The sequence below is a fragment of the Ictidomys tridecemlineatus genome, chromosome 2 (genome assembly GCF_052094955.1).
Source record: "Ictidomys tridecemlineatus isolate mIctTri1 chromosome 2, mIctTri1.hap1, whole genome shotgun sequence".
Lineage (NCBI taxonomy): Eukaryota > Metazoa > Chordata > Mammalia > Rodentia > Sciuridae > Ictidomys > Ictidomys tridecemlineatus.
In genome coordinates, this window is record NC_135478.1 from 103,198,527 (window position 1) to 103,342,705 (window position 144,179).

The following is a 144,179-nucleotide window of genomic DNA, read 5'->3' on the forward strand; positions in this document are numbered from 1 at the left end:
AGGCCTTAAACTAAAAACTATTCTGGCAGTCCCTTTTTATGGTTATCAGGCATTCCTGTCTGAGAATCTCTTTTGCAGCCTCCAGTTTACTTAGTTTTGGAAGTTACATTTAACTATTATTATCATTTAAAATGCCCAGGAATAGCAGTGTTTAGGCTTTGACTGTCTTTGCTAAGTGTTTAAGATGAAGCAAGTCAAACTGATTTTTGTTTCTACCTATTGTTAAGTCAGCTGAGTTACTCTGGAAATCCTCGGGAACTTCACAGCAGCTTCTCAGTTCTGCTAGTGCCATTTGTGCTAGGATGGGTCCAGGCCTTGCTTGACCATGTGGCTTCCCTCGGAAGCATCAGGGATGTCTCCCTTTTCTGGTAACCCTCCTCTTCACAGCAAATGCACTGATTGGCTTTCTGTCCTCCACTGGTCTCATTAATCTCCCTGATCAGGAGGTTATGTGGCCTAGGGTTGCAGAGCCCTTTGGAGAAGTCCCCTATTCCCTGACTCAGACTGACTCTGAGGGCAAGAGCCAAATATTGGTTTTCTTGGCCCTTTTAATTTAACTTTAATTTTAAAACTTAATCTTAAACATCCAGCAAATAAATTTTAACAGCCTTATATTAATAGTACTGGGCTTTAATGTCTATCTCTCTATCCTGTTGGTGATAACTCCTTATCTTAAATTAGCCCAGGTTGTGTGTTCTTAAATCAGTACCTCTGTAGAATAGCAACAAGCAATCCTTAGACCACCTATAAGCAAACTACAAACTAAAATTACCTAGGGTAAAAGCATATTTAGTTTATGTAATAGCTACGTTGAATTCTGGCAGAGTTATACATTATAATCCCCTGTTTGAGATCCTGGTAATCGTGACAAGAACCAACTTTTGGACACAACTTTTAAATGTACTGAAATCTGGTCTGCTTCTTTCATAGTCGCTCTCACATGTAGTGAGACAGGACATAGAGCCTTATCTCAGGCAAGGCAGGGCTCTTTAGAAATCTTAAGTACTATAGTTCTGAAGCTGATCTTTTTACAAAGCCTTCATAAATTGTTGCTCAAGTTTACATGAACATTAGCTAACACATCACATCTACAACATGAACTAAAGGCTGAAAACTTCTACCCCCCCCCCTTTTTTTTTTTTTTTTTTTTAAGTAGCAAAGTACTTTTGTGTTGTACAATAAAACCTTCACACAGATTAGGCTCCCATTAACTTGAAAATACATTTAAATTGTATCTCAGTGTAAAGTAACATGGAACTTTACATATTGATAACAAATCCAGTTAGAGAACACAAATGATATAAATAAATCTCCAACATGTTTTTTTTTTTTTTTAAGCCTAAAATTACCATATAACTTCAGAACACCAGCTTGATATAATGCTCTTTTGAAGCTTCTACCTTACAGACTTCTATACCTGGAAGATATGAATTAATAGCACCATAATTACATTGATGATTTTATATTGACCAAGTTTAGCTCTTAAAGAAATAATATTACAATATTGAAAAAATAACAGTTGTTATTTAACCATAGTTGTATAATTTTAAAAACTTATACATATAACCAATTTACACAGACCTTTTTCATCACTTGCTTAAACACTTTTGTTAACTTAATCATATAGACTTTTTTTTTTTATCCAGAAACACATTTTCCCTCTATTAAATCCATATCTAGAACCTTTTAGTTTTTCTTTTTCATCTGTTAACCTTCTTTTTTTTTTCACATTTTGAAATAATACTTGTAAATTTCTGAATTTAAGCAATTATTTTATAGACATCAACATTTTATTATTGAAAACCTAGAAAAACTTATAAGCTTAATTTTAAAGACATCTTTACTTCTATCTGTTTACCCAGTTTAAATTGAACCATTTGAATCACGTGAATCAAAGATATTTGGATCTTTTTTTTTTTTTTTTTCTGAGCGCTCTTTGTATATCTGCCAATTGTCATATAACTGCATGATATATGGACATACACACACACAGACATAGGACATACAACACATAACATGAGTGTAACACATACACAAGGCCTTGTAGTTCTTTTTTTTTCTTTTTTTTTTTTTAATTTCCATTGCAATGTTTAAAAACTCCACAGTTCATCAAAAATAGAACTGATCAGAAAGCATTAACTTGTCCATGAGCTCAAAAAATACAGAATCTAAGGAAAAAACAAGAGTCAAAATGACTGGCCAGTAATTAGTAAATATCATACAATTAACTTTTTGGTTTGGTCTTGTTTGAGTTCAGGTAAAAGGACACTTTTAAGAAAGGAGGATCTGTGGGGATGTAAACTTAAGAAATAAGCCTGTGAGAAGGGTATAGCATCCTTTTAAATGTTGGCAGCGCGGTCTTCCATCTCCAGACGATGATAGTGAACCTGTATGGGCTTAGAGGCCAAAATATTAATCTGTTCTTTAATAAATTGAACCAGCCTGTTTATAATGCAGGGTCTTATGGACATTATTAAAAGTAAACCCAACAAAGGGCCTAATAGTGGAAGAAGGTAGGGTAAAAATTAAGCCCAGTCCAGAGAGGATTTTCAAATAGTTCCCTTTGTCTCTTTTCTAGATCTTCTTGAAGCAGCTTAATTTTAGTCCGTACTATGCCTGATTTATTGGCATAAAAGCAGCATCGTTCCCCTAAGGCCAAGCAAATACCTCCCTGGTTAGCTGTCAGCAAATCTAAGCCTCGTCTGTTTTGAAGGACCACTTCTGCCAGGGAGTCTATTTGGTCCTGTATATCTTTAATGGTTCCTGATAGAGTTTGTACATCATCTATAAGTTGCTGAGATAGACGACGGTAAGAGTGTATAGCTGTGCCTAAGCCAGCTGTACCTGTGCCCACAGCAGCTGTAATTCCAAGGGTGGCAAGGAGTGGTAAGGCCTGTATTGCCCTCCTATGTCTTTTAACTAAGGTGTCTAGGCTAGGAATGGGTAGAGGTTCATCTCCTGGGACAATAGTTATATCAGGGAGTAATAAGGCAAGAACACAGCCACCGGTCCAATTCGCTGGAAGCCTGGGGAAGGCTGAGTTTCCTCCACACATAAAAACTGTGCCATTGGGGGGACAAAGAGATGGGGTGGGTGAGGAATAATTTTTTACTGTTGAACAATTTCCAAAGGAAGTAACTCCAACATCAATATCATAGGTATTATTCTGCATCGCGCCTAATTTACCTATGCAGGCCTCCTCCACCAGGTGCTTGCTGATAGTTTTAGTGCAGCAGTTCACTGCAGTGCTCCAGGACCAAAGGCTCACTCCGAAGCCTTGGAACGTCTCACGTTGCACACCCCCTAGAGTGGCTCTCCAGCCCGGAGCCCTGGATCGAAGGCCGAAGGCCGAAGGCCGACTACAGAATTTCCAGCAGTCTGGTCTTGTGATCTGATTGGGCAGGGTCATCTCGCTGGGGAACTCCAAAATGTTAGAGCAGGATGCAAGAAAAGTCCACTGACTCCAATTAAAATCAAATTAAAGCAAGCTTATTATTTCAACCGGCCGGGCTGCCTCTCCCTCCCAAAACAGCGGGAACAAGACAGCCCCCACATTTCCTACAGCCCAACTTTATAGCCCAGAAAGTTACACAAAAGGAAGGTTAAAGATAACAGAACTCTGACAAGCATCACACTAATGGTAGTTTACTTTTTTTTTTTTTTTTGCTGGCCCCAGCATCAGAATTTATGAGGACCATTAGAGCCTCAGAGAGGGTCGTTGTCTGGCCAGGGAAGGCCAATATTTATGAGGTGTCACTAAGTTTCAGAGAGGGCTGCTATCTGGTCAGAGAGCCAGGCATGGGTGAGTTCAAGGCACGGGCAGGCATTCCAAGCAGGTTCAGAATTTGTAGTAATTTATAGTAAATCTGTCTTGTTCCTGCTGGGATGGCTGCAACTCCATTAATAGCTGTGGCCAGTATTTTTATTTTTCCAGTGAAATCATTATCAATAATACCAGGGAAGACCTGAACACCTTGTAAGGTAGTAGAGGCTCCTCCAAGAATAAGGGCACAAGTATGAGATGAAGGGGGACCCATAATTCCAGTGGGTATTATCTGGGGCCCTTGCATGGAGTCTAATATTGTATTGGTGGTGGCACAGAGGTCCAATCCTGCGCTGCCTGGGGTGGCTCGTTGGAGGGAGGCAATTGTGGAGAAGGATTTTGAGGTAGGTTGGGAGTTTGGGAGGGACCAAATCTTATTGCTCCTGGGTTTGTCCTGGGGGAGGTCGGGGCCAGGGGCTGGCCCCGCAGGGAGTTTCCCGGGAAGCGGGAAGAAGTAGGCTGTCCAAGGGCATTTGCCTTAGATCTACACTCACTAGCCCAGTGACGACCTCTACCACATCTAGGGCAAGGGGTGGCTGGGGGCGGTTTAGCCCCGGTTTGAGGAGACACCATCCCTAGGCTTTGCTTGCCTGTCGGACACTCGCGTGCAAAATGGCCAGGCTGTTTACAAGTAAAGCAAGTAGGTGAGCCAGGATTGCGAAAGGCCTTGGTAAAGGCAGCACCTATGGCCAGACCCATGGCATGGGCTGCACCCACCCCGGCACAGAGTCTAATAAAGTCAGAAAGTTCCCCTTTGTCCTTATGTGGTCGAAGAACATCCTGACATGCGGGGTTGGCGTTTTCAAAGGCAAGATGTTTTACAAAGGGGCTTTCGCTTTCGCTTGGTCCAAGCAGGCGCTCCGTGGCTAGGTTAAGCCGGGCAACAAAGTCGCTATAAGGCTCGTCAGGCCCTTGTCGGATTTTTGCCAGGGAAGTGGTAGCCGAGCCCTTTTGAGGGAGGTGTCTCCAAGCCTGTAAGCCAGCCGTCTGAATCTGCGCCAAAAGTCCAGCAGGGAAACGCGCCTGTTTAGGGTTAGTGTCAAAGGGCGCATTGCCCACTAGCTTAACGTAAGTCCAGGATTTAGAGGAGGCCTTAGTTAAATTTTTTTGAGCAGTTTCCCGACAGTGCTCTTTGAAATCTGCATTCCATAACAGGAAGTCTCCAGCACTGAGGGTAGCTCGGGCTAAAAATTTCCAGTCATTAGGAGTAAGCCATTGTGCGCTGTGACTCTCTAGTAAAGCCAATGTGTAGGGCGCAGTGGGACCATAGTGAGCACAAGCCTTTTTAAGTTTTTCAAGAAAGCGCAGGCTTAATTTTTTGTAAGCACTCTGGGTTCCTTCCTGCCTAGGGGTGAACTCCTCATCCTCTGAGTCCTGATCTTCCTCTTGCCCTCCCCCGGCTTCATCCCCTTGATCCGTTTGTTTCCTCGGCTTCCTCCTCTAGATCTGTTTCCTCCGCTTTCACCTCTTTGTCCTCAGCCTGCGCGGGCTTATCTGTCTGACTGCGGGTGACTGGGAAGGCGAGTACAGGCCGATGGCGCGGCTTAGCCTTTGTATTAGACCACCTTGGGCCAGCTCGGGTTGACTCCGTGCCTAAGGCTAATGAGCAGAGCTCAGAGTCAAGGGATCTTATTTCTTTTAAAAGTTGGATCTGTTCCCGTCTGTGTTGGAGAGACTCTCGCAAGGGAGCCAGGTCAGGCAGGGGAAGTGGAGAAAAAATGTCTGAGGGGGCAGTTGGCCCCTGAAGGGCCGGAGCACAAAAGGCAGGAGGGACATAGGAGGGAGGTGGATGTGTGAGTCCTATAGATTGTGGCAGGGTCCTGAGAGGTGGCGGGTCTTCTGAATGGTGGGGAGCTGCTTCCTTCTCCAAGGTAGCCTCCTCCCCAGGGGTCAACGTGTCTCCAGTATTTAAAACTGGATAAAGGTGGTTGGTAACCCTTGGAGCCTTATTTATTAGGGCGGGGTTTTGAGCGGGACCAGGAAGGTTCCCAGAGTCCTGGGGAGACTGAGAAGGGTCTGTGTCTATACTAACTGAAGGGCATGCCGAGGGGGGACGAGAGATCTTTTGCATAGCCTCTTCCCCAATTCTGACAAGTTTTAAGGTGCAATTGTCAAAGGGTGAACTTTTAAGAAGTTCATTAATTAAGTTCCAGTAAGAAAAGGTGGGAACAGGCACCTTTTCTGGGCCAAAGGATTCATAATAATCTTTTAAACAGTCTCCTACTCTAAGCCGTCTTTTACCATCAATGGTCCCTTCAAGGGGAAACCATGGACACAATTCTCCTACGTATGAAAAGAATAATTTTAAGGCCTTTTTCTTAGCACGCGCCCCCCGTGTCTTGAGGGCCTCCTTGAGGCTTGACAAAAACAACTCATGTGACGAAACTGCTTGTCCCATGGTGGATCACTCACCTTGCGTCGTCCTCGCTCTCTTCCCGGATCTGTCTCTCGGTCGCGTCTGCCGAGGCGATCTCACGCTCCCGCTTGGCCAAGTCTTCCCGGAGGACGGCGTTCCCCCTCAGTCAAAGGCTGGAGCCCCACACTGGGCGCCAAATGTCCCGACCGGCAGGACACATCAACGTGGGCAGCGAACCTAGATGGGGAGGAATGAAGGGACAAGAGACACGAAGGGTGACAGCAAGACAAAAGTTCTGATCAAGCTGCAAACTTTTATTGTTCACACAGGGGTATTTATGGGCTGGGGATGGGGGGAGCTCTCTTATCGGCAGTTGCTAGAAGTCTTCACAAGGTGAGATAGCGCAGGATGTCTCAGGGAGATGGATGGCTGCAGGGTGTCTCCCAGGCGAGATGTCTCCTAGGGGGCTGTTTCTTGTAACTGTCAGGCTATTCTTTGAAGGAGAACTCCCTTTTGGTCCCTGGCAGACTGTGGCTACGGCCGCTCCTCCATCCCAGGCTGGACTGTCCTATATCCTCCTGCTCTCCCATGCCTGCACATCTGAATTTAAGACATCAACACTCAGAGCAAATCCCATCATCTGCTCTGTGCGTCTGCTGGTGAGGCGCCTAACCAGGGCAGACAGGTGATGTGATTCCCTGGTGCTCGCTGCCCTCTGAGCAAACTGGTGCTGGCCTCATGTTCATGTCATAAAGTGGCCCCAGCACCTCAACCCCACAGGAACTTGGCTTTCCACTTGAGTGAGGCCTTTCCACCTTGCGTGTGTGTAATGAACTGGAAGCACTGGGTGTGGTGAACCAGCCCAGGGCAGGGACCTGGCAAGCCTCTGCCCCACTCCACGGTGCTGAGGAGAAAAGCCTGATGGCTCTGGAAAACCCCAAAGCCTGATCCAAAGGGAGGCTGGGAGCAGAACAGGCAGCTGTCAGTCTTCTCAGTGGACCACCCTGTTACCTCTGGGTGAGTGGCAAGGTGCTTGGGTTGTCCTTGACATGAACTGAGAACCAAATAGGCTGGATCTGTCCAGGAAGCTAAGCCCATGCCTGGGGCACTTAGCGCTCAGATAAGGGGCCACCTTTAATTATGGGAAAACAGTAGACAATGGAGCCCATTTGCAAGGGCACCTATAAAGCATCTGTTACTCACTGATGGAATGAATGGAGCCAGAGTCATATCTCTATGGCTTATCAATAGTGCTACCTGGCAGCATTAATCAGACAGCTGATTAGCTGAATTCAGTGCTGATAAGTGATCATGAGATGCAGGCCAATTGAGAGCCGCCAGCGGGTGCTGCATGGTGTGAGCAGCTGCCTGGCGCTGGCTCTCCTGGTGGCCGGCTTAGCACGGCTCATGCTGTTGGCTCGCCGTGCTTTGACATGGTCATCAGGAGGCTGGCCAGAGGTTGAAGGCTCTGCTGGTTTAGGTCTCTTATGACACGCTCTAGGTGTGGAGGAACTGTACCAGTGGGTGTGACCCACAAATGCCCGCTAGGTGTAAAACGTTCCCCAGGAGGGTCTCAGCAAATGATGCTTCCTCCCCTCTTCCTGGGAGAGGAAAACGGCAGATAATAGGTACTGAATTTGGGGTAGAACAGGAGTCCAAGGCCTGCTCTGTTATCAAGAAGCTGTGCCATCGTGGGCCAGCGGCTATCCTCCTCTGGGAGCTGGTTATGTCATCTATGCAGTGAGACAAGAGATCACACCTGGATGGGCCACGGTGCTGGACTGAATGACCTGGTTTTCTTCAAGGACCAGGTACGCACCCCTCTTCTCTCCCCTCCATCCCGTCCAGGTTATTGCCTTGAAAGGAAGTTGCTGCAGGGCCGTGAATACCTGCAGCTCCTGCAAACGAAACCACAGGAAATTAAAGTCTCAGGCATCATGGCATTCCAGCATTCCTGGGGCCTTCCTCACTTGTAGACGCAATTAAACTGAAGCCAGACAGGTCAAGTGGCTGCTCCGGGTCATAGCAGGTCAGCAGCAGAGCAGGGCTCCAGAGCCGGAGGCTTCCAGGTGCTACATGTGGGTGTCGTAACAGAAAACAAGTTACGTGGCTTAAGTGGCACTGGGATTTACCATCTCATTCATGGAAAGGGCATCAGTGCCAGGGCTGAGCCCTTTATGTATGTGGCATCTACAGGGGTGGGAACCCGTCTAGGTGATATGAACCTAGCTAGCTATCTGCTACAGGGCACGAGCACCCAGAAAATCACTGGAGTGGCTGAAGGAGGGGGCTCTGAGCTATATTTCCAGGAATGGAGCCCAAGCCACTCAGAGCCCACCTGCGGGGCTGTCCCCCTTCACCCCACCACATCAGAGCTGCTGCCTCTCCTGCCAGGAAGTGGGAGATGGCAGGTGAGCTAGAATCTGAGAGATTCACGAGGAGGGGTGAGAGATGGAGGCCCTCAGTCCAGCTTCCTAGCCTCCAGCCACAGCCTCTCCCTGGCAGAAGCTGGGTCTCCTCCTTCTTATCCAGAACCCTGGTGGAGCCTCCCCTGGGACAAGGAGGGTGGAAGGTGGTGGAGGTTACTGAATGTCGTCAGCACACCCTTCCCAAGATGAAGCAAGCAAACTCTATGGGTTGAATATGGTTGTCTCCTCCAAAGCAGTATAACCCCCACTGCAGGTATGAGAAGTGTAGGGACTCAACCTGGCTGTAGTGCTGAGGGGCAGGGCCCTGGGAGGTGAGTGGGACTCCATAAGGCACCTTGGAGGCACCGCCCAGACTGGCTCCTGTGGCTTTATAAGAAGACACAGAGCCGAGGGGGGCATACATGCTCTTGCCAGCTGATACCCGGCACCCCTTTGGGGCTCTGCCAGGAAAATGTAGTCAGCAAAAGCAGCCTCTTAATTTTGAATCTCCTGAACTGTGAGCCCACAGAAACTTATTTGCAGAATCTCCCAGTCCTGTTGTGTTAATAGCAACAGAAAATGGACTAACACACATACATACAGAGAGAGAGAGAGAGCAAGTGTTGCAAAGAGTGATCTGAACTCACCCTGAGATGCACCATTTTAAAATTGCTCCAGATACTGGAAACACGCAATACCTTCTGACTGCTCAAGGCTAATTTCAGCTCCAGGGTCCAGAGTGGACCACAAGACCTAGACTGAGCCCGTCATGTCATTCCACTCCTTCTACATGGCCCAGCTTTCAGGGCAGTCAATTCATGGCTCAGACAAGTCCACATGGGACCTTTATTTAAGTCATCAAGACAGCCTAGATCAAGGGAGTTAGTGAGTCTAGATTTGATCCTGTACTTCCCCAGCCCCCGTGGGCAGAGTCAAGAATGAACCTGGATGAAACAGAATGGAGCCTGGGCTCTGGCCTCCTCTTCAAGGACACTGGATCACTACTCAGGATCTGTTAGGTGAAGACACTTTGGGCCAGGTTTTCTGTCACCAAAAACTTGGTGGATTCAATGCTCACATCAAATACACAAAGTTTGTGATGTTACTATAACTATGTAACCTATAACTGTGACCTGTAACCTCACTATAGCCTGTACACTTACTCTAACAGATTAGAAACCATTAGACTGGTTGAGTCTCTTGCTCTTCTGAAAATATGGATAGAGAAAGGAGCTTAGGTGGTGCTGAACTTGGGATCATCATTAGAAAGTGCCTTGAGGTGACACACCCCAGCTTGTGCTACTGTTCCTCGCCCTTCAGGGTCCGTGCTGAGCACACCACCCTGGTGGCTCCTTTGTGCTCTCCCTTCCCTCACTCACCTCCAGCTCTGTCTCCAGGGGAGCCACCTGGTAATGCTCCACTGCTGGGGCCTGTCCCGTGCCCTGCATGGCCAGGCATGAAGCTCTCCATGTTGTTGTTTCACAAGGGACCCGGCCACCCCTCCCTGATTCATTAATCAAAAACAAACTCCATTCTCATTCCAGGGTCTTCACATGTGGCACTTAACAGCAAAATCAAAACTTTCTTTGCTGAGATCCCCTTTGCTCCCTCCCAAGAAGGACAGAGAGCACCAGAAACAAGACGTTTGCAGGTGACCCTTGATGCCCAGCCGAGCTACTTCCTGGGACCAGGGGAGAAGTAAAGGCTGAGATCAAGGGTGATCTGCAGTGTGCAGCCCTCTTCACAGCAGCTGAGGCTCCCAGGTGCAGGACTCCCTCCGCAGTTACGCCTGATTTGAAATGCAGCTGATTAGTTGCTGCTGAAACTGGGGAAGCCTCCAACATCTCCATCTCAATTTTCGAAGGCAAAATTCAGCAGAAAAATGAATGGAGGCCAAATTCAAATTTTACAACCACAACAAACTTTTACTTAGTTCTTTAAAAACAAGGTAGAACTCTCCACCAATTCCTTTAAAATAGCTCCTCTGTGACCAGAGTCACCACATCTTAAAGCAGACCCATGGGGCTGGGGCTGGACATGGTTAAGCAGAACCCAGGTTCCTACCTGTCTCCCCCACGTGTTTCCAAGGTGAAGCTGGCTGAGCACGAATTCACGGATTTGGATTCACACTGACAGATCTGGAGTGCCGAGTGAGGCAGCAGAGCTCCTACCTCTGAAGGTTGCCATCACTTCAGAGAGACAGGGACGTGAAGGACGGGGCTGGGTCTCTCTCCTTGTGTGCACACCTAGCTCTCCTCCTGCTGACCATGGGATCTGATGACCAGTAGTGACCCCAGAGGAGTCAGAACAGGAACAGCTTTATGTTATTTATTTATATATTTTTTGGTATCAGAGATTTAACCCAGGGGTGACTAACCATGGGGCCACATCCCAAGCCCTTTATATCTTTTAATAATATAAATATATTATTTTGAGACAGGGACTCACTAAATTGCTGAGTCTGGTTTTGAACTCATGATTCTCCTGCCTCGGCCTCCCAAGTCACTGAGATTTTGTTGATTTTTTAAAAAATGAACATTTTGGAACATAAACGATATGGAAATAATTTACCTAGGCTTGTGGGAGTCATGTTAAAATCATGTTAAAGGTTTTTGCATCTGTGTTCATGAAGGGTATGGTATTGTTTCTAAATTAACTTTGTCAGGCTTGCTGGTTTTAAAAAAAATGAGTTGGAGAGTACCCATCCTCCTCCGTTTTCTGGAAGGTTTGTACAAGCTTAGTGTTGTTTCTTCCCTTAGGATTATTAGATAAAAGTCACCAATGGAATTATCTGGCCTCTTAAGAAGGATTTCCTAGGAGGCAGAATAATGCCCCCTAAGATATCCATTCCCTAATCCCTGGAGACTCTGGTTATATTACTTCCCATGGCAAAAAGATCTCTGAAGATTTGATTAAGGGTACAGACCTTGAGAGGAGGGTTTTTTTTGGATTATCCAGGCCCAATCTTGTAAAATGAGTCTTTAAATTCAGAGAGCCCTTCTGAGCTGGGTGAGGGAGATGCAGGTGTGCGAAGGAATCTCCCTGCTGCTGACCCTGAGATGTTGGTGCAATGACCCCGACCACCTAGGCCTCGGGTGCCAAGAGCAGGGCCCAGCCCCCAGCCAGCAAGGAGAAGAGACCACAGTGACACCAAAATTGCGTGGACTGAGTTCGGTGAGCACTCAGATGAGGAGCACAAGACGGGAAAGGAATCCCCTGGGAATTGTCTTCCCTTCATGAACGGTTGGGAAATTGCTTAATTTCCAAATACTTGGGTCTTTTCTAGATATCCTGTTGCTATTGATTTGTATTTTTTTTTTCCACTTTTGATCAGATAACATTATCTAGCTGACTTCAATCTTCTAAGATTGAGACATCACATGTTCTTGAAAATCGAGCCTCTGAAGCACCAGGTGTGGTGTTTTACCATCCTCAGTCAGTTCCTGGCAGTTGAGGAGGATTTGCAGCTCATCTGTGGCCATGCTGACTCAGTGGACAGACAAGAGAGATGACAGGTACAGAGAGACCCAGGTGGGGCTCACACTGAGAAATGGCTATGTCATATACCTGTATGTTTGTGGGTGTATGATGAGACCATTTAAATGTCCCCTCTCCGCAGGTCTCAGGTGTGCAGTACCTTCTTACCCAGTCTGTGTCACCGACTTCTGAACACACTCCTTCCCCCACGGCAACCACGCCCCCTCACACCCCACCCCCACTTCACCTCCACTTCCTGCTCCTAACTGCCATTCTCCCCTCTGCTTCTGTGACTTGGGCTTTTGTAGATGTCACATGAGAGGAGAGCACCCTCAATTTCATTTTCCTTGCCCTGCTTATAGATGAAGGTCCTCCAGGGTTCGTTTGTGTTGCTGCAAATGACAAAATGTCCTTCTTTTTCAAAGCTGGGCAGAACTCCACATGTCCACCTGCTGCATCTTTATCTGCCCATCCATGGGGGGCCCTGGGATAACTCCATGTCTTCATGACTCTCAGCAATGCTGCAGCAGACCCAGCCAGCAGCTGTCTCTCCTGCTGATCCCATGTCCTCTGCACACAGGCCCAGCTGCAGGATTGCTGGACCCCAGGGTAGTTCCCACTGCAGTGAGCAGGTTGTCCTTCCTCCACATCCTCTCTGTGCTATCTTCTGCTTTCTTGGACTGCTGGGACCCATGGACTGGCCTGAGGGGATAGTTCATTGTCATTCTAATTTGCATCTCCCCAATGACTCCTGATATTCAGCATTTGTTTTGGTTTTTCTTGAATGCCTGGTGGCCATTTGTGGGTCTCCTTTTAAGAACTGTTTATCCAGGTCCTTTGCGCATTTTTGTGGCTTTTGAAGTTCAGATTATATCCTGCACATTGCAAGGGATATAGTTCCGAACCTTTCTAATTTTCTGAATTGTAGGGAGATGCTATATTTTGCTATTTTCATCCGAAAAGCACAAATATACTTCCACAGCTCTGAGCTCTGCCCTCTTGCTCTGCGAGCCAGGAGGAGTGGGCTTCTGCAGGACAGCTAGTGAGCCCACGCTGCCATGACGGTGGCTGACTCTCAGGAGAAGAGCCACAGGGACTGGAGACATTCTCTGCGCCTCTTCCCTCTTCCCCAGGCCGGCTGCCTTCAGCATCTCTCCCACGAGCCTTCTCTTATTTCTTTTGTCACCTGTGTGAAGACCAATCCCAGAGGCCTTTTCTTGGCCCCTCCAGAGTCTGAACTCCTTCTGATGTCCCCCGCCAGCTCCTCTCTACTTGCCCTCCTCCTGCGGCTGGGTGGCTTGTCCCCAGAATCTCCAACAGGCTCTCCACCCTGGTTCCCTGAGATCTGCCAGGCTCTGCAGTCCCTAGTCAGTCACCTGTGAGTGCTTCTCAGAAGCTGCCAGGGGATTTTCTTATCCTCCACCACCCCCTCTTGGTCTTATTTCTCCTGTGTCTCCCTGGATTACATAAGGTGTCTTGTTTCTAAACCAAATCCCCTGTTCCTGATGGTTTCCCTTCCCCAGGGAGCCCTGACTGAATGGAATAAGTACCCCTGAGTTCCTGACAATCTGAGCAGTGACCTGAACAGTGCATGCTTCATGCCTTCTGTCAGGGCCAGCGCAGAATCCCCCTTCATAGTGCTTCCCCTTGTTCCTAGTGCCAGTAGGTCTGCTTTGCTCTCTGGAGCACCCCAAAAGATCAGATGTGGGTCTCCCAGGAGACCCATCCTCTGAAACCACATCAAGGAGGTGCTGCCCTGACTACCCACCCCTGACTTGTCAGAGGTAGAAGGTCCAGCCGCAGCCAGTGCTGCCCCTGGAGGGCATGTGAGTGTCTGCCCAGCTCAGTGACCCTCTTTGATCTGCCTGCCACCACTTACCCCCCCAAATCCGTGGATTTTCTCTACCAGCAGCAAATGCCAGGCGGGACCACCAGGGGGCGCTGCAGAACCATCGGCACCTGACAGCTGGGGCTTTCTCAAGAAAATTGCAGACCTTGGCTCCAGGCATCAGAAGAACAAGGTGTGTGGGAGTTTCCATTTGAAGCTCAATATGTTTTAACAGATTATGGGAGAGTTTTGAGGAGAGTTAAAAGCAATGTGGGCCTGACTGTGAAGCTCTTGTAGTCCCCTGGCTTCTCTGCACCTGAGAAAGGTGGATGACCACAGCTAGTCCTGGGTAAGCTGCAAGTGTCCCCTCCTCCTGGGAACCTGCAGGATTTATGATTAATCCTAAGTGACTCCAGTGGATTTGAATGCTGGTCAAGGTTGGCCAGAGCAACATGGACAAATTACATTGTAACAGTGCTATGTTGCATCTTAGTGGTGGGTGAGTTTGAATTGAATTATTTCCTATTAAATATTCAACATTTAGGTCTTATGAGCAATGACTCTAAAATTAAGAAAAAATGAAATCAAAGGTTTGGGGTGGAGAGGGCCAGCTTTGTAGGATGGCTGAACCTCCTGCAGCTCAAGACGAAGATGTTGGAATTGGTCTCAGAGGACCATTTCTTTGGCTGGTGGTCATGAGGACCAACTGGGAGTAACTGTTCCTACTCCCATTTAGACATTGCCTTGTGGCTATCTATCTTTTCTGCCACAGAGACCCATCTCTCTTAGCTCTCCCATGTTTTCACCGTGGATCTCACTCCCCAGAAGCCTGTGGTCAGACACCACTTCTTCAAAGGGAACACAGAGAATTTATCCAGTCTTGCTTTTCTGGATGCAGGGTATTTTGTAGGGAGCAATAAATGTGGATGCTTGGGCATTTCTGTGAGGATGGGTTACACCGTGGTACAGTAACAAGCAAGTCTGAAATCACATTGGCTTAAAACATGTGCTCATTGACTGAGAACCCCAGGTGAAAAAGTAGCCACCACCTTGACTAAGGCCAGCCACTGCCCACCCTCTCCAAATATGGGGTTCACTGAGAGGCACATCTTAAATAGCCAGTGTTAACTATCTGCATGAGACACTCTGGTCTCGTGTTCTGGAAGGATGGAGCTGAGTGCTCACAACTGCTGCCTCCTGAGAAGCAGGGAAGGCCTTGGGTAAGATGTTCAGATAATGGTAGTTTGGAGAATATGATGATGTATAAGTAGCAGAACAGGGCAATGGGTTAGGGGGCCATTACTCCAGGAATGATCACTGACCACAGCAGCAAAGTGCTCAAGAGCCCCACCCCATCTATGAGTCAGAATCAGTGTTTTAGCAAGCTCCCTAGGGAGTGGGTGCACACCGTAAGATCTGAGGATTGTGAAGCCAAAGTACATGAGCATGAACCCCAGCTCTGTGACCTTGGGCCACTGAGCTAAATTCTGAATCAATTATATGATCTTAAATGGGCTTAATGACAGCAGTAGTGCCACAGGATTGTGGTGAGAGTGAAATGAGTCATCACCTGGCCATGTCTTCTAAACGGTGTCTGTCACAGGGTAGGGTTCTGCAAGTGTGAGATGGTGGTGGTGAGGAGTGGGGTGGTGGTGGTGGTAGTGATGGCGCTACTGTTGCTGCTGCTGATGACAATGATGGTGATGATGAGGGTGATGGGCAGAGCACTCCTCTGTTCCCTACCCAGGCCCATCATGGTGATGGTGTTGATGAGGGTGAAGCTGGGGGAGATGATGATGGTGAGATTATGACAATGGTGGCAGTGGTGTTGGTGGAGAGGATGGTGGTGTGACTATGATCATGGCCATATGACAATGGTGGTGGCTATGGTTATGGTGATGATGATGGTGTTGGTGGTGTTGGTGGTGATGGTGCAATTATGATGATGGCAGTGATAGGACAATGGTGGTGGCGATGATGGTGCTGATGCAGCAAATACAGTTAAGGCACTGTGAGTCACAAGGCATAGGAAGGTGCCCTTTGCCAACCTTGAACCCTAATGGAAGAATGAAATCTATTTTGTGGGTCTTAACCATAACGATGAGAGAAGTTGGGCATCCACCAGTATTGCACGGGAAGTGGGATAAGGGCCAACTGTGGGCATTTGAGCAATTGTCTAAACTTGTTCTCACAGGCCAGTCTCTGACATTCTGTATCTGTCCTTGGGCAGCTGTGCCCATGTCCCTTCAGGGAAGATTAAATTCTACACAGGCTGAGTTTAGGGAGGGGTACCAGAGCAGCATGAGGGGCTGGGGACCTTTCTGAAACATTAAGCAGCTATTACAAAAATGAGGTCTAAATAAGTTACCGAGACATCTAGTGTAGAAGCCAGATACACTGAGCACATACAGGAACACAGTGAGGCTAGTGAGTGATCATCAATATGGACTTTGAGGCCAATAGCCAATCCCAGCTCTATCACTTCCTCTCTGGGTGATCTTGACATCAGTTTTCTTGTCTGAAAACTGGATAGAAGAAGAGCACGTGTTCAGAGACGGTTAACAGAATTACTTCTTAATTAGCAAGTACCTAATAAATGCTAATTGTTACTGGCATCCTCACCATCACTATTAGACAAAATGAACAAAAGATGGAATATATAAATCTCAGATTCCCCATTAGCAAATGGGTTAATAATGTAGGATTGGTGGTATTTATTCAATTTATTCATTGTTTTCCACCCAGCCCACATGAAATAGGAGAATGTGCAAGTAAAGGAATAAGAGTGGACAGTGACAGTCCCTACAAACAGTCCCTCACTGGTTTCTATTCTTGGATAGTGTGAACATTAGAATACCTACTGTGTGCAGTGCACAGGGAAGAGAGGTATGTCCTGTATTCCACTCCCCTCCCCAGCCATACCAAGGTCCTAGGGTCTGCTCAAAGAGAGAAAAGACATCGCTACAGTTCACACCAATGCAAAACCCAATTGGGTGCTGGGTTGGGTTGGTGGCCATGACCTGGTTGTGCTGTTTCTGAGGGCTGAATTTAGATGCTGTTGATGCTGTGTTCCACCAATAAAACTCCTTGGTTTCCTGAACTTTACTCATGCTCCCCAAGGCTGCTTACCACCCCAGCCTTCCCCCGCCCATGAAGGGCACCCTCAGAGACACAGTGGCTCAGTCCTCTACTTCTTGTCCCAGGAGCCTGCTGACAATCAGCAAGCCCTGCAGTCCCTGTGACCTTCACCACTCTGCCCTCTACCCAGATCCAAGTCCCAGGACTCCTGGATGCCCTCAGGAGCGCTTTCTTGGCCTCTGGGCTTCCTCTGCCTCCTGGTACAGGCGATGTGCTTCAAGCAACCTTAGCAGACCTTCTGGGAGGAGAGCAAGGCCCTCCAGCCCCTGGCCCCCAGCCTTTGCCCTGCTGGTTCTCAGTGTGAGAAGCTCACCCTCCCTTCACCTGCAATCCCTAAAGGTGCACCACAAATACACTCTCCCCTTAGCCTGATCCACATTATTCAGAACACACATCATTGTCTTTGGGGATGAATTGACTTATACATTTCTTGAGAGTCTATCTCCTCAATCAGAATGCAGGATCTATAAATGCAGGGCCTGTGTTTTTGTTCAAGCTGGAATCTGGGCTGACAAATGGGTAAGAAAATGACAAATGCTTGTTGAATGAATGAATGAACTGTCAAAGGGCAAAACTAATGTTCCCCACTAGAGCTGCTACCAGGAGAAATGAGACAGTGTCCAGAGCAACGCCAGCCCAGACTTAGAACTTCCTTTTGTGTTCCATTCTTTGCTTTTACCTTTAGTAGGAAGTAGCAGAGTCAGACCTTGCTGTTGAATTTGTAGGATGACCGTCGCTGTTTTATGAGGCCAACATATAGCCCTCATTTCCATGTGTTCAGTAATTTATTATGTATAGGTCTTATTATGTGTAAGGAATTCCTGAGCCAAATTAGCAAGTTCTGTCTTTCATTTTATGCAATATTAGCAATTTGGAATTTAAGCACAAACTAAAAAAAAAAAAAAATGATCTGAAATTGCCTCTTTGACTTAGGAAGGAACCCAACACATGTGGAAGCAACAGATTTCCTTTTCCCAATAACTCTCCTCTCCTATAAATCATGCTAATTGTCTCCATGTGCCCACAGCCCTCGGGGAGGTTTGCAATAGCCTTTGAGGAGATTAGTGGTCTCTGAGGTTCTTTATGAAATTCAGAAAAGCATCTGGAAATAATTTAAGAAATTAATGATTTTGAGGCTAAATAATACATGACTTAAAAAAAATAAACACAGGAAACTCTATTAGCCCATGAACCTCTAGGTTCGCACCTCCATTCCTGTGGATTTACCTAACCAAGATAAATGACCATGTCATCCCTCAGATTTGCTGGATCTGTATTTTGTTTGATTGATTTTTAGAAGGTAAATTAAATGAGGTCCCACAGTTAGACTTGCAGAGGGGGAGCTCCCTGTTTCCTAGGTCTACTTCTGCATGGATGAGAAAGACAGTCTCTAGGATGCTGGGAGGCCTTGGCCCAGTGTGCAGGGCTTTGTTACAAAGCAGAATGGCCACACAGTCAGGTGGGCTTACCAGATTGAAGGTCATCTTCCCTTTTTTTTTTTTTTTAAATTTCCCCTTCATTTTGAGTGGCTACTTAGTGTGTTGTGGTGGGTTCAATTTCCTCTTGTTTTGTTTATTTGCAGGGTGGAGTCCTTAATCCAGGGACCACATCTGGCTTTGCATAAGAAGAGCAATGTTCTGTGCTAAAAGGAAAGTGCCAGTACAGGGGAGGGGCAGCTGTTGGTCTGCAAGGGAGAGCAGGGGAGCTGAGGCCCCAATCCAGGGCTTTTATTTTTTTTTGTTCCTATTATAGGATAGAAGGGAGAGAGGATGAAGCAGATTCCAATCCCATGGTCAGAAATAATGGGAGATGCTGTATTTCTCCCTTATGGTGGGAGGCTAGGAACATTTAAATGAAAAATATTTATTCTCCAATGACTTCCAGGCTTAAAAAGAAGAAGAGGAAGAAGAAAAGGTGCCTTCCATTTTAGGAGCCCGTCTACTTTATGACTTCTCCCCACTAGCTGGGCACATATTTGAGCAATTACCAGTATAATCCACTTAAAAAGTTAAGTCCCTACTCCCCAGGCCTATGAGAACTGACCTTTTGGGCATGGCAGGATCCCCAAGCTAAAAGAGAAACAATGAAGCATCATATGCTGCAGCCTGGGGCATAGAATATCCAGCGGCCCCCCCCCCCGCCCCCCCCCCCCCACAGCAGGGAGAGGCTCCAGATCTAGGGGTGCTCCAAAGACCTGGCTCCATCACAGATTTCTCCTTGTGTGAGACTCATATTCCCTTGAAGCTGAGTTGAGGGACCTTTCTCCTTTATCAGTCAAGGACTTTTTTCTTTCATTTCAAAATTCTTTCCTCGAGGGCGGGCGAAACATAACCCAGTCGTCCTTCCTTCTGAGGTTGGTCTGAACTCACCTAGGGTGAGAGTCAGGAGCCCAGGGCAGGTGGGGACCACTGGACTGGGGTGCTGTAGCTGGTGCAGGACTGGGCCAGGTTTCCAGTCTCAGAACCCATCGCCTTTCGCCCGAAGCCGCAGAGTCCAGAACGCGGCAGAGACTGCTCCAGGGTCCCGCCACATGCGTGAGGGGAGCGCTGGGAAAACCTGAGAGGATGGAGAACAGGTCAGGAAGCGGTGGCGAGAAAAACCCTTCCAGATCCGTATCCGAAGAGAAACTGCTCTTGCAGGACAAGCCTGGGGCACGCGTGTGTGGCGGCGGCGAGCTGGGTTTTGTTTTGTTCCCCCCTCCACCAACAGTTAATAAAAAACACTTGCGCGAACCCAATGGCATGAAAGGATATGCAGTGAAAAATGAGTCTTTCTTTCGACCCTTCCTCCAGTCCCCTTTCTGAGACTGCTGGTGCCTTGTGTTCTCCACGCACCATGCTACACCTACGCGCATCTGTGTCCATGGGAGTTCCTGCCCTTCACGTTGCTTTCCCTACTAAATAATGCGTCTGGGGGATCCTCCTCGGCAGCAGCACGTGACTTTTAAATCCAGATGGCTCCAGATCTCAGAGCTAAAGCCAGGAAAGATTTGAAGTTGACATTGGGGTGTGACGACCACTGGGCCGGCAGTGAGCACAGGAGGCGGCCACCGGAGGGTTCAGCTCCATCCTGCGTGCAGGATGCCTGGGCACGACACTGCACGAAGGCACGAACACGGTGTTTCGCGGTGCTTGCGTCGCCAGGTGCCCTCTTCTCCTCTCGCTTTCCCCGCCTCCAGGGTCCTCCCCAACCGCTGGCGCGCTCCAGGTCCCCGGCCCCTCCATTCATCAAGGGTCGTGGGCGGAATGGGGGCGGGGTGGCGGGCGGGACCGGGGGGCGGGCCCGCCGGGCAACAGCGTCGGCGGCTATGGCGGCTCTTGTAGAAAAGTTGTCCCGACCGGAGCTCCAGCAGCGGCGGAAGCCGAAGCGCCCCCGCGTGAACTCCGAGAAGCAGCCGAACGGACGCCGCGGCTGCCGGGGTGGCCCGGGGCATGGAGCAGCTGGCGGGGCCTCGGGCGGGCGCTGCGCCCGGGGCTGGCAGCGGGCGGCGAGAGCGGCCGGGAGCAGGATGCGCTCCGAGGGCGAGGCCCCTGGGCCGGCGGCGCCGCTGTGCGGGGCGCTGAGCCTGGTGTTGAGCGCGCTGCTGGGCAAAGGTAAGGCCAGGCGGGAGTCGACCGCACCGGCTATCGCGAAGTTTCAGGGGGCCCCATTGAAGGCTGGACGAGGGGAGCCTAAACATGGGGGTGCAGTGGGGACATTGACAAGGGCGCCGGTCCCATCAGGAGCCCTCCGCAGAGCGCCGAGCAGCCCCTTCCCTAGAAGGGTGGATCCAATTGTGCTCCAGGGCTGGGACTAGATAGGTACAGAAGCTCGAAACCCAGTACTCTAGACCACCCCAGACCCAGTGCTGCCTCCGGGGTGAGGAGGGGCACTTTCAGCGCGTCCCAGATTCCTGAGTTCCGCGGGAACCAGCCTCCAGCTACAGCAGTCACATTGTTGAGCTGGGTTGCTTGAGAGGGGAGCCCAGTCCTTTGAGCTCCTTCCTCCTAGCCGTGTGAGCCCCATCCCCAGGTCAGACAGAGGTACTGGGGATCCAATCCCTCTCTGCAACCCCTCTCCGCAAACGCTGGGTCCCTAGAACCCACGGTGGCTCACCCAAGGACTGGTACTAGTCGCGCAGCTCACCCAGACACCAGCTTGGCAGAAACCTGGGACTCTCTCCAGGCACCCCAAATTAGGCCTGGTATGGCTTGGGAGCATGTGTGGGGATGAGTGCGCTTCTAGCTTGAGTTGACTCCCAGTAGCTCTCTCCCTGGAGGACTTTCACCTCTGCCCCTTCCTCCTTGGGGCTATAGGGATGAGGACTGCCACAGGTCTTTGAGATTTGTGCAAGTGAGCCAAGGTAGGGCTGCTGAAGGGCTCACAAAAGGTAGCTGTTGCTGGAATCACGACCATATTATTATACGCATATTGGGGACCATGGCCTTGCAGGGCGGTGAGAGATGGTCCTAAGCCCAGCTGCAAGAGGAGCTGGCCCTGCGGGGACAGTGACTGCGCCCACAGCAGCTGAGGGGTCCTGGGGTGCGGTCTGGGAGTGGGGACAGGATTCCATGGACTTCCTGCTGCCCGTGCTCTGGTGAGGGTCTCGGGTCCATTTGGTTAGCTGTGGTGTGCATGCACAATTGTGTCCTGTGCCTTCGCTTCTTACACCATAGGTGTGGCTACAAGAATTGTCAATTAGAGATTATTTGTGCGTAATTATAAAAAATGAAATTCACACTTACTTGGCTGGCACTTGTTTCTGAGTGAGTACTTCTGATATCCTTGGAATCATTTTCCCTGCAAAATTTTATTCTCTCTCCGACCTGTGTAGTGAGTTCTCTCCTTTATGTACCCTAGGGATTGAGAAGTTGCTGCTTTCAAGGAGAGAAGACAGGTGATGTCCACCCCAGCTGTCAGGGGAGTTAGCAAAGTCAGTGACAGTGAGTCCCAGCTACTCTCTGATGGGGCGATTTCTCCTCTTCTGCAGTATGCACGCGTTCTTTGATTAATGATCTTCGTATAGGTGTGTTCAGACCTTCACACTTGCAGGTGGCTGGCTTCCTAGAGCTGTCCCAAGGCTCTATGTAGAAGATCCTCTCTTCTCTCTGTAAAACACTTCTTTCTTTCTCAGCAAAGTTTGTGCGCTCAGCAGTGGGGTGAGAGTTTGCTCCTGAACAAATGGGGTGGAGGAGACCACAGTCTGTGTCAGAGAAGCAGAAACTTCATTTTGAGCCTCTGTTCTGCCAGTTCCTGGGTAAGTTGGTCAGAAGTCTTTGGTTGTTAGCAGCAGAAACACCAGAGGGCCACCTAGAAAGGAAGTCCTCAGGGATGGGGAGCTCACTATCACACTGCAGGCTGGAGGGCTAGGTTTCCTGAGAGGAGAGCCTGCCTGCTCGGGGTCACTCATGCCTGCCTTCTGCAGGGCACCCTGACTGGATATGGGGCTTCAGTCATTTTATTCACTTTTATGCTCAGTTTGTAGATTCCAGAGAGAAGGAAGCTCACAACCTTGCTGAACCTTGGAAGCATCTGGAGAATTAAAACAAAACAAAACACCAGTCCTCAGACCTGCCCCAACGTGGTTGAGGGGGGATCTTGGTAGCAGAGCACGGAGTAGGTGAAGGGAGGATGGATCACTTTTGATCCTTTTAAAGATCTGCGAGTGCTTCTAAGGTACAGTCAGGGGTGTGACCAGGTTGCATAGGTCCTCCTCTATCTAGAAGGGGCAGCTTGATGGACAGTCCCCCCCCCCCTTATTTTCTATCAGAGGAAAGAAGAGAAGTGCTCTTACCCAAGAGGCTGGGTGGTTGCTGGAGGCAAAGCCCAGGACACCTTCCCGCTGCCCCAGGCCTGCTGGACAGTGGGGACTGTGGTGGGGGGCAGCTCTGCTGAGCCCCAGGTGCCCTTCGGTCAGGTGAGGCAGCTCACAGTGAGCGGGTGGGCTCATGCTCCTGGTGCAGTGTGTGGGTCTTCCAGGGCTGTGGCGCCTGGCAGGGACCACAACAGGGCAGCTTCATGCAACAGCGAGGCCCAGGCTCCAGACTCGGCAAGCCATGTGTCTCCCAGGGGGATCCGCACTGCCTCCTCCAGCTCCGGGGCTCCAGGGGCCTTTGGCATCTGGCTGCATCTCCCCAGCCAGTCTTCTCCACATGTCCCTCCTCTCTTTCTTATAAGGACACCTGTCATTGGATGTGAGACCTGCTCTCCTCCAGCTGATCCTTTTGAGATCCCAAACTTAATGACACCTGCCAGGACCTGCTGTCTCAGTAAGATGCATCCACAGGTTCAGAGAAGACATATCAGGGCCCTTTCCAACCAGTGCACACAGTAGGACTCGGCAGGGGAAGAAGAGCACACCATCAACACAGTGAAGCCGCAGATGTTTACAGCTAACCAACGTCACCAACTAACTGAACAGCGCTCTGGGCGAGGCCAGAACAGCGGACGCTGGGTTGTTACAAGGCGGTCAGTGCAGGCCCACGCAGAGCCCGGGAGTCTCTTCTGCTGCAACAGCAGGCACTGCTGGGCCTGGCCTCGAGGTGGTGCTCTGGACACTGTCCCCAACACCCCTCCCCTGGGCTCCCAGAGCCATCCCAAACACCAGGGCAGCTCTGAGTCTCTTGGGGTAGCTCTCTTTGTCCAGTTCTGCATCTTTCTTGCATCTTTCTTGCTCAGCTGGTGGCTGTGGCCCTTCACTGTGGTTTGTTTCCGCTGCTCCCTCACTGTCCCAGACGCTGTAGAAATGTGGATGTTACCCCACCCACTTGGGCACATGGAGAATCACTAGCAAATGTTTGAGGCACCAGGGATTCTTGCATTCTCAAAATAAAGGACGCTTTACCCTCTTCAAGACATGTGCACGCACACACACACACACACACACACACACACATACACAAAGCTAACAGCTTCTGGTTTTATCAGCGAAAACCAGAAGCTGTTAGCTTTGTGTATGTGTGTGTGTGTGTGTGTGTGTGTGCGTGCACATGTCTTGAAGATGATTTCAAGAACAAACAAACAAAATAGCAAAAACAAAAAACCTCACGGTGTAACAAAGAAACAAAACCCGGAAGTCTCACCCCTGTAAACTGGATCAGCACTGCCAATGGGAATTTGTTTCCACTGGAAACAGTGAGGTTGTGTTTGAGGCACCGGGGACAGCTTTCCCCGTCCTTGCCTGATAGAAATGTTCTTGGAAGGTGCACCAAATTTAGTCTTTTCGTCTTGAGTCCTTTAGTTGAAAATGCTAAAAGAACCTACCTTAAGCAAACCATATCAAAGCCAAGATGAAAAACAAAATGTTTTAGCATGGTGTAACTGAGACATCCATGTGGGCTTCAGGCATAGTTGGATCCAGGAATCATGCAATGTCACTGGATGATGTTCCTCTCCTCTCCCAGCTTCTCTGTCCTCTGTACTGGCTTCATTTTGAGGTCTTCATCAGTATTACCAGTAGCTGGCCCCACTCTTACATTCTTTCCGTGCTCCCCTCCTAGCGTCCCCACCCTGGGTGAGGGCAGGGCCCATAGAGTGATGGGAACCTGCCTAGGTCAGTCAGGACACGCTCGAGGGAAGCTCCGTGGTTTGCAGTGCAGACTCTCTGATGCCTCCTGCAGTGAACAGGGCTTGAAGAGGGCAGCGAGTCAGGAGGGCCAGCTTGCCCACATCCCACCAGGAACACACCAGGGTGGCCCTCCTTGGGCGTGGCCTGCTCAGCAGGGATTCTCTTCCTTGGCCTGGCTGTCCTTTGGGAAGCACCTGTCCTGAGACATGGACAGGAGGTGTCTTGGTGCCTGTGACATCCTGAGGAGCACCTGGAGCCAGATGCATGGTGGTGACCAGATCGCAGAATGTGCTGGAAGTCTAGATGGTGCGTCAGCTTTTGTCTTTGCTACTGTGAAGTGAAGCCCTCTCCAGGGAAGCCGACCGTGATGACACCAGAAATCCACTATGTTAAAACGACTCTCAGAAGATGGCTCAGGTTGTTTTCTGACCACTGAGAGACCACGGCCTGCAGTTTCAAACCCTGCTCCTGAGGAGGCGCCTTCCAAGCCAAGCACTGAGCAACGTGGAGGGGGTTCCTGGGGCGTGACAGGTGAGAGCTGAGAGGCCGGGAGGGCCTGGGCGCTCAGGAGTGGACAGGAGCATGGAGGATTCGGGGGGCAGCAAGGATGGGTTCCAAAGTGCCTGCAGTCTTGTAGGGCTAGAGGAGTTGGGTCTCCTTCTGTGAACGGTGGGGGTTCACTGGAGGGCTTTGGCACTGCAGTGGCAGGCCCTGGTTTACGCTGAGCAGTGGGCATGAGATGGCCAGCCACTGTGTGGCAGAGAGTTGGTAGGTTGGAGGCCATTGCGAAGGTCCAGGCAGGATATAATGGCTCCCACCTGGAAGGGGGGTCACTGCTGAGATGGAGAGGTCCAGGGGTCACTTTCAGCCCGAAGCCCTGGGCTGGCCTCTCAGGTCACCCTGTGAGGAAATCACCTGAGGGTTCTGGGCTGCACCGTGGATTAGAAGTCTGGATACTCAGCTGCGTTTACTGCCATCAGAGGCCCCTGGAAAGTGGCCTTCAGGACTAGGGAATGCTCGGCCCCAGGAAGGTTTCTGAGCGTCAATCACTTGACCTCAGCTACAGTTTTGGGACATGTCATTTTGCAGAGCTGACTCTGTGGCTGTTGTGATGTATTGTCTATCACCGTGGAGATGGATCATGCTTATGTGCTAACAGGCAGAGTGTGGGGACAGCTGCGGGTGGCCGTCAGCCCAGCTCTGCTGTTGAGGAAGCGCAGGGTTCTCAGGGAGCAGCTGCCTGCTCTCCATGGTCCCAGGATCCAGCCCCCTCAGGTCCTGCCTGTGATCCCGCGGCTCCCTGAGAAGCTGTTACTCCAGGGCCTCGTGACTAGGAGGCAGTTGTGCCTGCAGGACGAGAGCAGGGGAGAGCAGGGCCACCTCCCCAGGAGAGCCTCGGCTGCCTGTGCTCTACAGGAACAGGCACAGCCTCCCTCGGCCCTCCAGGAATCTCCACCCCTGTTGCCTTGGTCTGAAGGACCCACAAGAAATGCGGGTCTGATGGAGGCCACTTGGCTGGGGTGGGGGGATCTTATGTTTTGATTAGTCGTTAGCTGACCCTGTGGGGTTAAGCACATTTCATTTTGTCCTATGTCACATTTTCATTTTGTCTATGAAAATTCACATTCTGCTAAAAGTAAACCTTGTGATCATTGAGCAAACCCTTTTAAATACGCTAGTTGCTCATCACTCATGGAGTCAGGACACCAGCAAGAGAGAAAACAAGCACCATGAAGGGCACCGTGAAGCCTCCTGGGCTGTGACAAGCAGGTCTGGGCATAGCTTCCTGGACTCCAGGTGCCCCGGGCAGGCCCTCTGCAGGGGTGGTGGGTGGTCTGGGATCCTCCAGCAGAGGCCACTGGGACACAGGGCATGGCCTGGAGGGCAGGGGCTTCCCCCCATTTCCTGCACTCTCTCCACATGGCTCCCAGCAGCACACAAAGTCTCCCAGGTGCCACTGTCCAGGAACCAGCTCTGGCCACCTTGTGCAGCATCCCGAGGGCCCAGCCATACTTCCTGTGAAGGCCGGGCCTCAGCCTGGGCAGGGAGGGTGCCCTTGCCCCTGGAGACTCTTCTCTGCCCCAGGGGTGGACCTGCTCCTTCCATTTGTGACTCTTGTATTACTTAAAGTCTTAAAAAAAATCCCAGTTGTCACCCACCTCTGATTGGCTAGCGATTCTTATCCTAGGCTCTTCCTGTTCTTTTCTTGCCCACACCCCACATCCAACACAGTTCAGCCTGGGGCTTTGCTCTGCATTGTCCTTACTCTGGGATCCAGGGTGACAGGATGGTCATCACCAGCACGGCAGAGAACAGAGGGCACAATGACTTGCATTCTTGGATCCTCTGGTTCAAAGTGAGTGCATCTGCCCACTCATCTTCTGTGGCCAGGTCCCCTCACCTGGCCACACCTACAAAGTGGGCAAAGAAGGCCAACCACTCTCTGCAGCTGGTGGGCAAGTCAGTTATCTAGTGCTTTCCTTATAAACCCTTGGGGAAAAAAAATCTGTTTTACAGAGGAGGAAGCTGAAGCACTTGGGCTAGTCTTAACTAACACACGGAGGCAGTTTATCATGTTCTCTGCTGTGTACTATTTCACACTGTGTGTATGTACCGTGCCCACTGAGCTGTGCCCTGCATGTGGACATTCAGAAGGTTTCCACCTTCTCTATGGGACACAGTGCTCCAATGAGTACCCATGAGCAGTGGCCTGGGTAGAATTGTTGAGCAGCACCAGGCCTCAGTCAGAGACTCCTTATTGCCTTTTTTCTTCTTAATAAAGTAAATATAGAACCAACCTCATTACTTTATTACAGGAATTGTATCGGGTACCACAAGAAGCCCTTCTCCCAATGCCGGGAACATAGCTGAGCTTTCCAATGTAGCGGCTACTGTTAGTATTATTATTGTCATTAGTGGAGCTGGGATGCAGTGGAGCTGGGGATGCAGTGGAGCTGTTACTGGTCCGTGGCACCAGGGCTGGAGTGTGGGCTCTGGCTCTCTCTGTCCCTTTGTGCACTCTGTGGGTCCTTCTCCTGATCCAATGGGGCTTTGGGTTCCCAGCATGGGAGCCGTGGCTGCCACCTTCCCTTCTGAAAGGAGGTGCCTGGGGCCAGTGCGTCTTCCTCCCCTCCCTACCTCTGAGTCCTCTCCAGGGTTCACTGGGCCCTTGAGACTGGAGCTAACAGAGCTGCCGTTGAGAGACCCTGGCCATCTGAGTGACAAGAAGGGGGAAGAAGGACCATCTGGAGCACTCAGGGCCACTGGGGCCTAGGCCTGAGGATTCCTCTGTGGTAACGACATGTGGGACCATCTCATCCTGAGAGAGCCCGCACTGCTCTCAAGGTGCTGAGGCCTCCTGGGCTTGCTCTACTGACCGTGTTCCTATCCTGCCAGGTCCTTTCCCACTGGCACGACTGTCACAGTGGCCACGTCTACTTGGTACATAGCCTTGCGCTCCTCCCAACCCAGGGCGAGGCACGAGCCTGTTCCCAGAACAGTATTGCCTCAGTGTTCAGAACATGCAGTGGGTTCCAGTGTGTGTACAAGGTTCTGCAACCATCAGTGCTAATTCTAGAACGTTCACATCTGTCCCTCCACACAGACCGTACCACCCAGCGACCTCCATGCCCTTCATCCTCCATTCCCTTCACGTCCCACCTGTTCCGGACATTTCACACACATGGAATCGGCAGACGTGTGTCCGAGCTTCTTTCTCTAAACATAATGTTTTAAGGTCCGTCCCTATTGTGGTCTGTCAGTTCATCCTTCTCATGACTCAGTGGCGTTCCATTGGACAGGCCAGCTTTTGGGCAGCCCGTGATGGGATCTCCTTAGGCACCTGGCACTTGCCTTTACTCTGGGCACATGCACAGCTCTTGGATGAGCATGGCCATACTTATGCATTCCCAGGAACATGTCGCAGTCTTCCAAAGCCCTGTGGTCATCTCCTTGCCCATCTCTCCCCTTTAAGCTATTTAATGAGGTGCTCTCAAGGCCTCAGAGAGCTGTGCAGGTGAACGGTCGCCTGTAATTGCTTTTGACATACGTCTCCAGGGAGAAGATGAGCCCAGAGCCAGGCCACATACAGCCTTGCCAGTGGGGTGCTCCAGGGAACCCACAGACAAGGTGTGTACTGTGGGTGCTTTGGGAATATGGGTGGGAAAGGTCTCTGGTGGGGTTCTCCTCCCTGTGGTGCCCACACTGCTGGTTTTTACTGGGTAGGTGGCATCATGCTTCAAAGCCATCGCAGAGCTGGAGAGTGGGGGAGTAGCCTCAAGTTAAAATGCCACCAAGGTCTCTGTGTTTGACCAGGACCTGGCCCTCTATTTCTTGTATAAATGCTCTCCCAGTCGTAAAAGTGTTTGGAGCATCTCCAGAGTCCAGAAAACGTTATTTTGACAGTGTTTGCCAGTTTCCTTGTGACTTTTATGGAGAAGAGAGTTTTCTGATGGCCTCACTGTGACTTTGCCCTTGGTGTTGCCTTCATGGGATGGAAGGGCCTTCCACAGAGGAGTGTAGAGATGCTCTCTAGGCATCAGACCTGGGGCTTCCACAGATGGAGCAGAAAAGACTTGTTCTGTTTTTGATGCTGGATATTTAGCAGTTTCCGTGACCAGATCATTGTTTTGATGTAATATTGGATGTGGTAATTGCTCTCTCGGTGTGCCGACTGTACATAGGTACCTGCTTTAGGATTTTAGAGAGGCTTAACTTATTTACATTATTTTGAAATTATCTTTTCAAGACCCCATCCCAAGCTGGGTGTGGTGGCGCACACCTGCAATCCCTGTGGCTCAGGAGGCTGAGGCAGGAGGATCACAAGTTCAAAGCCAGCCTCAGCAATTTAATGAGATTGGAGGCAACCTTGTGAAACTCTCTGTCTCAAAATAAAAAAATAAAAAGAAAGAGTTGGGGATGTGACTCAGTGGTTAAGCACCTCTGGTTGGAATTCCTTGCACCAAAAAAAGAAAAAAAAAATTCCACACCGAGGAAAGAACACATGTCAAAACATACCACCCTGTTGGATTGGGCCACCACCTTTACCACATATTCCTTATAAATTTGATATTTTCTCTTGAAAATTAGCTATTATTTGCAGGTTTGATATCACTGCAAAGCAAATCATGTATAAAATGGTACTAAAACTCGAACTATCTTGGGAAGGTTGTTGGGGAAGCACAGAGGATGATTATTTGCATGCCAGTCATTTAGAACAACACCTGTCTCCTAGTAGCTCAGTCTCAGTGGCCGCTGTGGCTGTCATTCAAGACCCGCCCCCTCTCTTGCCCCTCTCCTGGTTTGGAATGGAGAGTGGGGGGCCAACTGAGGACATGGAGTATGGGACCTGCCTAGTTCATGGGCTGAGGCAGGGATTGGGGAGAGGAGTGATGGCGACGGCCTGCTGGACCCTCCTGGGGGAGCTGAGCCGATGCTGTGGACTTCCACTGCTGAGCTGAGTTGTGCAGCCATAGCCGGCTGTCTGCATGGCCTTCTTCTCCATCCTGGTGTGGAAGTGGCTTCTCCACCGTGGTCCCTGCGTGAGCCTTGAGGTGGCTCTTTAGCTCATTCATTGAGTGAACATTCTGAGCTCCACTGTAGCAGCTGCATGGAGGGCTGTGCTCATGGCACCTTCCGCCCCGAGGTGGGCACAGATGGCCTGTTCAATGTGCATAAGCTCCCTGTGGAGTAGGGGCTTGTTTGTCCCTGTTTGCAGACCAGGGAACCTCTGCATGGGAGGTTACGTGGGGCAGAAGCTGCCCAGACTGTGAGAAGGCTGGACTGTGCAGGGAACAGAGAGAAGGGGACAGGAGAAGGACGGGGAGGTGGGCAAGGCCCAGGTGGCCCTCCTCAGTGAGTGGGACCCTACCTTAAGAACAGTAGGGCAATTTCCAGGAGTTTTGATCTGGCAGAGAGATATTCTGGGTTGAAGATCTTGAGCCCTGTGAAGAGAGACCCAGGGAGAACCCCGGGGCCAGCGTAGCTGACCAGGCCAGAGGCGCTGGGAGGGCAGGGGAGCTGGGAGAGGTGACAGCAGGAAGTTGACAGATGGAGATGAATTAGGAAGATAGAACCCACGAGCCCCCAGGGGTCATCAGGGTTTGCAGGGGAATCTCTGGGGTCCCGAAAGGTGAGGGAGGGGCCACGGTGCCCAGCCCAGGTGTGCAGAGGTTTATGATGTGACGAGTTCTCCTTTGCTCTTTGTGCTGTTGTCTTTCTTCGTTTGAAACAAAAATGAAGCATGTGCTCCCTGTGTACTAAGTGTGTACTAAGCCCAGAACAGGCAGTCACTGCCCAAAGGACTATCAGACAGAGCCCTGGAGAATGCTGGGGAGAAATCCTGTGCTGGTGTGAGCCTGACAGATACAGGAGGTGCAGGGTATGGGAGAAGGTGGAGGAGGGAGCTCAGGGCTCCCGGAGAGGCTGGGTGCCAGGAAAGGGTCTGGCTGCCAGATGTGGCCATCAGTCTGGCTGGACCCTACCCTCACATGGCTGCATCCCTGCAGGCTCTTAGGGCAGAGGCGGTGCTGGCCGGCTTCACCCTGCTCCCTGTTATCCAAGCTCGCTCACCGGCACCTCTTCTCTCCTTCAGGACACAGAGGATTTGAACACTGCCATTCTCACAGGAAAGCCCAACTCGGTCCCTGTCAAAGTCGTGGGGGTTCAAGAGGACAGTTCCGTGGTGGACATGTCGGAGGTTGTGGACTGCAGGTCAGCTGATGAGGACATTGTGAAGGTACATGAAGGCTTCACCTGTCCCCCAAGTGCACCTGGCTATCATGGCTCACTGTGCCCAGCCTCCAGATCTGGTGAGCACCCTGTGCTTCGAGGGTTGTGGGCCAGAGTGACCTCACTAAGCAGCTAAAGGCTGAATCAGAGACACCTGGGTCAGACAGCATCTGTGGGTGGCCGAGCTGCTCCCCTCTGCCAAGCCTGAATCTCAAGGGCAAATCTGTGCCCACGCTCAGTTCCATCTCCTTCCCCCTCCTCCCTCTCTTTCTTCGTAGGGTGCTGTTCTCTTAGCATTAACAGTCCCCATACCATCTCAATTGGTACCAACTCTCTTTGCCCAATCATTTTATTTACTAAATATATTTTCTTTAACTGCCTCGCTGTTTTGGAGTGGCTGGTTGGCCCCACTGGTTGGCGTATGGTGTTAATAAATGCCTCCCTGTTTCAAACATAAAAGCAGATTTGGTCTCATTACAGGATAATAAAACTCATGAGCCTGATGTACTAAATTTTTGTTAGTAACATTAAAATAAGTGACTATTAAATTTTTTAACAGCTCATCCTTTGCTACCTGCCTTAATTTGAATATAACCTGAGGCACATAGCTCAGTTGGGGAGTCTGTCCAAGGGACACTTTTACTGTGTGCTTCATTCTAATTAGCTACACTTCTGACTCCAAATTCTTCCAGGAAGCAGCCCATGTTTTCAGTTTTTCACAATCTTCACAGGGTTCTCTTTGAACTGCTAAATTGGATGTTTCTGCCCATTTTTTCTGAGTACGTTGGTTGCTGCTTCTTTTTGCAGCAGAGACCTGGGGAGAAGGGACTTCAGTCTTGAGGACGAACCTTCCTCCTCCGAGTGCCGAGAGAGGCCTGGCGTCCACTCTGTTCCCATGTTTTAAGAGAAGACGTCAATGCCCAGCCCTGCCCTTCTTCGCCTTCTTCCAGCTCTGGTTCAGACGTTCAGCAAAACTGTTCATGGCCAACAGGAAGGCCTTCCGGGGTTCCCTAGGGAGAAAGGGTCATGGAGGGGTTTATTTCTCCTCAGTGCGACCTGCGGGAGGCTGTGTCTTGATCTAGAGACAGTTTAGTAAAGAAGAAATGGTGTATTTGTGAGATCTAGTGAAAATCAAGGAGTCTGTAGGAAACTCAAGCTTGGTGCCGGTGGTTTCCTGGGCTTGGAATGTTAATTCTCCATGAGAAGAAGGCTGGACCAGCTTAAGACCTGGACACATGGCCCTGCTCAGGCACCTAGATATAGAACAAGCCCAGGCCTTACCTTCTCAGCTCAGGGGACCAAGTGCTCGCAGGAGATCATGTGCATGGATTAAAACATGGACAATGTGCCTTTGGCCACACACACTCCTCACCCTCCCCCGCCTTCCAGAAAGCAGGAGCAGACACTGATAAATGGAGATGGCTCCCTGTGCTTATGCCATCATGGACCTGGACAAGTGACTTTCCTCAGTGGGTTCCTTAAGTCCTCAGTCCCCTCCTGAGAGCCTCCTGTGGAGTTCCACACAGGATCCTTGTTCTCCTGCCTGGGGAGCTCCACTTGAGGGAGGACACTTCAAGTTCAAGTTCATGGATCCCACCAAAAATATCCTCTGTCCCTCCTGATAGATACAGTTTTGGAAGAGGACAGGTTTTGCCTATTGCAGCCTCATGAAAAAGCAAGTTCTTTAGCAAATGATTATTTACTCTTCTAGGTGTGAAATGGAGCCCACAGATCACCAAACTCAGCCCTGCAGTAGGACAGGTCCTCTGGCCGTCCCTGCTGCCCGTGTCAGTGGGCCAGACTTAATTAGACAGCTGTGATGCACAGGCTGTGGCTTCACTCTTAATGTTCATAGTCAATTTTGCCGTGACTGTAAGATGGATGGAAGTGTCCACAGAGCCCTGTGCTGGCCTCAGCCTCAAACCAGGGACAACCTTGGACGTTGGCACAGTTGTTAGTACCCTCAGGAGAGCCCCTCCATCTGTGGGGCTGCTGCTCAGCTGCTCCTTCACAGCACAGGGAACACAATGGGGCCCTAAGGATGAGTTTGCTGGGTCCCCAAAAATCTTCATGCACTGGGGGTTCAGTGGCCTGGGTCTGGGATTGAGATGGCAAGGAAGTGGGAATCCAGGAAGATGCAAATTATGGCAGTGCATAAATTAGCTTTTTCAACCTGGGATGGAAAGACTTTCGAAGGACAGAATCTGAAAGCATAAATATTTTAAAAACCTGGGACCTGACCCTAATTGGGCAAAATTGGAGGGGAAAGATGTCAAGTTTTAAGTCAACAATTACTCTGAAGTTAAAAATAAAAAAAAGTAGGGGATGCGTTTTGAGAGTGTGTGTGTGTGCATGTGCGTGCACACCTGTGTGTACGTGCATTGTGTACGTACATGTGGCTGGCTGGCTTTTATTCTTTAATCATTATGGTCATATAAAAGTGGACAAATTGGCACAGAAATTTGGATTTCTAGTTTCTAATGAAACTAGAGATTATGTGGTACTGGGCCTTGGGTCCACAGGTCCACATAGGTCGCACCTACAGTTGAGTAGAGGAGACCCTTTGTGTAAGGCCTGCATCCCCCCCAGCTCACCACAGTCCCCACTACTCCCTCTTGTCTCCCCCAAGGAAGTGGAGGGACATTTGCCACCTCAAGTCATACTTAGGGGGCTGGCTTTCTGAACTTAGATTTTAGATGAAAGTGAGTTTTTTCTTATACTGTGGTCTCAAAAAAAAGAGAAAGGAGCAACAAATGATCTACTTCATTCTGTCATCCTTCAGGCCCTAAGAGGGCACCGGAAAATTGGATTGTGTTCTGCCAAAGAATGTCTGGGTGTCCAAGGGTTCTTGAAATCAAATCACAGGAGGAAAGACTACAGCAAGGGTGAGTGTTTAGCCTGGTGATGAGAAGAAGAGGCCCCAGGGTGAGGTGGTGAGGGCACTTTTATGTCTTTCAAGGGCCATCATGTGGAAGAGGGAGAGCTGTGCTTTTTGTATTCCTAAAGTGGAAGTTAAAAAAGACCATTTTCAGTTCAATGTAAAGGAAGGACTACAGAGGTGGTGAGTTCTTTGGTTAAGAGTTCAGATAGACAATAGGGTTCAGATCTTAATTCCACCTTCCTTACCACTGGACCTTGGGCAAATCTCTTAACTCCTGTGAACTCAGATCCTTATCTACAAATGGGGATGATAACTATATGGTGGAAAGTTACCTTCTATAGAGATTTGTTCTAATGTCATTGTGTAAGTAGAATGAACCACAATCAAAATACTCCTGGAAAGCCCGTTAGAGGAGACCTGGGCTTTTGGAAGTTCAAAAGACAGTTGATTAAAAAAAAATGTTTTCCTTGCTTTAAGCCACAGGCATAGGGCAAGGGTTAGTTTAAAAGAAATGCTGGGGTGGGTGGTGCCCAGGTAAGCTGGCCTTGGGCAGCTGCCTTTTACTCTCTGTGTCTTCCAGTGGAGGTTTCATCCGGTGGCAGTCTAGCTGTTCTGAGCATGTCTAATTGGATTGCTGTTTGTTAGAACTGTGTGATGAAGTCCCAGTGTGAATTTGGGAAATAATTGAATGAGAATGTATGTCTACAGGAAGTCACAAAGTATTTGAGCCATCATATGTCAATGTTGCACTGATAGATGTGCAAATTTAGATCCACGCCCATACGCATGTCCATGATCCTGTCTACAAATCTTAACCTCTACTTGGTTTAGGGCCGCAGTATCTATGGCTGTGTCTATGCTGTTCCCAGCCCTGAGCACAGTGTCTGAAACAAGTAAATGTTGGTTGAATATTCAAACAAATGAATGCTAGGGATTCCTGGAGGTGAGAGGAGATTCCATGCATGATTGGCTTTCTTGTCTTTTGGGGCATCTCCATTGAATTTCCTGTTAAGTGCGTATAGAGCCCCAGGAGCTACCAAGGTGAAGTGCATGTAACATGTTCCCTTAGCAGTTTTCAACAGATCATGAGTATTAAGAGGCACCATTGGTTGAGAATTTATTAAGTGCCAGGTACTACCACAATAAGGACATTAGTGCTGTTGACCCACTTCATTTTCACACGAACCTTTAAGCTAGGAACTATCAGGGCCTGGAGTTTGAACACGAGGAAACAGCAAGTAAAAGGGTAATTCCACTCTTTGCGCTCTAGTGGATATGGGGGTAGATCCCTTCCAGGACCCTCAGACCCACGCATCCTGAGTGTCACTCTAATGTCATGTACCACACTGTGTGTGTGAGGTGGCAGTGACAGTCAGGGAGTCACTTGATGATGGCTTACTCTGGATCTACGAAGGACTTGTTTCCACCCACAGCACCTATAAGATGTGTGTGTTAGTCTCTTTGGTTGCTGTAGCAAGTCACCATGAACTTGTTGGCTACCCATGGTTCTGGAGGTTGGAAGCCTGGGAGAGGCTGGTAGAGCCACCTCCTCCTCCAGCTTCAGAGGCAGGCTGCCTTCCCAGCTCATGTCCATCCTCCATCTCAAAGTCAGCAGTGTGACACCTTCACCTCTCCCCATGGCCCCTGATCCCATCTCCACGTCCTCTTCTCTGACTACAGCCCTCCTCTGCCCCTCACGAAGACTTGCCCAACAACTTCCCCAGTCTAGGTCCTTAAAGGCATCTGTGACATTCCTTTGCTACACATGTTGCCTTCCTAGGGCTAGTGTCACAGGTTATATAAATGCGGTGACTTAACACATGGAAATTGTTCTCTTGGAGGCTGGAAGTCTGAAATGAGGGCATTGGCAGCCCCACTCCCCCCAGGGACTCTAGAGAGGGTCCATCCTTGCCTTGCACAGCTTCTGGGGGCTCTGGGCATTCCGGGTATTATGGCCTCCTCACTTTAATCTCTGCTTCCCTTGTCACCTCTTATCTGTGTCTCTGAATGACCTTCCTTTCTCATACTGGTGCTTGTCATTGAATTTGGGGTTACCTTAATTCAGGATGATTTCTTCTTGAGATTCTTAAAGTTTACATCTGCAAACCCCTTTTTCAAAACAAGGTTGTGTTTCTCTGCACTTGTGGTTGTCTTGTGTCAGTGGATTGTGGCTTCCAGAGTCACGGAGGCCATCGAGTTTCTCAGCAGGAGATGAACTTGTACATGCTCCCAGAGAAATAAATATAAGTTCATGCAGATCTCGAAATGGTGCCTCTAGCCTGTGGCTACTATGAGTAAGTGTCTGGCCTTCTGGTATCAGCTGGACTCATAATACGGAGATGTTAAAGGGCCAATAACAGAGCACTAATACGTGAGAGCCTTATCTGCCCAGGAATAGTCTCATCTCCACAGGTGACCTGGGAGGGGTCAGGTCAGGCAGCGGGTGTCAGAAGAAACAAAGTCTGCTGCTGAGCAGCCTGTGGGCTGCTGGTCACCAGACAGCCTGGAGGACTTGGTCAGCACCTTGGAGAGCAGCCTCACTCTGGGGATCACTGTATCCCTATGAGGGCTACGAGGAGTTTCTCCAAGAGGCTGGACTTTCAGACAGGATGGGCTGGACGATGGTGTGTTCTCAGGGGGGCCCTTACAGAGATGACATCACTGACAGGCACCTCACTCTTCAGGTGTGAGGGGTGCTGGTCAGGGCAGCAGGTCTTGGGCTCAGGCAGAGCTAAACTGTAGGCTTGGGTTGGTGTGGATTGTTTCTGTTGTTGCAGATAAAAGAAAGTCCCATCCAATGGCCCCCGGCTAATGCTAATTCTACTTGGAAGAACACATAGAAAAATTCCAAAAGAGGTTGCAGGCCATCCTTCCTCCTTTAGCAATGCTTCACAAAAATTCCTCCCAGATCCGCGGTTACTCTATTTCTGGCATGAATTTCCCTCCTTCACGCGCTGCCAGGAACCATGCAGCTCAGAAGAAGTTGTCAGGCAGTTTGGATGTTATTGCCTAATTTTGTCCTTTATGCTGCTAATTTGGACTTTCATTGTTCCATTCTAATTGGAAATGTGTCATATGTTTCCTGTTGGCCAGGGATGGGCACTGCTGCCTTCTTGACCTTTTGTTCCTGTCAGCTTCATTATGATTTCAATATTAATTAGATCATTTGTTCTTCTCTGTCTTTGGCATCTCTAATTAAGAACTAACATCCTGTAATTGTTTCTGCATAATTCAGGGAGATCTTGGACAATCCTGCATGAACCTGCACACCTCTGCCTTCACTTGCCAAGGACACATGCCCGCACCCCCCATCCCCCCGCCCCTGCCGCCGGAGACCCTCATCTGCTCTTCCCTGGTCAGGCCCTGCTTGCTACAGGGTTGGGGGCTTGCTGGAGATGTGGGGCTGTGTCAGTGCTGGAGACTTCAGGCCTGGTCAGGTATAATTCCTAGTGTCCAGTGTCTCCTGAGGACATATTTATTCTGTGTTCAGTAGGAGGGAAGAGAGCCCTCCATTGTGCTCAATTTGTTCTTGATTCACAATTTATACCCCCATCATGCAGCTTTGGTGGTAGGGAGGGTGTGTCGGCTTCACTGAGCTTCCAGAAGAAACTCAGAGGAGCTAAACAAACTTCATAAGTTAACTGGATCACAGAGCTGTGAGACCCAGACACAGATAGGCATGGGTCCAGGCACAGAGGCCATGTGTTGAGGCTGCGGCCTCCCTCTGCCATTTTCCTGTCTAACAGCTTCATGACCACACAGCTGACACTCAATGAGCTGCCCATATTTAAATGGAGGGTTTGGTACATTTTGATGGTTTTGTGGGTGCAAAATCTTTAAACTTTGATCTTTTTTTTTGCTTCTTTATGATCCCTTCTCTCTTGCTCTTCTCCATTTGTCCCATGTAACCACTCCCTGATGGTTAATTTTTGTTTTCTGAAGTTTCATATAAATGAAACAGTAAAGTATGTTTGTTATCTCCATCTTCATTGCCCCTCTTATCTCTCTCTTTTTCCCTCAGTGTAATTAACTTGAGATGTATCCTTGCTGGTATGTGTCTCCATAATTCTTCTTTAACTGCTGAGCTGTATTCCACTGTGTGAATATATCACAGTTTGTCCTCCTGTGCACGGACATTTGGGTTGCTCCTGGTCGGGCTAATGCTGCTGGGAGCATTCATGCAAGGTTTTGTTTCTCATTTCTGTCACTTCAAGCTGTCATTTCTCTAGGAATAGAAGAGTCGCACAATGCACAGTAGCACACGTTGAACTCCTTAGTAAGCTGCCAGATTGTTTCCTGAAGTGGGTGTGGCATTTGCTTTCCTGCCATGGGTGTCTGAGAGTCCTGTTACCTCCACAGTTATGCCAGCACTTGGTGTCATCGTCCTGTTAATTTTTGCTATTCTGATGGGTTCAGAGAGGTGGGCCATATTGGTTTTAGTTTGCATTTCCAGAATGATTAGTGCTATGGAATGTCTTCCCACATGCTATTTGACACCTACAGATATTTGGTAGAGTGCTGCTCAAATTTTTTGCCCATTACAAATTTTGAAAAATGCTTGTGATTGACGTTATCAGGTATGATTTAAGAGACTTCATCCCAGACTTTGACCTGTCTTTCGTGATCTTTCATCTTTTGAAGAGCATAAAATTTTCACTTGGTGAGATCCAATGTATAATTTTTTTTCTTTTATGAATTAAGCTTTTGCTGTATAACCTAAGAAATAATTGTCTCATCCACATTCACAAGATTTTTCTCACATTTTTTCCTAAATTTTCTAAATAGTTCAGCTGGTACATTTAGGTCTGTGATCCATTTTTTGAGTTAATTTTCGTGAATGTGAAGTAAGGGTCTAAATTCTTCTGTTTAGCATGGATTTTCTGGTTGTCTCAGCATGATTTGTTCTCTGTCATTGAAGACATTCTCTCCGTGTTGAATTATCCTGGAGTCCTTGTTCTCTGTAAAGAGAGCTTTATTTCTGCCTTTCTTGTCTGGGTGGCTTATTGTCTTGCTTAATCACCCTGCTAGGCTTGCCTATAAAGAATCCCTCCCAAAGCTTTGACCAAGTGGCATGAGTGAGTGTCCTCCCTCAGCCCTCATCCTGGGGAGAGGACGCTCTCCTGGCTCCAGTAAGTTTAACTCTAGCTGTTTCTGTTGCTCTGCACATGACTTTCATCGAGTGGAGGAATTTTCCTTCCAATCCTGTTTGTTTGTTTGTTTCTGTGTCTGTTGAGATGACTGCATGGGTTTTGTCCTTTGTTCTATGTGGGGTTATAAGGCTGTTTCTTAGAGAAAAAGAGCTTTGAAGTATTTTAAAATTCTTTTTTCTTGATAAAGTGGGAGATGATAGCACCATGGGCCAGCTCTTTTTTGGTTGTTTTAATTTTTATATCTAATTCTTGCTTGTTTGTTCTCTAATTCCATAGGAGGGTGGGGGTGTTGCACCAATACTGTCTTTGGTTATTTAACAATGCTGAGAAGGAAATGTTCTGGGAGCCGGTTCTTTGGTGAACTGATGATCTCCGAATTCCCAGGACAGCAGACTTGTCCAGCTGTCACCCCCAGCTCCAGCTCCTCCCCTGTCACCTAAGGAGTAAGTGCGGCTGGAGGAGTGTTCAGATGGCACCATGGATGTGCCAGAGGGAAGGTGCAGCAGGAGCTTGGTGTGGCCCTCTGCTGAGATGCAGGGTTCCCTGCTCAGCTCTCTCCGGTGGTCGGCATTCAGTGGCCCTGCTGCTGGTGGACTGGCTGTGCCCTCCTCCCCTCAGCCCTCCAATGGGGCAAGACACTATCCATCTGGCTCCTCAGTGCATCCTGATCACCAGCCACTGAGCCTGGCACCAAGCAGCTGCTCCACAAACAGATGCTGAGTACAGCCTCTGGCCACTCCCTGGGGCCTGAAGAGGACAGCACTGCTGTGGAAGAGTGGGGCTGTGCAGTCAGGGATATGGGTCTATTCCTAGTCAGCGTTCACTCTCGGAGGATTGTTGGAAGGCTGCTCTTTTAAAAAATTGTTCTTTTTAGTTAAACACAACAGCAGAATCCATTCTGCATAATTATACAAGCATGGAATGTATTTTATTCTAGTTAGGACCCCCTTCTTGTGGATGTGCATGACAGTGGGGTCCACGGTGTTGATTTCATACATGAACACAGGAGAATTATGTCACATCCATCCCACTGCCTTTCATTTTCCCATGCCCCTTCCCTTACCATTCTCCTTTGTCTAATCTACAGACTTCTAGTTTCCCTGCCCTTTATTGTGGTTTACCTTCCACATACCAGAAAAAAAAACTTTCAACCTGTTTTTTTGGGATTGGCTTATTTCACTTAGCATGATATTCTCCAGCTCCATCCATTTACCGGCAAATGCCATCATTTCATTCTTCTTTGTGGCTAAGTAATACTCCATTGTGTATATGTACTACACTTTGTTTATCCATTCATCCATTGATGGACACCTAGGTTGGTTTCATAGCTTAGCTATTGTGAATTGAGCTGCTCTAATCATTGATGTGACTGCATCACTATAGTATGCTGATTTTAGGTCCTTTGAGTATAGACCGAGGAGTGGGTCAAATTGTGGTTCCATTCCAAGTTTTATAACGAACCTACATACTGCTTTCCAAAGTGGTTGCACCACTTTGCAGTCCCACCAGCAGTGTATGAGTGTGCCTTTTCCCCACATCCTTACCAAAATTTATTGCTTATGTTCTTGATAATCTCCATTCTGATTGGAGTGAGATGAGATCTCAGTGTGGTTTTAATTTGTGTTTCTGTACTTGCTAGAGATGATGAACATTTTAAGTGAGCCTCAGAGCCTGACTCCATAAATCCTTGTAGGTACTGGGTACCCACACATTTCTTGTGCATGAATTCATGCAATATCATGCTCATAGTACCTGAACCCCACAGTCATTCACCTCTAGTCTGAGAAAGGCTCTCAGGCTGCTTTCTTTGGTGCTCCTTGACTTCACCCTGAGCATGCCCTGGCCAGGTATTGCTGCTGATCTCTGGGGTGGGCTCTTCTCTCCCCACTCTTAGACTGCACATTGGCCATTTTAAACATACCAATGAGACTGTATGATTATTACCTTCTGCAGATAAAGATGTGTCCTCTTTTTGTCTTAAATATCTCAAAGGTCTATAGAGAAATTCACTCATGTGAGGAACTAATGAACACAAAAAGAACGAAAGACTGGAACACCTTTTGCAGCCAAGGTCCTGGCACCACGGAGACATGATGAACATAGAGGAGAGATTCTGAGACTCTTGCATGCTTTCCCCAAATACTCAGGGAGTTTAGCTTGAGCAATTAATTAGTGCTTTATTGATGTTTATCACTAGACTGTTACAGACTCTTGGAAGTGATTGCTGCCCATTCAGCTGGTGAAATATGACTTCTGTCTCAGTGGGAATCAAGGGTATGTGCTTCCTCCAGGAGCAGGTGGAGTGGATTATGTGATCTCCTGTTCACAGACCCAGGCTTCTTGCTTACATCCCATTGTTGAGAGGAATGGGCTCTCAGTAGTAAGAGATCACTTCTCACATACACAATCTTCTCATCCTTCTCTGATTATATTGTCTCTCCCCTGCTCTTTGTTTGTCTTCTAGTTACAATAATGAAAGACCTGAGGCCAGGTAGCTTTATAAAGAGAAGAGGTTTAATTTTGCCTCATGGTTCTGGAGGTCCAAGGTCAAGGGGCTGTATCTGGTGAGGACCTTCTTTTCAGCAGAGTTCTGAGGTGATGTGGCCAGAGACAAAAAACAACATAGAAAACTTGCTATTTCAAGTAGAGGTCACAGTAACCCCTTTGGATAACAGGAATTGTGCCTCTATGAGAAACATGCTCTCCTGTCCAAACCCAAAGAATGGACCAAGAGACACAAAGTATCACAAACAGTGAGGCTTTACTGTCAGTCCTGCAAGACTGGGTGTCTGGGGGCGCAGGCACACCCCCGACTGTTCCAATCAGCATTTTGTCTCCTCGAGGTGCAAGGTCCCTCCCCGGCTCCTCAGTGTCTGAGAACTATGGGGTGCACAGTCTTCCTGAATGTCACCTAGGTTTTACTGTCCCCTATTGGTTATTTTAAGGGATGTACCTGGAGTTTCCACATCTCCCTTTGCTTTCCTGGGCAGGAAGGCCTTTCCAGGATTGATCTGTCCTGTGTGGGGTTTATCCCTGTTGGTCAGCCGGGCCTCCCCCCACCTCCTGAGAGTCGATGTGTCTTGTCTCCTCACTCAGGCATCAACCGCCGGTTTAATCATTTGCTTTGTTTCCTCTTTGGCTAGTTTTCTCATATCCTCAGTAATTTTGCATTGAAGGCTAAATCCTGTGTTCTGATAATGGACCGTGGGACTCTCTGTTCCTACCTCTGCTGCAGAGATGAGGAGACCAGTGCTCACAGAGGTCAAGTGTCCAGGCCCTGAAGGTTGAAGGAAGGCACGGGAAGCTGGAGCCCAGGTTCGCATCACTCCAGAATCCGCACTTCACCTGTGTACTGCCCACACAGACGTGATCTGTTGAAATTAGGGAATATTTAGTGAATCCGGAGGATGCTGAATTGGGACGGGGGTGTCTGGGGTACAGGGTGTGGGAGGGCACAGATGAGGCTGGAGGATGTTGTGGTGAAGGGTAGTAAAGGGTACTGAGTGAGTCAGAGCCCTAGAGAGAGATGTCAGCAGCACGGAGTGAGCAGACTGCAGTCCTGCATGGAGCCCAGACCACTGGTCTGTTGATCGTGGAGAGAGCGTGTGGCTGCACAGCTGGGTGGTATCAGGAGGGCCACTGGTATTGAGGTGGAATTCCCTGAGGCTGGACTCGGAGGTGACACCTGGTCATTGAAATCCAGAACATGGATCATTAATAAATCGATGACCGTCCCCAACCCATGACAGTTCAGGGCCCAGGCCCATCGACAGCAGAGCACGGCTGTGGTGTCCTGGCAGGAGGAAGCCCTTCTGAGGCTGCCAACAGGCGCCACCCACAGCCTGCCTGAGCGGGATTCTGTACAGAATCTTCTCAGTGAGTCAGGGCAGATGGGCATGGAGCTCATCAAGAGTCACATCTATAAGAATAGAAACAAAACAGTGCAGTTGAAGCGCCCATGAAAAGCTTCCTTTGAGATGCGCACTCTGCCTTGGTAGGCATGCCATGGGGCGGCCTGGTCCACTGTCCCCTGAGAAGTAGCTGAGCTCTGCATCTCAGGAGGCAGAGGCAAAGGTGTGTTAATCAGGACTGTGGCTCCGAGTGGCTCCGAGTGGCTAGGTCCAATTTAGTTCCCCCAGTAGAGGGGTGTGTTGGTGTCCCAGTAGACAGTAGGAGGCCTGGGTCTTGGTGATGGCAGCAGCCAGAGAACAGAGCTGCTCACTACGCTTTCTGTCCTTGTTACCATGCATGGACTTTCTCCTCCCAGAGCAGCTTGTTCACAGCCCTTGTAGCCTCAGGTCACATCTTGTAAGGAGGGAGGAGAAGAATCTTTCACCCTCCCCATTCAAAAACTTTTGAGGCAGTGTCCTGGCCAGTTGAGAATGATCCAACTCCTCAGCTTTGTGCTTGGGCCAGTGGTTGGAACCGGGCTGGGGTGGGATTGGGGGCCAAGTGGTGTGGGCATCCTCAGGGAGCCGGATGGGCATGCCTGGGTCACATGCTCATCTTGCAGGCAGAATCTTAGGACAAAGAAAGGGGCTAGGGTTGCTGGGTACATCAACAAGACAAGAGCCCCTCTGCAAACATTTTTGTTTTAGAAATTAGAAATTCAAATATGTTTCCAGACCTAACTGATGAGTATGGGAAATCTGGAAATACAGGCAATATCCTAAGTTACCAATGGCTGCCCTTAGTACTCACGTGTGGGGGACAAGCAAGCTCAGACAGGGGCTTGAGCCTCCTTGTGAGCAGGGGGAAGCTTACCTTTGTTCTTGATGGTGACGGAGGGCTTTACCAGGTAGACTGAGAACAGCCAGGTCCTCTTGGCAGGACAAGGCAGCAAAGGCAGAGATGCAGGGGAGTTGGAGACCATATGGCCTTGAGCCTGGGAGGCAGGTGGGGGCTAGGTCGGGGTGGCCACTTCAGCCATGGCAAGGAGCTGGGGGCTCTATCCTGTCATCACTGGAGGATGTTATTTTATTAAGTGAGAATTTTAGAAATTAACTGAAAATGAGGTGATTTTGGCAACAGAGAGAGGGATGAGTGAAAGGGAGGAAGGGTCCTTGAAGAATCCCCTTCATTTCTCCAATAAGAACCCTGGAATGGTCCAGACCAGCGAGAGACGGGGCAACGAGGCTGAGCGGATTCAGGGTGAAGAGGACCTTGCCATCCTCGTGGTCCACACTTTCCTTAACCCCTGCCCAGTCCTGCCCAGTCCCTCTCTGCCATCTCCTTATTGTCACCCATACCTTTAGCTCTGGTTGACATTGTGATGTTTATGTGCTGACTTATTTATTGTTGGTGTTTGGGTATTTGCTGTCCCATGTCCCACATTATTCTGTGAAAGGACAAAGTATCAAACATCTGATCAGGTGCTTATGGGGCTGGGTTTTCATCTTGCCAGGAACTGGTGATGTGAGGGGACATCTCCCAGGAGCCCCATCCTGTTAGAGTCTGTAAACAAGTCTGGATGGCACCTGGCATAATGCCAGAGGGAGTGGTTTATGAAGTAATGCCAGTGAACCATTAAGTGTGGCGATTTCTTATTGGTTGACTGTTGTATCTAGTTTATGTTAATTAAGATAAGCTATATGAAATATATAAATACCTCTGTTGTCCTACAATAAACTGCTCCCACTCCTGCTATATCAACGTACACAAGTTGTTCATCACCCCCCGGTTATTTTGCTGCAGCCGGACTGCGGCACCCTCCCCCAGAGGAGGCAAGGTCCCCTCTCTGAAGTGGGTGCTGTGAACAGGGAAGAGCACTGTGGAATGTCATGCCTTGCCCTTGGGGGGCAAGCTTTGCTTCCTAATCATGACTGTGGTCTCATGAGCTCATAACCAGGTCACAGGAGAGAGGCTCTGTGACAGATGCTCCTGAGCCTGTCATGCCTTCTGACCCCCTTGGACCATAAGGACAAAGGCACGAGTGCAGATCTGTTTGAGGGGCGGGGAGAGGTGGTCAGCCATGCGAGGGAGAGCGCAGTTTGGCCCCAGATGACACAGTGGGAAATGCTGCTTGGGTGGTCCTTGGCTCTGGTGAACATTGGGTTGATCACCCGTGATGAGGAAGTGGCCAGTGTGCCAACCTCGTTCACTTAATTAGACCATCACAGGAGACACCTGTGGGCATCTGCACAGGGTGATATTATCTTTCCCCCTTTCTTTCTGGTAATTGCTTCCCTCACTTCTCCTTGCACTTGTGGGCTGGCTGTTCACCATGCCTACCCTGCATGGCCCTTCCCTGAGGAGCCAGCCTAAGGGCTGCTCACCCCCTGAGCAGGACCCAGCGCACTCTTCCTCCTAGGACTTGAAGTAGTCAGCCTGGGCTTCGCTCTAACAGGTGAGATCCCCATAAAGTGTCTGCCAGTGCCTGGAAGGACAGGGCCAGTCCTGCCACAGAGTGAGAAGGGGCAGCTAAGAAGCTGAGAGTCAGAGAGAGGGGCCAGGATGGTTCCTGGTTGCAGCTGAGGCTCTGCCACTTTCCTGTCTTAGTATGACCCACCCCCGCCCTTCTCTTCTCAGTGGAGTCTGTGCCTTGTAACTTGTGTGTCCTCACTCACGTAGTCAGAATGCCTAGTTGTCACTGAGCCCTCCACTGCCCAAGCACTTTCCAGGCAAGACAAGCTTTAAGGTGAGTGCTGATTCCCTTCAGATGTGCAAACTGGGGACAAAGGCAGAGGAATTGCTGGCCTCACACCCCTCCACCTCTGCCCTCAGTAAAAGGCTTCTCTGTGGCTCTTTCCCCTGCCCAGGAGGTTTCTCACCACTTTGTCAAAAGCCCGCTGCAGCTGGTCCTGCCCCAGGTCCCAGGACCACAGACAGAGCAGCAGGAACTCTTGGAGGTCACAGGAGGGCAGGGGGAGCTCATTACCCAGAAACCCTCAGCAAACGCCTTCGCATGCCATTGGCTAGCACTGAACCAATCAGGAGGCAGGAGGGTGCCCCCAGGAAACCAGCATCCTGTGTTGTGTGTTACTGTGACCAAGGTCACCACAAAGTTTAATGTTAGCTGTGGGTTTTGGCAGGTGCTCCTCATCTGGGCCAGGAAGCCCCTTCTGTCCCTAGCTTGTCATCCGTGACACAGTTGCTTTTAGGTTTTTTTTGACTGAGATGCTGGTGCGCTTCTGTTCCTTATTGGTATGGGGCACTCCCTCAGTCAGTTTTCTGATGTCACTCCAGTCCTGCGTTTCTCACAAATCTGACCTGGCCATGGTGCACAGTCTTCATATAGGTTGCTATATATTCCTGGATCTGGCTGACTATTTTCTTGAATACTTTTACTTTTCTTTGGTTTTGGTATCCAGCTAAAAGTGGCCCCATGAAATGAATCGGGAAAGATTTTCTCTTGTATTATTTGAAAGAGTTTGTCAAAGGTTGGTGTTGGTTCTGTAAACATTTGGTGACTTCTCTGTGATGCCACCTGGGCGTGGGCTTTTCTTCCTGTGATCACCAGTACCACCTGTGCTTGTCGCAGGACTGTTCAGGTTTTAGTTTCCTCCCCGAGTCAGCTGGAGGAACTTGTCCATTTTCTCTAGGTTTTCTGATTTGTTAACACAACAACCATTCATAGTGTTCATCTGTAGCCCTTTTTCTTTCTTTAAATGTCATAATAATCTCTCTTTCACTCCTGGTTTTAGATATTTAGGTCTTCTTTCCCTTTTCCTTTGTCAGTCTAACTAAATGTCTATTTTTTATTTTTAGTTGTCAATGGACCTTTATTTTTATTTATTTATATGTGGTGCTGAGAATTGAACCCAGGGCCTCACGCATGCTAGGCAAGCGTTCTACCACTGAGCCACCACCCCAGCCCACCTAATGTCTATTTTGTTATTTTTAATGTACCAATTCTTTTCTGTGTGTATTTTCTCTATGTTTTTCCATGATCAGTTTCACTAATTCAGATCTAATGTTTATAATTGCTATTTCTTCCTAATATCTTGACAGTTTTACTAATAACAATGTCCTTTCTTATCAGAATCAACTTGTCTCCCATTGATAGCTGCTGTAGGCTTCGTAGAGGGGTGTGTACAGAGCTTCTTCCTTTGCCCTTTTCCCCTCCACCTGGTTTATCTCTGGACATAGGTGCCTCTGCTGCAGGCATCACATAGTGGGACCTCCTGTTTTCGTCATGTCTGATGATCTCTCTCTGTTGGGTTTTCAAACCAACTCACAGGAACATTCTATTGATATATTTGATCACCTCTTCTGTACACTTTTTGCATATTATTTTCCTATTGTTTTTCTCTCTTCCACTTTTACCGATTTCTTTTGCACTAGCTGAACACTTTCTAGAGTGATATTTTAATTCTTTTAATGATTTTTTAAACTACTTTAGGGTTAATTTCTTAGTAGTTGCTACAGGATTTCCATACACATCTTAGCAGATCAACTTGAGAATTTTGAAGTAATAATTCCTTTGAGATACAGAAGGATTACTTCCATATAACTCTTATCCCTCTTTGTAATATTATTATTGTGCATATTAAATATGTCATAAGCACACCAGTGCATTGTTACTACCATGTAATTTATGACTCATATAGAAGCTTAGAGCAGGAGAGCAGGTCCATAATTAGATAATTTTAAAATTAACCTCCTTGTTTACCATCTTGGCTTGCTCCTTTGGTTTGTTTCTGTGACTCCAGCCTTTGGTGTCAGATTCCCACTCCAAGAAGCTTTGTTCCTGCCTACCTCCTTTTCCCTGTTATTGTTCACCATATTACATTTCTACATTGTTTGGGCCCAACAGTACAATTATATACATACTGCTTGAGATAACTGCTTTTAAAATCAGTTTCAAGTAGGAAAACAAATACGCATTTATACTGTCTTTTATAATTAGGCAATTACTTTTAATATTATTTTTAATGTGGATTCAAAGTACCATATAGCTAACTTGCTCTCAGCTTGAAGAACTTTCAGGAATGTGTGTATTTTGATTCATTTTGAAATAATCTTGCTGCCTATAGGATTTTTGATTGACAGTCCCTTTTGAACCTTTTGGATGGTGTTCCTTAGCCTCCGGTTCCATGGTCCCATTATGTCTGATAAGTCAGATGTTAATTTGAGTTTCCTTTGTGCATAATGAATAACTTTTCTTTTGATGTTTATATTATTTTCTCTTTGTCTTTCAAAATTTTTACTGAGATGTGTCAGAATGTGACTGTCTCAGTGTTTTCCCTGCTTGTTGGAGTTCTTGGATGTGTGGTGTTGTTATCAGCTTTGGATGGTTTTAATCATTATTTCCTCAATACTTCCTGCTCCTCCCCTTCCCCTCATCTAGCATCCGGGTCCAAGTCTGTGGGTGAGCTCAGTGTTTCTATTAGGCTGTGTTCACTTTCCTCATTGTCTTTCCCTTTGTTCTTTGGGGTATAATCTCTATCAATTTCTCAGCTTGGCCGCTTCTTTCTGTCCACCTCATCCTAATTTTGATCTTCTCTAAAAGATTTTTTGTTTCAATTTTTGTGCTTTTTTTAATCTCTGGAAATTTTTTTTCCAAAAAATAATTTTGCTTTCTGATATTTTTACTTGTTATGACATTGTCATATTACTATCCTTTTATTATTTAAAAAAATATATGATATTTTACATGTATTATTTATAATATACAATATATATATGTTTATATATTGTATATGTTTTCCGTATTTTTAAATCTTAGCTAAGATCGATATCTGAGCTCTCATTGGAAGTTTCTGGCACCTGCCTTTCTCCCTGTGGGTGGGTAACAGTTTTCTATTTACTGTAGACTGTATGTTTGAGTCCTTCCATCAAATCCACCTGCTGACTCCCTAACCTCCATTGTGATGATATTTGGAGGTGTGCTCTGGGGCATAATTAGGTTTTGATGAAGTCATACAGGTGGGACCTTCATGATGGGGCTCATTCCCTCCAGCAGAGGAAGAGGACAGACAATTCTCTCCTCTCTGCATGCCCCAAGGCCCAGCCTTGGGAGGAAGGTGTGCACACAGTGGGAGGCAGGGCTGGGCAGGCTGGGAATACTCTTTCCACCCCTGCAGTCCCCATGTGTGCCAGCACTGTGGTCTGGAACTTCTCACCCTCCAGAATGGTTAGAAAACAATGAGGCTGAAGTTTCCCAGTGGGTCTTATTTCCTTGTGTCAGTCTCAGCTAAAACATGCTTCTTTTCATGTCTTGTGGTTTTTCTTGTTGTTACTGAAAACCTGCTGTTTGGGGTGATACACTTGACAGAGCCCTAATTCAGGCTTTGTTGTTGTTTGCTTGTTTGTTTATTTAGGACCTGTAATTAGAGCCTCTCTTCCCTCCTGTGTGGGGCTCTTGCTGCTCCTCAGAGGGCACAGCCCTGGTCATGCTCAGAGCCTTCTGGTAGGACAGTGGGGTCAGTGTGCTCTTTGCTGTCTAGTACTTGAAGTCTCTGCTAAGCTGTCTGAAATTCAAATTGTGTCCTTGCAAATCCATCTATAGATGTTGCTTCAATGTTTCTTCAAGCTTGGCACATGTGCCACTTCTGGTACAGAACATGAGACTTGGTAGGACGTAAAACAAATAGCTATCGGATTGTTTCTGAAGTACCTCAGGGAATGATGCATGTAGTGCAAGGAGCCCATCCCCCACAGACACCTGCCTGCTGGGGGCCAAACTGGGTGGGCAGAACTGAACTATTACTGGTCCTTCTCAAACTGAGTGAGCTTGGGAGACAGGAGCAAGCTGTGTCTGTGAAAGTTATGAACCTATAGCAAGTGACTTCCTTCTGGGATTTTTGGAAGGATGGGGAGGTTGAGGGTATGGGTCACCAGCAGACTTCCTCCTGCTCTCACTTCAAAGCCTCGCTGGCTGTCTTTCCCAGTGAGAAATCAAGTTGTTTATGATGTGGAGACAAGACGTGGCAGAGTGGGTGACCCCACCACACAGACAACCGAACTTTGGGAGACTTGGCCTGAGAAGCCATTGGCTCAAATCTCACAAGAACTTAAGTCTCCCTTAATCTTGTTACTTTACAAACACACACTCTGCTGCCAGGTGCTACAACTGCATAGATGTTTTGGGCCTGACCCTTAGCCTCAATGGTCACGATTTAGAAATGTTCCTTTAAATGTGTGTGCAAAGTGAAATGGGGACAGGAGAGTGAGGGCTGACAGGCCATAGTGACTTCCTGGAGCAGGTGGTGTTGGAGCTGTGTCTCGAGGGATGTGTAGGAGGCTTGCAAGTCATTTACAGTAAGAATCCCTATAGTTTCACCCAAGGGGCTTCTTCTCAGACCAGCCAGAACCAGGATTATAGCCAGGATTCAACCAGCACTTCCCATGCCAGAAAGGGCTCAGAGTCAATTAAGGGGTGGATTCTGATGACTGACTGGGCCATCCGGCCTGTCTGAGCACCAGGCTTTCCTCTCTGACCCTGGTTGGGATCTGTTTTCCTGGACCTTCCCAGAAATCTACACTGTGAGTGTGAACATGGGGTGGGTGTCCAGACTTCTCTTGGCCCTTCCAGGTGTCTAGTGTGGGCCTTCCTATGTCCTGGAGTAGGGGGTATGAGGCTACATTTCCCCCTTTTCTAAAATCTCAGAGATAAAAATTTTTAGCTTCACAGTTCACACTATTCTTTTTGCAAAAGTTTCTTTTCTTAAAACAACAACAACAACAACAACAAAAACACCTTTCAGTTAGTTGTCCTGGCACACACCTGTAATCCCAGTGGCTTGGGAGGCAGAAGCAGGAGGACGACAAGATCAAGGGTAGCCTTGGCAACTTGGCAAGACCCATCTCAAAAAATAAAAAAAAAGAGCTAGGGAGGTGGCTCAGTGGTTGAGCACTCCTGGGTTAAATCTTCAATCCCTCCCCCACAAAAGTAGTTTCATAACAATTTTGAAAAACACAAATAATTCTATCCTTCAATATTCCTCTCTTTCTGAGACTATGATTCAGAATCCTGCAAAATATTAGTCTTTTATGTGGCTGATCTATATACCCACCCTGAAGACTTAAGCTCGTGGCCCCTGCACCTGTGCATGTGGCATATGGCATTTATGCTGCAGAGATGCTCCCCAGAAGCCCAGGGCCCTGGTCACAACTGTGCAGGATGCTAGCAGCACCATGTGCTTCTGGGCTTAACAGGTGGACACTGTCTTTCCAGGCACGGTGGGATGCATGTGAAATACGGGGTTCTCATATAAACCTATATTGGCAGTGCATTTTAAATATTCCATGTGAAGGGATAATGTACTTAAATGAAGACATCCCATAGACAAGTATATGCTAAGCTTTGCACCAAATCCTAACCTTGGGCCTTGGTTGTTGGCATAGTCTTCATAAGGGGCACCATTTTGGTAGTGCTTGTTTAAGCTTTGCTGAATGCAATTTGGGTAGCTTTTTTGTTTCTTCTTTTTTTTTTCCTCTTTTTTTTTTCCTCTATAGAGGTGGTCCAATGGTGAGGATGAGGGACAGAGAGTCTCTTTGGGCAGGAGATGTCATGGGCACCTCAAATTAATGTGAGCAGCAGTCCCTTCTTGTTGTTTGGATGGACCGAATGCAGCCAGCAAGACCTGGGCATCTTGTAAGCTCACAGTGCACATGTGATTCTACAGTGCAGAAAGCTCATCAGCAGTTACAGAGCCAGGAACTCAGGGAGTGATGGATGGAAAAGAGGCATTCAGGGTGACAGGAATATCTGAGTGGAGGGTGGGTTCATAGGTATATACAGCATCAAATTCATAGGACTGTACCCTTTAAACATATGCACCATATTAATTATAAATTATATCTCAGCAAGGTTGATTAAAGGTACCCCATGTGTGCATTTAGGTCTTGCCTTTTGCCATCAGCCTATGGTCCTCTGGAGGCAAGGCCACGTTTTCCTTGTGTGGGGTGCAGCAAGGCAGCAACACACTGTACCTAGGAGGCCTCTGATACAGACCCCAGTGTGAAACCACACTCTGCATCTGCCCGTTGTGATCACTGGAGAAGCAGCCTAACCTGGGCCTCAGTTTCCCCATCTGTAACATAGGGACAAAACACCTCATATACAGAATATTTGGAGAGTCTAATTGGTATGATTCTAAGTAAATCTTTGAAAATAATTGTTATGTAATAAAAATTCATGATAGCTACTATTATTCCTTTTTTTTTTTTGGCAAAAATTCAAGGTAAATTAAATAGTTTGGGATCTATTGTACCTTAGAGTATACTTTGCTAAACAGTAGTATATACAAAGTGTTTGGTTCAGATTTCAATTGACTAGGTTTTTCTTTTCGTCTGTTTTGGTATAAAATTTCAATATATTCTGTGAATTTTGTGAGCAACATACTACCTGATTCTGTAGTATTCTTTCCTTCTAACTTAGTGGCACAGTTCTTGGGTTGGAGGAGGTGTCGTAAGGAAGAGGTTTAATGCACAGTCTCCCATCTCTAACCAATGGGTCGACAATTTGGCAAACATATAGGACTGGTAATGCAGATGAAATTCTTGTTGCTTTCCTAAACAGAAAATGAAGCAAATTATGTCTTACTGAAAGGGTAAAGTTTCTAAGCTGCAAAGCCTGAGTTAAAATGTAAAGGACTAGGTATTGTAAAGTTTCTGAACTGCACACAGAACCTGAAATTCCTGAGGCAGTTAAGACAATGCCCGCTACTGACCATTTAGTTTTTAAATAACCTGGACTCTGTGCAGTTTGGCACGTAGGCATTCAGGGCCCAAACCAATCAGTTTGAATGTATCCCCTCCTTAGGAATAACCTATCACTCCCACCCGACCTGTTCCCGCCAATGAATGTGCTAATCATGTTTGAGAGTTGTTGTTTGATTTTCCCATGGTGTATGATGATTTGTTAAAGGGGACCATGACATATGTAAAGCTCCTGCCCTCCCTAAAAAAGTGTACTTAAGCACTGCTCAATCCCTGCTCGGGGCTCTGGGCCGCTCTCCCTTGTTGAGTGAGCACGGAGCCCCAGTGCGCTAGATTGGATCCTCAATAAACTCCCTTTTGCTGTATCATGAGCCTGTCTCTTGGTGGTCTCTTCCTCCGACGTTCCTGGACCCTTTTCATTACAAGATCCCCAAGGAGATATCTTTACATCTGGTGAGTCCCCTTTGGTCTCTTTTATTCATGACTAATGTAGTTGCAAAAGTGTAATTTGACAGTAAAAATATTAACCTCTAAAGGCAAGTTTCCTAAGATGACATTTACAAGCCATTTTACACATGCTTATAGATTAATGTGACACAAGTTGTCTGTTTCCAATCCTGTCCTCAGTTCTTCTTATATTAGGATTGATAGCATTTGGTTTTCAATGTTCCTCTTGGGGCTCAGACAGCCTTGAATGTATCATTTAGAAAAATGATGGAAATCTGACTCTGATTTTTATCTCATCATTTATCTCCTAAAATTCGTCTGCCCCAATACACATGTACTCTGTGTAATTTCATATATATGGATCTCAGTTCCTAGTAAAAAGGCCAAATTGACCCCTGGGACTCCAAGGTCATACGAGTAACAGCTTTGTGTTTTCTTACCTACTTTGTGTCTTCTCACTGTGTTTTCTCTAATGACCTTTGAAATTACTTTCATTTTTCTTTATGCCATCAGCATGAGACCTCGTTTAAGTGCCCCTGTTTCCCTTTCACCAAGACACACACTGCTTTTGGTGATGTCTGGGAGGAACAGGTCCCAGAAGAACTGGTTGTGACCTGGTCACAAATTCAGCATCTACTTATTGAATGCTTCCCAAGCGCCCTGCACTGTGCCAGAGGAGTGAAGAGGAGACAGGTCCACATCCACAGGCAGATTACTTTCAGGTGGAGTCCAGGGATAGGAATCAACCAGGAGCATTCCAAGAATAGATACTGAGAAGGAAATGATGTAGCATAACAGAGCAATCTGGTGCAATCTACACAATGTAAATCATGCAACAATACCAAGCATAAGGAAATCATGTAGTGTGTACTCAGGGGCACGCACAGCATATTAGAGGAATGTGGAGTAACATAGATGGAGAGGGACACCAGAAGGGTACAGGAAGTTTGGAGTGGACAAGCCTAAAGGGAGGCTCTCTGAGCAGTGGCCCTTGAGCTGGGGTCTTTGGCATGATCTTAGTGGTGACCATGAACATGTTCTTCACAACGGTGAAGGTTTCCAAGTCTGCCCTTTCGGCAGAGCCGGTCCAGGCTCTGGCCAGCTCCCTGGAGGTTCTTGGAGCCTGGGGCAATCCTCCTGCATTTCCATGAGACAACATCGGGTGGAAGGATGTGTCACTTCTGGAGTGTCTCTGTGAAGGAGCCCTTTCCCAGAATCCCTAGCGGGCTTCTCACTCGGCATTGGCCAGGGTCGTACCACGTGCCTCTTCCTAGCCAATCAGTGGAGGGGCAGCAAGGCCGAGGTGGGCGGAGCGCCGTGGTCTCCTGAAGAGAAAGGACGCCATAGTGGTGTTAGAACCCAGGAGGTGTGGGCCGAGGGCTGCTGTGTGGTGAGTGGCCGGTGGGGTCCTGCCTGTGTGACCCCCAGGTCTGCAGTCACGGTCCACATGGGGAAAAGCGGTGGCAGGACGCGGGCGAGATCGCTGCCTGTGAGTGGGGAAGCAGTCCTACGCCTCAGGGGATCAGTTGCCTCTGTGCAGCCTCAGCCCCTGGGTAGCGCCGGGCGTGGTCCTCTCTGACCCCCTCACGAAACTGAGCATATGGCAGCCTTTTTGTGCCTGGATTCTGGACAGGTGAAGTGAGCATCCGGACCCCTCAGGGAGTAACAGTGGGGCTTGTTGTGTGGAGCGGCAGGAAGGGCCGGCACTGAGGCCCTGGGCAAAGGCGAGCTGCCCCGCAGGCGGTGGTCCTGTTGGAAGTTGTGGTAAAGTGACAGGGAGCACTCAGTTGGGGGTGTGTGCGTGGGACAGGTGACTCAAGAGTTTTCGGTGCAGTCTATGTTTCCACCAGTCACCCCAAAAGTCCTCTGAATGTTGCTTTTGGGGTTACAAATAATTTTTAGAAAGCGTGAATTTACAGATACAGAACCCATAAGTAACAGGGCCAACTGTAAATTGGTGAATCCGTGGAGTGGGGAACTCTGTTTTTTGTATATCTGATATGGCCCCTGTATGTTTTCATGTATTCAGATGTTAGCACTCAATATGATAAGCCATATTAAATGAGCTATTTTAGTTGAATCACACAAGGATGGAGAACATACATTTTTAAAGGGTATTTATATCCTTGAAGAGAAAAATGATAGTAACATAAAGAACTGCTAAATTCTTTCACTCTTTTACATTTTTAAATAATTAATTATTTTGTCCATTTCAGTTGTACATCGATTCCTGAAATACAAGGCAGGGTTAAATCTGCACATGCTCTGAAAGGGTACAGAATCACTGCATTATGATTTCAATTGTAATGACAGAAAAAAAAACTCTCATGGTTTCCAAAGATGAAGTGTTCCTGGCAGTGAGATGTGGTTCAGAGTGATCCAAAATGGAATTAGTTGTGGGTGGGAAGCAGTTGACAAAGAAGAACCAGAATTTTTCATAAATGTAGGAGAGTTTTGGTCTGTACTCTAAAAGGTAGGATTGGGAAAGTCCCAGCAATCGGTGACAACTACTTGCATTAGGGAGAAGGTGAGGGCAGAAAGGAACCTCCTAATATGTGCACTGCAGCCTTCTGATTGATAGAGAACCAAAGGATTGGTCTGCAAGGCATGGGCAGATTACATTCTTTTGCTCCAGAGGAACTGTTCTTGAACCTCCACTTGCCCCAGTGTAGTGCTCCCATGGGAAGAGGGTTTGCTTTGTATTAGGAATTCTGTAACCATTCCTAAGTATCTAAATGGATGGCAGCCAGGTTTAACTTTGAGTCAGCATCAAGGAATTTTGAAGTAAGAGCATGAACCCTCCATTCCATTTTTCTGCTCTAAATAGAAATCATATTCTGATTGTTCCCTTTCCTGGGCACAATAATGCAGATTTAAGTTCTTCATTCATGCTCCCCAAAATAGCTGATTTTTTTTTTGCTCTTCATTTTCTCCCCTTTAAAAAAGTAAAGCAGAGAAAATGGGAAATTATTCTTTTTTCCTATAATTTGAAGAATCAAAGAAATGCCCTTTTCACCTCAAACTATAATGATGGGGCCGAGAGACTTGTTAGCTCCACTGTCTACTATCATCTTTTAAAGAAATTTTTAAAATTTGTTCTAATTAGTTATACATGATAGTAGAACACATCATACATAAATGGTTTATATCTTCTCATTCTTCTGGTTGAACATGAGGTAGAGTTATATAGTCATGTAATATATGCACATGGGGTTATAATGTTTGATTCATTCTACTATCCTTCTTGCCCCTACACCCTCTCCCCTCTTCACTCCCCTCTGTACTAATCCAAGTACCTCCATTCTTCCCTAACCCCCACCCCCACCCCCTTATTGTGAACTAGCATCCGAATATCAGAGAAAACATTCAACCTTTGGTTTTTTGGGATTGGCTTATTTTTCTTAGCATGATATTCTCCAGTTCCATCCATTTATCAGCAAAGGCCATACTTTTATTATTCTTTAAGCTGAGTGATATTCTGTTATGTTTCCATGCCCTACTCTTTATCTGTTAATCTGTTGAAGGGTACCTACCTAGGTTGGTTCCATAGTTTAGCTATTATGAATTGTGCTATTATAAACATTGATGTGACTGCATCACTGTAGTATGCTGATTTTAAGTCCTTTGGGTATAAACCAAAGAGTGGGATAGCTGGGTCAAATGGTGGTTCCATTCTAAGTTTTCTGAGGAATCTCCATACTGCTTTCTGTAGTGGTTGCACCAATTTGCAGCCCCATCAGGAATGTATGAGTGTGCCTTTTCCCCCACATTCTTGCCAACATTTATTGTTCCTTGTATTTTTGGTTATCGGCTGAACCATCTTTAAAAAACAGTATTATTTTAATTCTATAAATTCATGGGTACTGTGTGATAATTTATGCTTACAAAGAGAACATAATGTTCAAATCAGGGTAGTTAACATTTCATCTCAAACATTTCAAACTTTAAATGAACACAATAATTGTACATGTTTATGGGCCACAGTGTGATATTTCAATACATGTATACAGTGGTTACTGATCAAATCAGGACAATTAATATTTCCATTTTCTTCTAACTGCCTTATAATTGGGGCCTTTGACCTTTTCTCTCTGGTTAGACATAAAACATAATAGGTCATTGCAAAGACTTGTCCCCTAACTCTTTTGTAGAGCGCCAGAACTTATTACTGCTATCTAACTCTTTTGGTTCACATTATCCAGTCTCCTACTACCCACCCCTCAACACTTCTCAGCCTCTAATAATCACTGTTAAACATTTAGATTAACTTTTAAAAACATACATGTATAAAAACATGGAGTTGACTTATTTCTCTTAATGTAATACACTCTAATTCCACCCTCTTTGCTGTAAATGATGAAATATCATTCTTTTGTGGCTGAATAATATTCCATTATATACAACTGTGTGTATATAGCACAGCTTCTTTATCCTTTCATCCACTGATGGCATCTGGGTTGATTCCATATCAGCTACTGTGAACAGTGCATCCATGAATGTGGGTGGCAGGTATCTCTTTAATATGCTGATATCATTTACTTTGGAGATATACCCAGAAGTGGATTATATAGTAGATCTATTTTTAGTGCCTCCATCTGATCTCCATATGACTGTATTAGTTTACGTGCCCACCCACTCACATTCTTGCCCTCATTTGTTTTTTGTTTTCATTTTGGTTATGACCACTCTAACTTTGGTGAGATAGTATTTTTTGAGTCTTATGGCCCTGATGGCTAATTAAATTGAGGGATTTTTTTCCCATGAATTTGTAGGCCATTTGAATTTATCCCTTTAAAAATAGACATGCAGACCAGTGGAACAGAATAGATTCAGAAATAACCCTATGTACTTACAGGCAAATGATTCTCAACAAAGGTGCCAAAAACATATGTTGGAGAAAGGAGAATGTCTTCAATAAATAGTGCTGGAAAAACTGGATATTCACTAGGAGGAGATTTAAATTTGACCTCTATTTCTTGGTATGAAAATAAACTTGAGGACTGGGGTTGTAGCTCAGTGGTAAAGCACTTGCCTGGCATGTGGGAGGCCCTGGTTTCATCCCCCATAACACAAACAACAACAAAAAATGACAATGAGAACAGAATGGGTAAGAAACTCAAATGTAAAATCTGAAACTGTGAAACCACAAGAAGGAACCAATGTCTTGTGACATTGGTATAGGCAATGACATTTTTCATAAGACCCCCAAAATACAGGGAATAAAAGTAAAAATAGACAAATAGGATTAGTCAAACTGAGAAGCTTCTATGCAGCAAACTTGCCATAGAGGGAAGAGACAGCCTGCAGAACGGGGGAAAATTTTTGCAAATAATTAATGTGACAGAAAGTTACTATGTGAAATATACAGGAACTGAAAATACTCAATAAGAATAGCCACATGAGCAACAACAACATCAACACAAAGTACTTCACAAATAACCCACTGTGATGCCAGGGCAGATTTGTTGCTCAGAAGAGCAGATTCTGGAGAGAAGGGGACTTTGGACTACTCCATTCTGACAGGGCAGAAGGGGACTCCAAAATGACACAGTTGCTCTCTGGCTGCCTCTGCATTGCTTTGTGGACCAGGGTTACTCAGTCAGGGTCACTGTGATTTCAGCTGATTTTCTAGTTAGGGGCCTAAATGAAATACACTTATATATTCCCTAAGATGATGCTGATGTTGTGAAGTGGAAATGACAAGGTTCTTTCTCTGTGACTGGGATGAAGGGTGAGGATTTGGTTTGAATTTACGGTGAACTATTACATCCAGAAACCTAATTGGTGGGTGGTTGGAGGCCTCCTCTTCCTCCTCAGGGAGCACATTTATATTAGTACCATTTTGCAGGGGAGGGTGGTAATTTGTCTCACATAACTTGGAGGTTTTCCCTAGGTGTGGAATTTGGTATTTCTGATGTCACTCTTGAGCCAATCACCTGATGATGCTTAGCAGGCAATTGGGCTCCTGGATCTGAGGCCTGGAGCAGAGGTCTGAGCTGCAGCTCCAGATCGAGGTGAAGAGAGGAGGAAGGGAAGTGTCAAGTTCTAGTTGGTGGCTTGTCAGACTGGCTGTGTGATGCCATCACTGGTTGAGTTGTGAGGCTTGCCAGCAGCAGTCTGATACAACAGCTCTGCTAATTTTTTTTTTTTTAGGTGGACACAATATCTTTATTTATTTATTTATTTTTTATGTGGTACTGAGAATCAAAACCAGTGGCTCATGCATGCTAGGCAAGTGCGCTACCACTTGAGCCACATTCCTAGACCCAGCTCTGCTAATTTTAACCAAGATTGATTTTTGGACTTTTGACTTCTGGAACTTCAAGATAATAAGCTTATTTTGTTAAGTTAAAAAAAGTTGTCAGTCCTCTGGCCAGTTATGTTGTAGCCTCAGTTTCTTCATGTGTAAAATGAGATTGTGGCCCCTTTGCAGTTTTGTGATTCTGTTGTGAATTGATGGTTTATTTTCTGTCTCCTCTTCATGACGTGATGCCTACTCTTTCCCCTTCCCTCATCTATACATTTTCCTGATGGGCCAGGAGAACAAGGCAGCAACATTTTATTTGCTTATCCTGAAGATGTGAATTGAAATGGAGCCTTAAATTGTCTAATTCTGAATCTGTGAGTGGATCAATTAAAGGGGGAGCCTCCAAACGCTGAGTCAAAAGATCATGCTAAAATGCTACATCCTTACCACTATTCTGCAAAATTATAGTTAAATGGGGCAAAAATAATTGCATCTATGTTTCTAGCACAGTTCATGAGTGCTTTGCCTCATGGATTTACCAGGATTTTAATCTAGTACAAAGCTTTCTTGGTTTTTCAGAAGATCCTCTTTATGACTTAAGTATGTTTTTATATAACAAAAACCTTTTGTGCATCTTCTAATATGATGCCAGAGTGAAACAAATTGCACCTGGGGTTTTATTGGTGGTGGTTTGAGTTCATGAAAAAAGGTAAGATAAAAAAAAAACTACATCGCAAAAGCAACAGAGGTTGTGTAACTCCATTAAATTACGTTTATGGGTTTACTTGTCAGAGTTTTGTAACAAAATGGTTTTTCTGGAGTCTGTTTATCAGTATTTGTCACTAATTAGTGCCTACAAATTACCCTTTAACGGGAGTCATGTTCTTGCGGTCATCCTGGTGTCTTAATATATCAGAGCTGTCACTGCTCAAGTGCTTTGCTGTTGTTAGGTTTTGCTTGTGGTTTTCTTTCTGGTGCATCTCATGGTTCTCTCTCTTCCCCAAAGGTTTCCAACAACTGTGACTCCATTTTCATGAATGGGAAGGAAATGAAGAGTAAAGTGGACACAATAGTGAACTTCACCCACCAGCACTTTACCTCCCAGGTGGAAGTCACTGTCTGGGCGCCCCAACTCCCCTTGCAGATTGAGATCTCAGACACAGAGCTGAGCAGATCAAGGGTTGGAGGATCCTGGTGGCCTCCAACAGAAGGTGAGGACCATACCACAGTGGGTTACAGTGGTCTGTGCTTGGGGTTCAGATGAGTCTGACTTGGGACTCACTCACATTTTAGTATTAACACCTTTTAGAGTAGTTGTGAGGATTCAGTGAGATGATAGGTGTGCCTAGCATGGGGCCTGGCATTGATTCAGCTGTTTTCCATCCCCATCTCACTCCCGTTCATTCTTGTGTTCCTCTTCCTTAGTCTCCCTGCTCGTGGATGTTGGTCATTTCTCATGGACACAATGCAGGGATTAAGACTGTGAGCTCTGGAGTGAGGCTGTCTGAGTTTTAAACCCTGGTTTTCCCACTTAAAGCTCTGTGAACTTGTGGATTCACCTGTTCATTCCTCAGTTTCTTTATTTGAATTGAGAATAATATTACTGAAAAGTTGTCCCAAGAATTCAGTGATGTGATGCGTACTGTAGTAGACAGAATTCTAAAGATGAACTGCTTGCTCTCCAAGATTCCCATCACCAAACACTGATATGATAGGGTGGCGAGGGGACTTCACAGAAATAGCTACAAACAACTGATCAATGGAGAGTACCCTGGTGGGCCAGACCCATCAGATAAGCCATTTGAGAGCAGAACATTCTCCATAGCCAATACATAGTGGAAGTAGGAGGGATTTGAAGGTGTGAACATTTGGACAGGGTGTTGCTGGCTTTGAAGATAGACTGAGCCACATTTCAAGGAGAGAGGGTGACAGTATTTAGGAGCTGGGAGTAGCCTCAGGATGTGCACCAGTCAGAAAATGGGGGCCCCAGTCCTTCAATAAAAGGATCCAAATAACCTACAACAACCAGACAGATCCTAGAGATAGGCTGTTCCCTCACATCTGCTCATCAGAGTAAAGGCCAGAAACTGGAGAGGAAAGGCCAAGGTTGGCCTGAGTGGCAACAGGGAAGGTGGTGATGGCGCTCAGAATGTGAGAGGAGCGTCCTGGGGAAATCACTCACTGCACAGACAACTGCAGGGCTGGTAGAAATCTAGACTTCAGAATGCTGCCACTGAGGGCCTGGAGGGAATTGAGGAAGGCTGATTCTTGCTAGGAGGCTGCAGAGTGCTCAGTAGAGCTGGGTACTGCCAGTATGTGGAAAGCAGGTGAAGCTGGCTGTGGCTGAGGAGGTGATGGGTGTGCACCTTGGAGTCTTCTTGCTATGTATGGTAAAATGCAAGAGGAGAGGTAAATGGAGGCAGGACTGATAAAAAGGAACAGGCCTGAAAAGTGGGCCTTTCAGCAGAGGCTGAGGATGGGATTCAAGACTCTTCCCTGAAACCCGAAGGACAGGCTCAGAGCTGACTGCCTGTGTGGCTTCTTGATTTTGGCCCACCCTCCACCTCTTCTAGGGCTGTGCATTCTGCCTTTTGGGCAAAACTAGCAGGGAAGGAGTGGGCACCCCATGGTGTCCGAAACAGATCACCTGGGCTCCAAGCCCAAGTTGTCATTAGAGCCAAAGCTCAGAAAAGCCCATCAGCACTGTGCACTAAAACGGAACAAAGTTACTAAAACAGATGTTAGTGGGATCTAGGGTTTTCTGTCATAATATTCAGAACGTGCAGAAGCAATTGAAAATCACTTGTTATACCAAGCAGGGAGAAAAAAAAAAACAAAGCTCTCAGTGAGGAAATACAAATAGCCCCAAAACAAAACAAAACAAAAAAATTAGAAAATCTCAGCAAGCACATGTACTCATCATAAAGAAGAAGATGTAAATCATAGAACTAAAAAAGAGAGTAACTGTCAGTGGGGCTGTTAGAGGATCAAGACAGTGGAAGACAGACAAAAAAATTTACTCAATATGAGTAAGAGAGAAGTATGTTGGGAACAAGCAAACAGAGCTTCAGGGACTTGTGAACAATGACAAAAGATCTAAAGTTCTGTAATTAGAATCTGAGGAGACAGGAAAGGGTATAGGGCTGAAATAGTATTTGAAGAAATAGTGGCTGAAAACTTCCCAAATTTGACAAAAAGTACACAGTTTATGGATTTGAAAAGTTGGGAAATCACAAAAGTGACAAATTCAAAGAAATCTATGCCAAGGCAAATCATAATTAAGCTTGTGAAACTTAGAAGACAAAGGAAGAATCTTAAAAACATCCAGATATTACACTAATTTGAATGAGGATGAATTTCTCACCTGAGACCAAGGAGGCCAGAAAGACGTGGCACATTTTTCCAATGGTGAAACAAAAGAACTGTCAGTCCTGAATCTATATCTGAAAAAAGTATTCTTCAAGAATGAAGGGGAAATAAAGACATTCTTACATGAAGAGAGACAGAATTTATTTCCAGGAGACCTACCCTCAAAGAATGGCTGGCAGAGCTTCTCCAAAGAAAAAGAAAATGATAACTGAAAAAGATTTGGAACTTTGAAAAGGAAAAAAGAATGACAGAATCAGTGAAAATTTAATAGGATAGAAGTCTTCCTGAATTCATGAATTTCCTAAATTATATTTGACAATCATATTTGGTTGAAACAAAAACTTAGGACCTCATCAGTCTGGTGCTTAAAGCACATAGAGGAAGTCTTTAAAACAGTTGTTTGTGAAAGCAGGGAGGCCAAGGAACCTAAATGGAATTAAGGTACCTGCCTTCCAAGTGGTCAAACTTTGTTACCAGGCCCAAATAAGTTATGCATGGAGGTTAAATTGCACACCCATGCATTCATACAGGCACAAGTGACTCTAAAGTTGGTGATATCTGAATGAGCTCTGTGTGTGCCAAGGCCAATTGCTTGGTTTTGATATTGTCCTCTCATTACAAAGATGTCTCTTTGCAGTACTGGGTAATGAGTGTATGGGATTTCTCCATACTTTTTTTTCTTTCAGTGAATTTGTGATTATTTCAAAATTAAAAGTTAATAGAATTAATAGAATACAGTTTATCTTAACCTAACAGAACTGTTTTGTTTCAATAATTCAGAACTTCTAAAAGTTCACATATTTACTGACAACTTTTATCATACTGCCACCTTTTAATGAAGTGTAAAATATACTTTATGATGCACTTTTTTCAGTTTTATCCACTTAATTAAGGGGAACTTCTCATCACTAGCACAAAAAATACAGATGGTATCATTTATTATAAAATAAATTGTATAAAAAATTAATACACAAAAAACAATGTTTTAAATTTCTGAGTAGATGCTGTCTCTCTGTGTGTCTTTGTTAAGTATCAGGACAGCATTTGAAGACTTTGTAGCACTGAACAGAAACAGTGCTGGTGATATATTCTGAGGGACTCAAAAATAGAATGGGAATGACTTATCAGTATGTCACAATGTTTTTAATGCTGTGTCCCTTTCCTTCTGAAGGCATCTCTCTTACCCATAAAGATCTTTACCTCTCGCTTCAGGAAACTGGAATTGCTGGTCACAGTGCTGGTTCAAGGAGGCAGATTGACCTATTGTGAATAACACATATTTCAGAAATCAAATGGAACTGGATGTAAGCCTGCTAGTTAGCAGTTGTCACATGTTTTAGTCAGTTTGCGTCACTGAGATCAGAAGACTTGACAAGAACAACATAGAGAACGACAAGTGTATTTCAGCTCATGGTATCAGAGGTTCAGTCCATGGTCAGCTGACTCCATAGCTCTGGGCCAGAGGTGAGGCAGACCATCATGTCAGAAGGGCAGGGAGGAAGAAAGCAGCTCAGGACATGGTAACCAGGAAGCAGAGAGAGCACCACACTCAGCAGGGACAAAATATAAAGCCCTAAAGCCTACTCCCAGTGACCTGCCTCCTACAACTACACCCCACTGCCTACAGTTACCACCAGTTAATACATATCAGTGGATTAATAGGTCACAGGACTCATAATCTGATTTTTTCACCTCTGAACATTCTTTCATCGTTCCGTACATTAGCTTTTGGGAATGCCTCAGATCTAAACTGTAAAACATGTGTTAACCACTGTGAGCCTTTTGTCACAGCCACAGTAAAGATGAAGTTAGTTGTAGAGCCAGTGAGGACGCACACAGGGACAACCAGATTGGGCTTGGCCCTGCCTCTGCACATGATCAGTTACATGGCCTCTTTCTTATCCACATGATCAGGATAGCAGTCCAACTTCAGTCTTCAGGTTTTGTGAGGAATGAATGAGTTAAACATGTGGCTGTTGTAAAGTCAGCTGTCACTGTGGGGAGACTAGGCCCATAGTAGTTGTAACAGCAGTACATAGGAATTGCTGTCATTTCATCCCTTCATGTATTTCTCCTCACTGGTGGTTGCAGACTAGGCAACAGCCATGAATCAAAGTCCTCTGCTATGAGGCCACAGGAGAGGTTCTTCTTTAGAGGAAGGTTCTGGAATTGCAGAACCAGAGGATTTCTCAGGGTGGGCTGTGGACAGATGGAGAACATGTGCCAGGATTGGAGGAAGGGCCAGAGCTTTGGGGGAGGAAAGCAAAAACCAGGATGGGTGAAAGGAGAGATCCACTCACAAGTTTTACCAGTAACAAACGAGCAGCTTTGCTCCCAGAGCAGTACTTGTGGGTGATGGCAGGATGTGCCAGGGGAGAGCGCTCTGGCACCCCAAGGGCCTAAGCAGGAGGAAGCTGCTTCTGTGGAGTCCACTGGCCCAGGCCAGTGAGGAGTGGGATATGAGAGCAGGCCCAGTCCACTGGCTCCTGGTTTATCTTTGCAGTTCCTAAGGGGCTTTCCCAGTATCTTCACACCTTGATGTTCTTGGTCCTTGATCTTTATACTCCCAAAGGGGAGGAACAGGCATCCATTCTTATTTTCATTTTCAGCATGAGGTACCTGAGTCCATGGGAGAGCAGAGCACCTGGCTCAAGGCCCAACATTGAGTGCAAGCAGGAATCCAGACAGCTCCTCTGTCTCAGGACCTTGCATTTCTGCTTCAGAAGCCACCGTCTTGCTTCATTCCCACATGGAGAATTGTATTTTGATGTCCAGTTTCCAGAAGGCAAAGAGCAGAGGCTCCATTTCTGTCTGTCTGGTCTGGAGTCTCCTGTGGCAGTAGACCAGGGAAGCCAGGGTGCATTTGCCGTCCACCTTCTAAGTGTGAAGCAGCCTGTGTGGCTCAAGATGACTGCTGAAAAGGTATTGAATGAATTAACTGCTGAAAGTTGAGTGAATCAATGGATGAACAGATTTGGCCTGAGAAAAGCCACTTTATTTCACTCTGCACCGTCAACTGGACTCTAAACCAAGGGCACATGATACTCCTTCACAACAAGGACGCTTACTCTGTTGTAGTCTGTTTGTGTTCAGGCCCACCCGGGAAAGTGAAGACGAGGAGGAAGAGGAGAAGAAGAGGCGAGGCTGCTCCCTGCAGTACCAGCATGCCTTGGTGCACGTCTTCACCCAGTTTGTGACTGAGTCATCTGACTTGGGTCAGCTGACCTATATGTTGGGCCCAGACTGGCAGTTTGACATCACTGACCTTGTGACAGAGTTCATGAAGGTGGAGGAGCCCAGAGTCGCCCAGTTACAGGATGGCAGGACCCTGGTTGGTCGGGAGCCGGGAATCACCACTGTTCAGGTATAGGGGGTTCATGTTTTGCCACCTCTCCAACACCAGTACCTGCCGATGATGCAGGCAAATGCTGCCATGGAGGGGTGTGCACATGTGTGAGGGTGATTGTGCAAATGTGCAAATACCGAGTCTTCTTGTAACAGAATCATGAGAAGCAATAGAGTATTCACCAATTTTAATAATCTAAACACATTTTGTATTTTAGAGAGGGTTGAGAAAAATGCCTGATCTGTTTTTACCAGAGAAAGCTAAATGAAACACACAATGTAAGTCACCCTTTTCCCGATATGACACTATTTTTTTTTTAATCTGTTCTAGGAAGTGGTAGAACCTCTGAAAGCAAATTTCTCCTCAACCTTGACATTTAACCATTTAGCTATATTATACCTTTAACAGTAGGCAAAGATTTTTTAAAGCATGTATTTGGCTATAAATCACAAAGAATCCATAGTTAAAAGCTCTCTATTTTCATCATAGTAATAGTAAAATAATTTCTAACTGATTTTGGCAAGATAAAAATAAAAAAGTCACAGCTTGTTTTATTTTTGCAAATTTAAAATGTTACTGCTCATAGTTAATTATGTCTTATTTTAGGTGTTGCCAAAGTTAGTTTTCGACAAAGTTGAATTAAATATGTAACATTCTATATTCGTGTCTATTACTGTGTAATATATTAGCACCAATTTAACATTTCAAGACAACAGTAGTTTATTAAATTATATTCTGTGGGTACACAGTCCTGGTGGGTGGGCTGGTTCTATGCTCAGGGTTCCTAAGGCTGAGATCCAGGTGCTGGCTGGGCTTGGCCCTTAATCTTGGAGTTTTGGGAACTCATTGGCTTTTAATCTCATTCAGTTTCTTGGAAGAACTTAGCTCTCTTATAGTTATAGCACTGAGATCACAGTTTCCTTACTGTCAGCCAGGTGTTGCCCTGTCCTCTAAGAGGACACCTCCATTCCTTCTCACATGGTCCCTCTCTCATCAGTAATGGCTGGATTCAGTTCTTCTCACACTTAGAGTCTGAATTCTTCTGCTACTAGCTGGGGAACGCACTCTGCTGTTAAGGGTTCCTGTATAATTTGGAAGACCCTTGTTTAAGAGCCAGCTATGCCATATAACAGTGTGATTGTAGAGTGCTTTCTCATTGTGTTTGAAGGTTAAGGTCAACATTTAGGGAAATTGTTCTAGAAATTGTGCCTTTGACATACTCCTGTCCTGGTTTCAGTCTCCCATGGTTGCACATTAGATGGCAAAGTGGTAGGAACGGCTCCTTAGGACATGACTATTCCCTGCCCCACTTTAACTGTTCATCCAGTTATCCCACAGTGGTCCATACAGTGATCATATTGTCCCAAGATAGGCATCTAACCTGCCCATTGGAAGGGATGTGAGCAGAAGAGGGCTGAGCACCATTTGCTTCAAAAGAGTTGACCACAGGCCACTGCTTTCAAAGCCTGAATGTCGGTTGTTGGGAAAGCGCTACTCTTTGAGTGCTGAGTACCAAGGCAGGCAATTTGAGTTATTGCCTCTAACTTAAAACAAGCTTATCTCAGAAAATACACTGTTGTTATCATGGCATGAATCCCAAGAAAGGAAGTAGATTAAGGTGACCTTTATAAAACTCCTTCAAGTGCTAAGTTTAATTGGACAATGGCAGGATACCTACGTAAGCAGTCTTCCTGTGTGCGCTCTGTAGAGCACTGCAGAGTCTCCTGAGGCCCCACCAGCTCCAGGACTTGAAATTGTCACGTGGGCAGAGACCGCGCTTTCTCACTTACTCCCCAGGTCCTCTCACCTCTCTCTGACTCCATCCTGGCTGAGAAGACAGTGATTGTCCTGGATGACCGCGTCACCATTGTGGAGCCCCTTGCTTTTCTTGGAGCTGCTCCCTGCATCTCCCCCAGCACATTGGGTCTAGAAAAGCGTGTAGAGATGGAGGCTCATTTCCTCTGCCATTTGTTCTCCAGCAGGATAACCTGTGATAGGCACAGTCTGCTGTTGGACTGTGAGCTGAGGGCCATGTTTTTTTTACCTTGGCCAAACAAAATGGGTAATTTTTGATACTGCATCTTGCTAAGTTGCTGAGACTGGCCCTGAACTCATGATCCTTCTGCCTCAACCTCCTGGTTGGCTAGGATTACAGGTGTGCATCACTGTGCCTGGCTGTTGCAAATCATTTATAAAGATAACCGAGGCACTGGGCCATTCAAGTAGTCCAACTTCATAATCTATCGTTTACCAAGAAATTTACCAGAGTGCGTTTTGCTTTATCAGCATTGGCTTCCTAATAAAGAAGGTTCAAAGTGATATTATCTTTAGCAGTAGCCTGATTAGTTGCACCTAAAATTGATTCAGATAAATTGCCTGATCTTTCAAAGTGTTTTTAGAAAGGTCAAAGTCAAATTCTTTGATATGGCATGCAGTAAATTAATTTACACTTTAGTGCATTTATGAAAGCTTATTATTTATTTCTCATACCAGTGGAGCTCCTGCAGATTATTGATGCCAGTTCAAGACATGACAAGAACTGGTAAAGATTATAAAACAGAAGATTTTTTTCTACATATACTTAAAAGCATTTATATAGGAAATCTTGCTTATGTTGTAAATTTGAAGGGAGCTGATCATGCTTTGATTTCGTTTCCCTCAGGAAGCCATAGTCAGTTTTTGGATTTTGTTCAGTGATGGCTCTGTGACACCTTTAGACATTTATGATCCCAAGGATTTTTCCATAACTGTCTCATCATTGGATGAAATGGTGGTGTCTGTCCAGCCAAATTTGCAGTCCCAGTGGCCGGTGGTGTTTGCAGAGGGTGAAGGACAAGGGCCCCTGATAAAGTTGGAGATGATGATAAGTGAGCCTTGCCAGAAGACCAAGAGGAAGAGTGTTCTTGCTGTGAGTAAAGGAAGTGTCAAGGTCAGGTTTGCACTAGGCATCGAGGAGGAGCACTGAGGAGGCAGCAATGACATTGAGGGCGTGAACCCGGAATACAAAGATCACCTGAGCAACTCCATAGAGCGGGAAGGGAGCCAGGATAGAGCAGTCCAGGAGTGGCTCCAGCGTGGGGGCCCTGCTGGCCCAGAGGACAGGACCAACAGGAACATAACCCTGCCACTGCCTGGGGAGGGGAAGGACAAGGAGCTGCTCAAGAGTGGTGGTGCAGACGCCTTCACCAGCTTCCCCACCCAGGGGAAGTTTCCAGAATCCAGTAACCCTAGTGACCTTACAGTGGCCTCCAGGGGCTTGATGGACTTGGAGATCGGCATGTACACTCTGCTCTTCATCTTCTGCCTGGCCATCCTGGTATTCCTGATCAACTGTGTGGCATTTGCTTGGAATTACAGACACAAAAGGCTTGCGGTGAGCGAGCAGGGCAACATCCCCCACTCCCATGACTGGGTCTGGCTTGGGAACGAGGTGGAGCGTTTGAAGAATCCAGTGGACATCATGCTCCCCTCGGAGGAGTGCACAACCATGATAGACAGGGGGCTGCAGTTCGAGGAGAGGAACTTCCTGCTGAATGGAGGTTCCCAGAAGCCCTTCCACAGTCAGCTGCTCAGACCTTTGTCTATGAGAAAGATATGAAAAATGAACCTGTAAACTCTTCTGGCCCAAAGAGAAAGAGGGTCAAGTTTACTTCCTACACCACCATCCTCCCCGAGGTTGGGGGCCCATACACCAACTCCATCCTGTTTGACAGTGATGAGAACATCAAGTGGATCTGCCAGGACATGGGGCTGGGGGACTCACAGGACTTCAGAGACTATATGGAAAGACTGCAGGACCAGATGTAAACTCCTTTCTTATGTTGTATTTACCTTTATGCCTTCTGTTTTCTGATCAGTGGAGCAGTGAGTCTGATCGCAATAGGGTGACTTCACAAAGCTGAGTTTGTGGAGGTCTGGAGGGAGCCCTTTCTAAGCATGTTTCAAAGGCCTGGAGAGTTACATCAGCTGGGTTTTAAACTGGGAAATGCCTCTAAAACAGCTACATGTAGGGACTAGAGGAATTCTAAGACAACAGTTTTGCCTACAGCCTGGTACCAGCTCAGTGCAGGTAGAGTAAATCTGACTCCACAGACATTATTAGTCATCTCAGGGCGAATAGCTGTGTGTAGTGAGGAGAGATTTGGATGGTGATTTTCCTGTTCCTAGACCTTTTAAAGCACAGTGGTCAGGTACAGCCTGTGGCCTGGGTTTGGACACACATGAGAGGTGACTGAATGTAGCTTTCTTTATTTGTTAGGAGTGCTGCTCAGTGTTTTTATATACATTTCCACCTGCACCTGTTCCTTTGACCTCTGGAATTTTTTTTTTGAAACATGAAGAGAAGAAATTTCAGTCTTTGAGATCTGTGTGATTTACAAATAAGTTTTATTCCCTGGGATTTGCCACATCACGTCATTTCCTGGGTCTCCATACAGGATGTCAGGTTTTTCAAGTTTTGAGCACTTCTTTCTTTAGTGACAGCATCTAAGAAGCTTATTCTCACTTTCTTTTTCTACCTTTTGCTTTTGAACTTTCTTGTGTATGACTGAGACAGGGGTTTTGCTTAAAATGTTGATATCCAGTGAGGGAGGGTCATCTGTTTACATTTTTCTATGTGAAGTTTAAAACAACTTGGAGGAAAGTTGTGAACACACACATTTATTTTTGTCTTCCATTTGCTAAGAATCCTGGGGAGCTCCTGGAGTACACTGCTGAGGGCAGAAAGCTCCTAGGGTGCAGTGATTATGCAGGTTCTTTGTAGTCAACACAATGTACCACCCAAACTGAATCTAAAGGTAGAATCCATCTACATCTGCTCTGAAGGGAAATTGCACAGGAAATAGCTTCCAATTAAACTTTCCATTTTGCCAGAAAAAAAGAAAATTAAATGATATTTCAAGTTAGCAATACGTATAAATCATCCATACAATAACTATCTTAACAGATGTGCATTTGTGGGAAAAGCAATGGGTTCCCCCCAGAATTCACAAAAATAAATGGCTGTTTCAAAGCCCAAGAAGCAGCTATTATGAACCAACTATAGCTATTGAAAAATCAAAGTGCTAAGAGGAAAAAAGTGATTCTTGTATAATTTTTAAATAAAAATATTTAGAATCATCATGAGTCATCATCTCAAAGCAAGAATTTCAGATTAGCAAAATGTGACATTTTTATTTATTAAGATGCTATAGATGGAAAAGCAGACACTGGACTAATCTGTCTCATTATGAGTTAACTGAGCCATTTGCATCCCTAAGAAATGGAATTTGAAAGGCCCAAAGTAGGAGGCACATGCAGCAAGTCACCCTTACTCCCAGTGGCTGAGCTATTCAAAAGAGGATTGTTTTCATTCAGTTGCTTTCTTATTTTAGATTCTCATGGATGGGAACTTGACAACTCAGCCTCTTCTAGCAATGAATCAGCAGCCAGAAATTTCTCCTAATTCTCTTGCATGCCACAGACAGGGCTGAAATTGCAGGTGGTATAGTGGTGACCTCAGAAGCTGGTATTGGATTGGTTTTATAAGTATTTAAAATGGCGCTTAGGAGCTGAAGCCAGGGACTGCAGAGAGCTTCAACTTAACTGGAGAATGAAGCAGAATACCTAGGCCTTAACCGCAAAAGGAGTTTGCAGGACAGCTGGCGCCTTTTAGGAAGAGCTCCCTGGTTAGCCAGTAGCCTTTCTGAGGGCTTAATGGGAAGGTAGCAGAGAACAACTGTGAGGACAGAAGAGAGTTCATGCCTGATGGATGCACAGCCAAGCTATCCAGGAAGTCTGGCTCCTTCTAGGAGACGTTTTCAGTTCTATCTTCTTTTGGAGCTTCAATATCAAAGAAATAATGGAGGTCCTTTCTGAAAGTGAGGAGTGTGAATTGAAGGTGAGGAGTTTACTCAGCAGGCCGCCTCCCAACCACTGGCACATCAAGACTTTGGTGGGGGCATAGTTTGGGAGGAATTGCCATTGTCGTGGGGAGCATCACTAAGGAACATACAATTTGGAGCCTTTCCTGAGGTGGGAACATGGGGCAGGGGCAGAGAGCAAACAGGGAGTATTGGGTTGTGCCAGATCAGCCTAAATGGAGCTGGAAGCTGACCATGATCCTGAAGAACCTTCTGGTGGACAACACAGACTCACCCAGCATGAATCAACGCCCATAGAGTCATCTGTGCTCCTTCACATTAGAGTTCAGTTAGTTCAACATGGAGGAAGTCAAATGGAAGGTCATGGGAAAGGGTGCCTTTTATCATATAATATCCACTCACAAAAACATATGTACACGTGTGTGTGCTTCAAGCTGAAGAGTCAAACGTAGACCATTTAGTGGGACTCAAGAGTGACAGTTGTTTTCAGATGTGGCATGAACATCTTTCATTGAAGTATTTTATGCTCCTATTTACTTCAGAGTATAAACTATGGGTTAGATCACCTTGTTTTCCAGCTAGTCAGCCACAGCTATTAAGCACTACACCTCAAGATACCCAAAATCAAACGGGAACAACATAAACTATTAAGCCTTGAACTCCAGTTTCCAGTCACTATGCTTTCACCTGTCTTCATTCTCTGGGTTTTCATGGTTGAGATATTTATATCCTGGGGCTCAATGAATAACCTAGCCCCAGGTTGTTAAGGGCTGCCAAGTCCCCTTTTTCCCCATAGAGTGGCTTGCTCAGACTCCTTCTGAGGGAGGAACCAGCAGGTGTTTGGAGAGGGCTATAGGCTGTGGACATTGGTCACAGGCAGGGAGCTTGAGATGTGAGCTGAGGACTGCGTGGCTTGGAGCAGTTGAAGATGTGCAGCCATTTTCTCCAGGTCCCGGTGTTCCTCTTTCAAGTCCAAAGTACAGGGACCAAGAAGCAGCTGCCAGACCAAAAAGCCTGCTTTTAAACATAGGTGTGCTGCATTTGAGAGAGCAAGAAGAGGAAGAAAAAGATCCAGCAAACCCCAGAATACTCTGTGTACCAAGAGAAGGAATATCACCTTCCTAGTTGTTGCACACACTGGTCAGAGTTAATTCCCACCCTACAATAATCCTCCATATCTACACAGAAAGTTTTGGTTTATGCACATGAATGCAGTGAAAACATGGATTGGTGTTTCTGTCCCATTGCCATATCTGGAGATATGTAATTGCTGATTTTTAAGTTTTAAGAAGTTCACCTTTGTGTAAATTGATCAGCTTTTTAGAAAGGGATCTTTCTAATATTGGCAAATTGAGACCATAGTAAAACTTTTATCAGCAAAGATCCATTCAGTCCACTGAGAGTGGCTTCATCTGAATCCTCATGCCACTGGCACCATTGGGCTTTCTACTCTAATCATCTTAAAAACTATCTTAATTCTCCATTCTGTTCTCTGTAAATGACACCTTAGATGGTTTATAAACTTAGTAACCTTCCTCTCAATTAAAATTACATAAATGTTCTGTGACATACATCACCTGTATGTAAAGGGACAGGTTGGATGGTGGAAAAGCTATGCTGAAATGTGGATATCAGATATTTTTGTATGTAATATAGACATTACAATGAAACTCTGAGAGGTGTATCAGAATAAACACTTTTAAAAATAAAAGCATGCAAAACTGTAGCATTTAAATGTACAGACCTCCAACTCAAAAATATCTCAACTGATGATGGGAAAAACATTAGAACCTGACATCGTGAAATGCATTGAGTTAGGAATTCTGGCCTGGAAAGGATGTGGCGCGTATTGGCAATGTTGATGAAACTTGCTGGAATATTTTGATTTTACTCTTCATTACTTTTGGATCTTTCCTTTTTTCCTGGAAGTATTTCAGAAATAAAGTGACTTCACTTTTCCAGTATAATGGTATATTCTAACCACAGGGTAATTCATCGTTTTTAACATAAAAATAAACATTTAAACATTCTTCAATTGTTTCATTATTTTACCTACATGTTCCTTTTCTAATTTCAACTTCTATATGATTGGCTATATTTATAGATACATATATTTTTCTTTTCAGTCAGAGATTGTAACATCCTTGATGACGTAAAAATGGACACCAAAACGAAATATTCCCTAAAAGTCAAAGATGACTTTGAGATTTAAAATTTTTCCTATTTGTTTTCTTAACAGGCTGGGGAAACTTTCCAGATGTCTTACAAAGAGGACTCATTTCTCATGTCTCTGTTGAGGGTCAGACCACCTTGAAATCAGGCCTAAAGTGCAAGGTGCAGTGGGTGTTTTGTAGTGTGATAACTGGCCACCCTCTGGCTTTCCCTTGTCAGTGACTTGGTTTTGTGGATGTATTTGGGCAGTAGCTTTGCATGGGCTTCAGCCTGGGTGCTGAGGATCCAGACAGAAGCTCTAGAGATGCAAATGAGACATAGGACAGTGGGGGCCTCTGCTTCAAAGATGAGGTAGCTGGTTCATTTGAGGGACTGGTGGGTGTGTTGGCCAAGTACCTAAGGCTGCAAGTGCATTTCTTGAAACTGCCAGTGTTATCTTTGGCACTTTGGCAAATACTACCCATTGTTCTCAGGGTGCATATGAGTGTCTCAGGCAGTAACTTGTCATGTCATAAATGTTTCATGCCACACCTGGTCTCTCATCAGACCCTTCAAACCCCTGTAAATGCAGGCTTGGGAAATGTAGGCTATGAGGTAGCTGGCTTGTGAAATCTAGGCTGTGAGGTAGCAGGCTTTCTTGCTTATTTATAAAATGTTTGGCTCATTTGGCAGCAAATGAGCCAAAAAACTTTGCTAGGTGTACAAACCTACTCCCATCAGGATTACTTTTCAGCACTTGGGTAATTGTTACCCACTAACAGCTTTAAAAGCCTCTTTCTCCTTGAAACATGGGAAGACTGAGCCGCAGAACCCAGATATCTTGTCCTAGATCTCAGTGTGTCTGTTCACAGTTTATATCTCAAAAAGAGAAGGAACAAAAAAGAAAGTTTGAAATGAGATATGTAATACAGGGATCACTTTGTATTTAATTTTTTTGTGCATATGAGCACAAAATGCAAAAACTGTATTTCAGTTTTTTTTTAAATATTAAAGTCCTTAATACTTGTTAGTTTCATTATGACTTCATACAATTTGGATAGATAATGGAGTGTTTTGTTGTTTGCTTTTAGAAATTTCTAAAAGTATAAAAGTAGAGACATCTAATCTGGGTTACAGTGTTTAAAGACTGTTCCATGGTTCAAACAAGTAGGACACCAACACTTTCCAGGTGGAAATTCAAGTTCATTCAGGGACATTATCTTCCCAGTTTAAGGAAGCAATAATGTTGTCAACTCAATGCTGAACAACCTTCCTGTTCTATGAAACATCTTCAAAATTTCTTTGGCTTTAATTGCTCCTCTTGGTCAGTTGTTCAGATGAAACATTGTCATTGTATGTTAAAGATTGAATCTTGTTAAGATGCTGCAGAAACTGAGAAGACAATGGCTTTTTCATACATCTCCACCACCCTCTGCAGTGATACACTTTAGAGTTGAATGCTGCTTTGGAATTTGGGGTCTGTGTGATGCTGAATTTTTTACCTGTTTTAAAATATTATGGTCCCTTCTTCATATCTGTAGTACTTGATTCCAGGTCCCCCCGAAGTTACAAAAATCTGAGGATGCTCAAGTTCTTTATGTAAAAAAGGTATAGTAGGATATGCCTAGAACCTATACAACCATCCTGTGGAGTTGAAATGATTTCTAGATTATGATTCCTAACACAATGTCAATGCTATGTAAATAGTTGTTATACTGTACTGTTTAGGGAATAATTACCACGAATAAGTATTCATGTTTAGTACAGATATATTTTTTTTCTGAATGGGTTGATCTGAGTTGAACCAGTGGATGTAGAAGCTGTGGATATGGAGGGCCATTGCATTTCTTCAGGATGGCAGAACTCACTTTTTACTTGGCATTTCTTTTTCACTTCCTTCTACCAAAAGAGCACATGGGGTTTTCTACTTTCCATTCTAAAGTTGGAGCTGAAAGACCTACTACTTTACTGTTACCTCTCCTGTAGGAATCTGACTCACTGAATGAAATAGCTTATGTTGTATTCACTTCACTCCAAGATGCTTTCGTAGAGAATGTGTCTTTTCTCCTGATCACAATCACTTAGGGTCTCCATTTTTTCCCATGTATATTCCTAAATGGTACAAGCATTTCCATTCCATGAACATCGTTGGCTGATAGCAAGCACACCACTCCTGCACTCAGCATCCATATTGCCAATCTCCATGGGACACAACTGGAAATGTGCAGTAGACCTTCCACCATCCCATTTCTCCTGTGCAGTGAAGTTTTCCACAGCCACCAGTTCAGACACCAGAAGATGCCAGGACTGGCAGATGTCCCTCCTCTTAACACAGATCCAGTGGCTTCCTTCCTTAGTTGTCCTTCTCTAGAGCCTTGCTTTGGACTTACAGCAAGGGCGACAATTTAGAATTCAGAGTGGATTCTGAGAACAAACCCATTGTGCAGGGATCCATTACGAGATATTCTAGGCCTTCTCTACACATCATTGTTGGTTTAAGCAAACGTCAAAACTGAAAGGCAGGTTCTGAGAGTGGAGAACTAAGGAAAGAAATGTTTGAGCTCAGAGGAAAAGACGTGAGACCCAGTGAGAAGCAGCACACCCACACTCTGAGCACCACCCTGCAGGGCCACGCTCGCAGGGGGCAGCCGCATGTCTTCTGTGGCCAATCATTTTTACAGTGCTGCTTTTCTGTGATAGATGTCTAGAGAGCATGATGTTACCTAGTGATTTAAACCTGTGTCCCCCTTGTCAGGCCCAGCCTCAGATGCCTCTTGTACAGGTGGACCCTTGGCTGTAGACCGTAGTCAGTGGCCAGACACACTGGGCCCAGTCAACTGTACATTCTGCGTGGTTTCCAGGCAGCAAATAGAAGAAATATTTTTTATCTGGCATTTAGAAGAAAAGGGTGTTATCCCTTACTTTTCACTTTTCTGAAATTGGATTCTTATTGCCAGATATTATGAACACAGCATGCTGTTATCACCCTGTGCTTCTCTGACTTTTGGTTGTGTAATGTATTTATCCATTTCTATGCCCATGGCTTTCAGTACAACCTGTTGTGTATGTTCCACAGTGTACCTCACCATACCTATAAAGGCACTTGCAAACATTTTAAAAAGAAGAAATAAAACATGTTGGATGATTTCTTGTTATAGTAAGACAATTAATTGGTAGGTTCCAGGAAAGGATCTCTTCAAAAAGACATTCCAAGGAAGATACTGAGAAATCCTCAAGTTGTACACAGAGGTGTCCATAACTACATTGTCATAGCTGTCATTGTCATGGACATCTATTGTCTGAGACCCTAAGAGTTATAGAAAATAATGACTTATTTAAGTCTGAGAGAAAGATTCCAGGAGAAACAGGCTGCCCTTGAGCTTCAGGGAAAGTCTCAGGAACTTGTTGAGTCCAAGTCTTGCTCATCACTGACATTCCCAAGTGGCCCTGAGTGTCTATAGCTAAGAGAGGCAAATTCAGTTCTTGGAGAAGGCCAAGAAAAGTCCCTATTTCTATAAAGCTTACAAAGTTGAATTTTAATGAGAGAAAAAACTTTATTCAAATGTATCCCTGCCAGACAGGGGCTGTTAGTTCTATGTACAAAACTGGAGATGCAGGAAAACTCACGCAGGTGCCAATTGCATTTAACTTGGGAACAACTAAAATACTTCTGTACATCGTGCCTCCAGGGCTCCACACATGTAGCCAGGGAAGGCACCCTGCTGTCCCACACTCCTGCCCTGTATTGACAGTTGGTTCCAATGTCTGTTGCCTGAGCTGGAGTCTGTAGAGAGGACCAACAGTGTGAGAATTCATTCAGCTTTAGAAATACCCTCCACGGCAGGGTAAGGTTGATGTCAGGCAGCCGTGGCATGAGCATGAGCTCTACCCATGTTCCCCGGCTCACTGTGATGCTCGCAGGTTCTACAGCACTTGTCAAGAGCAGCGTGATGAGCAGTACTCTACTGTTAGAGAGGAATTTACTTAACACCTGTGTCATCATGCCAAGGACAGTAACTTCCAGCACCGAGAAGGGCTGGCCAGCATACGCATGCTCTGGGCCCAGCTCTCCTTTGTAGAGGTGAAAAAACTTAAGAAGGCAACGTCTTCAAGAAGTTTGGTGCCACTTTGGAGGAAGGGTAATGTGCAGGTGAGTGTCCCTGGGGTCCTGAACTGCCCGTGAGCACTCTGCTTGGCATCGGAGGTCACACGGGTCCCTGCTGCTGACAATGTGGCATCTTTGTCAGGTCTTCTGCATTTAAATATGTAACTGGCCCAGGTGCAGAACACTCATGTGGCTTTATACAATTGATTTTTAAAGCAGTTAAAAATGGAGAAGAGATATGCATTTATACTATGGTTATAAGCACCTGATCACCTTTTCCAATGCCACCTGTCACCATCTGCTTTCATCCTGAAGGACTTTCTTTTGTATTTCTAATAAGGAAAATCTCCAGCAACAAATGCTCTCAGGGTTAGTTTCCTGGCTGGCTTTATTTAGTTTTTCTTCTTGATATTTTTTCTAGGTGTGGCATTTTGGGGTAATAGTTTTTCTCATTAGTTTACACGCCATTCCACTTCCTCTTGGCCTCCACAGTTTCCGATGCAATAGAGCCTGACCTTGTTGTTGTTCCCTGGTATTTGAGGAGTCATTCTTCTCTTGATACCTTTAACATTTTTATTATTATGTCAGAGTGTGGATCTCTTTGCATTTACTTTATCTGAAGTGTTTTGAGCTTATCAGGGGTATAGATGAATATTTTCTGTTAAATTTGGGAAGTTTTCAACTGTTGTTCTCTTAAAACTTTTCCCTTTCCTGCCTATACTCTCTTTGTATATTGGTGTATTTAATGGTTTCGTACAAGCCTCAGAGGCTTTCTTTTTCTCTATTCTTTTTTCCTCTGTGTTCCTTGTGTTTTTTGGATTATGTAATCTCAATCAATATATCTTTTTCACTGAGTCTGTCTGCTGCCAATTTTAACCTGCGGTTGGGCCTGTTTCATATATATATCTCCATGTAGAATAAGTGATATGAATAGAAGCACAAGGAGGGTTAAATGAAGGGACACTGCTAACAGTTCTGCATTATACATGAAGTGTTCTATATCTGTGCTATAAGGTGACAAATAGTGATCTAGGATACATCTGAAAATGCAGCAAGGTGTATTGAATAAGGTCATAGAAGAGAAAAATTGGAACGCCAAATAATACTTGATTAATATGAAGAGTTGTTTGACAGAAGGGGAAAAAAAGAAGAGGTGACAACTAGAAATCAAATGACTGAGGCCCACTCCATCAGCAAGTCAGGATTAATAGGAAGAGAGCCATCTGAAGTTCATAAGAGACATACTTTATTTTTAACATTTGTTCTTTTTAGATATACATGACAATCAAGTGTATTTTGACATATTATACATTTATGAATATAACTTATCCTAATTAGGATCTCATTCTTGTGTGTTGTACATGATGTGGAGTTTCACTGGTCGTGTACTCATATATGAACATAAGAAAATCATGTCTGATACATTCTACTATCTTTCCTAATCCCATTTCCCCTCCCTTCCCTTCATTCCCCTTTGTCTAATCCAATGAACTTCTACTTCCCCTGTCCTTATTGTGTTTACATAGCAGAGAGAACATTTGGCCTTTGGCTTTTTTGGATTGGCTTATTTCACTTAGCATGATAATCTCTAGTTCCACTTATTTACCAGCAAATGTCATAATTTCTTCTTAATGGCTAAGTAATATTCCATTGTGTGTATATACCAATTTTATTTATTCATTCATCTGTTGAAGGGTACCTAGGATGGTTTCATAGCTCAGCTATTGTGAATTGAACTGCTAAAGCATTGATGTGGCTGCATCACTGTAGTGTGCTGATTTTAAATCCTTTGGGTATATACTGAGGAGTGAGATGACTGGGCACAATGATGGTTCCATTCCAAGTTTTCTGAGAAATCTTCATACTGCTTTCCAAACCGGTTGCACCAATTTGCAGCCCCACCAGCTATGGATGAGAGTACCTTTTCCCCCACTTCCTCACCAACATATATTGTTGCCTGTATTCTTGATAATTGCCATTCTGCCTACATTCTCAGTGTAGTTTTAATTTGAATTTCTCTACTTGCTAGTGATGTTGAACATTTTTTCACATATTTGTTGACCTTTCATATTTCTTCTGTAAAATGCCTGTTCAGTTCTTTTGCCCATTTATTGATTTGGTTATTTGGTTTTTGGTGTTAAGTTTTTGAGCTCTTGTATATTTGGAGATTAATGTTCTAGCTGAGGGTTAGGTGGCAAAGATTTTTTTCCCATTCTTTAGACTCTCTTTTCACATTCTTGATTGTTTCCTTTGCTGTGAAGAAGCTTTTTAGTTTGATACCATCCCATTTATTGATTTTTGATTTTACTTGTTGTGCTTTAGGAGTCTTTTGAGGAAGTCAGTTCCCATGCTGACATGATGGAGAGTTGGGCCTGTGTTCTCTTCTAGTAGGTGCAGGGTCTCTGGTCCAATGCCTAGGTCCTTTATCCACTTTGAGTTGAGTTTTGTGCAGGGTGAGAGAGAGGGGTTTAATTTCATTTTGCTACATATGGATTTCCAGTTTTCCCAGCACCGTTTGTTGAAGAGTCTATCTTTTCTCCAATGTATGTTTCTGGCACCTTTGTCTAGCATGAGTTAACTGTGTATATGTGAGTTTGAAGAGACATACTTTAAATGGGAAGAAACAAAAAAATAAAAGTTTGAAATAAGATAATATTCAACACAAATAAGTTTTCCAGTGTGACTAGGCAAATATCAGATAAAATAGTCTTTAAAAAAGAAGGGTCATTACCTCAAAAGGATACTGTCATCATTATCATCTTTTCCCTCCTCCTCTGGTCCTCATCCTCCTCCTCCTCCTTCTTCTTCACTACCACCACCACAACAACATGGTCATCTTATTGATATGAAAATCCTAAGTGGACATGCACTAAAAATAGAACTTCAAATTAAATGAAGCAAAAATAGCAGAACTGAAGGGAAATTTGAGAAATCTATCTATTTATCTGCTTGGAGATTTCAACACTCTTATCTCACAACTGATAAGAATATGAAAAAATAAAAATATAGTTAAGTGGAACTATGCCAATCATTTAAATTTAAATATATAAGACTGTATTCAATAACTGAACACAGAAGCACCCATAGAACAAAATTCTCCAAGGTAGGAAATACATTGGGACATGAAACCAGTCTCAGTATAACATCAGAGGGTTAAATTCCTCTGGCATCTTTTCTCTGATCCCCATAAAATAATAGTTTTCTGTTTTTTTTTTTTTTAAAGTTCTGGGAATGGTTAGATTAGATTTGAAATCAACTGAATAAGATGGGTGCAGTGGCACATGACTGATCCAGTGGCTTGGGAGGCTGAGGTAGGAGGATCACCAGTTCAAAGCCAGCCTTAGCAATTTAGTGAGGCCCTAAGCAACTTAATGAGACCCAGTCTCAAAAAGTAAAAAGGTCTGGGGATGTGGCTCAGTCCTTAAGTGACTCTGGGTTCAATCCCTGATTCAACAACAACAAAAACTGAATAAGAAAGCTATTTAGCAAATTTCCAAATATTAGAAATTAATCTCCACAATTTTATGGAACCCATGGGTCAAAGAGGAGAATCAAAAGAATCTTTAGAAAACTTTTTGAACTGAATCAAAGTGAAAAATCAGAGTATACTTTGTAAGATGGCTAAATATTCATGACATATTTTCATTAATTATAAATGAAGAGCTTATTAAAGCTGATAATCTATGTAGGAAGCAGTAAACTATAGCTCACAAGACAAACCTGCCAGATGCCTGTTTTTGCCAATAAAGTTTTATTGACACAGAACCATTGTCACACATTATATTATGTCCATGTCTGTTCTTGCACACAATGGCAGAGGTGAGTCATTGCCTTAGAGATTGTGTTGTCCACAAAATCTAAAATATTTATTATTGGGCCTTTTTTAGAAACAGGGTTTGATCTTGATCTAAGCCATCACTTAAGGAGTGTGTAGAAGAAGAACAAATTAATACTGAAGTGGGTGAAAATAAGGCATAGATAATGAGTGGGCACACATGGCCAAAGTTTATTTCCCTAAAAGAAGTCATAAAATTAACAAATCCCTAGTAAGACCAATGAAATAAAATGCACATTATGAATTGCATCACAAGAAGAAATTACTACAGCTCTATAAGCATTAATAAAATGTTATGAGTAGCTTTATGCAATAAAATATGCAATTCAGATAAAATGGACAGATTCTTTGAAAGATGCAACTTAGTGTCAAACTTGTCAAAACTGAGACAAGAATCAAAGTCTGCATGGACCAAATCAATTAAATAAAATATTGCTCACAAAGAAACTTAAGGGCTTCATGGTTTCACTCATGAATTCTGTCAAATATGTAAGGAAGAAATAGTCTTCTTAGGGTTGAGAGTGTTGCTAAATAGTAAAACGCTTGCCTAGCACGCAGGAGGACCTGGCATTCATTCCCAGCACTTAAAAAAAGAAAACAAAACTGGAAAATTATTATCCTTAAAGACATGCTGTGAAAATGCAGAGGAGGAGAAAACAGTCTGCTACAGTTAGGAAGCCAGTCTTAATGCTAATATCTGAACCAGACCCTATAATATAAGCAATGAGATACAAGACTAATGCATAATGAAGCAACTTCCATATTCTAGAAGTTAAAAATTGGAAAAGAAATTTAATGAATATCATTTACTGTATCATTCAAAAACAAAAAAATACTCTAGAATAAATATAAGAAAGTAAATATCTGCCAGTCATTAGAACAGGACAGTGTCTTGAAATAGATCCACTCTTTTATGATTGTTTGATTTTGGAATACAGGAGTCCTGGGAATTCCATGGGTGTTAAGGAAACTTTTTTATGAAATGATGCTGAAAAAAGTTGATATGCATGTGGAGAAAAATGAAATTTCACCCTTAAGTCCCACCATACATCATGTCATAATGAATCACAGACTTAAATGTAAAATGAGATTTATAACCTTATGAAGACAACATAGGAGAATGCATATTTTTTAATCATGGGGCAAGAAAAGTTTCTTAAGACAAAGTCAATTAGCATAAAGAAAAATTAATAAATTAGACTTCACGAAATTAAAAATCTATGATTTAAAACATCCTTAAGAATATACATGGGCAATCCACAGAAGGGGAGAAACTATTCTTAATTCAATACTGTTATCTAGAATGAAAGATCTACTGCATTTCAATAAAAAGGCAAGCAGCATTTTGAAAAGTGACAGAAGAGTTGAATAGAAAGTTCCCAAATGAATAAAGAAAAAATCGGGGAATGGAAATTAAAGCCCTGGCAAAGTCCTGCCACACACCTCTATTGTGCATAACACCCAGCGAGGGCCTGGGGGACCAGCACTGAGGCACTGTGGGAGGCTGCACAGTACTGTTACCATCTGGGAAAGGTGCTGTCACTTCCTGGCTCAGTTAAACAGATACCATGTTACCTAGGACAACACTCTTTGGCTTTCAGCCAGAGGAGTAAAACCACGATGGAGACGTGAGCAACATGTTCCCAGAAGCTTTATTCATAGTGGATAGAAAAGGAAGGAGCCACCCAGATGGCATTAGGAGAATGACAGACAGGAGCCGTCCTCAAGTGGTGAGAGGTGGGTGCTCTTCAGAAGGAAGCCGGCCCATGCAGCTTCGCGAACTGTAGGAGGGTGAATGTGGAAGAGTGGCCCTGGTAGTTTTCATGGCTTGACAGGCAGCTGCGGGCAAACCAGTCTCCAAGAATGGTCAGCGAGCATGCCTGCCTCTACCTGGGCCTGTGCTGACCAGGAAAGGTGCCTTCATCTAGACCTGGGACTCACTGTGTAGTGAAGGCTTTTTAAAAGCCCTCAGAGCTGTGCCCTTAAGATGTGTCCATCCACTGAAAACTGCACTCAGCATAAGTCACATCACAAGGAAAACAATCCTCTTCAAAACCCAGGTACCCTGGAAGGCCCACCCTGTTTCTCTCCCTCCACTTGGGGCAGAGTCCTGTACCTGGAGGATTGGCTCCCCAGGATGGGCTTCCACTGCCTGCCCCCAAGGACACTAAGCAATCAGCAGGAAGACTCTGAGGGGAGGTTCCTGTGACCTTGGGCCAGAGGTCTGCTGCTGGGCTACTGCAGGAAGAGTCTACGTGGAGAAGCAGAGGAGCCACAGGCAGTGACAAGACACACACGCCCCCCTCCAGACACCCCGACCTTCTTGCCCTGGACCATGGGTGCAGAATGTGGGAGACTGGCTTAGCTTCCATCCTCTGGGGTCCAAATTGCCAGTTCCAGCTGGTCACCTCTGCCCTTAAGCATCCTTACCCATTTGTACCTCATGCTCTTCACATAGAAGTGGTTGGACAATAGGTGACACCTCCTTATTGAACCTGGCTCCCTCTCTCAGTCTGCTGACAATGCTCCCTTGGTCCCCTTGGTCAGATTCCAAGCAGCACAATCCACAGGGTTCCATGTGGCCCCAGCAGGGAACTGGCAAGCAGAGGCAGATCCACTGGACCCCTCAATGCTGGCCGCCACCCCATCCCTTCCAGCTCCTGGAGAGTTGGACAGGTGCTCCTGGTGGTGCCTGAAGCTCATGACCAGGCCAGTGTTGCTCTGCAGAGGGTGGCAGGGCCTGCTGTCATGGTCTCTACAATAAACATTCATTTTAAGGTGGCAAAAATGGTAGCCCAGTGATTTGTGCATGAGTTAAAAGATTTCCATGAAATTCAAGACCAGCGTCACCTGCTTGCAGAGCTTATAGAGACCAAGTCTCCATCCACCGAAGTCACCACTCTCAGCCAGCCAGAGACTCTGTGTTTGATGGAAAGTAATGCAAATCTGAAAAAGTCCATCTTTGAGAATAAAGCAGACCTTCTCCAAGAATAAGAGAATGCCGCACCTTTCATTTTAACTGTTGATGGCTCATTTGAGGATGGCTGTCATCTCAAGAAACAAAAACCCCCAACCCTAAGGGGTCCAAGCCCAAAGGGACCCCAGAGCCCTGGAGGGTGTTAGGGGACACTGGCCTGCTTTCACAAGAACCGAGGAGGAGAAGGAGAGGATCTGGGTGAATAGAAGATGGGTCCGCCCGGCTTCTACTAGGGACTATGCTGAAGACGTCACCTGCCCTCCTCAGGGAAGGTCCCCAGAGGATGACAACTGGGAGTTGCACAGAAAGTGAGTAAAGAAATGGAGACCACCTGGGCCACATGGAAAAGCTTCTTCATAGGAATGGATGTGACAGCCAGGCTGAATGCAAGCAGAGCATTAAGAAATACAGGGATTTCCTGTAGAAAATCCGATGAAAGAAGCACTCAGTGACCCAAACTCTCCCAGCTGGGCTTGTAGTCAGAAGATGCAGGGCAAGATGAGCATTGAAACCAGCTGAGGAAAAGGAGCAGGAAGTGCAGGGACAGCACTTGGTGAAGCTCCCCGGGAGAGTGCACGGGAGACGAACCATTTGGGGATAGAGATGAACCTTGCATGTACATGAAAACATCAGTTCCTGAGAAACTGATGTGACTCCATTTTTGAGAAACCAGCCTCTAGCTCAGAGCAAAGTCTGTCCAAGGAAGGGGCCGTGACCCTTGTCCTTAGAAAGACCCACAGAGCACTCCTAGGCACATACCCACCCTGCTGAGTTGTTTGTCTGCAAATAACAGGAGAGATCTGCCACGCCAGGTGTCCCTGACTCAGTCTGGCTAGGTGAGGACCCCTAGCAACCACCAATTAGCATGAGACAGGGAAAATACCTGGGATGCCAGATGACCCCCCAGTACTTTATGGTGGTTGATAACGTGTTGGGAAACCATGTAGTTCAGCATGTACACCCCTCATGGCCTAAACCAATCAGTTCAAAGGAATCCACCTCTTGTACTAACCAATCACCCCTACCCAACTAGTTCCCGCCAGTGAATTTGCTAATCAATGTTAAGAGTTGTTGTTTGACTTTCCCGCGGTGTGTGATGATTTGCTGTGTGATGTTGTGACTCATAGAGTATCCCCCAAAACCTATAAAATCTCACTGAACAAAGGACCGAGGCTCACTCCCTGGGACCACTGCAATAAAGGCTCTTGTGTGATTGTATCGGATTCGGCTCCTGGAGGTCTATTGGGGTCCCACGAACCTGGCATTACATGCCCACCTCCAGCAGGTGCAGAGGGCTTAGGAAGGGAGCAGTCCCGCTTCCCAAAGCCAGATCCTCTAAGAGGAAAGAGGCAGCTAGGGTGGGCCCGCCACTCTATGCCATCAGGAGTTGCGTGACATGGGTGAGCAAACGCACACACTGGAGGTGAATGAGTGGCTTAAATCTGAGCTTTCATCAAAGCCACTTATGCCCCTGCTGTTGCCAGTACAGGGCTCAGCAGAGGCCAGGCAGGGGACCAGGGCATCCCTCGGATATTCACACACAATGAAGGAGGAGGGACAGACAGAGGAAAACTCAGCATGGTAACTTCTGGGTCTGTTCTTCCACTGCCCACATTCAGTAGAAAGATGTTATCTTTCATGAAAATAATCTGTAGACGTATGATCTTCTTTATTTTGTAAAAATTCAAGGTTGGGGTTGCAGTAGGGAAACTAACACTTTAAGAACATGGCGACCATCTGTGTTGAAGTATACTGCCTCCCTCTCTCTAAAACCAGGTTTCCAGAAATTGACACTCACAGGAGGGTGGTGTGGCTACTGTCCAAGGAGTTCACATCATGTCCAGATTCTCAGGAGCATGAGGTTAGTACTTCCAGATGGTTGATTAGTGTCCTCTCTCTTTGGGTTGGGAGCTTCAAGAAACCAAGGCACTGAGTGTCTGGTGCTGAAGAGCTCTTTTTATTGTCCTTTATTTTAATTGACAATAACTGAAATCCATCAACAAGCAAAAAACCAGTGTTTATGGATAACTTTTAATAGAAAAGTCAGGATTGTGCCAGGGACAGTGGTGCACACCTATACTTGGAGAGGCACAAGAGGCCGAGGCAGGAGGATCCCAAGTTTAAACCAGCCTCAGCAGCTTAGTGAGGTACAAAGCACCTCAGTGATCCCTTTCTCTAAATAAAATACAAAATATACCTGAGGAGATTGCTCGGTGGTCAAGTGCCCCTGAGTTCAATCCTTGGTACCCCACCCCCCCAAAAAAGAAGTCAGGGTTGTGATTTCAGTTATAGTTTGATCCAACTGTTTAGACAATACTTTTAGCCATTCTCTTGCACTTTCTCTGTGCCTGAGATATGTTATCCTCTGCATTGACTTCATTTTTCAGATAACCTTTGTGCACATGGAAGCACATAAAAGATACAAGTTGATTTAGACTTACAGTCGGTTAGCTCATAACCACACATACCTGGAAAAAGAGATGAATGAGGAAGCTTGTGTGCCTGGGAGTTTCTGGCAGCCATCTTGTGATCATGAGGCATGCTTGGGTTATAGACACTGCAAAGGAGAAGAAGACAAGAACAAACACACCAGGTCTGTGGATGACTGTCAAACTGGGACAAAATGTTGTGATTCTTTAAGTGAAGCAATAAATTGCCTTTATTTCTTAAAGTCATTTTGATTCTAGTTTTCTATTATTAGACATTGAAAAATTTCAAACTGAGACTAATGAGCCTGTTTTTATGTACAGCTGAGAGGATTTTAAAGAGTACATTTATTTGTAAGGAAGAAATAGATAAGAAGTACAAACAAATTTTTATTGTTATTTTCATCAGCAACTTGATTAACTTCCTTCTTAATGTCTTTCATTGCACTGGTGAGAACTCCTACTCCTCTCGCCTCAGGCTAAAGTCTTATTTAAAACACTCTCTGGACTGCCCCTTGGGGGCTTGATCCTTGTGGTGACCAGGGGGTGCAGCAATCTGTAAGGTACCAGCTTTACATCCAAGGAGGATGTCATTAAAACAGGGTGGAAATCATGAGCATGATTGAGACCCCCCAGAGCCTGGGGGCAGAGGCAGGCGCACCCCCTGCAGGGAATAGCAAAGCTTGTGCAGCCCCTGTTCAAAGGGATGAGAAGACCTTTGGTGTGGAAGGAGAAGCGGTGCCTTTCTCCTGTGGCCTCTCAATTTTTCATGGTGGTTTTTTAGCTTGCTGTTTAGTGTTTTTCTGAGTCAAGAAAACTCAAAATCTCCAAGTTATTGGCATGAGTCTTGCAGTCGTCTTGAAGCAGTTGATGCCAGTTTTAAACGCAGCGCCCGCACGCAGAGCCTGGGTGCAGAAACCCCACGTCTGAAAGTCCCCGATTCCTAGCTGGGAAGGCGCGTGTCCTCTGTTCTCACTGGAATTGTGTCAGCACTGCACAAATGGACTCCCAGGTTTCTTTCACTTCCTGGTGTGATGCCACCTGCCAGCCAGCTCAGCCCCAGCCTGCCAGTGAGCAAAGGGGGCTGTCCAGAGAAGCACCTGGCATCGTCCGCCCAGTCTCCTCCCTGGCCTCACGGCAGCCTGAACCATGGCCGATGCTCCAGGAGAGCCCTAGGCAAGAATGGGTCAGGAAGCTCTTTGGCTGTCATGTCACCAAGAATGCTACTGCCTTCTTTTTGCCTTCAAAGCAAAAGGTGTCAGTGCCTGTTGGGGCAGCTGAAGCATCCCCTCCTGGGATGCACCTGCAGTACTCACTACCCATCCTGCTGGCCCCTGAGGCACCCTGCCAGCCTACCTGGTGTACTGCAGGCTCTGCAGGTGACAGGAAGCCAGGAGGGCAGCCACACCTGCTGTGGCACTCTGTGCTCCTGGACTGCCCTCTGCCCCCAGACTGCGCTTCCAGAGCACACGTCCAAGGATTTCAAGATCTTGAGCGCAGCGCAGCGGAACAACTGGGGGACCCTCTGGGCACGGGATTTCGGGTACCTGTGAGGCTGGCACTGTCTGCCCAGAGTCAGAGGAAGGAAGGCTGCTGGGATTTCATGGACACATGGACACAGTTCTGGAGGGAGGCTGTATGGGGACTCAAGGGGCAGAGAGCTCTTGGGAGAGTCACCAACCCAGTGCTCGTCTGCACCCTCCTGGAAAAGACGAGGGAGGCATCTTTGATGTTCCGTGGACTGTGGGTAGAAGCAGGATTCTCAATCCAGACTTGGTCCTTACTTGGTACTGCCTGTGGGGGGAGGGGACTGACCTCTTGGACTCCTGTCTCCATCCATATCTGGAGAGAGCAGGTCAGACTGCACAGCTGCAGCTGAGAGCGGAATGAGGCGGGACCAGGTGGTGGCGAGATGAGCTGGTTCTTCTTGGTCCTGTGCTCAGTGTCAGCCAAGACGGGGACTTGAAGCAGGGTCCTTAGGCAGGTCAAGTTAAGTCCACCTGCCACCGGTGGCATTTTGGCTGACCACATGCTTGAGACCCAGGGCCTCAATGCTGCAGAGCCATGGACCAACTTTGTGCCTTCAACTTCACCCGAGGACCTGCGCGTCTCACACTGCCACACCTGGGCGGGCATTTTCAGCTTTGAACATCTGAACACGCAAGATAAATTGTCCTGGAAAAGCTGCACTGCCAGTGTCAACAGCACCATCCTGGCTGTCGGGTCCTCTTTTCCTCATTTTGAGTTTGAGGAGAGTGAGGCCTAGACACTAGAACAAAACGTAAAGGCCAGGTAGCAAGATAGTCGGGATTTGAGCCCATAAACGACATGCAGCCACTCTCTTTGCCCCGTGTCACTATGTCAGCATGTTCCCCTTGGTTTCCAGAAAGTCTACTTATTGCAGAGTGTATCAGAGGGTGGAGTGATGTGTGGTGGTCTCACAAAGCATTTCACATGATGTCCCTTACTGCAGATTCAGGGGAGCAAAGCCAACTTCCTGACAACATGGAGAGGATGCACTTCATGCTGACTTAGTAGGGGCCTCTGCCCACTGGAGGCCAAGGAGAGATGAAGGGCAGAAACTTGAAAGTCAGGAGTGATCTCTCCTCAGACTATGGCCCATTTGGCGGATTCTCCGGGCTGCACCTTTGAGGAGCACCTCTGTTTTGTACAGTGAGTCCAATTCCGCTTTGGGTCCACAGACATCTGATGTCCCATTATTCCTTCTCCTGACCACCCCCCCCCCTGATTCACTACTGGGCATCTCCTCCAAGCCAGCTACTTGTGGGCAATAACTCATCCCCATGAGAAAATGTGAGACACCAAAAAGACCAAAGCAATAAATTAGTGAAGAAACTACAAGTATAAATAAAACAGATGGCCCTTATTGACTTTAACAAACTGATGAGTTTCTTTCCCCTTGAAACAAGGGAAGTCCATATGGATTACCTGGCAAGTTTTGAAATAGAAAACACAGTCATTATTCCAGAATATCAGGTTAAAAACATTCTTAGGAAACATGCAACCTTGTTAGTTATATGTTATGCTTTTCTTCAAACTGGAGTGAATAACAGAGTGACGTTCACTGCCTCACACTAGATTTGTTACTGCCCTGCTCTTAACAATCACACGTTTGTGTTTTATCTGTAATGTGCTTTGATCTGCCTCAGGCTGGTTGGTTTCTGTGTGAGGAAGATACCTGCCACAGCAGGCGCAGCAGGCTTTATCATGAGGAGCTCACCAGGCCCTCACATGCTCACACCCAGGAGCTTCTCTTGGTCTTTCCTCGAGGTACAAATCACACCATCACTGCATTCTTACCATGGAAATTTCTTGTGCCACCTTTGCTTTTGAGCTTGATGGAAGGCACTGACCCTACGCATTGTAGTCTCTGCCTCAGAGGTCTTGGTGATGCCCTCCATCTGAGGTTGATGATGATGATGACAATGATGGCAATGGTGATGGTGGTGATGGTGGATATGATGGACATGGTGGAGGTGATGATGGTGATGATGATAATGATGGTGGTGATGGTGATGATGATGGTGATGGTGGTGATGCTGGTGATGGTGGTGTAGTGATGATGATGATGGTGGCAATGATGGTGATGGTGATGGTGATGATAATGGTGATGATGGTGGTGATGATGGTGGTGATGGTGGTGATGGTAGAAATGGTAGGTGGTGCTGCTGATGATAGTGGTGATGATGATGACAATGATGGTGATGGTGGTGGTGATGGTGATAATGATGATGACAGTGACTATGATGGTGATGACAATGATAGTGACATGATGGCGATTAGGATGATGGCATGATGATGATGATGACCTTGTGGTGATGATGATTGTCAGCAGCTGAGACAGAGGAGGTCATTTGCTCTCTCTCATTGGGCAGAGTCCAGCCTTGACTCTGTTGCCCTCAGCCTTGGTCATGTGAACTGTTTCACCAGTGGGAGGAGAGTGGGCAGACAGAGGATTCTTTGGGAGGCATGAGGGGACTCCACTTTTACCCATGGTTTCTGTTGAAAACATACCCTCATATCTCAGCTCTCCAGAAACAGGTTTGAGTGGAGGGAGGGTCTGTGTCACTGGATGGCATGTGCTGAGTTCCTGTGCTAGATGTTGATTCAGGATTTGTCCCAACAAACATTTATTGAGCATCTCTGTTCTAGGCTTTGGGCATAGAATGTAACTGGAGCTTGTAATTTTGAGGGGGGAGAGAGTAAATATAGGTTAGGCCTGGAGGGATAAAGGGCAATGTATGGTCACAGGAGTGCCCAGTGGAGACAGGGATGGGAGGAGGAAACCACCAGACTATTGAGCAGCTGGTCCAAGCAGGACCCAGTAGGAGTGAGTGGGCCGTCCATGGGGTAAGTGGGGAAGGGAAAGTTCTAGAGAGGGAGAAGAGGAATGGCAAGGGCCCTGAGGGACATAGCAAGCTGACCAAGGGGGACAGTCATGAGTGAGGAGGCCAGGAACTCCAGGCAGGGGCTCTTGGTCAGCCATGGCAGCCATGGTGGCTTGGGAGGGCTGCAGATGACACTGGCCATTCTGAGTATATCTGCCCACCATGGGTGTCCCTTCCTTATAGCATCTGCCACTTCTGCTCAGGGTCCTTCATCTGATTTATTAAGCTGAGTGGCTCTACAGTTATAATCCTGTGGTATTTCTGGTGAGAGGTAAACTGGAGTGTTCGGCAGGTAGGACCGACAGCTACTGGAGAAATTACTTTATGGATGTATGTGTGAGTACTTATTGATAAAAGTGTACATCAAGACTTCCTGGAGAACATTATCCTAGAGAACTAATGTAGACATTGAAGTCTGAGCACTTTGCATCTGGATAGTGACCTCCAGAGCTCCCCGCCCTCCCCCCTATGATGGGGGACTTTGAGGAGTGTTGAAGTGACTTTCAGTCTGTTGGCTGGCTTGGCAGCAGAAAGGAGGAGCATCACTGAACCCCTCTGAGGTGGAGCTTGCCTCCCAGGTGAGGGACATGATGCTCCTCTTGCATGGCTGCCCTTCCATTCTTTCCTCCGCATTGGGAGGCTTCAGTGCAGAAAACATGTCATCTCTTTCCCAGTAGCTAGATGCCAGCTCAGGTCAGAAGTCAAACCAACAGCCATTTGTGCCATGAAGAACAACAGTGATGGATTCTTTACACATGCAAATATATGCTGAGCAATACGTTGGAGTTATAAGATGCTAGAAGATAATGAAATTAATATTTTAAATATCATGCCCTGTTTAAATGGCAGTTAAGCTTGTGGCTGGATCCGGAATCAGCACATTGTTTTGTTCTGTTGGGTAAACACTCATCAGTCTGTGATGACATGCTGTAATTAGTGAGGAAAATGAGATTTTCTTCACTACCTGTAGCTTTAGTTCATGGGATCCTTGAGGCTGATTGGGGCAAATCTTTGACTACAGGTGTCCCTTCACCACCAGGTAAGTTGTTGGAGCAGCTGGAAACAGCTCTCCCTAGCTCGGGGGTAGAGTCTAATTCTAGACCTGGATAATTAGGTCAACAGCCAGATGTAATTGCCACCAAATAGCAGAATCAAGTTCAGGCTGATTAGTGGTGCAAAGCCATTATTTGATTCAATGAAAAGTGCACCATTTTTTTTTTCATGAGCAGCAATGGCACACCTGAACAGTGCTTGGGTGCTCGCTGTCTAAATGCTGTGTCCTGACCCACTGTCCTCTGCCCTGAGTCTGGACGTGAGCATCATGCTCAGCACCTCTGTGAACCCTCACACCCCCGCCAAGAAGAACTGCCACAGCTAGAGCCATGATGCTCCATCAGGGAGTCAGATGTCTCTGAAGGAATGCTTCAGGCAGGTTGATGAGCCCTGCACAGGTGGAAGGTGTGACACAGTGACCAGTGACCATGCCTTTGGCACTGTCCCTCACCAGTGGGGTTCTCTTGCATGCCCCAAGTCATAGGTGAGGTGGCCTGGCAGCATCCTTTGAAAGATGGAAGCAGTGTCCCCAGGATGGAGCCTGAGCTACAGAGGCACTCAGACCCTAGGTGGTACCCACCCCTGCCTCAGTGCACACCGGCAGCCACTTGGGGGCCCCTGAGAGGCAAGAGAAAGGGCAACCTTCCAGCTTCGTCTAAGGATAGATACTGGCACTCACGGCAGTGCAAAGCCATGCAGAGACCTCTGTGCTGTGCAGAGCCCGCGCTGGAGCCACAGGATGCTGAGCTGAAGGTCACTCCTGGGGACCCCAGACAGGGCCAGCTTGCCTCTGGATTCACCCATCTGAGGGTGTGGGAACCATGAGCAAGTAGGACGGGGTAATGGGGAGAAGCAGCCCCTTTAGTAAATTCTCCCCAACTTCTCCATCCAGGGTCTGTTGTTTGTTTTGGTGCTTGTGGTTGGACACAGAGAGACTGATGAAGGGAAGGAAGGAAAGAAGGAGAGCGACTCAAGGAGAGGCCACTAACACAGAGACCTCTTCGCCATTGGCCACACCATCGCCTTTTACTGATGGTGCTGCCATTGCCCTCTTCTGGTCCCGAGAGACTGAAGAGCGTGGGCCCCTGCAGGCAGCTCTGTCTATCTGCTCAGGGCAGCCCTGACTGGCCCGGGGAACTCTATAGTACTGTGGGGAGACATCAGCCCCTGCCCCCATTTTCCCACACCCCTGAGTGAGCCGAGAGGCTGAGTCTGCCAGCCGGGGGCAGCTGGCACTGCAGATGGGCAAGCAGAGGGCAGCACTCTAAACAGGGGACAGTAACCCAGGGCTCCTGGGGACCCATAGCAGGTAGTGAGCCCAGGAAGCCCACAGCGATGGCAGGGACAGTTGATTAAGTGACAGCTCCTTCGCTACATTGAGCTGCTGAGCTGGGTCCCACAGCAGATGGCTAGCATGTCTGGGAGCCCAAGGTCTTCGTCAGTGTTTGCATCTGGGGACATTTTGTTTTCCTCCAGTTGCTCTTGAGAACTTTGGGCTTGGTGTGAGGAGCACGTACTCCAGTCTGCCTGTCCCGATTTCAGCTTGTGCGGCCTGACGCTGTGTGGACTGGCATTCACCTCTCTGCACTATTTGGGAATGCTCTCCTGTAATGAGGCATTTAATGATGAGCACAGTAGCAATTCCAGTGTTTGGCTCCGACTGCAGTGTCTGCCAGTAAATAGCCAGAATAAAAATAAGGAGCATTTTATTCAGGGGTCCCAGGGCCAGCCATGTCCCTGAAGATGTACCGAGTGTTTCTTTGGGTTTCCTAATGACCATCTTCCATATCCACAGGGTACAGGAAGCAGAATGACCCCCCTCTCTTGAGCACTACTGCTGCTTGCTCTGTGACATTGGGCAGGTCAAGGACCACTCTGGGCTTTGGTTTCATAACCTCTGAAAGTAGCAGTCAGTCCAAACCAGAGGTGAATCATAATCATGAGCTGAATATCTTTTGCAATTCTCCATTTCCGCTTTCTTTTTTAGGGCAGAGAGATTGGCCCAGTGAAATCCATGTCACACAGCCTGGGTTCTGCAACCATGACCCCTCAGCCAATTTCCTTTCTACTCGTTCTGTCCTCTCCCCACCTCTTGCTCGATTGTGTGAAGCAAAGATAGACATTGTATGGCTTTGTTTTTAAATACTTACATAGGCCTTGGAAATTTTCTACATATTGTCAAAGATCATTTAACTGCTCAGATGTACCTGTACTCTCAACAAGCAGTTGGCGCTGCAGTTTTTCCAAACACATCTCAAGAATCCCCTTCCCCAGCTCTTCCTCCCATCAGGGACACCAGGGAGCCCCTGTTTCCCCACAGCCTGGCCTTGGAGCACCCTACTAGGGAAGCCCCTGGGTGTAGTGTCAGCTGCTGGGAGGGAGCATCTTGCACATGTAGCATCAGTTTATTTTTTGGTTGGTTCTTGTGCATAACTCTTGCCCATTTTCTCACGTGGGCCTTGGTGTCTTTCTCCTCTTCTTTTAGAAATTCTTAATGTGCTGAGATGAACCTTCTTCTCTGATGAAAGTTGTGTCTTTTCTCAGTTTGCATTTCTGATTATCTTAGTTTCAGAGGAAATTTTAATTATCCTTAAATTTTGTGTAGTTTTCAGTTTTTTCGCCTTACTGCTTATGGAGTCAGTTAGAGAATATTTTACCTTTTCCTAAATGGTAAAGAATTAACCCTGGTGTGGGAATTAGTTCCCTTGGAAGGGTGCCTGCCTTGCATGACAAGGCCCTGGGTTAAATCCCCAGCACCCGCCCCCTCAAAAAAAAAAAAATTTACCATATTTTGTTTAAATACCTGCATCATCACCTTTCCAATCCTTATTTCCAGTTTATGTTGTCTTTTTAAATTCTCTGAGCCTGGACACCACCCCAGACGCAACAGCAGAGCTGAGCAGAGTGGACAGGCCTTTGGGCTTTCCCCTTAAGGAAGCTCCCATTCCTGTCCTTGGCACAGTGTCCCTGCGGAAGGGGCTCCTGCCCTGTGCACGAAGCCCAGCAGATGATTTCAAATGCTCAGGCTGCCAGGACACCCAACACAGGACAAAGAAGGGCTACAGGTGTGTGGACTTTGATCTTGGTTGGCCAGGACGCCTAGCGGTGGAATGTCACTGAGGAGGAGGTGGGCAGGTGACCGTGGGAAAGTGCATTACTTAACAGTGCACTGGAAGGCCAAAGGATCCACTGGAGGTTTTGGGCAAACAGGAGGGAGATGTCCAATTATTGAAGGCCAGAGGGACAGGAGAGTCATGTGTGCTGCATGTCACACCCCTGTGGAAATGGAGAAGACGAGGTGCTCTGAGGCACAGTCAGTCGCAGAGTTGAGGCCAGGGTTTTGTCCTTGATTACATCTGCCTCAGTGCCCAGTGCCCATGAGGCTGCGGCCATGCTGAGCTGGGCTGTCTTCTCTGTGGCCTGGCCGTCCACTGTGGTGGCCATGGGGGTGGGTAGGAGGATCAGGTGCCTCAGGCACGGGTGTCTCTGAGAGCACTTCCTCCCTCCCTGCTGTTGCTCTTTGCAGGACCCTGGGCAGCAGCTGGGCAGCGTTTGTTTCCCAGGTCCAGCAGGTGATGGCTGTGCAGCAGCATGAGCTTGCACCCCAGGGACTTGCTGCTCCTCTAGGGCTCAGGTGGACAGGGACCCCTCTTCCCTGGGTGCAGGAGTGCCAGGCTGGAGGCTGGGGTCAAGGAGGGGGGATTCAGCTGCTCCTTCTGTGTCATTCTGAGGTGCTTTAGCTGGCCTGGGGGCTGGGGGAGGGTTCGGGTATGTAAATTAAAGAAGCCCATAGCCTCCTCTGTGTGACACCAGGGCCTCATACTGAAAGCTCTTGTAAAACTACCAGCACCCTGGGCTTCACCCCCAGCCACAGCGGGAGAAGGAGAGGCCCCAGGGCTGGACGGCTGGAGCAGGAGTGGAGGTTCCAGCAGACTCCCAGGCAGGGCAGGGTCCAGGACACACAGAAGTCCCCCAGCAGTGCCCTTAGACAGTCCCCTTAGTGGACGCCACAAGCTGGAGGAAGAAGGGCCCCAGAGCAGGATACCATGAGGCTTCTTGGGAGGTTTGGGAACGAGTTCTGAATTAACTACAATTCCACTTGAATGGCCAGCACTTGCTATTTATTTTATCCTCGAGCTGCTCGGCCATGAGCACGTGGCTCCTCCTGCAGGACGCCAGGTGGCAGCGGGGTCTGTGGGGGGAAGGGGCAACATGAATGTTATTTTTGGAAGGGACACTGTAATAGGAACACTGGGTAGTTGTCAGCTACACCAGTGAAGAATGGCCGGGTGGCCTTCAGCTCTTCCTGTCCATGGTGATTCACTGCTGTGACACGAGAGCCGCTAAAACCTGGTCTGTTTAACCTCCCCGATGACTTGACCTCAGTCCGTCATGGGCGGTGCTTTAATGCCATCTCTACTGCCACCTATTTTAGAGAGGAGGAGGAATGAGGGGGAAGGCAAAGGTGAAGAGGAGCTTCCAGATGACTTCTCTGTTTCTGTGACCATGCTAGGACACCATGCCCAGTGGCATCTGTCCACTTCTTATCCCTGGGGACTGCAGGACATGTCTTTTCTTAACTGTTCTTAACTGCAAGAAAGACTGGGAGGGGTCTGTGCCACCAGCTTGAGGAGAACTCAGGTGTTGTAATTGGGAAGAAGGGAAGAGCTGCTATATAGACAGTGACCAGCTGCATCTGCCAGTATCCCCATCACATAGATGAGGGGACTGAGCTGTGGGGACTTCAGCTATTTTTTAAAGCCACGTAGGACAACTGGATCTGAGTTTTTGTGGGCCTTAGGGATGGCCTCTCCCAACTAATAGGCTGGGCCCAGTGAGCAGGTCCAGGTGGCTGGAGCAAGGTAGGGGATGGTAGGGCCCTGAGAATAGAGGAGGGGCTGGGGACAAGTTCCTCATGGCAGCAGGACTGCAGGCTTGGGTGTCCCCCAGCAGGGGCCAGCCAACTGATTCTCACAAATTGTCCAGCTGGGGTCAGAGGGGATGCAGGGGTGTGGTCTGAAGGCCTCTGTGGACAACATGGAAACACAGTTGGGTCTTCATTAAGAGTCTGTGTGACTCCTTTTAGAGTCCCTGCTGGGAAGCCTGGGGATGGGACAGAGGAGAAGACTACTCTGCTTCTTGCCACCAGGCGGGAATCCCGGTGCCCCCAGCAGATCTGCTCTGGAGGGCCAAGGCTGGGGGTTGGCATGTGGCTGGAGAGTGAGGGGCATCCAGCATCTCCTGGCCAGGGGTGGCCATTGTGGAGGGGCCTGGTGGTGCCACCTGTAGTGACCACGAGCCAGTGTCCAGAAGGTCCCAGCACAGCATGGTCATGATAGCCTGCCAACTCAACATCTCTAACACAATGAGGGACATTCTTTTCCCACAATTTCTTGTCAACACAGAATCCCACAAACCCCAACGGTTCTCTTGTCCTGATTTTGAAAGTCATTATGGTTGAGACGGGGCAAGATGAGAGTTGATTAAGAAAATATTTGTGACCCAAGAAGGAGTGCCCGAGTTAACATCACAAACGGGACCAGTGGGCAGCTGCTGCCAGCCCTTCAGGAGGAAGAGTGACTCGGCCTGACAGAGAGGGACAGTCACTGAGTTCACAGCTGAGGCTTGGTCTTTGTCCCGTGGTTAGATGGCCTCTGCATGAGTCTGGCAGCAATGCTCTGTATGGATTTCACCACCTCCAATGCCTCAGTCTGCTTAACCACCATGGAGGTGGACAGAAGGGAAATTGCCACCAGAAAAGGAAACTGGAGGTTGTCTCCTCAGTGGGTGCCTGTCTCATGTGGCTCTCTGGAGACCTGCCGACTCTTCTGGAAAACTCTACCCTCCTCCTTTGGCTCGGAGCCTTGGGTCTGAGTTGGAGAGGACCAGGAGGTGTGCCCAGCCCGAGGGGCAGACTTGTACTGTTGCCTGTCCTGTGCTCTTGCTGGTCCTGGGCTCAGCTTTGGATGCACTTCGTGAGTCCATTTCTCCCTGGCTACCCATGGCCGTACCTGGGGCCTCTGTCTTAGTCCTTCAGGCTGCCATAATCCTTCAGGATTCAGAAACAACAGAAGTGTGTTTCTCAGAGCTTTGGAGGCTGGAAGTCCAAGGTCAAGGCCATGGCAGATTTGTTATCAGGTGAGAGCCACGGACAGCTCATGGATGGTGCCCGCTCCCTGTATCCTCACTCAGTGGGAGGCTGGACAAGTGCTCTGGAGCCTCTTTCATAAGGCACAACTCTTATTTGTGAGGGCTCTACCCTCCTGATTTGGGTTACCTCCCAGAGTTCCTCCTCCTGATGCCACCATCAGAGAAATGAAGATTTCAAAATCTTAATTTTATGGGCACAAACATTCAGATCTCTGTGGCCTCCAAACACCAAGGAAGTTCTCCTCCATAGTGGAGGAATGCAGAGGGCCACTCACATAGGTCTTCTTGGCCCTAGAGCTGTGCAGACAGATGCATGGCCCTGTGGCAAGGCCTGACATGCACCAGAACTGGGCCCCGGGGCCAATTACCTAGGACCCACAGTTTTCTAAATACACGGCGTCTTACACCAACTTTTTACAAGTTAGCATTTGTCTTTTACTTAACTTACCACTTTTCCTTAACAAACATCTCAAGATGAATCACATGTCACAGACATAAATATATTAGCTTATGGCTTTCTCTGTCATTATAATTCTATATTTCAAGACAAAAATCGATGTGCCATGAATCATGACCTTCCATACTTCAGCTGGCTTTCAGAACCAGCAGGGACGGTGGCAGCGATCAATGTGACATGCTGACATGTCACTGGAGCACGGGCAGACGTGGGGTCGTCGCATCGCTCACTGTCCACACGTCAGTGCACATGCCTGGGAACATGCGGGGATTGTCTGGGGGTGCAGGCAGGCTGCAGAGGGAAACAGGCCTGATTTCCAAATATGAAATAAGCTGAGGATGTTTCTTGGGAAACAGGATGATTTTGTGTGACTTTGCCTTACGCTGGTGCCGCCATTCTCAGGCTTCACTGCTAGGATCTGGGTTGCCCTGGAGGCTTTTAAAAGTCCCAAATCTTCTCTCTTAACACTCCCCTTGAGTTTCCAAGTTCTCAGTCTTTGGTGCAACACCCCTCTGTGGCCACAGCATTTGTTGACTATTTAATGTTTTTCTTTAAAATACGCTGCTTAAATCCATGTTTAAAATGGGAATCACTTGGACACTAGGAATGCAAAACAGTGTAATTTCCTATCAGTAGAAGATAACTGCTACCAGGGAGCATCACACCAGGGAAGGCCTGATGCCACCAGGTCCATCGTGAGGGATGTTGGTGTGGGAGGGGAAGGGGCTGAAGGTTCTTGAGAGCTGAGACTCCCCTTAAAGTATCAGAAAGTCTGCAAAAAATGTGCTCAGGGAAACTCCCCTCCCTGCACCATGCAATGGTATTTACAACCTAGTTAAATGACACCAAAACCATCTGGCCTGTCACCTAAAATTCTGTCTTTTGTCACCAGGTGATGTACTGCACAATTTGTGGCTGACATTGTATCTGTGTTCAGTGGCCAATTCTGGATTTGCTCAGATATTAAGCAGCCATATTTTGCCCAACCCTCAGTCTGGGGCATGGATCACAATTGGTTTAACCCATGATTGGCCTCATTACAACTTAGCTCCAAGATGCTGCCATCAGGGGCTCTTGAGGGCTGCAATCTTCTTGAGGGAGATATATAGAGTAAGTGAAGCAGGTGCCACAGCCATCACAACATGGAGGAGGGGGATGGACCAAAAGGAGGGAAAACAAAATAAATTTTAGGTGACTTTTCCTTCCTTTTTTCTTCATTCATTTGTTAAATATTTAATGATCACCTGCTAAGTACCAGGCACTTTGCAATCCCAATCTGGAGGGACAGCTCCCTTGTTTTCATCTTTTGGTGGTGTTTAATTCTGTTCAGTGATGCTTTGCTGCCTAAGGTCCCTTGCTCTCTGGAACCTGAAGCCTGGGCTCTCTGGTTGATGCTTCACACTCTTCATATGGGAAATACTGTCAGTGCCAAGTGGAGTTTTGCACAGAATGAAATGACAGAAAGGAAGGAAATGGACATCCCCTCCCTTCTCATCTCTGTTAGCTCAGCCCAGCGTTTTGCCCCTTTCCTAGAAATTAGACCTCACTGGCACCAAGTCCTCTTGCGTCAATGATGCCTGCCGAAGATGGTACCAGGATCGGGTGATTATGGACCTGTTATGATGGGTGGTCATGAGCAGGGGAAGGGGTAGCCTCTACTGAGAATTTTTCTTTTCTATTTGGGTGTCACTTCCCACTGCTAATTAGCAAAGTGATCCAGCAAACAAGTTGCTATGGCTTAAATATAATGTGTTGCCCCAAATCATACAGTTTAACCTCAAAAATCTTATTCAGTGATATGGAGAGGTAGAGACTGGATCTAGCTGTGGTGTCTAGAGGTGGGACCTTTGAAAAATGACTGCATTAGATAGGTCATCAGGGTGGAGTCCCCATTATTGGATGCTATTGGCTGTATAAGTAGTGGGTAGGCCACAGACCCAGGGATGCAAGTAAGCTCCTGCCATGACGAGATGCAGCCACAGGGCCCTTGGAAGCACTTGAGCCATGCTGGTGGGACTTCCAGCCTCCAAACTGCAAGCTAAATAAAAAACTCTGTTTTTAAAAATAAAGTAGCTGCCTCACATATTTTGGTACAGTACTTGGTTATTTTCCAGGAGCAAATGCCTTGTTGATTAGGGTTTCCATTCTAGTTTAGAGGATGAGAGCGAAGAGCTGCAGGAGAGCGAAGAGCTGCATGTGCCCAGCTCTTCTCCACATGCTCATGGAGGAGGTGAGCACCATTCCAGGATCTCCATGTTTTTCTAGGATGGTTATCATGCTCAGTTTATACTGACTTTGCTGCAGAGACTTGTGTTTGAATGCAGCACACACACTGTAGAGATTTTAACATCATGGGGTTGGCCTCTTAAAGTCTCTCATTTTAAAAGATTAATGATACACAGAATTAGAGAAGGAAACATACTGAAGACAAATATGTCCTGAATAAAAACTGCCCAGAATTCGTGGCTTGGTCACATACTAGGCTCTCAACAGAGCCCATTGCAAACCTGTGATGCTGGCTCTGTGCTCAGGCGTGTGGGGAGGCTCTGTGCAGGGAGGGCTCCTCTTATCCTGCTGGAGGGGATGGGGCTCTGCAGGCTTAACTGCAAATCAGCCCCACAGGAGCCCCGACTTCCAGTGTTGCAAGGGAAACAGGGTGAGCTCAGGATGGAGAGCGACCCTGGGACAGAGAGTGACCCCAGGACGGAGAGCGACCCTACCAGTGGAATTAGATGTTAGTTCACAGCTCCAGTGCACCATAGAGGCAGGCATTGGGGGGGGGGTGCTGGGAAGAGAAAGAGAAAAAGGAGCTACAACTTCCTGGTTCATCTGCAGAGGTCGCAGACATAGGTTGCCCTTGATGGACTCAGGTGGGTGTGTTTCTGGCTGAGGGACAGGGAGCGTCCCAGAGATACCACGGGAATCTGTGACTGAAGCCAGTGCCCCTCAGGCATCAGTGCCAGCCACACCATCCACAGTTCTTCCTACACACTTGATTTGAAATAGTCCTCAGTTCCCTGGAATTGCAAAGAATCATGGGTCATGTGGACACTTGGCTCAGCCTCCCAGAGCTGGCATCTGGAATGACCGTGCAGAACACCAACCAGGGGATCAAGGTCAATGTCATCTGGCAGCTCATTCCCTATCACGAGTTGAGTGTGCACGCAGCGTGTGCTTAACTTAGCTTCACAGTCCAATTGGATGTCCCCATGGATCTTGCTGTGGCGGCCACATCAAGGTGTCTGACCTGTCTGACATTCCTTTGAGTCACCCCTTAGAGCCTCAGCTCCTCTCCACCGATCCGGATCCCTGGTAGCCGGATCTGTCCCTACCCCTCCAAGCTACATCAGTGGGTAAATATGTTACATAATGGAGCCATGTAAAGCGTGCCCTCTGAGATGCCTCGCTGTCATGCATCCTGGATGTTGAGCTCGCCTTGAGGATCAGCAGCTCCTTGGTCTGCCTGGCATAGTCCCCCAATTTACGTGAATCCCGGCTTCTTAAATCCTCATTAGAAGAGTGCAGGTGGCTGCCTGGGGTGCATTTTGAGGCTGTTTGCTGAGCCTCCAGATCTCTCCACAGCACTTGAGATCTTGCATTGGCCGCTGCAGCAGGATGGCCTGTGGCCTGCAGCAGGATTGCAGAACTCGGCTAAATGGGAATTTTAGCAGATAAAGACATGAAGAGCCACCACATGGTGGTCTAAAGTGAGAGAGGAGTGGACACTCGGACATGACATGTAGAGTCAAGAAAAATAGGCAAGCGCCCCCGTGAGCCCCAGCTGTGCCCAGAGAGCACTTGCTTCCCTGCCACCAGAACAAGTTGAAAACCACTCCAGGGTGTCCCCCGCCCATACCCTGTGGAGTCACTCAAGTGCAAACTCATAAGCTGACATTATTTGCCTGAAGCCTTTATTCCATGGGATGTATCGATGAGCATTAAACAGGAAAATAAAATTAAAGTTGCGTGAAAGATTGAAGCCATCGGGTACTAATGAGAGACATCTGCCTCTTCCTGGTTGTGCATTTACCCAGTAGGCAGATTTTTGTTTTTAAATAAGTTAGTAATAAGGTTAAAAAAAAAGGGAGGGGGGAGCAAAACAAACCGGAAATGGTTGCCGGTGCTCTAGGAAAATGGACAGAAGAAGGCAAAATTTGGTCTTAGAAAATTTGTTCTGAGGGAGAAGATCTGCAGTTCTTTCCATTTCCCGTGGACGTCTTTGCATTTCAGTCTTGCAGAAGCTCCGCTCGACTCTTCTGGGCTGCCCTTCCTTCACCCGACAGTTATGAATTGAGCTTCTCCATGAGCTGGTGCCATGCTGCTGCTGAGCCACCTGGGTGACCGAGCCAGATGCGACCCTGGCCCTGGAGAGGCAGTGCGAGAGGCTGAGATAGGCAGGAATTACTAAGGGCCACTGGTCCTCACCAGGCAGGAGCACCTTTCTAAGGGCTTTTCAAACACACTTTTTAAAAAATTCCCTTGATAATTCTAAGAGTTAGACTGTCATGATTTTTGTCCACAGAGCATGGATGAGTGACGAGGCACTCAAGCATGTTGGCAACCTGCCTACACCACCTGGTTTTGTGCTGGGTGCTGGGGATGCAGTGATGACAAGTCACTGCTGTGGGCTGAATTGTGACCCCCTCCCTTTCCTCTGCTTATTACCCTCCAAAACCTCCATGTGGCTGTGTATGTGAGACAGTGGAGTTACGGTCCGGGGACCAGCAAGCCTCTCTCCCCTCTGCCTTCTCAGAAGTTCAATGGGCAGCCCCTTAATGAACCTTTGGGAACTTGCCACAGCTGCTTAAAGGGACACTTAGAGAGCGGTGAACTCATAAGTGTCAAGAAGCGTCCACTTAAAGAAGGAGGAAGGCGCTGGCCTGCAGCTTGGGCTGGGCATGATTCTACCCCCTGGGTTTTATTCAGTGGGTTTTCTTTATAAAGGTGTTTTCTGTATACAGGGCAGTTTCTTTGTACGGGCTGGGCTGTGTTCTGTTTCAGTTAAGGACAAACCTGGGCCTCCATTACCTGCAGAGCTCCTGTGAGGACATGCCTCTGTGTCGCAGCTCCTCAGGGACATCCTGAGAGCTGAGCTTTCAACACAGGGACCCTAGGGGACAGGCAACACCCAAGATCCTACCTGTGACAGGATCAGGACCATTTTAGCTTCGTTGGTCTCAGCTTCGTTGACTGGATGAATCTGGTTTTAGGACCATGGGAAATTTATATGAAGTAGGAGTCTCTGGTTTAAAGTAACAGAAGTGACCCTGAGTCAGCTTAACTGAGCTGCATGTCTATCAACGGAGCAGGCTTGTCTGCTGGGCTGCAGTGGGGAGCTGTGCCCGTGTGAGAAGCAAGGCCCTTGGCAGACATGGGGCCAGGAGGTGTCCTTCTCTGTGCTTCTCATCCCCCCTCCAGTGGTCATGGCCAGACCATCTTGGGGCCACCTCCGCACAGCAGATGGAAGGTGATTTCCTGCAATGTCCACCTTTGCACTGATGACCTTGCCTGGAGGAGGCCGGGGCTGGAAAGCTGAGCCGTGGCGGTGTTTTCCTGGTTGGGTGAAGATGACACCATGGATGAAATGTTGCTTCCAATCTTGAAGTCAACGGCTGTCATCAGAGTGGGGATAGGAGCTGTCCAAGATTCAGACACCCTGACTAGTGCCCAGGGCCTCCCAGGATCACGGGTCCTATCTCAAAGCTCAGAAAAATCAGGGTCAAATGACACCTTTCAGTCACTGCCCCTGCACCTGCACATTAGTCATGTGATGCTCTTTTCTTTTCTGCCACTCCCATGCCACCCTCCACAATGGCATGGCATTTCTCATGCCATCACACCATCCCCACCTGTGAAAGGGTGTGGGGGACAGAAGACTGTCCTGTGTCTCTGCCATGATGTCAGGTTCTTCTCCTGTGGAGGACCCACAAGCACCCCCTTATAGGCTTCAATGTGATAGAGAAGGGGTCCCTGGCTTTGCTGGTTGTGTGCACTCCAGACGCATCAGGTAGCTTCTGGGGTAGGGAGCAAAGTGCTGATGGTCCCAGGCCTGGGCACACACTTGCACCATCTTTAAGAGACACTTTCAATAGACCTTCATTTCAGAGTTTGATACCTACCAGTGAGACAGAAAGGGAACCGAGGCTGAGCACAGGAGAGAGGGACAAATGCAGCCTGGGAGGCTGAGGGGTCTGTCTGCAGGGAGGGCTGGGTATTTCTGGCAGGTTCCCAGCACAGGTTCAGGTCCTGGGAGAGCGCAAAGCAGCACCTGTGTGGGTGCAGTGGTTCTCATTTACCTAGAGGCGTGACACCTCTGCTTTCCACAGGACAGGGAAACCCTCTCACCTCCTCTGTCTTGGCTGCCTTCTGTCTAGTTCCCTGGCTGTGCTCCTTGGAGACATTGCTGAATGACTCAGAGATAAACCTGCTCCTGTGTGAGCTAGTGGGCAGCAGTATGTGCCTGTGGGACCTGGCACCCAGGTGGACTCGGGGACTTCTGCTGGTCACTGAACAACACTGTACCGTCATCTGTTTGGGGCATGATCTAACACTTGCATCCAACTTTAGAAAGCTGGGGCCATTATCTTTCTGTAGTAGCCTTCGGTTAATGGCTGTACAATGATTTCTGTTCCTGAATTGCTCTGGGAGAGGGAAACTTCTCAGCAGACATTATTAAAAGGCTTTTAATCCATGAAAGCTTAACCAGCCAAACTGATTAAGAGCACCAGGGCCACTGCTCGGCTGCCATGCCCGGTGTCTTTATCCAATAGCCACCATCTGCTGCAATGAAGGTTGCAGATCAAAGCTGATGAATCAAAGTTTTTTCAAATCTGTTTCTGCCAATAGCTCTGAATGTTCATAACCTCTTTATTGCCTTCTCTCCCTTTGAGAGCTGAACTAGGGGATGGATGATCTTTTCCCTCCAGAGTCCCTGAGGCCTCAGAGTTGAATGCTTTGTGTGCTCCCTCCACACACAAGGGTACCTTCAGCAGACCCCACAGGGCTGGTCAGGGGCTGTGGGAAACACAAAGCTCCTTTGTGTGTTCAGAGCTTTTCACATAATAGAGTTTCTTATCCAGGTCTCCAGTTTTGTACCTGGTTTCTTATCGGGAAGAGGAATTTCACCCCACTTTTGGCTCTGAATTACAGATAGGGGCTCACACACAGGTTCCCAAGATAATGACAGAATGACAATAATGGTGGGCACCTGAGAGTCTTTTCCAATCTAATTCGCACACCCCATCATGCCACAGGCCGGACGCAGAGCCAAGTGCTATACTTCACTGTGTCCTCCAGGCTCAAAGATGCTCAGGGGAGGTCACATCACTGTGATGAGGACTGGTCTTTTGGTGGTCAGAGGCAGCAGGCCCAGCTCTGGGGGTCAGTCTGCATTTCACAGGCTGCAGCGCTTCCTCTGAGAACTGTCAGCCCCAGAGGGGCAGCCTCTCTTCAGCCGGAAGGTGGGATTTCAGGATGGTGGACACCACAGTACGCAGTCCACTTATGCAGCACCTGAACAGCTGTGCACAGAAACCCTCCATAGGGAGAGTCAGTGAGCAGAGAGTTCAAGAAAGTCAGATGTAGCTTCCGGGTTAGCTGGGACCCATTCTTATAAGTGACAATATTAACTCCATCAGCGGTGTGGCCAATTTTTCTTAAAAAAAATTTCTTTGTGGCCAATATTTCAATCTTTCAATATATTTCTTTCAGTTATTGCCATTGGAGGAAGTGGTAGGAGATTAAACTCTGGATTAAAATGAGAATTAAATTAGGAATTTTATCCACAGGAAGGATCCATTATAAAGCCATTTAACAACCTTTCCTGCAGCCGTGGGAGGGAAGCACTCTGCTGCAGGGGTAGAGGAACTCTCTAGACTCACACACATGCACATTCAATCACAGATTAGAATCAGTGTCAGATGGATTTTCCTCTTGTTGGCTTAATACACAATAAAGTAAATGGCCCATAAAGAAGAAGGAGAGGTTTTCTTCAACAAGAAAGTGTTTAAATATGCAAACATTTTGATAGTAATAGGGAAGGTGATAGAATGGATTTGATGCATATCTTGACTGAGGGTTTACAAGACTTTTGTAAGAATTTGGGTTAGTGCTGGTGTTTAGTAGTTTCTTCTCTTGCCTCTGGGCCTCATTTTCCTGTAGCACCAACATTCTTACAGATATTAGAGGATGTTGTGGCTGAGATGAGACACCAGAACTGTAGATACCTAATATCCTGAGGTGGGGATTGTGAGCCTTTTCATGATTCCAGGGTTTTTCTTTTAAATATTTTTCCTTTTCTTTTTGCAGTCAGGAGCAGCATTTTGTATAGAGCACGTTGCTTCTGGAGGCCAGGTGCCTGGGAGTCTCAGGTAAAACCCCCTGGCTGGAGCCAAGGATGATGTCTAGGTCTCGGTGGCCGTGGCCAATGGAAATTAATCAGAGTGCAGTTTCTCACTTAAACCAGGGGCAGCCAGTCTGCTGGGACAGGCTGGGCAGGAGGCAGCTCCTTGGGGACTGGGGCAGTCAGCTGCTTGGGAGAGGCTAGGCAGCAGGTAGCTTCGCAGGGACCAGGTTCCTTTCATTTTAAGGCCTTGCCCTTTCCCAGGGACCCGGAGCCCTTGGCTGGGCTTTCAGGACTGGAGGTCAGTGATGACAGGTCACCTTTGACCCTGCAGTGGGGTCTACTAATGCTCAGCCATTATCTGTTTCCTCCTCTTCCTGGGGAACCTGCTTGGCCCCTTCACAGCACCCACTAGAACCAGGGACTGCTTCTTGCACCTGAGGTGAGGGCAGAAGTGATGCTTGTCCCCTTCTGATGAGGTGGCCCTTCCCTTGCTCCTTCAGAGGGGGGACCGCAGGGGAGTGTGAGGGCTCTGAGGCTGCAGAGATGGAAGGTGCCCAGAGCTCAGGCTGCTGTGACAGGGCCTGCAGCTCCACAGGTAGCATGCTGGCCAGGTGCACAGGTCACAGAAGGGAGGAGATTCACCCATGTCCCACCCAGTGCTGGCTCAGATGAAGCTCCCAGAGATGGAGCGAATGGACACTCTGAGGGGTTTGGGCCCGGGTGTGGGGCTGGAAGGGACGTGCGTTCTGGGGACTGGGGTGGAGCTCTGTGTGGAGCTCTGTGATGGCCCTGTCTTTGCCCAAAGGTAAGTTAACATCCTGCCCCAAGGACAAGACATGAGTTGATTTGGAATCGGGTTTTTGCAGAGTTCGTTAGTCAAGGGAGGTCACGGTACAGCAGGAAGTGCCCTGATGCAGGGTGACCATGTCCTTACAAGGGGCTGGTGGGTGAGGAAGGACACATGGAGCCCTCTGAGTGTTACTGCTATTGACCGGTGACGAGTCCTTGCTTCCCCAATGTTGAAGAATAACACCAAAGAAGCACGCCGAGGTAAGGTCAGAGTAGAAATTAGAAGTTTATTAAAGGACAGCAGAAAAGACTTCTCCAGGAGGAAGAAGGGGACCCAAGAGGTAGAATCCGTGAAAGTGTGGTTGTCTCCCCTTTTTATAGTTTTGGTGATGGAATGTGGGTTGAAAGGCCTGAGGGGTGGGACACAGGTGGGCCAAACAAGTAATCTAGGTAGGAAGGACTTCATTATCACTTCTTGGGATGGGTTATCTCCAAATCTGTTGGGGGCTATTTCCTGGGTTCCATTAACATTTCTTTGGGGTGGACTTTGGCCTAGGGCTTTTCTGGAACTTCATTAACATTCCATGAGTTGTCCTTCATTCCCAGAATCATTCTCAGCATGGCCTCCATTTTAGATTCACTCGATATGATATTTGACCCGATTTACCTAACTACATTGACTACCTAACTTTAAATCTAGCTTCATGAGGATAGAGGAGGCTGGAGCCAGGTGGCTGGGAGGGAAAGGCTTCCAGGTCTGTGGGTGCCATTGGAGCTGGGAGGGCACAGGAAGGTGCCTGGAGGTGTCCCTAGAGCATGGCTGGGGCACTTGGCCTAGTGTTTTGGCCTCCAGGACACAAACAATGGGTCTTTAAGTCACCCAGGGTGTCCAGCTTTGCTCCAGCAGCCACAGGGAGCAGAGGCTGCCAGCGTAGTCATTTGTAGTGCCCAGGCTCGCCAAAGGTGGAGGTATGGCCGCCCGGGGGTGGACCTCAAGGATTACCTGCAAGAAAATTACCTATGGGAACATGGGAGCTGCTAGGATTCTGAACCGATTACCTGAGGCTTTCATGAAAACCACCCCCATCCAGCCCCACTGAGTGGTGCCCAGCGTGACTGAGAAGAGCCTGGATATGGAGGCAGGAGTAGGAGGGTCATATGGAGGTCCACTGGCGCTAAGCACTGTGGCCTTGTCCTTTGTCTTCCCTGCCTATCCCTTTGGCATGTAAGACCTCTGCCTGGCTGAGTGTTTGGCTCAGCAGTTTCCAGGGCAATCTGCAGCCATGTTCTCTGGGTTCCTTTGCCTGCACACCTCGACCACACGGGTTGGCTCTTGAGGAATCCCCTGGCGCATGCCATAGTGGCTGTGGCACTTCCAGGTCTGCAGATCCCCATGAGCTATGCAGGTGGAAATCAAGGAAGAGATGCTCTGCTTTGGGTTTTGCTTTGAAGTTTGAATTTTGCTTTTTAAATTTTTTCTTTATTAGTGAGTCAGAGTTAAACACAATAGTGGGCTTCATTTTGCAATAATCCCACAAGCAAGGAAGATAATCTGCTCCACCTCAGGCCCCAGCCTCCCCTCCCCTCCCCTCTCTCGCCCTGCCCCTCCCTGCTTCTCTTCCATTTGTTTATATATAGTTTATTTATAGTTTGTTTCAACCTTTAATAGGAAACGGCACATGCTCATATTTAGAAATCGCTTTCTTCATTTCCTTCGTATATCTGTATTTCTGAATACTGGCCCTTTCAAAAGCAAAGGATGCTCAAACAGTTCAGATTTTTTTTTTTTTTTAAAGAGTTCCGCCCTCCTACTCTGTGTGCTCTCTGCTCTCTCCTCTGTGGTCAGAAGGTCACAGTCCTCCGGGGCCACCAGGGCGTCCTCTGTGGACCTGAGGGGCTGGAGCTTTGGGTTTATCTCTGCACTTGCAGCTGCTGTACATTTCCCGCGAGAAGCAGGATCTGGCAGGGGCCCTAGGGTGGGTGGCTTTTCTGTGTGTCCAAACCCTCGAAAAGCCCAGTTCTCAGGGGTAAGTCGTGGCCATGGCCCTTGCCTTCAGGCTTGGTCTCCTCGTGGCTGGAGAATCCCTGTGCTGGGCAGCAGCCCTCCATCCTGGACCACAGGTGGCGTGTTAGGTGTTTTAGAAGGGGGTTTCCAGCGAACCAGTTTGGAACAGCCTGGTTTATCAAAGACCACTGGTCTGTGTAATTTCCCCTCTAACTAAAATGACTTAAATTACTGACTTTCAAAATAGTAAGATTTTTAAAGGTGTTTTTTTAATTAGAGGGCTGTGGGAGAGACAGATGAGCCTAATAGCCCACTGTGTTTCATGAGTGATCCCACTTGGAGCGCAGGCGGCCATTCTATGTGGCACGGTAAGACCATCGACATCTGACCTTCCCTTCTCAGGCTGAGTGCTCAGCTAGAACCTTCCATCTGATACTCACTCTCCCTTCTTCTTCCTCCCTTCCTTCCTTCTTTTCTTCCGGGAGAGAGATGCTATTCTACATAGTAGAAAAACCAAACATTGCAATAAAAATGGTCCCGAGTTTATGAAATCTATCAGTTTGTTATCTTCCTTTTGCAAATCACAGAGAATCCAATTAAAACAGGTTTAAACAAACAAGCTGAAGTATTCAGGGGAAGAGCGGACTGCAGGTGCAGTAGCATCCAGGGGTTCATCAGGTACAGTCTATCTTATTTCATTTTTGCCTTCTGCCATGTGTGTCCCATGGTCAGACAGGCTCTTCCCTCACGGAACGGCTCCAGCCGCACATCACTCTGGGTTTATAGCCAGAACAAAACTGTCCTCAGGGAGTTCTCAAGCCCTGAATGTGTTCTAATTGCATCCTGGGTAGAAGTGGAGGGGCCTGGGTCTTTTCGACTCAGTCCCTCTTAGGCCTTGATCTGCAGAAACGGCAGTGCACACAGCTGCAGGTGGCCAGCAGGTCCAGTGCAGCACTCATGGACACGGGCAGGCTGTCCCTGCCAGCCTGGGAAGCAGCTGGTCGGGGGAGGAGGCGTTGTGTCCAGCTGACGGCAGGTTTTTCAGATGTCACAGGAAACCATTTCAGGGCTTTAGACTGACAGCACTGGGGAGAACAGGAACGGGGTGAAGCCTCACTTACAAACTCGGCAGAGCCAGCACCAGATCCCCAGCCTCACGTCTCCTGAAGCACATGTACTATGTGCTCCTGCCGTGAGCCCCACCTTCCATAGGACTTGTGCACCGCAGTGCCAGTCTCTGAAGCCACTGAGCTTCTTTTCTGTGAGCTCCAAGGTCTCATACCCATTCCCCTAACAACTCTTCTGGTTGGAAGTGTGTGGCTGACTCACAAGCCTTCCCCCTTGATTCCCATGAAGCATTACTCACCGAGGATTTGCAAATGTGCAAATGTGTGCAGACACCATGGAGAGCAGTGTGGAGGTTCCTTGGAAGAATAAAAATAGAGTGACCATATGGCCCAGCAAGCCCTCTTCTGTGTATATTCAAAAGAAATGAAATCAGCATGTGGAAGAGACATCTGTACTCATGGGTTTGCTGCAACACCCTTCACAACAGCCAAGGGATAGACGGAATTCATTTTAATGTCCTGTGGATAAATGGATGGATGCCTAAGCAAATTGGCAGGTGTACTGTGGAATATTATTCAACCCTGAAAAGGAAGGAGATGCTGGCACTTGCAACAACTTGGATGAACCTAGAGGACGTTGTGCTGAATTCCATAAGCCAGGCACAGAAAAATCCGGCACAACCTCACTTAACAAGGACAATCTAAAAATGTGAACTTACAGAGGCTGAGAATAAATAGTGGTCACCAGGGGTGAAGGGCGAGGAATAGGTGCTGGTCAAAGCTACATGGGCAAGTGTATGCCAGGTGAGTGAGACCTGGAGATCTGCACCCTAACTGCCTGTAGTGAGGAATGTGGTATTTTGCCCTTTAAATCTCATTAAGAGGACAGCTTTCTCTGGTTAAGTATTTTTGCAAAACAAAGCAAAGCATACAGGGGAGCCCAAGGGACTGGCAGGAGGCAGTGAGGGGGGCCAGGGTGTTCCAGATGTGTGCAGTGGCCAGCCCACTGAGCTGTGTCATCAGATAAGAGCAATTATTTGCTTCAATTGTGCCTTGCAGCTAGGGGGAAAGGCTGTGTTCCAGAGACTCTACTGCACCTGGGAGGGAGTCCAGCCATGAAGGCATTACAGGTGGCTTTTCCAGGGGCCAGGAGGCATGGCTTGGGAATGAGCTCTTAAGTGTACTCAGCTGCTCAGGCCCGAGCCTTTCCACCTGCCCGGGCCCTACATGATCTGCAGATGTGGGAGATGTGCTGTGCTGTGCATGTGCACGGAGACTGGTGAGAGCTGGGAACAAGGCCCCGCCCTGCCCCTCAGGCCCAATATAAGGTGCAAGGAGTGCTGGTGGCTCTCCTCTTTGCTCTGCTCAACTTGTTTTTATGGTAAGTAGATTAGTAACAAGTCTCCTGGTTTTTTTTTTGGGGGGGGGGGAGGGGCGTACTGGGGATTGAGCCCAGGGGTGCTTAACCCCTGAGCCACATCCCTGGACCTTTTTCCTTTTTTTTTTTTTTTTTGAGACAGGGTCTTGCTAAGTTGCTTAGGGCCTCCCTAAATTGCTGAGGCTCACTTTGAAATCGTGATCTTGCCTCAGCCTCCTGAGTCTCTGTGACTATAGCATGACTCTCTTTCTCATGAAGAGGGCTAGAAAGTTGATAGTGGTGGGTTTCCTTTTCATTTGTATCTTCGCTATCTAGATCTCTCTTTTTACCACAAACTGTTTTCTCCAAGACACCCCCCCTGGGCATAGGCATGGATCAGAGCCTTAGGTACTTTGGGGATGGTGGGGACAGCCCAGGGGGTGTTTCTGCAGAGCTGTGCTGTGAGCTCCATCCCCCTCCATACAAGGGGCAATTGTAGGGAGGAGGATATGACCTGCCAAGGCCATCCAGAGAGCTCCAGGTGAATCTGCCCATTAGGTGGGCATGCACACAGGGCGCCTGGCCTGGATTCACCCTGTAAACAGCCAGGCCTTAGAGGCTGCACAGTGGGGGGCTGCGCTGGAGGGAGAGTGGAATGAGGCATCCCACTGCTGCACCCACAGGGGACGTGTTGGCCTGGATGGGGAGCTGACCGGACAAGAAGACCTGAATAGTGTGAGGTCCTGCTCTTCTGCAGGGACAGATGCTAAGGGAATTTGAGCAGGAAGCAGGAGAGGTGGCCTTCTCTGAGCAAAGCTGTGCTGTTTGGATGGTCACTGAAATGTCCACTAGAGAGCCACCTTCGCATACCTGTCAGGCCCTCCGAGAGCGAGCCATGAGCCATTGAGCATCAGTGCTGATCAGGTGAGACCCACTGCTTCCCTGACTGCCCTGGGGTCAGGACACTAGGGACGGGGGAAAACTGCTCAAGGTAGGGAACAGAGGATTTAGAGTCTGACACCTTGCAGAGCCCATGAGGACGGCCAGCCCCATCAGGTCCTCAGGCTGTGCAAGGTGAACCGCGGGTCAAATCAATGTGAATATTTAGGATGTTGGCAGTTGTTTAAATTTATTTTTAAAAGCAGCTTTACTGAGGTAAAATTGATAAACAAGGAGCTGCACATGTTGAATACACACAGTTTGGGGAGTTCGGGTGTGCCAAGCACCTGTTGATGCCATCCCCACCTCCAAGCAACAGATGCATCTCCAGCACCTGTGTGGGCGGTGCACCTGTGCAGGTGTGGGTGTTGAAGGGTACCCGACAGGAGAGCAGTGCTCCTGACAGTTTCTAAGTGAATGATCCCCTATTGTTAATTGCAGGCACGATCTTGTGGGGTGGATCTCTAGAACTTGGCCATCTAAGTTAGCTGAAACTTTAAACATTAGTAGGCTTTATTTTTACAGAAGTTTTGGGTTTATGAAAAAGAGAGCTGACTCCACCATTTCGGTAGAGTCATTTCCCCTGCAATTTCCCCCGTTATCAACATTTTGCTTGGTTGTGGTGCATTTGATACAAGTAATGGACCAATATTGAAACATTATTGTTAGCTAAAGTACATGATCTATTCAGGTTTTCTTAGGTTTTACCTAATGCCTTTTTTCTATTCTGGGATCCCATCCAGGAGACTGCCTTACATTGATTTGTCATGTCTAGTCAATGTAATTTTAAATTCCAAATTGAGATTGATAATCTTGAAGATATCATACATTATCTCACTGTTAAGGTTATGGTAACTATTGTCATGAAGAAATCCCAGATCTCAAGAGTAGCACAAGGTAATTAGTGTCAGCAGACTTATTTCCTTGTGGTGCCAGGGTCTGATTCTTTCCTGGTCCCTTGGAGCCCTTGGCATACAGCCAACAGAGCAGGAAGCACAGGAAGGCGCCTGGATCCCCAGTCACCCAGGCCAGGGCACAACAGCTGTCCACTCCTTCACTCACTCATACACATGAGAGAACCAGTACATGGTGGAGCCTGTCGGTGGGGAGCCATGTGCCCCAGGGTGGGGAATGGGCCTGTGGGAAGTCCTCTCTGCCACATAGTGTGGGTTAAAAGTCCAAGGGGCTGGCTGAGCTTTTACCCAGAGGAAAGTGTGGGGAACGGGTTGGACTAATCTAGGCAGGATCCTGGAAATCTTGGAAGGGGTAGAGCATGGTGCATTGTGGGCACAGTGAGGGGATGGGCCATGGGTTTGGGCAGGGTTGACATGGCACCTGGTAGGACTGGAGAATTGGCCAGATTTCAGATCATAGTGTCTTGTTTCCTTGGAGTTTCCAATTTAACCTCATGGTGATAAGGTGACATTGGAGTGTTTTAACCTGTGAGTGATGTCATTAGCTTTGTAATTAAGAAATATACTGACCAGGTATAAGATAAACACGTATTGGAGACCTCATATCCAGCAATGTGGCTGTAGCATTGATATTGTCCCTGTTTGTCTGAAATAAACTGAGTAGTTCCCAAGTACTCTCACCACCCCTCAGAAAAGAGGAAATGATGGGTGTGCTAATTGGTTTGCTCACAGAAATCATTCCACAGTGAAAACTTCTAGGATGTAATTTCTATTTGTCCCTCATACTCAATAAATATGGACAAAAATGCAGAATATTAGGGTCACAGGGTGGAGAATAGACTGGGCAGATAGGGCTGGACGAGCTCAGCTGGGTACGGCAGGGCATCTGGGAAGGAAGAGGTGGCAGAGAACAGATTAGATGCCATGGCTGTGGTGGGAAGGGGGCAAATGTGCTCCTGTGTCCCAGCACCAGGGAGGCACTGGCCCAAGTCCCACCCCTTAAGGAGCCTCTCCCTTTGTCCTCCAAGGGATTAGGATGGATTAATTCAGCTTTCCTTCCCCATCTCCATGGAAGCTAAAAGCCCCTCAATGAACAATGCACCACTGATAAAGAATGATGCCAATTGCAATTTTGAGACCCCATAGAATGCATGATGCATCCCATTCTCAGTAACATTGGAAGGTGAAGAATTCTCGCTAGGTAACTTACTAGAATGGAGAATGGAATTCCCTGGTCATTGTGTCGCTGGCTTTGTCTCTGTATCCAGCCTGTGAGTTCTGCAAGGGCGCAGACCTCGCTTCATACTTCTGTAAACATCTCGGGCCAGCTTTAAACCAGGAGCATGGTAGTTGTTGCATAAAGATAAACTGAGCTACGAGACACTGTGGTGGGGAGGAGCCACTTCTTCAGTGTTAGGAGGGCATTTTATATTGTGTAAATGAAAAATCTGTATATTGTGGAGAAAAAGTGGCAAAAATATCAGTACCAACTTGAGTTTAAAAATAAAATTAAGAATGACTTTAGAATTCTGGAGTAGTTGCCACGTTCCCATACATCCCACACACAGCTTGATTTGTTAGCATATTATAAACCAGAGAAAAATAGTCAAAGAAATTTATCAAGGTGCGCTAATAGTGACTGAATGACAGATTTATTTGGAATTGCTTTTCCCACTGTGTGCCTTTACGTTCCAGTAGGAGCCCAGTCTCCTTAGGCTCCTGTGATATAATGTGCCATACTTCTGCCATTCTCACTCTGGGAGGGACTGAGTGCAGAACTTTCCTGGGCCTTTGATGGTTCCTGATTTTGCGGCTGGGTGGCTGGTGGTCACCCCTCTTGGTCTACTGCAACTCTGCGTCCAGAAGTTCCTGTCCTTGGTGGGTCTCCTGAGTGCTGGATGGATTTGTGCTTTGTTAGCTCTGTCTTAGGAAGGAGTCAAAGTCCCTGCTTCTGAGAAACCTGTGAAATTAACAGATACAGATTCACTGAATTTTCAAATGTTCCTTTGAAAATTTCCATTTTATATAGATAATATCACAATCTTGGATAAAATCTAAACTTGGGCGCTAATGGATTAAATTTTAGATTTTTGCTTCACTCCTTCAGTTACTCTCTGGCTTTTGATTCCTCTTATCACTTCAGGCAAAGAAATGTGAATTGTAAAGACAAACATCCCCCTCCCCCCATGTTATTCTAGCTTGAGGGAAAGCTAAGTACCTTGTGGAATCAGAAGGGTGGAGAAAGCAAGCAAGACAGCAAGGAACTGTCTGATGCTTCTTCATTTGCTGTTTTGGCCATTCAGTATTTCAAATTAACAGAGCAAAACAAATAGAAGCTCAAGGCTGGTGCACACCCTGGTACCCTGGGGAGCAGGCAAAGGTGCCAACATATTTGTAAGTTTGTTTCCCTTTTAAAGCGACCTGTATTGAACCAGTGGATTTCTGAGCCACAAATATTGATGACCATTCCAGGTTTTAGAAAAATTACACCATAGTTAATGACCCCAATGATCAATAGGCATTACTTGCATTTTTATTTTCCTATAAAGTCAACCCAGGAGGGAAATAATAGAAGAAGCCTCCTGTTTAGCCTGATCAGTGAATACAAGGATCTTTTTACATTGACAACTCAAATGATTACTCTGTGCCTAAATTCTCTTTGCATTTGATCTTTATTACAATGATGATCAGATTAGCTGATAGTCACTGCATAGGAAATGATAGATTCTCTGCAACGAGGCGGGATTTGGGGTGCAATTTGCAAATCAGTGACTAAATTAATTCATCCTAAAGGATTATATCCTTTATATTTACAAAATTGAGATGAAACTATTTTCATAAAGTAGTTCTCACTTGCCTGGTTTAGCATACACTTCCAAATTTGTGCTCTTTGGTAATGAGAGAGGGGAGGAAGGAGGAGGAAGAGAACAGAGTGAAACTGAAGCTCTGAGTGTAGGTCCCTCACTCTTGAGTTGCAGGCGCCCCTGGGCTACCTCCACCTCCTGTATTTTAACCCTTTCGGGTTGTGCAGAGCGTTGCAGTCTCCACTTGAACCTCTTCCTACTGTTAATAACCTAAACTCCATTTTTTAAAAAATTCACATTTTGTGTTTTACTGGAAAGTCAAACTTTTTCCTCCTTTTACAGTGATTGTCCATAAAGACAAAGGGATGAAGGAGATCACCAGATGTCTAAGAAAAGATGAAGGATTTAGGTAATGAGATTGAGAACAGAGAGTGACTGCCAGACTGCAGAACTTGGGTGGCCTGTGAGACCCTCTCAGCCTCCAGAATGCAGGGGCCAAAAACAGCCCCGCTGGCCCCTGTCTCCAGGGTGTTGGTCAGCACCCTTGCTGTTGCGGGTGGTGAGGTGCAGACCCACCCCGTGGGCCTCTGGCTGAAATGTGCACTTTTTAGGTGGATGTGGAAGTGTGCTTGGAGGAGATCTCATTCCCTCACTCCATGATTTTTAGGAGCAGGAGATGTTGAGGAAGCTCCGTGGTGATGGTGTGGTGTAAATCGCGGTGGTGGGTCTTGTCCTGCTCCATCACTGTCCATGGGTCTTAGGCCCAGAACTCATTCATGGACTTTAAATGTTGACATTTAACTCTAGGCTGATAGTTTTTCTTTTTTAAATAAAGATTTAATGCTGTAAAGCAATGATTCCTTCTTAGAAATATAGTGATCTCAGTTTCCAAACAGATTGCTTGGCTGCAAAGGTCATGAGAGCTTCGGTACAATTTTCGGGAGAGGATGCTTCCAAATGCATCTTCCTCTGACCTCAGAGGAAGGGTGATGTGTGGGTGGGAATGGTGGATTCCATGATTTTAGGGTCTGTAAACAAATCAAGATGGCGCCTGGCATTTTGCCAGAGGGAGTGGTTTGTGAAATAATGCCAGTGAGCCATTAAGTATGGAGATCCTTTATTGGTTGACTGCTGTATCTAGTTTATGTTAATTAAGATAAGCTGTGTGTAATGTATATATACCCGTCCTGTCCTTCAATAAACGGCTCCCACTCCTGCTGTATCAATCTACACAAGTTCCTTGTCACCCTCCGGTTTGTTTGCCCAGCCAGCAGGGCTTCGGCACCATTTGTCAGGGCAAAATGTGGTGTAAGCCTCCCTGTGCTGCCTCTGAGGGCATGTACAGTTTAGACTGAGAAGAAGGGTGGGTGATAGCAGAGGGTTTATGCAGGTTTATTGAAACCTAGTTCCTCTGGCCCACATAGAGCTCTCATATTTAAGTATCGAAACTTAAGTCATGTTTAACAGGAACCTTTTATAAACCTGCCTCATCTGAGCAGAACACCGTGTGTACTCGTGTGTGTGTGTGGGGGGGGGTGTAGGGGTTATTCAGTGGTCACTGGTGATTTTACTGTGAAAGTACTGGGCACATCCATGGCTGCCTTTCTAAGTATCTGGCCTCCTGTGAGCAAGTCTTTTGAAAGTTTTTTTTTCCCATTGTTACAGATCTCTCCCTTCACGGTTTCTACTCTCTATGCTCATGGAGGGGCTTCTGCTTGGACAGTGCCTCAGGTAGCTTCCTGGGGAAGGTAGAAGTAAACCTCTGCCTGAGAAACTATGTAACCTGTGTGCCCGAGTAGTCACAGCCACCTGTGGCCTTTAAATCCAAATTAATGAAAATTAAAAATCTGTCCCTCATTTGCACCAGTGCCCCCCCCCCCAGTGCTTAGTGGCACAGGTGAGGAGCTGTGATTCCTGGAGGCGCCAGAAGCTCAGCCAGGGGAGAAGGCTCTGCTCACCTGGCTCTGTGACTGGCATCTGCAGCCAAGCTGGCAAATAATCAAGCAATTTGCACTTGTCAGTGTGTCCACAGAAGTAAAACTTGGTTCTGAGGCTTAAAGGACTGCTTGTTTTGTTTTATTCAAAGTGTGTGAGAGTGAATCCTCAGGCCCGGTAAGTCTGTTCTGGCTTCTAGGTTTTGAAAAAATGGCTTTTAGTCATTCTATTGCATAGAGTGGTCCATCTCTTCTCACTGAATGTCCTCCTTTCCTCCTCCCTTTTCCTCCTCCTCATTCTCCCACCTCTTCCTCCTCATTTTCTTCCTCCTCCATCCTCCTCCTCTTCCTCTTCTTCTCTTCTTCATCCTCTTCCTCCTCCTCAATTCTTTAGTCATACATGACAGGAGAATCCATGTTGGTAGAATTCACAAGCATGGAATGTGTCATCTTCTAATCAGGAGCCTGTTTTGGGGGATGTGCAGAATGGTGGGGTTCCCGTGGTCTATTCATGGCTGGATCTTCTAAGGAACACTGCTTCCTCCCCTGAAAACCCTGTGTCCTGGGGGTTGTGGGAGACCTCCTCCCGAGACATCCCAAGTTGGGTCCTTCCCTGAGTTCTGCTGTATGGCCAGGCCAGGAGCCACAGGCTCTGGAGCAAGCCATAGCTGCTTCTCTCTGGGCTTCTGTTTCCTTGACCTTCTTATTTCTCCTGTCTTGGAATTCTGTGAGCACTGTCCTGACATGTGGTAGCATCATGCAAATCTCTCCAAATCTACAGCCCACTTGCGTCTCCCAGGCAGTTGGCAGATGAGGATGTTCTCACATGGGAGATTCGCTTGAAGAACCCATGTAGTGCTTCTTTCTCTTTCATATTTTGAGGAGGAATTTGTTGGGTAAAATTTTTAATTCTGCTCATTTTGTTAAAAAAAAAAGAAAACAAACCAACCCATGTTTTATATTCTTAATATTATGATGGAATTTTTCCTATAATCTACACCTTGACTTTAATGATACAAACTACTTTATTTCCATTACTAATGAGAAGGCCATTTAGAAAATATTTTTGCTTAATACGTCTAATTATTTCTCTGGTTGAATGGGAATGTTGCTGTTCTAGAAACCTTTTAAGACTAACCAGAACCTGACTGTTCCTCAGAGGTTCCCTTGGCTTCCACAACCTTTGTTCTTTCCAACAGCCTAGAGAGTACTGCACGTGCCGCCTCCTCAAATGCTTCCGAGTCTACATCTCCACAAAAGGAGTCTCCCTTTTGTCTTTCTCTATCAGCATTTCATTTCTTGAGACTGGAAATATCAAACCCTGCATATGATTATTAGAGTCTTTAAAAATGTCTTAGCACCTCATAAATTCTAATTTTCAAACCTGGCCTTTATTAAGGGCCAGGCCTGTGGTTTGGCCATGGCATTTGGACTGTGCACTGACTTTATTGTTTGAGGGTTTTTCTTTGTGATGTGAGGAGCTGTGATCAACGGAAAAGTGAATTATTTAACATATTGCCCTGCAGCATGCTCATTGTCAGTTGAGACTTCCCGAGGTGACAAAGTGGGAACAAAGTGAGACGGGACTACTCTGCACACATTGCACATGCACTTCACAGAAGAAGGAGGGGAGAGGTGCTGTGCTAGGGCTGTCAGATTTGCCAAATAGAAATGCAGGACCCTGGTTAAATCTGGAACTCAGGTAGATATGAAAACTGCTAGTGTAGCACTCTCCTCCAGGATACCTGGGGTGAAATTATAGAAACATTCCTGCTTTATCTAAAATTCAAATTCAACCGCATGCTCGGGATGTTGGCTAGAAACCCTATTTATGGTGAAGAAAGTCTTTGGAAAAGAAAATAATAGCTTAATAAATATATCTCACATCTACAGGGTCTCGGCAGATAGTGAACATAAAATGACTCTGCAGAAGTGAGAATGAGGAGCAGCTGTACCAGAATAGATGAGATACAGAGCTAAGGTCCCAGGTGACGGTGACCCGTCCTTCCCAACTCCTTCCTTGAGGGTGGGAGGTTCTGGACTCTTGGATGCACAGTGCCTCCTGTGCCATGAGGCCTGTGGGTGGGCAGCGAGGGCAGTGGCGGCCTCAGCCTCACCGCAGTGTCCTCTTAGCGTTTTGTGGACCATGTGCACTAACCTGCTGGCCCTTGGTCTTGTGCCTGGAAATAGATGGAGGGGCCCACAATCGATTCCAGGCACATCCTGGGGGCCCAATGACTTGGTGCAAGTTCGCTAGAGCTACAAGGGAGCGTATCAATGTATCTTTCACACTGCAAGTTCTAGGTTAGAGCCTGTCCTGTGCTCTAGTTCATCCACAGCTCCTAGCAAGTGCCTGGCCCAAGATCAGGTAGAAGAACAGAAGTGTTTGTTGGGGGAAGCGTGGATGCCAGTGCGTGCACTGGTAGACTTAACCGCTGTGTAGAATACAGGGATATGGCGTGTGTGTCTGCATGTGCACAGATGCACGCACACGTCACTTAGCACAATGACGGCTGTTGCAACAAACTCCTGAGCACACGCAGGTGCCACCATGACTGAAGACGGGTCCTGGCTTCAAAAGGTCTCACGTGCTGGTTCAGGGTGTGGGGTGGCTCTCTTCTGAGCAGTGAGTACAGGGGTTTAGGCCCTTCTGCCTGTGGCTTTCGCAGGTTCACCATGTGGCCTCCAAGGTGGGCAGGATGATCAAGATGGAGAAAAGGAGTGAGCAAGTGTGGGAAGCTGAGTGGGCCCCGTCACGGTTGCTCACCACATCACGGGCAAGATCTGCTATGTGGCCCCCAAAGAGAGTCTGGGGAATAGAGTCTTGGGCTGGTACTGCCTTCCAGCCCCTAGGGAATAGGAAGCAGCATCTTTGGGTGGATGGCCACCCCGCCCTACTGCACCTTTCCACTTATCAAGCCAGGGAGGTGGATGGCTCTTGACAGGAATGCCCATGACCCTGCCTCTTGACATTCATGCTGTTGGGGCTCAGAAGATGGCACCCCGAAGCATGGCACTTTGGGAACAGAAGCAGCTTCAGATGTCTTTCTCTGCCCTCCATCCTCATGCCCCACCAAAGCCCCCAGGAAAGCCCTGGAAACTAGAATTCCTCTTCCTCAAGGCAGTTTATGGACCTGGAGCCCCCTCCCCCAGACAAGCCACAAAGTCCCACCTCTGTGTCTCGGAGCTGGTTACAAAGAAACACTCTGACTTCCCTTGTCTGGTGGTAGATTCTAAGATCCCCATTTTGGAAGAGGTCCTGCCTGCCCCTGGAAGGTGAGAAGGCTGCACAGAAAGGCCAAGAAGAGCCGAGGGCTGTGCTGCCCAATTACCTTCTGACTGCCCTGCTCCACAGGACCCTCTGTCCTCCTCACGCTGGTCTTGTTGAGGGCCACAGCCGAGTCTGGATGACGCATGGCATTTTTGCCAGAATGGAGTGGTTGAGAGGTGACACCAGCAAGCCATTTAGATAATAATGGTTATGTTAACTGTGTATACTAGACCCCTGCTGTCCGCCTTGGCCTGCTACTTTGGAGTTCTCACACTACTTTGTAGTTCTAGCAGGGATTCACCGAGTGTTCCCATTGGTTGGGGAAGTGCTGGAAGAGGAATTTCTGGTTGGTGTGTGGTTCCTCGAGGAGCCACATGGCTTTTGGGGGAAGTTCCCAGGGAGTGTTCTGGTGGAGTTTAGAAATAAAGTTTGTGCCCAGTCAGACTGCGGCATGATCTCATGGGGAGCGCAACCCCACCAAGTCTCCCTGGGCCTCAGACCAACACTCTGTGGAATGCTGAGTGTTTCCAGCCACTGAATGGGCCACCGGACCTCAGGAATGCTGGAGCCAGGCTCTTGAAATCACTGCAGTCCTGTGAGAAGCCCGGGGCAAGGACTGTCCCTGCAGCTTCCTGAGAGACCTTGGAGCAGAGGGCTCGGCCATGCTTGGATTCCTGAGCCAGGAAACCCAATATAAGTGTGTGCTGTTTTACATCACAGGGTTTCGGGGAACTCTGCTGTGTAGAAATAGGTGGTGACACACGTGGACTTCGAGCAGCCCCACATTCTGGGAAGGCAGGACCTGCGAATCTCTGCCACAGTCAGCACCAAGGACTTGCTGGATGATGTGGGACTTACCCTGTCTTGTAGAAATTAAAACTGGTTATCTCCTTGGTCTTCCTAGGGTCCTGTGACCACCTCAAACAATCAACAGGACATTCTTAAAGTCCCCCAGACTCACTTTAATGTTCTCTCATTTACCTGTTGGGGGAGAGGTTACAAGGAGAACCAAGCACTCGGCACCAGGTGCCACACAAAAGAGCCCACAGCAGCTTGTGGTCACCTGTCCTCAGGCCAGAAAGGTACAAAGGATGCCAATAGGCCACACAAGCTGTTCCCAGCTGCAGGATGGACTGTGGGAGGCAACAGGGCCATGGGAGGCAGCTTCCCTAGTGTGAAGAGGGCCTGGTGACCCTGTTCCCACCAGAAGATGCAGCGGGCTTGCTGGAATCCTTCTGCAGCTGCTGCCCAAGGATAACAGGATCTGGTGTACAGGGAGGCTCCTGGCCAGGAGATGACTCTGCAGGGGCAGGTTGGAAGGGGGGCTTAGGGTTAAGTAATTCGAGTCCTTTTCAATTTCCCCAGATGTCAAGACCACATATAATATTGAGCCTTAATTTTAGGACCTATATTCTGTTTAATGAAAAAGTAATTTTCGTGAGGGAAATAGGGTGATATTAGAGAACGAAACTGGAAAGGTACATAGAAAATAAGTCACATGGGAATGTCTACCTCATTTGGTGGCTTTTGTGTTGTTCCTTTCCATCTCTCCATGGTGGCATTATTTGCATAACAAGGCTTCAATCAACCATTATTCTTGCACAAACCAAAGGAGTTTTAGCCCCTTTTTCCGAGTTGATTATTCACACTGGCATTTCTTGTGTACACGTAAACACTCCTTCATCTCAATTTAGTTCAAAGCATGAAAAGTACCAATGTGTAATTAATCACTATTCTTCACAGGATGGGATGGAAGCCAGCGTGATTGAGTCAGTTGTTACCAGGAGCTGAGGGTCTTTTCCATTTAATAAGGAAGAGTAGAAGGAAACTCTGCAGACCCACACTTCACCTTCCATTCTTCCAGCATGTTCTACTTGAGTGTTCTCTGCTGCCAACAAGGAGATGGAGATGGAGGGAGAAGTGGAGAACCAGCACCACCGTCTCCCCAGATGGGGCTCCTCTGAAACTCTATGCAGAAAACAGTCAGCCATCCCTTGGTATCTGTGGAGGATGGGGTCTGGGCAGGACCCTGGGGATAGTCAGCTGACCTTCAGCGTCTACAGAGGACAGGATCCAGGGAGGACCCCTGGGGATGTGCCCATCCATGGCTGTTCAAGCCCCCTATGTAAATGCATTTGCACAACCTATGCATCGTCCTGTACTTAGCTGATAGCTAGCTTCCTTCTCACCCCTAAGACAGGGGAATGCTGGGTAAATGGCTGCTGTGCTCTATTGCTTGGGGGAGAATGGCGAGGAAAAAAATGTCTGAACACAATTATTTTTTCAGAATACTTTTGATCTAGGGTGGAGATCATACAGATGGACATAGAACCTACAGAGATGGAGAGCCAACTGTTTGTGAACAGCTTGAACAGCCATGGCTTGTACAGCCCTGCATGGGCACACCCCCGGGGGCCCTTCCTGGACTCTGTCTTCCATAGACACTGAAGGTCAGCTGACTATCCCCAGGGTCCTCCATTTACACCATAGTACAGGAAAGCTTAGCAGTGGCAGGATTGGGTTATGAACCTGATCAGTGCACTAATCTTCTGATAAGAATTAACTGAGTGGTCACTGGAGGTAGATAGGGTATGGCTGGAGGAGGCAGGTCCCTGGGGACATGCCTTTGGGGTTTGTATCTCTGCTTTCTGGTGCCATGTCCCCAGTGCTTCCCTCTGCCACACTCTTCTCCCATGATTTCTGCCTGATCTCAGGCCCCGAGCAATGGAGTCGAAGGACTGAGACCTCTGAACCGTGAGTCCTTAGAGACACCTTTCTCCTCTAATTGTTCCTGTCCGGTGGTCCTGGGGTCGCAGCAGTGAAGAAGCTGACTAGAACAGTCTGCTGGCCGTTTCCTCCTTGCACCAGGACGACCTTCTATGCATTGTGTTCCTGCCCAGGACAAACAAAACGGCAAAGATTCCAGTTCACTCACTTCTAAAAAGTGCTTGTAACCCTGCCACAGTGAGCCCGCTACGTCTCTAAGCCATGTTTGATTGTTTTCTCCTGTCTCTCCCGCGCCCATTTCATGCCAAGTCTGGTTGGTGTGAAGAGCCAGCTGTACCCGGTTCTTGTGCAGCATGGCTTCTCAGGCTCCTACGGGGCTCCTTGTCCTCTGCATGTCCTCCACCAGTCCTCACGGAAGAGCACAGGGTGTGGTCACTGTGGGGAGGCTCCTCAGACACACCTAGTGACTCTCCTGTCCTCTGCATTAGCTCCTCTGGCAATGGTTGCTTCTTTGATGTGATGATTGAAGATGGTTGTCTGCACCTGGGCTGTGGTGAGGGCCTCCTCGCTGGCCTTCTTCCTTCACGTAAAACAATGACAGGTGTTCAGCTAAGTTAACTGCACAGCTGGGTGGGCTTCACTGCCACCTCTTCATCCCTGTGCTTATCCTGCCTCGATGGCATCTGCCCTCCTGGCTGCTGGCTCTCGCCCCTCGCCTCCCCTCCCTTGGACCCCATCTCCTTCCCTGATCAACTGTCACTGGCTCCGCTCGCCCTGCCTGGGTGGCCCAGCTGAAGGCGGGGGGCACTGGAACATATAGCTATTGTGCCCTGGCCATCCAAGAGCAGTCAGACCTAGACAGAGTCCCATTTTCACATGTTCTTACTCATGCACCTCCTTTCTGAGAGGGTCCTTAGTTTTAATTCTGTATCCCCAAAAACTTCATGTCAGCTAAAGGAGGGGAAGTGTTACGACAGGGACCCAGTTCCTGCACCTAAATCTTAGTGCATTCATCACGGGGTGCAGCTCGTGTTTGTTTCTGTGTGACACTTAACTTAGACTTGCAAGGAAAATCTGCCTGCATTTTGCGTGGCCGCAATAGTCCAGATGGAAGGTATAGATTACCATATGTGGGATGAAGGGGACTTTGCTCTTTTGGTCAGTTTCATCTCCAAGTTGACCCCTTGGTACCACCACCAAATGACAAACTGGTTTTAAAATCTTGCCAAAGATGAGCACAGTGGGGTTCTGGATTGTCTCATGCTGGCCTTGCAGGGATGGCTTTATGCCTGTCCCCCTGATCCCCAGCAGGGGTTACCCCCAAATTGGCCATTATAAGCACATTTACACCAAGCACAGTAGGAATGCCACAAGCTGGGGCTCTTCTCTGCAGTTGCTGAATCTGACTGGAACACCGAAAGGCAAGACACTCAAAGGAAAAGCTGTTGTTGATCCAGAGAAAACAAATGTAGGATTTTTTAAACAAATTTGAGAGACCTGTGAATCTGCAGAAAAGCAGAGTGTGACAGGAGATACCTGTGTCCCCATCACTGGGCACTTTCAGATCTTTATTTTGCCACTTTGTTTAAGAGACAGAAGAAGGAGAGAAAGCAACTGAGAGAATATGAACATTATGTTTGATAATGAAAAAATAGCAATTTTCCAATTCTGCAGTAATCCAAGTGTCACATTAGATTAGTTTGGGGTCAGACTACACTTAAAATTTTGCATATATTTTGACTAGATAATTACATGCACAGTCTGTGCCAGCTCACTATTTTTAAAGGCATCATGTAAAGTATATGCTATTTTTTTTTCTTTTTGTTTTTTTGAGCCAATGTTTCCAGTACTCTTTAAACCCTATTTCCATGAACAGTGCTGTGCTGAGACCAGTATTTAGAACAAAATCCATCCTCTTTCTTCAGAAATTCACAACAACATTACAGAGTTAAACTTACTTCTTAAATAGTAACTGCTGTCTGAAAAAAGTTTAATGCTATTTTTTTTTTAAATAAAAAATAATATTAGCTGAAAAACACACTACAGAGGTGGCCGTATGGTATGCACTGTCCATCTAGTGTCTTAGATATCCTTCCAACCACCCAACGAAACAGGCAGTATCACTTCCCACATCTTTTAGATGCAGAAGCTGAATTTGCCTAAAAGATGCCTTTTTATACCTACTTAGTGTCAGGGTCAGAATGCAGTCGGTCCTTTCTGACTTGGGGGTGTGCTTGTCACCGCTGGGGCATGTCCACTCAAGTGGTCTCTGCACGGGTTGGGGGCGAGTCAGGGTGTGAGGGGCCATCTTATATGGGCCCCTCTTCCCACCACGGCCTCTAGTGGAGACCTTTACATGGTATGGAGGAAGTGGGCACCACAGTGGAGGGCCACCAGGGGGCCAGGGACTCCTGGACGGTGAGCACCTTTAGTCTTGTGTCTGATTGCCCCAGTGTGAGTCTGTGGTGATTGTGCATTAACATTTTTATAAATGCCACAATTATATGTGGCTAGTGCAATTTTGTAGAGTGTTTGTGCGTGGAACAGCAGCATTCATTTGGAAAATGTCAATATTTAATGTACTTCACAGTGCCTGTCACTCGCGTTGGCTTTTCTCTTGAAAAGCAGGTCTGCTGGGCTCCTCTTGTCCTTGGATGGCCCTGATCTTGTACATTAAGGTCGCTGGTGTGGAAGGCATTGTACACATAAGTAATGAGGAGAGTAATGGGAAGGAGGGGCCATGGTGGGCTGAACTGATCATGGGCAGTGTTTGTGCCACCAAAGGTAACTTCATCTGACAAAAATGTACAATCCAAGAAATATGAACACGTTCCACAGTGCCCCCAACAGCCCCATCTTCTCTTGGAGACAACTTTCCTTCTGTCTTGAGGCAGTGTTCACCTCTGTGGAGGGAGAGGAGCCTCGCTCTCCCTGGTTGGAGAGGTCACAGCCAGGGTAGGCATCACACCTGGGTGAGTGGCTGCACAGGGAGAGCCTGGCAGGCAGGTGAGGACAGGGCCTCCCCTTTGCTTCGTGAGCCTGCAGCCACAGCCTGAGGAGGCTGAGCCTCTGTGGCCAGGTGAAGACCAGCTGCCCAGCCTCAGGCCTCTCACTTGGGTGCCGCAGACTCTGGTTATTGGCCTGCAGCAGGGGTTGCTGAACTTGCTGTACCCCCTATTTGCTCTGTGGAGCCTTTCAGCATCTCCTATCACAGAGGTAAGTACACTCTGTGAGCCCCATTTTAGCAAGAGAGGCCTGTCTTTCAGAGCAGTGTTCGCCATTCCACGAACAATAATGTATTTCCAAGAACACATTTCAAGTCACAGATTTAGTGTGGATAAAGGGGAGCTTGTTGACATTTTGATGTTTTGGTGCATTATGATGTTTATGTTGTGGGACTGTCATTTCCTTGCTGGGCCTGTCTAGATTTTCCCTTAGTGCTGAGAGGTGCCAAGCCTCCGAAGGCTGAGTGTTGTGGAGTTGGGTATTTTTGAAGTCAAACATTTTCTCTCTGGGGCTATGGAGCTCACCACTCCTTAATAAGTATTTCTCCAAGTAAAAGATCTTAGTAGCCCAGAGTTTTTCTTCTGGAGCTGAACATTGGTTTGGGTGCCAAATGCTTTTTATGTAACCTGTGACTTAAAGGTTCTGCAGTGGCTTTCAATATCTCAATGGGCATTTCCTTAACCTTCGAGGAAGCCCAGCGCCCCCTGGTGGTCCACCGTGTAACCTCCACCAGCACTGATCTCCCCTGACATGACAGAGGCCTGTGGCTTCTTCCTAAGGAAGGGCTGGGTGCCCTGATGCCCCCAGTTCCTCCATCTCTGACCTTGCCCCAGAGCACCCAGCACTCAGATTATCAGAGTTTCTGATATGCCTGCCTGGAGACCTAAACTGAAGGAACTTAAATTGCCCACCAACAGGTTTGATCCCTTGAATCTCATGATGCCACAAAACACCCAACTTAGATCCTCTTGCTGAAATAGGCAGTTTGCAACTTTCTGTGTTCCCAACTTTCAGTCTGGTTATTTTTCTAACCCTCCTCTTTCCCTTAGTGTCTCTTTAAGTCTTTTTCCACAATAAGAGTGTTGCTAGCCACACTGAGGCAAGACAGTAGTGTACTGGCATGAGCTTTACCAGAACCCACAATTAGAGGAGAATCATTGTTTTACTCAAATGAAACTTGCATTTAACAGGATTGAATACCTTGTATTTAAGTCAAAGATAATCCTGAATTATGGCTCCTTTGCAAGGAGCAATGCAAAATTAGCTTCTGGGCCTGTTGCCAAAGGCAGGGTGAATTTATGACACATTTAATATCGACCAACAATATTTTAAATGCTTCTTAAATTTATCAGCACTGCTGGCTACATGGAATTTATTAGAACAAATGCAATAAAATATAATGAAATAGATTAGATCTCTTTTTGAAATGTTAGTAGACAGTATGCTGGGTAACAAAAAATGTAAAACTTGTCTTTTAGTATAAATGGTATTTTCAAATTTTTCATACCAAGAAGTTCTTCAGTACCCCAAGTTAAAAGAATACCCCAAATAGTGTTTTTCATGGGGGCATTAAAACTAGGGATTTATAATTTAGAGATAAATCTATAGAATTTTATTTTATTCTGTGAAATTTTAAAAATTTCTAAAATAAGTACTCTGTTTGCTATTTTGTGTTTTATTCACATAGCAGAATAGTGGCTAGGGATTGTTTCCGCCAAGATTCATGATGATATTTGAGTTCATTTGTTCCACGGTGAGGTGCCAGACCACCAGGGGGGAAGGACGTGCTTGGAGAGTGCGATGATCTATGTGAAGGCAAATTAACTCACCCCATAGATGTCCACGTCTCAATCCTGGTTCTGTGGTTTACACAGTTCATGTTTTGGGAATCACTGATGTGATGGTACCGAGCCATGGACCATAATCAAGGGGCTCAGTCACAAGCTCTGCAGGGGTGGGTGCATGCTGTCACTGCTGCAGCGGGGTCATTATAAAGCAGCATTTGCCCCCCTTCCCCTCTCGCTCATGTGATGTCTTCCAGCTTGTGAGGACACTGTGGAAAAGCCTTCGCTCTCCATGGCCTCTTGATCTTGGACCTCCTAGTCTTCAGAACCATGAGCCAAATAAGCTTCTGCTCAATATAAATCACCCAGGCCATGGTGTCTTTCTGTCAGCACAACCTAGATGAAGACACCTTGGAACCAGTGAAGGCTCCCAGTGATATTGCAGGTAGAATTAAGGAAGCAGATGGCACTGGGTGGTTCAGTTGCTGACTTAACAGGGTGAGGTTTTCCTGGTTTGCCTGCATGAGCTTGGTGTTGTCATCAGTGTTCTTATTAGTGAAAGAGGGGGAGTGTTCAGTCAGAGACGCAGAGTGAGAGAGACTTGAGCAGCCAATGCTGGCCTAGACTGGGAGCCAGGCACTCTCTAGAACCTGGAAAAGCAAGAAAATGAACTCTACCCTAGGTGTCTAAGAAGGGACAGAACTCTTGATTTTAGCCCAGTGAGACTTGTTTCAGTCTTCTCACTTCCAGAAAAGTAAGAGGAAGTTGTATGATTTGAACACATTGTGTGATCATTTGTAGTGGTAGCCGACTTGCACAGTTCAAAAGTGGGTGATGCAGGAGGCAGGCCAGTCTAGGAAGCCCCTTGGTGTATCTCAGCTGGAGAGTCCTCTTCTACCCAGTGACACTGGACCCCTGAGGGACACTGGTAAGGGATCACAATATGCCCCTTCCTTCTAAAAGACCATCTGCCAATATGGTGTGAAGAAATTCCCTTTACCTTTTTAGACAGAACCAGCAGGGACCAAAGGGGACCAGTGGGAATCCCATGGAAGCTGAGAAGCAGAGAAGAACAGAAAGGTGGCATCAAGGCTCTAAAAATTAAGCTGCCTTTGGGGCCAAAGTCCACAAAATAGGCCAAAACCACACACTCAGCCACAACCAGGCAAATGCCCACTAAGAGAAAGATTTGAATAGGACCCAGGGTCACCTAACATAATAGGCAAACTATACAGAGAACAAAATAGAAATCACTGTCATATCAGGACCCCAGATTAACAGCCCAAATGAGGAAAAAATTGAGCAACTCATGTTAACACCAAGATGAACCAGATGTCAGCCTTATCTGAAAGAAATTAGGAGCAACCACCATAAAATAAGCATCCAACAATTAGGAATGGCTGTGAAAGAAGAAAATATGAAATTTGTGAGTACCAGAGTATCAGGAAAGAAGCAGTGGGATTCATGGAACTAAGAAAGATGGTCATAAAGAAACCTGTATAAGCTCAGAGTGGAGTGGAGAGAAGACAAAAAGAGAGAATATGCAATTGGAATAACAGAGAAAAAGTCTTACAAGAAACCCATATTGAATTCTATAGCCTCAGTAGGTTGAAAGTAAACTTATGGAAAAAAATACCATCTATCATTATAAAAAGAAGAGGAGGAGGAGGCTGGGCAGAGGAGGAAGAAGAGGAGGAGGAGAAACAGAAGTAGCAACTAGAGCAACTACATTAGTATCTGGTAAACATCAAATCAAAAAAAATTGCCCATGAGAAAGAACAATGTTACATGATGATAAAAGGCTCAATCTGCAAGAAGATGTAATGATACTACTTATGTATGCACCAAGCACCAGCACCTTAGAACACATGAAACAAGAACTGATGGTGCTGAAAAGGAGACAAGAGATCCACAACTGAAGTGGGGGCGTCAATGAACTCTCCCAGCTACTGACTGAGCAACTAGACAGAAAATCAAAAGGGACATGGAAGATGTAAACAACACAACTGGCCAACAGGATCCAGTTGATACTCACACCAACAACAGCAGGATGCTCACTTTTTTCAAGTACCCATGACATTCCCCAAGGGAGACCACATCCTGGACCATAAAACAAAGCTCAACACATTTAAAGAAAGGAATTCATACAGAATGTGTTTTCCCACTCTCAAGAAACCAAAGGAGAATTCATCAACAGCAGACAACAGGAAATCTCCAACTATATATACAAGTATATATATTATATATACTTGTAAAAAAATCATGTGTAAAAGAGGTCTAGAGGAAGTAAATAAAAATCATAGCACTGAATAAGAAGAAAACATAGCTTATCAAATTTAGTGCTAAGAGGAAGCTTTATTCTATTCTTATCAAATTTAGTGCTAAGAGGAAGCTTTATTCTATTCTTATCAAATTTAGTGCTAAGAGGAAGCCAGATTCTTTGCATCTAGTATAAATGCTTACACTAGATGCAAATAATGTTCTCAACAACCTAAATTCCTCCCTGATCATACCAGAAAATCAAGACAGAAATTCACCTACAAAGGAAAAGCGGGCGGGGGGAGACAAAACTATGAACAGAAAGCAATAAAATTGAAGGCAAGAAACAAATGACCCCCCTCCCCCAAAAAATCAGTGAAACAAAATTTTCAGTGTTTGTGTAGCCTTAGCTAGAACAAGATCCAGAAAAATCAGTTCCTTCTGCTTTAGGATTGTTGGAAACTTTTTCATGTTTCGAACTTTTTGCATAGCACCAAACCAATTATGGCAGATAAAAAGTCAACTTAAAATTATTCATAATTAAAACTCTCATTAGTGGCAGTTTCTACATTTGATATGCCACAGATTTTATAATCTGTTTAATATCAGAAGATTTTAGGCATCACCATTTGGGAATTATGCAAATGTTGAAATGGAAATAAAACACTGTATTCCTAAGAACAACAACAAAAAAAACCCAGTTGAGAATATTAATTGCTTTTAATTATAAGAAAACTAGCTGGGTCACATATGAGATTCAGCAAGTTTTTTAAGTTCTCTGGAGGAATTTTTTTCATCTTTGAGTTCTGTAGAAAGTTACATCCACTGTGTTTGATTTTTCTGTGGAAAATCAGAAGAGCCTGTCACACTCCAGGGCTGGCCAAGCCACAGGGAGGCCAGGGCTGGAGAACACCCTGAGACTTGACTTTATCTCTTTTTTCCCCCATATATATATATTTTAAATTGGTGCATTATAGTTTTATGTAATGGTTGGATTTATTACATAGTCACACACGCACACCATAGAGCAATATAATTTGGCCAATATAACCCCCAGTATTCCCTGTTGCCTTCCCTCTCTGTTCCCTTTGGTCCCTTTCCTCCATTTTTCTCTCTTTTCATGAGATTCCCCCACCCCAACACCTTTCTTTTAATTTTTCCTCTTTAGCTTCCACATATGGGGGAAAATATTTGACCCTTGACCTTCTGAGTTTGGCTTATTTTGCTTGACATAATCCTCTCAAGTTTCATCTATTTTCCCAAACATGGCATAATTCCATTCTTCTTTATGGCTGAATAAAACTTTATCATTACACACACACACCCACCCACCATATTTTACCATATCTGATTCTGATGTTAAGACCTTCGAAATGTTAGTCACATAAAAAAATGGAAAGAAAGGTAAGTGTGATAAGATCATATTGTGCACATGTACAAACATGTAACAACATCCCACTATCATGTGTAATTATGATGCACCAAAAAATAGGAAAGTAGAACAGAAGAAGATCAAGGCTTGGACTTGAGAGAGACCCCGAGACACTGTTCTCAATGTAGTTTGTGTGTGGTGTGAGGTAGGGATCTATGTGAATTTTATTTTCCCACATAAAGGACAACTATTTCTTAAACAGATATTCTTTCTCTTATTTGTTCTGTCAAACCCTGTCATCTATCAAGTACTTGTATGTGCTTAACTTATTTTCTTGGCACCCTAGTTTACTTTGTTGATCTAGTTTACTAGGTTTGCTTTTGGCTTAGCCCAGTTGACTCCTCTTGGCTCCAAGCAAACTTTGCTTTCAACTGACATTTACTGCACACTGGAACCTGTTGAGCATTTTACAGAGTATCCAGCATGAGGCCGTGTCACGAAGTTTGTTTGAAGAGTGGACTCTGTTACTCTGCCACTTATTAGCCAAGTGTATTGGGAAGTGAGTGTCCTAATAGAGCCCACTCCTCAGTCCTCTGTTCAGATCAAGTTAGAGAAAGGAGATACAAAATCTAAGCCTAACATATTCAAGCCTATTGCTTGATAAAAACTGTTTCATGAGTGATAGTTAATATTATTTATATTACCCATAATACTGAACAGTATAGTACCTAGCATGTGATAGTTTTATTATGATTACAACAGTTAATATAAGTAAAACATCTATTACAAACCAATACCTATTACATGTTGAATGTCCAATAAATGTTTACTTGCAGCCTCCTTCTGTTTCCTTTCTAATGCTTGTCCTTCTTTGGACATGTCTGTGGTCTTATTAGGATGATTTTTTTTGGGGGGGTGGCGGCTATAAAATAATATGCTACAACATGGGAATTTATTTTTTTAAATGATCTAATGTGATCTTTTCAAAATGCCAATCAATTTTAATCTTAAGGTACCATTCTTCAGATTTGTTATATTTTTAACTGCTTTTTTCTTGATTCACTGAACAAATTGTTGAACATGGAAATTTAGACTGAGTCGGTGTGTTGCAATGTTCTGCATGGGTGAGCACCAAAAATTAACAAAGAACATATATTTAGGCCCAAGTTGTCTAACTTTTCTCCAGTCATTTCTCCTTTATCTCATTCCCCTGCTTCCTTTGTAAAAGCTCTATCTGAATTAAGCATCTGCTACTGCTTCTGATGCCAGTTCAAATCGGCAGGAGTAAAACAAAATACTACAAAAAGGGAGAGATCTAATTTTGAAAAAAAGAAGAAAAGGTTCATCCTTCTGCCTCTGGGGACTCCATTTTAATGCTTCAGAAATTCCATCTACCTTGAATGAAGCTGAAAGAGCAGAGTGTGAGCTGGAACTGAGAGCTTGGCTCCATGGTAAGAAAGACCTGGCTGAGGTTGGGCCTGTGACGCTGTGTGTGCTTAAGTTTGTCTCAGACCCACAGATGTCCCGTGGGGTGGAAATGCTCGCAGGGGGATGGAGTGGAGCATTCTCAAGGTAAACATTATGGAAGGACTGTGCAAACATCGCGACGTACGAGAACATCCACATCACATGAATCGCCTGCATTCCCAGGCAACTATATGTGTTCTCCGTGTTCAGAAAAAGATTTCATATTCTGTAAAAACAGAAGCTTCTGTATCACACCAGCTACATGCTTCATGTGTATATAACAATGTTTTAGATTTCAAATGCACAAGATACCAGTACCTGCTATTCCCATTTAACATTTGTACATATAAACAAGACTGCACATTTGTAAGATCTTGTGTTGAGCAGACAGCCCCAACAAAAGAATTAAAGCAACTGATTTGAAATGGGTTTAGGAGAATTTATGCTCCCAGCTAAAATCCAAATGCTGCTTCCCAGATTGCTGTGTTCCCTGTAGTGTCCTGCCCAGATCAAGCGTGCATTGTAGGTCCAGGTAAGCAAAGACTAAATGTGATAGTAATTAGACTCCCTCATTGTATCTATGGCCTGTGTGTTCTAGAAGCATAAACCATGATCTTATGCTCTGAAGTTGCTTTGATCTGTGTACCAGGTTATGGGAGGTGACTTTGGACCTTGTAGTAGCACTAAGCCAGCACAGAGGAGCACTGGCAGTGGTCCATGGCACAGAATGGTCAGTGGGTCTGCTCACCAGGTTTTCTCACTCATTTTGCCCCCGATTTATAGGTGCAATTTGGGAATTTCTGTGTGGACATTTTAATTGTCTGGCCTTCAAGAGCCTCGGCAACATGGCTGCAATGCGAGCTTCTGTCTGTCATTTTGTATGTTTAAATGTGAGAACTTGTTCTTTCTCTTGCCTGTGTTTACTCTGCGTTTTTGTTAAGTCTCTTAAAGGGGCAAGTACCACATGACCATATCAAAACGCATGCAAAAGGAGTTTGTTAGCCCTCTGGTTGAGAAGTTGGTGGGAGACCACCAGGTCTCTAATCTTTTTCTCATTTTCATAACTTACCTTGGTCAGTGCTGGCATCTATCTAGGGCAGCTTTTTTTATGAGCTGAAAACACAGCCGCCCTGGGAAATTCCAGGCTCACATCTTGCTTATAACGAGCAATCTCAGAGGAAAAAGTGATGCTCGTTGGCCGGCAGCTGGGCAATCTTCTTAACAAAATCTCTTTGGTTCTGCTAAGTTACATGCCTATTCCAATTGTGCCTCTGGCTCCAGGGACAGAAGGAAACATGACCAACAGGCTGAGTCACAGCTCATAAGGTAGACGTAGAAAAACAGCCACAGAAGGTCTGGGGCTGGACTGCCTGAGCTCAAATTCCCGCTCAGATCCTTAATAGCTCTGCAAATTCCAGCAAGTTGTTTGACCTTCCCTGAAATATAATAATACTACCTGGCATGCAGGATTGCTTTGAGGATTCAGTGATCTGTGTCTGCAGAGGACTTGGAACAGTACCTGGCACGTAGTAGGCATATCATGGCCCTGGGGTCACTATCAGCACAGATGGTTCTCCTTGTAGGGAGTGGAGCTTTGTGGCACTAACAGAATCAGGGGTACTCCTCAGTGACAGTTGGGCCACCTCTTTCCTTCAGCCCAGAGTTAGGATGTGGAGAAAAAGTTAAGTTGTAAGAAAACCTGAATCCCATGGAAAATCTACAACAAATCGTAGTGTCACAAAATTTCCACGTTGGAATTAACATCCTGAGCTTGGTTTCCAGCGTTTCTTTCCAGGGTTAGCACTCCAAGTAGGAGCTCTTTATGTGATGAGAGCTGTGAGCTTGAGGTGAAAATTGGCTCATATTGTGAAAAATGCACCTGAGATCTACACTTTTTATTGCATTCAAGAGCGAATGCAATAAAACAAAATCCTAGTTATTTAATTCTTTGTCTTAACAAAACCGTGTGCTTTACTTATTTGAGAATGAATCTACACATGAAATTAGGTAAAAGATGCCTAAACTCTTTTATGTACATTAGACATGGATCTATTTCTGTGCAAGTTGGCACAGTTTCTAGAAATTGCTGAGGATAGTTGGCTGAGAAATTATTCTTTTCTTGGAGGCCAAAGGTCAAAGACAAATCAACCAATGGGAGGGGGGTCCTGGATATTCTGTATATATGCCACTTTCTTGCCCTGCAGCTTGACATTCATTATGGGCCTATAAAGTTTATTTTGTGGAGGTGGAGCTGAGGAAGACATTTGTTAACATCTCCCAGTGGTCCCAAGGCATTGGCTGAGGGCCTTCTTCGCTTCCAACCAGCTCCCAAAATATGGAGTTTTAGCAGAAACTTCTGTCAGTCTGAATTTAAAAAAATCCTCACACAAATAGGTTCTTATTGTTATTATCTGTTTTCCTTCTCCAACATCCACATTTTCACCACCAACAGCCAACAGGACAGGGATGAAGATCTATGTACGTGAGTCTTGGCTTTATTATTCATATTTGTTCTACGCCTTGGCCTTCAGCCTGGGGAGCTGTGTACCTTAGTCCAGAAATCTACTTCTTGCTTGAGATTTTTCTTCTTTAGCACAACTCCCAGCAACCCCCAAACTCTTGCCATCAAGATAGTGGGGAGAGATGGTCCCTTCAGAGTGGCAGGAAGTGTGTGCGCATGCGTAAACCTTCACCTCCCAGAGGAGGGCTTATATTTTCTTTTCCTAAAACAAAGAAAATATGACGAGTGCCTAAGCTGAATGAGAAGCACGGGGTCCCGGGACTTCACTCACTTGGGAATGAACTTGTCTTTCCATGGCAAGGCAGATTTAGCCAAGAATAAGGAACTCGGCCATCCCACCTTGGTCACCTTGACCTTGGACAGATGCTGCCAGTTCCCTGGGTCTTACTGTTTCCAATGCAAGAGGTGCCATGAGGCCTGTGCCTGTGTGGGAGGTGCTGTGGGGTGGGGCTGATGGCCCCTGACATTGCTTGAACTGAGATCTACTCCAGGGCCCCTTCTCCAGGTCTGGGGCTTTCATCCATCATTATCAAATCAGATTTTTTGCTAGGGAGAGGAAGAACGTGGCTCTCAGGGAATTTTGCCTGCCTTTCCAAATCTACTACCTCCCTCACAGCATCGAAGTCCTGGTTGGGAAATCCGGGTTCCCAAACTAATGTCACTGTCAGCTTGCTGTGTGATTCTGGCTTCCTAACTTGTTACCTTGGCTTTTTTCACCAGGGATTATTAATATGAGTTTTATCTTGTTGGAAATAGATAATCAATTTTTGCTTATTCAAGTCCCTGGAAGCATTAGGCATTTATTAAGAGAGGAATGCATGAGGGACTTATAAAAAATAGTTTACTCGAGTCCCAGGGATGGGCTTCTCTAATTTTTCTATTTTTTAACAAAGGAAAAAAGGAAAGTTGATATAACAGCCAAGGCCATGCCTGGCTTGGGTGCTGACCTTTCTTGCCCCTGAAGTCCCTCCCTGGTTCCTCAGACTGGGACCTGCATGGGAAGCGTTGTCATTGCAGGTGTAGCTGATGAGTCATCCTGGAGCAGGTGGGGCCCCTAATCCAGCTTGACTGGGGACCTTATCAGAAGAGACATTTGGACACAGATTCAGACATACACACAGGGAGGGCACCATGTGGGACCTGGACCCCACTGCTCCAGCCAAGGAGGGAATTCCTTCCTTCACACATCTTCAGGGACTAAGTGGAGCTGCCCTCGGCCAGCCTGCCACACTCCCTGCTGTAGGGAGGCACGTGTGTGGTCAGGGACTTTGATCCGAACTCTGGGCACTTATTATTAGAGTGTGACTTGGAGAGTACAGTGTGTCCTAAGCCCCAGTTTCCTCATCTGGGAAAGGGGATGGTGGCTTCTCACAGGGTTGTCGTGAGAAGTGAGCGACATAATGCTGAGAAGAGCTTGAGCGCAGGGCTGGTACAGAGACGCGTTCAGTGAGAGGCAGCTGTTTAAGGACACTCCATGCTCCTCGAGGTCTGAAGAGCATCTTGTTCTTCCTCCACTTCTCCTTTATTGGATTAATTAGGACCCTGATTTATTTCCTCTTAAGTAAAATTCTGAGTTGATCTGGTGGCTGGTGTTAATTATCAATCAAGTGTCCTCCTTAATCCAAAGTCAAGGGGGATCTGGGCTGTTTCTCCTTTGTCACTTGGCCATTACTGGGTGCAGCATCCCTTCATTCTCAGGTGGTGGCTATGTTGCTGGGGTGGGGAGTGGAGGAATAGGGTCAAGCCTTGGAAGAGGCCTGCCATAGTCCAGTGGCCAGAATATAGTCTGGTGGCCAGAGCTGATGACCAGGGCTGCTGGGAAATGTAGCCCTGATGCTGAAAAGCCCACGAGAAGTGTGTGTCCTAGTAGCCGGGAAGTGGGGAGATGGAACTTAGGGCAGCCTGTCTGCACCTCAGCTACACATGAGCACATGGATGGCCATCCATAAAATGTGGTGGAAGCAATGAGTATCACTGGCTCGGGGGCGTGCCCTTAGCACTGGCTGGGTGAGGAGCTGTCCCTCCAAGTCATGGTCCACCAACCACAGGGGGTTTAGAAATGAGTGGGCACTGGGACTTCCCCACCCTCCATGGGTTCCCACTTAGTGGCTGCTGTCGTGGCATGTTCTATAATGTGCGACGGATGGCACTCTGGGGAGCAGGTGAGATCACTCAGCCTAACTGCTGGGCGTGCAACTTCTCCCCACCCTGGCGCCCAGGCTACAAAATTACAGGAGGGGAGAAAGTTGAGGTGGGGTGACACAGAAGATGGAAGGGAGCAGCCAGCAGACTGGGCCTGGGCTTCCATGTGTCTCTCCTCTCAACCTGGGTTTCTTAAAGGACAAGAAAAGCTATTCTGTGGTGGGAAAAAAAAGTGTTTGGAAAAGGAGTCTCAGGGCTCCTACAGTCCACACTATTTTTATTTCTATCCATCATCAGTGTAAAACCTGACTTGGGTGTTGAAAATATTAACAGTTTCTCCTTTTGGTAGGAAGTGTTCTTATTTTAAATATGTTGAGCTACTCTGTAAGTCAGGGAAATACATTTCTAAGTAACTGGGTAGCTTATCTGTCAAAGACCTATGTCAAAAAGAAGAAAACATGAGAAACCCACATTCACTGTCAGCTTGAAATGTTTGATAGGCCGAAGGTGCTACAGGAAAAATGAAGTAGGAAGTATTTGGGTAATTTTCAGCTTTGGGAGAATTTTTGAATTTGGTTTAAAACTTTCATTTAGAAATGTCCTTCTACTGCATGAGTAGTTGCGTAGTTGTATGGTTAAATTGCTTCTAGAATCACCAGTGTTTAGAGAACAACCACAGAAAGAGGTAAATCAGCAGAGATGGGGGAGAAGCAAAAATTCTCTTTTCCCCTCTGAGGGTGGGTGACCATGATGTGATTTGGGGAAGCTCTTACAACAGAGTCACCAGTAGGAGTATTGGCCAGGGACCTTGTGAAACAGGCCAGCTGGCCAGAGCAAGAAGCCGTAACTGCAAGATACCATGTCATTCTGCAGGGAACAGAAGCTGAGGGGCAGAGGGAAGGACTTGTCTGGACCCAGGAGATTTTGCTGCAGATAAAGCAGCTTCTTCTCTTGAAGGCCCTCTAGAGAACCCATGGCAGAATCCAAAAGAAAAAGGCTCAGTTTTAATGCCTGTAATGTGTGTGGGATGTAAAGTCACCTTGTTACAGTGCTAAGGAAATACAACATGCACCATCTATGTCCTTCCCTGGGATCCAGAACCCTTAGCTAGAGCTGTGGTCCAAATGTCTGTGCCCTCAGGAAACTGGACAGTGCCCCGCCCACAACCACGCCCACCTGGGAGTTTCCTATAACTTCAAGGCAGAGATTCCACAGGCCTTGCTGAGCTCTCAGACCAAGTCTGAGCCTGACTTGGCACTCAATAGATACAGTATTGAGCCAGACATGTTTAAATAGGTGGAAATGTGGGTGGGAATCCTCTCTGCAAGCCAGAAGAAACAAACTAGGGTTAACCTGAGCAAGAGGTGATTAGTAAGAGATCAAAGCAGGAGTGGGAAGCTCTCTTTTGGCCTAGAACTGTCAGCTGAGGCAGCCAGGAAGATGGGAAGGAGGCCTCCCTCCTGAGCACACCCGTGACCCAGAGGGAGGAGGGTAAGGCGTCTTCAGCATGAAGCAGAACATAAGCTCTTTTCAGTAATTTGTCCCTGGCTCAGTGTGGCTTTTGCCAGGAGCAGAATGGACCACATCTAACGTGGAAGAGTATTTCTAACTTAGGTAAAGAAGTCGGGTGCTGTTAGGAAAGAAGAACTGGGCTGGGAGCTGCAAGGAGACACAGGTAACTCCCAAAGCCCAAGATATTAGGCGCTAGTCCTTTTTTTTTTTTTTTAATTCTCAAGTGAAAGCCTTATGGTCTGAGGGGCCAGTGGTATCTATGTGCTGCACTTTAGCCACTCGGCACCCACAGAAGCCAAGGAATCGCCACCCCTCTTTGCTCTTTGTCCTCAACATCGGCAGTACTTGAGTTCGTGGGAACAGATCGCTGCATCTCGGTTAACTTGCCATCACCATCCATCTGCTGTAGATTGCTCTTCCTAACGGGCTTGAGAAGAAAGCAGATGCAGTTGGTTGCAACAGAGCATGCTATGGGTTGTCCTTTGCCTTCCCAGCCTGGGGGCTTGGGTGACAGATCAGTTTGATAAGGACGCATTTAAACTGGGGTCATGAAATACTGTCACCCTCATTCTGAATGTTAATTTTGCTATATCTTGTTTCTTAAGAAAGCAAAGCCCTTCTGCCCTCCCAGACACATACACTCACACACAGAAACACCCCCACACAGGGCGTCATTAATTTGAACTTGAGGCATTTATGAAGTATATCATGTTCATGATTTTGACTGGTTGTTAGGTTAGAACTTTAAATCTGGAAGAAAGAAAAATAAAACGACTTTTAGATTTGCCTAAACAAGAAGAGTGGGGCCCCAGGATAAGCATTGAGGGGACATAAATACTGACACCACAGCAAGCAGATCTCCCCACCCAAGGCCCCAGCCAGCCTGGCTGTGTGTAGGTGGTGATGGACAGGACCTGTAGGATTCTGTAGTAACCATGTCCCAAGTGATTCGCCCACTCAGAGTGGCCACCACCCAGTGTCCTGTTCCCTGTGGGGTGAGCAGGGTCTGACCCCATAAGTCACAAGCCTGTAACCCTGACTGAGCCCATTTCCCGGTTTTCCTCTTTTCTGGGGCATGGTAGCTATTCATGGCTTAATCACAACATGACCCTTACCCATTCTCTAATTTCAGAAATCTTTGGTAATGCCAAATGTATTTAGGTCTCATTTCAGGGACTAAGGAGCCACAGGGATCCCTGACCTCAGGGAGTCTTTAGTCCACTGGAATAGATCTGAGTTTGTGCTACATTGACCTGGAGGGATGTCCTATGGTTGGGATGTAAGAGCACAGACTCTGCTGCCAAGTCCAGCCTGTCTTGAATTGGCTGTGTGATCTCTGCGTGTTGCTTAATCTCTCTGGGTACAACTTTCTCCCTATGTGAGAAGGGTACACCTGCAAAACTCCACATCTTAGGGCCATGATGGAGAACAGATGAGGGGATACATGCACAGCTCAGCCAGCTCACATGGAGTGCCTGATGAACGCTGGCTGAGACTCCATTCCTCAGGGAACACAGAGCATCCATCAGTGATCGCAGAGGGATAGTGCTGACCTGGCTGTCTAGGAGGACGCACGTGTGTCTTAGCCATGTCTTCACTAGGATGAAGCCATAAAATAACAGAGCACACTTCGCCAATCCTTGTTTTGCATTTTTTAGCCATTATTTCCCCAAATGACTTTTTCATTTACACTATCAATCTCCATGTATAAGTGGGTTTTTTTTAATGTATGGCTGCACTTAACAGGCTGCTAAGATAGCCCAGCTCAGAGCAGCGCTGCTGTGTTCATGTCCATAATGAAATAAATGTGTATGGGTCCTGATTTTTCTTTATATTTTTTTATGCAATTACAGAACTTTGATAATAGAATTTACAAAGTAGTATTGGTAATCTTGGTCCTAAATAAGTAACAGATAGCTAATTAGAATATAATGTAATCATTTAAGATAAGTCACTAATATGAGCTTATTGACTATTTTCTGCCCTGCACAGTCTTCCCAGAATTTGCTTCATCTTGAATCACTGTGCTTTATAATTTCAGAAATCAACAAGAAAAATCTAGGACATAGAATTTTACCTTTGGATATAAATTCAACAGGTCTGACTGGCTACATAAGAACTATTTGGAAAGAAACGAAAAACGTGCTGGTGTGCTGAGCAAATATCAGGAGCCAACTAATTTGTCCAGAGT

At 46.6% G+C, this 144,179-nt stretch overlaps 1 pseudogene across 1 annotated transcript; it reads left to right on the plus strand.

The window, feature by feature from the left end:
• The first annotated feature begins 11,502 nt into the window (after nucleotides 1-11,502).
• On the plus strand, nucleotides 11,503-74,240 carry LOC101962254 (transmembrane protein 132B-like; annotated as a pseudogene). Its single transcript, XR_013434903.1, has 9 exons — nucleotides 11,503-11,761; nucleotides 11,922-12,102; nucleotides 13,974-14,085; nucleotides 18,613-20,173; nucleotides 31,169-31,312; nucleotides 60,642-60,846; nucleotides 66,098-66,368; nucleotides 68,148-68,288; nucleotides 68,983-74,240. The product of XR_013434903.1 is annotated as a transmembrane protein 132B-like (transcript).
• The last annotated feature ends 69,939 nt before the right edge of the window (nucleotides 74,241-144,179 follow it).